Raw genomic sequence first — 144,179 nt, 5'->3', positions numbered from 1 at the left:
ACTACAACACCTATGCTGTATGTGAGCTAGAGATGCGCGGATGGGCTATTATTTCATCCGCAACCGCATCACAAAACTCATCATCCATCCGCCATCCATCCGCACAAACGTTTTTGACCAATTTTCCCGCCCGCCATCCGCTGATACAAGGCGCTGCTGATGACAGCGCAAGACTAGAAACCGCCCGCCACCCGCCCAAATTCAATTAAAATATTTTTTTTCGTCACGTCATCCGCCCGATCCACGGTTTATCTAATGTGAGCAGAGCTGCCAACTCTCACATTTTCGCCGTGTGACACACGGTTTTGCCTGTTTTCACACGCACTCACGCCACACATCCATTTTCTCACGCAGAGAAAAATCGCAAGTTGGTTCAACTTGCGAACCTTCTCAGAACCGGTTTGTTTTCCCACTGACTAGAGCGCCCAGCGAACGACGTCGTTACGTCACTGTGTACGTCGCCATACAGAAACGCTAGCAAGTACATTATTTTGGGATTATCTCTAACTTGTGTTCCATGAAGGCTTTAAAAACAATTGAAATAAGTAAGTCTTTTAATCTTTTCCTTTGATATGTAATCATTTCTGATTAGTTATGTACCTCTGTCTTGTGTCTTTTTTTCTTTCCGTTTATTTGTTCTATATTTTGACTGTTTTCTTCTTTGCTTACATAATGTTTTCAATAAAAAAATAAAATTTAAAAAAAGCTAGAAACGCTTGCGCCAACTTCAAGCATTATAATTACAATGGTGGACTACATCGTGTTTCTGCAAATGTTTCTCCTGGCTTTGCGGTCATAAAATATGTTTAGGACACATCTAAACCCGCCTCCAGCCCCGCCGTAAGCATGACACGGTGGTAAAAGAACGGTTCTCTGGTTCTAGTCCAGCAAAGAGTTGGTGCCGCTTTGGAACCAGTTTTCCTGGCCGAGAACCGGTTCTTTGGCTGTCGAAACACAAAGAACCGGTTCGCGAGTAGGCACCGGCTCCGAACCGGCTCTCAAAATGCTTTGGTGGAAAAGGGGTAGAGGGCACTGACACCGACAGACAAGACAGAGAAGGTTACTTTTGATATGGGCGCTTTTAAATGTGACAGATCGCAGTAGCGCCTCAGTTCAAACGGCACGTGATACAGTAGCCTACAACTTTTTTTGCCGTGTCCCTCCCCCCCTCAACAAATCTCACTCCAAGCAAAACTCAAAAGTTGGCTGCTCTGTGTGAAGTTGTATGTAAGAGGAATTAAGACATAGATGCAACTCTTGTTTCAACGAGTAAAAAAGAGCACAGACACTGGACAAGGATTAATCTTTCTAGTGTGCATGTTTTGACTGCCCATGAGCTTTATTGTATTCATATGCTAAGTGCTCACATGAAAACTGAAGTAGACTTTGGGCTTAAGTTAAGAGAGCAAAAATAGAGACTTAAAAAAAATCCTGACCAGTGCTTCTATTGGTTAGATAAACAAATAGTCCCACCCCAGACTCACACCATTGGTTGATTCAACAAATATGTTAGCTACAGAATAGTCAAATTGTACTATGCCAGTCAAGTCTTCATTTCTATGTCCAGGTATACATGACACAATGCAAAATGCTATAGTTGAAAGATAAAATACAGGTTGCACATGTCCTTTATCTCTCAGGTCAAGCGCACAAAGCTGAGGCTAACTTTAGTGAGATTAACAAACACATGCTGGACAAAGTTGCATTCTTATACAAATTATTTGTATTATTCTTATACAAATACAAATTATTGTTTTAGTCTGACTGAAATTCTATTTTCAAAGTGCATGTGTACACACACACACACACACACACACACACACACACACACACACACACACACACACACACACACACACACACACACACACACACACACACACACACACACACACACACACACACACACACACACAAAATACAATTCTAGATAAAGTCACTCGATAATAAATCTAAGCCTAGAAGTGAGTAATATGTAATTCAGTTTAGAAATGAGACAGCAGGCAAGGCTGACGCACATGGTTACATAAACACGCACATACAAACACATTAAATTATCCCTGAGGCCCTGGGACAACAATGGGTCAACTGGACAATGAGACAACCATGCATTTTCACACAAACCTCTGTGCACACAAATACAAAGTAATCTTCCCTGTGCTACGTCCCCAGACTGAGATTTGTGTGTGATCAATGACCACTGGGTGAGGACTCAATCCTAATCCAGAGCCATAGACACATATTATAATCTGTTCATCTAGAAGCAATCGTTGGGTGAATACACAATAATACATTTAGCTGATCTCGACTTTTAGGGGACATCATTTTAATCACATACTTCACTTTAGAGTTTAACATACTTTCACATAATTCTTGACTCAAAAAACCCTCACATAATCTGGGGCATATATTAAAACAGATTATCAATTGTTATTTTTCTTTATCAATGCCACTAATCTGTGTTAAAAATACACATTATAACTGCCATCAATCATTACTTTAGTTTTTAAAATAATCCTGTTTGATTCACAAAGTTTGTTCAGTTTCTTTCATCGCAATGAGCTACTAGTGGTCTGTCGCCAGACCTGAACCCGACAGGATTGGACAAAGTATTACTCTGTCTCGGTCAAGGCTTCAGATGGTTTTGGGTTTGTATTGGATTTTCTTTATAAAAAAACATTACAATTCTTGCATTTTGCAAGCACTGCATAGACAGTAACCTGTAAAAACGCTTTGTAATAACTAGATTTCACTCTATTAGAACACTGCAGGTTTTTCGTTTTCCGCTCACCACTAGCCGTTGAGAGAAACCCGTCTCGGAGCGATCCTGAAGACAGAGAAAACACAGATGCATTCCTATTTCCATGCAAAATTCACACAGACAGCACCCTGTTCTGCACCGCTCACATACTTCTGGACTTCTGGTCTGGAAATCTGTGAGCACTGGCGACTAGAGTTATACAAACTGTGAAAGGTCCCAAAAAATATCAACACTTTTGGAATGCAGCTTGAGATTAGAGTACTACAAATATTACAAAAAATATTTTAGTTTCAGGTCAAGTTCAGTATTGAAATTGGATGAGATGGGTTTGGGCTTCAACCTACTAACACACATAGACCTCAATGAGCTGCAGGAATGATAACCATTCAACCAGCTAATGGAGGGATATGGTGACTGTTTGACTGTGGTTGATGTTAAATGTGCTGATTATAATCTTGGATATATAATAAAGAATGTGATGCATCTGATAATGATGCATTAGAATAATTATGATTATGAGAGCAAGCTGCTGTATCTAAATGTGATTATGAAATATGTTGACACAAGGTCTTTGGTGTTCTTCGGTTCGGCCAAACCATAATCCACAGACAATGAGAAACTAGGCCATTGAGCATGGGGCTTTATGGTAGGGGTCATGGTGTATTTGTGCGTTATGTTACTGGATATTAGCCTGGCACCCACAGAAGGGTTCACACACTATTATGGGTCCAGACAATACAAGCTGGCGCTAATGGAAACTAGCTTATGCAACCAGGAAAGGTCAACATGGACAAAGTCAGATCTTCTTACGCCACCTATTCCTGCACTCCATTTATCCATGAATCTGTCTGAAACATTAAAGTAAGATGATAAATAAGTCACTCAGTCTAGATGACTGAGTTTGTGCATTTGAACGATAAAGAGACACCTCAAATCAACAGAAAATTATAGAAACACATGAGATCATTGTTAGAAGACACCCACATGCAAATAAAGCAGCTCATTATAAACAGTAATTCTCCTAATTTGCAGATGCACAGGCTAATTGTGGGCGTCTACAAAAAAAATGCAATGCCTACCTACACATTAAGAAAGACAGTACAAGCATGACAAGGACACAACAGAGCTGGACATTATATAAAGAACATTTGAGTGGTACTTGTCCATGCAAATTATGTCGACATGATGTTGTGGTTAGTTGCCAGGTCGTTACTATAAAATAGTGGATTTTAGTGCATTGCTATGTGGTCGCTAAGGTGTTTTGGGTTTTTGCTAGGTTACTGTTATTTTACCACATACTTATATGAAAGTTTGAAGAAACATTGCATTATCATTTGATGATACGTCTATAGTACTTTTTGTATAGATAGAGTCAAAAAAGTGATGAGTGACATTTCTTTAAAAATTTCAGCAAAGAGAGGGATTGATTAATTCATTTCATGAAATTTGATTTTTTTTTATCAGGTAAAAAAAAAAAAACATGATATATACTTCACACTGTTACTCATGATTGCAAAGAAAAAAGACTGATGCTGCTGTTCTAATAAGCCTATATTTTAATGTTATGGCTGAAATTCGATAAATGGCTAATATTAAAATTTCATTCATTTGATTAAAAATAAAAAACAAAAATCAGTTCAAATTGTACAAGTGACTATAGTCATCACAACACTGTATAATGTACAGTTAGACTACTGTATGACAGAAAAAAAAAACATTTCCTAATTTAATTCACCTCCTCAACGACAGTTTTTTTTTTCTTTGAAGAACCAGCGTTCCCACTGTTTTAAAAAAAAGCCTGGATATATTTAAAAGTGAGACTGCTAGATCTGGAAAATTAATGTAAATTAGTACAATTATTTTTATACATTTTATAATTATCATGCTTTGACATCCCTGTCAGTCGGTATCCATTTGTGTGTGTGTGTGTGTGTGTGTGTGTTGTGTCTGTCTTTTCGCAGGTGATCGGCTGATTGTTGCATGATTGGGAACACTGGCGTGCAGGTGTCTCTCTCTCTCTCTCTACAAAAACAGCCCCTTTCTTTCGGCTGGCAGTCTTTGTCCTGAGTTCAGGTCTCTAGTCATCGTGTCTGTACCCTTTGGCTCGAGATGGGCTTAATCTTGATTCTATTTTAGCATGATTGTTAAATAAAGCTCAGATGTTTTGACGTAACTATACTCGTCTTCTCTCCTTATTTGTGATGATCCTTCGGGGGCTCGTCCGGGATGTAACATTTGTAGTTATGGCAAGAATCAAAAAGGTTGAAAATCGTACTGCTCTAAAATGTGAAAATGTGACCCTGGATGACAAAACGTAAAAACATAAAAAAGTCTTATGGGTCATTTTTTTGAAATTGAGATTTATACATCACATGAAAGCTGAATAAATAAGTTTTCCATTGATGTATGGTTTGTTAGGATAGGACAATATTTGGCCGAGATACAAATTTGAAAATTTGGAATCTGAGGGTGCAGAAAAATCGAAACATTGAGAAAATCGCCTTTAAAGTTGTCCATTTATGTTCGCGATTGTGCTGCACTCACAAAAATAAATGTTTTATACATTTATGGTAGGAAATTTACAAAATATCTTCATGGAACATGATCTTTACTTAATATCCTAATGATTTTTGGCATAAAAGAAAAATTGATAATTTTGACCCATACAATGTATTGTTGGCCATTCCCACAAATATACCTGTGCTACTTAAGACTGGTTTTGTGATCCAGGGTAACAAATAGGAAAAATGAGCATGCATAATTAAATATCCGACATCAACAGACACTAATAACCATTATGGTCCATCAGGATATATCATGTATCCCTAGTTGCAATATCAAATTAGCTATGAGAAACTGCTGTTCCCTCACCATACACACATAAAATACAAGCTTGTAATTCTAAGATTGGCGAAGTGTGACAGTGAGCGACACACATATCTTTATGTGTGCGTACATGTCAGATTGTATGACCCAGATGATGCTAAAAATTATTCATGTGGATGATGGCCTACATTTCCTGCCAAAGGTATTCGCAATAAATGTTAGTGTCAATATGAGAGAAAGGAGGATGTGACAGAAACATTGACCCACAGATTCACACCTCTTCAGTGGCAAAATATAGATGTGTTGATTGTGTGATGAGGTGAGAGGAGGGTACTGATGCTCTGAAATTACACACATTCTCTCACACTGACACAAAAAAGTCAGACTTCTTTCCCAAGCCACTGCAACCAGTGTTTATTTTCTCTTTCTCTACACTCAGACACCTTTGAGAGCCAAAGTTCTCCTTCATGGTGACCACCATATTGAGATTCCATAACCAGCTAAATGCTTCAAACTTCTTTTTGGTAACCCCCTATTATAGGACACCTTTGATTGTGGTATAAGTCCTGTGGTATCTCTACAAAGTATTCACTGATACAAAGGCAATTTCAGTTTCTACAAAGGTATTTCAGTTTAAAGGTGACTATTGCTTCACCTATGGAAACAAACAAAACATTTTTTAATCCGGACTAGATAGATCAGGTCATCATCATCATCAACATGTAGAAAATCTCCCTTTAAGATGAAAAACAAGTCCAAACCTAACAGAAAATGCAAGATTCACTAATGACACCTGCACACACACACTGATATTTGGAAATTTTAAGTGTTTTACAAACATAGGCAGAAAAACGTTAGAAAAATAAACGTAAAAAATACAGACATTTTACGTCATGGAAACAGATGGTGCCGATTACAATGATAAAGAAATGCGTCAAAGGATAGCACACACACTCTCACACAACAAACTTATTGAGTTACATACACACAGACACACATTACGGTTTGGTTCTGACAAAAACATCAATATTATCTCGTTTCTCTTCCTGAAAGGCATATGAGCACAAAAACGTTTAAATTCTGTTTGTTGCTTTTGCAATGAACTGTAAAGCACTTTATTTACACTCATCATGTCCAGTATTTACATTCAAAGCATGCAAGCATGTGCTTCTTTTGGACAAAAACAAAGTATCTTATTTCAAGGGAGGGAAGAGTGATAAAGGGTGTAAGGGAGAAAAAACAGAGAGAGTGAAACACAGACAGACAAACAGAAACATTTTGTTTTCAAATGCATTACGAGGATTGGAGGCGGTATGGGATTTTAAGACCCGGACACAGAAGTGGACATTTTATAATGGACTTCACAATAAAAGGTCAAGTCAGGCTGGGTCAGACACACACCTCTGCCAAACATGTACCCTTTAAGTGAACTTAAGTACTTTTTAAGCACAAAATTCACATGCATTCAAGGCACTAAAGCTTAAACCAGAAGCCTGAGCACTGTATGCCTTCTACTTTTAAACATTATTAGGGAAGAATCATAACAAGTGCATAGTTTAATCATTGAACTTTGTTCCTAACTTTGCAACTTAAAAAAAACAGGGAGTGGCACCATAGTTTCCATTTCTATTTATCGCACACATATATCCTTCACTCACTCAGCTACAGCTCTAAGAAAAAGTACCATCATATTACCATTTCTTTGTACATGTATCAAGGTATTCCTTGAAGTAATAGTTTCTTCTTGAAATTTGGTTTATTGATACTGCTAGTGTTGTTTTTGTTCCACAATGATGTAAAAACCAATATCTAACTGAATAAAATGTTATTCAAATGCAAAGTACCTTGGAGTACCATGGTGTACGAATAAGGTAAAATTCCTTACCATCGTGAATATAAGTATCAGGTAAATACAGTACTTTTAGTAAGAGAGAGAGAAATCTCAAATAGTCCTTTGTGAACTGTTATATATTATAAATACACAAACACTTTTAATACGTGTTTGTGAATCTGATTGGAGAAATGATATGCACAATATCTAGATTTCAATTTTCCAATTTCAGTATTTCTTTATACTTTTTGTTTAGTTAGATGCCACTGGCATTGAATTTTGACACCAGTGATTCACATTCCTGCAGTAACTTTTGATGTTTAAGGAATATAACAGATTTAACAGTTCACACTATGAACATAGCCATGGACTCCATATATATTGCACAGAATGAATTTTCCCAAATCAGAATAAAAAAACAAACAATTTCATAACATATAGTGATTTAGATTTTTTCACCAAGTGAGCATGTACAGCAGCTCATCTAAATGTCTTGTGTAACATGCCTTTATCAATTGTGTTGATGCACATCAAAAAGCAATGTGCGTGTGTCATTGTGTCTGGACTCTGACCCATTTTAAAGTCCTTCTGCATCAATGCCTTTAGCTCTACCCTTAAAAATTACAGCCGAGATACCAATGATAGAGTTGGAGGCAGATGTTGACCTCTGTTTCACAGTGACGCATGTCTGCTGCAGAGAAAGATCATTTGTGTTTTTCAATGCGTGTGAAGTCTGCACAGTACTGTGGGTAGATGGTGCAAAGTCAATGCTCTGCGGTGACATTTCTGACAAGGTCCTATTAATAAACCCCCAGCCCATATATCCCCCAGACACTGTTGACATACTTTCCCACACACATACACAAACAAACCCATCAACAAGCTCTGCACAATATCAGGCATTCTCTCGTTCACACACACACACACACACACACACACACACACACACACACACACACACACACACACACACACACACACACACACACACACACACACACACACACACACACACACACACACACACACACACACACACACACACACACACACACACACACACACACACACACACTTTTGTTTTTCTATCATGGTGATTGCCATTCACTTCTATTGTTCTAATACTAAGCTAATGATATTTTCTAATACTTAACCCTAAATCTAACTTTAAACATAATATAATTATATTAAAGGGTTAATTATTTTTAAGTCCTTTTCGGTATTGGGACTGTTGGCTGAGCCCCAATAAATTGTTTGATAAACTTAAATTCTGCCTTGAAGTACAGGCCTATATGAGTTTTCAGCACTGTCCAATATGGTATCCCTGATACTTTTAATCCTGGACCTCATCTATCAACACCCTTAAACACACACCCCTGCATTCCTGTCCCATATACAGTGAAGTTGCAGGTTACTTACGACCATAGTTTCAGTTACAGCGGAGATTCCACACAGACCCTCATGTGACCCCCTGCCTCTGTGTGTGTGTAATGTACTCTGATGTAGTATGACGTGTATGTGTATGTGAATGACACAGCCCCTTAAATTCACTAAAGCTTGTAGAAATCACTCTGTCTCCCAGGAGACGCAGTAGCTCTACAGTGCATATAGTGTGTATTCAGATTTTGGCAAATAAAAGCTATTTTAGAGACCTTGATGGTAAATGGTAAATGCTTAAACTGATAGATCTTTATTCCATTAAGTACAAGCTACTGGTCCGAGACTGGAGCTTGACTATTGTGCTTAGGTTTTGTGGTTACTAGTTCAACTAGTTAAATACTTAAGATAATAAATCCACAGCTTGATCACTCTATCAGTAGTATAATACAACAACATTTTTAAACACTAAAATAACTTTTTAAATTGAACAAAAGTAAATAGTAAACGGAAAGTAAAAAAAAAAAAAAAATCTTTAACTGTAAGTCACCATACCATACATTAAAAAAATCACTGTAAATCTTTATAATTTAGCGAAGTAAAGCTAACCTATATATTTTGATATTTAAGTTCTTTTTAAGTAAAAAGTATGTTATGTAGGAATTTGATTTCTCGATTTAATAGTACCATTAAAATTTAAATCTTGGCCATAACTGCTAGACTTCAGTTTTAAAATTGAGTAAATCTGCTTTTGCTATAGTGTCAACAAAATATACAGACCTCTAAAATATGAATCCTGAATTATTGAATAAATCAGCCAAAATGATTTCCATTACACGAGAGTAGATTTTAAAACTTCATGCTGATTTGTACTCGGCTTCCGCCAAGATAAGCACCCACTAAGATGTAGCTTTACAGTAACCTATGCTTCTCCATCCATTTACGCTTCTTTCCATCTGGTGACGTGAATCTCCTTCTGTCTGGTGTTAATAGTGTATTGCGCGTCAGCACACACAACGGCTGCAACCACAGTGCGGTCCCCCCATAACAACCCTCTGGATTGAGCGGAGTAGGGAACATCTCTAGGGTCTTCAAGTGGGCACCTTCGGTCCTCAGTGTTTCGTCGACTAGCCCACGACACCTCAAGAGGGCTCGACAGTGACTCTGGCGTCCCAGAGTCACCCCCCTCCGTCCCCCACTCAACTCAGCCCAGCTTACTGACCTCTACTTCCCTCTTGCTGCTGAGACCTAACCACAATCTCACAATCTCTCCGCAACCCAACCATACGCGCCAACCCGTTTGACTAAGGCTGTCGAGCCCCACTGGTGCGTTAATATGCAGTTTCAGTGGCAACGGTTCCGTATGGCATACCACCTACCACAAAACACAATATCTGCCCAACCACCCTACATTCACGCAATATACACAGGAACGTAATGACTGTAAATACTATACAACCTATACAAATAAACCAACAGACTCTTCAAGTTTTCAAGAATTCTACGAAACCGTATCATGGCGGCCTGTACACAGCCAGCTAGAATCTTTCCGTCTCAACCACAGCCAGTTGCTGCTCCTATCTGCTGCTTCAGATAAGTTCTTTACTGTGCGTCGCAACTCTTGGCCACTGAAAAGATTTTTACAAATAATTATCACATGTATGGCAAAATTATGTTCCAGATGTTAGTTGAAGTGTTCTGTGTCACAGAGTTAAAGTTTAGACATACTGCAACAAGTAAAGGCATTAACATAAAACAACAAAATTCAAAAGCTTGATTTTACAGAAAATATAGGTAATAGCAAACCTATGGTTACAGTAAAAGAATCTGTGCAGAATAAAAGTTAATTGCATCAAGTTGCACCATATGCATCAATTACGATCACTAAAAATAAATGCACTAAATATCACTCCAATATCCATTTCAAATTAGAGGTTATGAAGGACACCTCACTCTGCCTTCACTTTCTATCTGCATCTCTACAATAAGGAGACTCTCTGTTCATGAACTCAGTTTGTGAACTTGAAGACAGTTTTCTGGCACATACTCTGTAACATTTTCAAACTTACTGAATCCATTTAATTCCTCTCAGACTCAAAAACTCTCCCTCGGACCATACCACCCTCCCACTCTCTCTGTGGAACTGTACTTTGATTGAGTCCATATGGCCTGAAGGTGCCGAAGCAAAACAAGCACGTGGATCAGAAGGGCTCACGTGGACCCTCTACAGAGGATACAGCCTACCAGATCACATTCGCAGACACCAACACACATACAAACTATAAACACTGACACACACAAAGTATTAACATGTGGAGACATATAACATAGTACCCAATAGAATATGAGGTAACACTTTACTTAGTGCCCCTATTATGTTTTTTTTAAATATCCCTTTCATGCAGTGTGTAATAAAACTGTTTGTGAATGTAAACGTTCTGCAAAGTTGTAAAGTCGAAAGTGCACGATAAATAAAGTTATTGTCTACCAAAAGAAAGAATTGACTCTGAACCGCCTATAGCCTACGAGTCATTTCGAATCCCACTGCGGGACGGTTCTATGTCACTAGAAAATACATTTGCATAATGCCCGCCTATGTTGTACGTTTTTTCGCCGTGAAAAACTTGACCAGCCCTAAAATTTTACTGATGGCTGATTCTCAAATCTCAGAGTTCAACGCGGGATTCGCAAAAAACTTGCTCTGGAAGATGGGTCAGTACTCAATTTATTTGGACCAGCTTGCTCCTTTTCTACAGGGTGTTCAAAATGGATAGTTTTGTGATTTATATTACGTACGTTTACGGCTTACTCACGTTATTACTGTCATACTGAAATACTTCTGCTAAGCAGTTGTGGGCCACACTATTACCTAAAACTGTGTCTATTAATACAGATTGTCTGTCGTTCTTACTATTTTGAGTAAAGATAAAGGATGATGCAAGATTTGTTTTACAACTGTTTGTTACATCAGTTGTTCACGTTAGTGCTCTGCTAACATATATTGATATAGTTAATACAGTTAATGCATGTGCACCGCAATAAATTAGAAATATACAAATCAGTTTGTTCATGGATATACTCTTGTTAAAGAGACATTGTGTAGGAATTTCTCCCATCTAGCTGTGAAATTGTATTTTGCATTCAAACGAACTGTGCCCTCCAGCGCCTCGCTTTTTCAAATGCGTGTTGCATCTACGGTAGCTGTTATGTACCAAAAAGCTATGACAGGATGTCTTTTAATAGCACTTCGTCGAGTTTTCCTTCGGGTGAACAGGTTTGTTATTTCAAACAAACTGCAACTTGACACAACGAACAAACGAATGTTGCAGTATGAATAATGACAGTGCAATGCAGGCTTTTAAAATTGCCGGGGCAGTGACAAGCGCCTCTCACTGCTCTGCTCCTCCGTTTCTGCTGCTTTCAGTTACATGACGCTGGCTCTGAACGAAAACGCGTTGTGGAAATGTGTTGGCCTAGTACTTTTTGACCCTCTCTGCTATTATAGTTTTTCAAGATGGCGGAACGACATGGAAGCCTACGTGGACCTACCTGTCACATGTATATAAAGATAATAAATTCTTCATTAACGAGGATAAGTCAGATAATTGGCAGAGGTATTTGTACACCATTGAGGACATATTTATGAATAAAAATATTGATTTTAGATAATAAAATACCTAAAAAACTACACACTGTCCCTTTAATGCTGATGGTGAGCAATTAATTACAGTTGCAACATCTCATAATGTACCTCAAAATGAGTAGTGTAACACTGAGAAACGTCCTGGTCAAGTCGTCCTTGCGATGTGTTGAATAACTAGTTCTTCCAATGTTTCATCATCGGACTCGTGCTCAGATTGATCTGGTAAAATCGACGTCACCATTACTGTTTTTACAGTGTGTACAATTGGTGAGTTTTAGGAAGTCTCCAGACTGAGCTTTAGTTCAGTTATGGTATTGGACGCTTAGCTTCCGAAATACGCTGTAGACAACAACTTACAGACAGGGCCATCTGGCCAGTCAGAGCAGAGTAGGCTTGCGGAAAGGAGGGATTTAGAGAGACTGATTCATCAGTTGAGTCGTTTGAGAACCATTGAATAATGTGGTGATGTGCAATGTATGTTATGAGAAAATTAAACTGTTTTGTGACCTTTGATGCATGTAAACCTGTTGTAGGAGACCTCCACAATAAAGTCAGGAGCGCTTAAAATGGCATAATAGGGGCACTTTAAAGCCTTTATGTTTAATGCATTATAAAGGAATTCATTATGAATGTTATAATGTATTATATCTTTTCATAAATAATTGTAACCAAAGTTAAAATGCATTATATTTACGGATTCCTTGTTACATCTGAATTCTGAAATTTGATGTTTAAATGCATTATACATTCTAAAGGTACTATAATATATTATAACTGTGGTTACAATTGTTCATGAGACCATACAATGCATTATAAGGTGCTTTACAAGACATAATTAATGCATTAAAAATACTTTTATAATGCATTATATATAAAGGCTTTAAGTAAAGAGTTACCAAATATTATTTTATCATTAGTAAATTACCCATGATGCAGGAATTTATCCTAGACATCACAAAAGAAACAATTTCATATCACATAAAAAGTCAATTATTTTTTCATCTGTTCAGTTTTTCCCCCTGAACTCTAATAGGTTTGCTTAGTGCACAAGAACTTACATACTGATTTTACACATGGAAAATATAGTTATATAAATCATAAACTTTATTTAGAAAAATTATATGTTTAAATGCCCCAAATCTAAAAATGCCATGCATAAACAGTAAACACATGCACTTACATGAACAGTATGCCAGTATGTTTAGATAATAAACAAAGAAATACATTTATGAAACAGACAAAATCAAACAACAAATGAAGCATCAAACAACAAATAACAAATTCAAATATATATAGAAACAAAGCAAGATTTTATTATAAACAAATTGGGGAAAAAAAGTCAAATACAATATATTAATTCTAGCAATCAAAGAAGTGAGCCAAAGTTTACAAACACACACCCTCTGATTGACTGCAAGTTCAGCGAGTACATTTTCAGCAGATGTTTAAAGTTCTCGATGTCCCTGGACTTCTAGGAGTTCCCCAAGATAAAGGCATGTCTACACTTGTGGCTTTGTGTGTACACATGTTTGTGTTATCTCAGAGTTGTGAATGCCAAAAGCAAGACATTATTTATGTGAGTGTTCCCATGCTATGCAAGTTTTCTTAAAAGAAAAGAAAAAAAGGTTGCTCACATTCAACCAGCAGGGTTTGGGGTGTACAAAACATTTGGGCCAAAGGTCAGTGGCCACATTCAAAACATACACAAATTTGCAGGGATCAGCAAACAACACAACTGCAGGACAAATACACAAGCCACATCTTAGACATTTACAAGAAAAAAACTAAATCAACTGCACATTTATGCTGACAAACAGTCATTATCTGGAATAGTTTCATTAAAAGGTAAAAACATTTCTAAACATTTTAATTGGGAACTTGATCATTGGATTTGCCTATAATTATATTCATCATCATAATGATTACAATTATTTTAATTTTTTAGCTGCAGATATAGCTTTAGTATTTTTGTTTGCAGCTTATTTAAGACAACCAGTAAAAATAACAAATGCAGAATGCACAGAGTACATTTTCAAATTTTAGGGACCTTTTTTGAAAAATAGAATACAATTATATGGTCATAACCACATGTGCCGAACTATTGCAGAGTCATTTGGCAACACGGAGAGTCTCGGCATTTCATATCACATAATGCATTTAAAGACTTTTATCATTACTTATTTAGTGGCATATGAGTTGTAAACTATATAGAGCACATTTTGACATTTATATGAGAGGCAGTCATGGCCATATTTGGAGAGTCCGGTTTGAGCTCACCGGAGCAAAGATAGCCTGACTGACTGGGGCTTTGGATTACAGTACAAAGCTACACAGAGTTTGAATCAGGAGAGTCTCCAACTACAAAGAGCTGCTCTACAAGTAAACAAAGTGGACACAAAAGCAGGACAGTCCCAAATCTCAAACGAGGTTTACAAATTGCAGGATCCTCAATGATCCTCAATGCCAATACATTACACCTTATGAATGAGCAGAAAGTAAAGCTCTGTGACTAAGAACTTTAAAGTTTAAAGAAAAGTTGTTGGAAACATTTTACAATAAGGTCACATTAGGGAACTTTAGTTAACGCATTAACTAACTAGAGCAATGCATTTTTTACAGTATTATTGATCTTACATTAATACAAATTCAACTGTTCATTTTTAGATCATGTTAGCCAATTACATAATATTAACAGATACAACTTTTGATTTTAATAATGTATAACAAAATGTAAAAATTAACATGAACTTTAGTTAAAATGTACATTTTAAAGCTGCAGTCCGTAGTTTTTCCTCTTTCTCGCCATCTCTGTACGAAATCTGCAATTGCAGTTATTTGCGGAATTATCAACTTTACGTGGGTTGTGCCTCGGCACGGAACAGCGTGGAAATGTTTTGAGGAGAATGTGCGGCTGTTAGTCACTGCGCCGGTGCTGATACTGTCATTCGGAATCACAGATTCTACTTTTTGGATGTATGACGAACATAAGATTTTTCACTGGAAAATGTCATCTGAACAAGTAACATCCACTTTTGTTCTGACCAACTAAGGGAAAAAAAGCATTGCAGTAAATCGGCCTGATTAAATCTAACGATCGCTTATCATATCAAGTCAAACTGTGCAAATTATACTTTGTTCTCACATTGTTAATTTTAACAACATCAGCATTGCGTGACTAAATTTAATGTCCTTCCGATATTATTCTTGTTTTCGCATGGGCCCGATTGCAGTCTCTTTTTTTCTGTAGCCACTCCGAAGTCCCATCTCCACCTCCAACATCCTCACATGCAACATAGTTACTTTCCAGTTACTTTCCAAATAACCACACCAGGGAGATCATCGCAGAATGCACTCTCTGTACTTGTTTCGCTCCAGTTCTAAATGCGTTGTCATTTAATAAAAAGCAGTAAGTGATCACTTGGTCTAGAATTTTTTTTTAACTGCTTAAATTGGCACTAAACATTTTGCATATACTTTGTAACAATAGCTGTTCCATCTAAATTGTTTTTGTTGGGTTTTAATAAAAAGAAAATCATGTTTTTTTATTTAAAAGCAAATGCAAACATATCGAGATATACATCGAATATCGTAAAAAAAATTTTATATAACGCCATATATATGTATACGCGATGTCATTGTATCCAAAGGCAACGTCTGGATGTACATTTTATGGTCCTAGGCCTTCCAAAGACAATATAAATGCATATAAATACATTTAGACCACTTAACCTATTGTTATCAGGATGTGAAGAGACTTTCAACCAGCATAACTCTTTTCTTTTTTTAGAGCAAATCACCTACCCTGCCTTTAAAGTCTGTGAAGAGTTTCATCAGAGTTTACCATGAACATATTATAGTTGACCATTATCAAAGATCCATTGACATTAAGATGATGTTTTAAACCACATCGCAATGCTTTTTAGGAAAAAGTATTTTAAAGGGAGACTATTAGGAAAGCTGAGAGCCTCTCACACCCAACAGAAGTCTAGCACATTACATTTCCATCACATTCTCCTGATTCCACAACTCAGAACCACCAAATCACAACAGTAATGTCAAGGAGAAAGCTGAGATGATGACTCAGCAAACACATGCTCAGATGCGCGTGTGCACACACAAGCCCTTCAAACGGTTGCTCAGAGGGTAAATCGGGGGCCAAAAATAACCTCAGTAAACTTCAGTCACCCCACAGCTTTACTGCTCGCTCAGTAAATATATATTTCAACCCTTCTTGGTTTTTTGGTCTCTCCACCTCCACTGTCTCTCACAACAAAAAAAACTATCAGACACCTTTTGGACACCAACCTATAACTTGTGTTCATAAACATGTCCTAGAAAACTACAAGCTTGCAAATAACACACCAGAACCACAGAAATTATGAATTTATGTTTCTGCCTAACAGTTGTTATTATAACCGTTCTAAATTAATAAAGTTTTTTTTATAATAACAGTATATCGCAGCAACAATAACTACAGTAAATGCAAAGTAGGAAATTTGCTGCAAACATTTTTCCAAAGCTCAAGATCAAGTTTAAAAAGGGACTAATGTAAAAAGTAAATAATCAGTGAGTACATAAGAAGCCCAAAGAATACAAAAGAATGATCTACTGGGATTTTCACGCGCAACCATCTCTAGGGTTTACAGAGAAAGGTCAGAAAAAGAGGAATTATGCAGTGAGCTGCAGTTCTGTTGGCAAAAATGCCTTGTTGATGCCAGAAGTTGGAGAATGGGCAGACTAGTTTGAGCTGATAAAAAGGCAACAGTAACTCAAATAAGCACTTCTTACAACAGAGCTCTGTAGAAGAGAATCTCTGAACACACAACATGTCGAACCTTGAATCATGTCGAACCTTGAGACAACATGAAAGCATGAATCCAACCCGCCTCGTATCCATGGTTCAGGCTGTTAGTGGTGGTGTAATGGTATGGGGGATATTTTTTTGGCACACTTTAATCACACTTAGTGCCAATTGAGCATTGTTTAAACACCACAGCCTACTTAAGAATTGTTGCTGATCATGTCCATCCTTTTATTATGACCACAGTGTACCCATCTTCTGATGGCTACTTCCAGCAGAATAAAGCACCATTTCACAAAGTTTAGATAATCTCAAACTGGTTTCTTGCACACGACAATGAGTTCATTATACTCAAATAGCCTCCACAATCACCAGTTCTCAATCTAATAGAGCAGCTCTGACATGTGGTGGAATGGGAGATTCACATCATGGTTATGCACCTGACAAATCTGCAGCAACTGCGTCATGTCAATATGGACCAAACTCTAAAACCTTGTTGAATCTATGGCACGAAGAATTAAGGCAGTTCTGAAGGCAAAAGAGGGACCGACCCGGTACTAGCAAGGTGTACTAATAAAGTGGCCGGTGAGTGTATTTATGTGCATGCAAATCTCCGATCTAGTGGAAAGACACAAATCTACGCAACATATTTGAAATTATATTGTGCTACTAAAAAGCTAATTAAGATCAAATTATGGCAGGTCCAGCTAATGCACATGCATATTCTACAGTAAGCAAACATACAATTGGTTCTTTTAAATGTAAAGTGGGACCATATCACTTTAAGCATTACGATTTCTCCCTTATTTCTGACACACCTGTTATGGCTCGTTTCCACTGAGCGGTACGGTACGGTACAGTTCGGTACGGTACGCAATTATTTGCGTTTCCACTGTCAAAAGTTGTGAATGGTACCAAAAAGCCGAACCGTACCGTACCACTTTTTGGGTACCCTTCCGTTGGGGTACCTAGCACTGTGGTACGGTACTAAAGGGTGGAGCTAGACTCACTGCAAAACGCTGATTGGTTGACAGAGATCGTCACTTGCGCGAGGGGAATGGCAACATAAGAAACGCCATTTTTTAATATACAGTTGGAATATAATACTACGGTTATTCTTTCACGAAATGTAGTTTTAAGAGTTTTTGAGGCGAGAATGTAGTTGTTTAAAGCTCAAATCTGCGGTTTATTTATAATGATTTATGATAATTTGATCCATTCTAGGCGATCACCGGGCGCTCAGCGCTCATGTTCCCCACCTGGAACAGCCTTTCCTCGGCTAGTCGCTCTGACGTTTGCCGCTGACTCTGTAGCAGCTAGTGGTAATTCGTCTTGTGTATATCTAATGGGTGATCTTTGGTCTCGTGAATCGATAATTCGTTCCCTGGCCAATCGTTTTGGCTGAGGGCTAAGTGAAGTTTCATATATTTAGGCTATAACTTTTCCGTTGTAAAGTTAACGTTAGACTAGCGCTGAATTTGTATATTTGACTGAATTGTTTGCTTTATTTCTTATTGTATAGCTTCTTGTAACGTTACCTTTTACTTACACTTTTATAATGGCTATTATTGATAGAACTGGAATTTAACAAAAAGAGATAGGGTTGAGTTTTGTCATTTTTTATTACAAGATTATCACTGTAATGTTGTTTATTGCAACATTTGTACAAATGCACATATTGCCTGGAATATGTTTAATATTTTTTTAAATTTAAACGAAAAGATGCAGGGTTGTGTTTTATATTTCGTTTTGTTATAAATAGGCTAACGTTAAACATGTATATAATCAGGTCTATACATTGCCTGAACCACATTTGTGTGCCTATAATGTTTAAAATGTATTTAAATGAAAACGAAAAGAGGCAGAGTGGTGTTTTATAACATATTTCGTTTTATTGTTGCCTAAAATGTACATACAGAACGCGCTGTTCCATGTGGTGAATTACCGGACTCGCGTCCTCAGGAGTCCTTCTGCTGAGAACTTTACATACTTGGTATTGAGAAATGCCTAATGTCGGCGCTTGTCTTCTTGTGACAAACATGACGAGAAGCAAGGAAAAGATCTGCTGTATGCCATCCATTGGTGTTTACTTTGTCGCTTTCTTCTTTGCGCGAAAATCACGTTGATCGCTTCTTTCCGGCAAACACCACGCCTATCAAGTAGGGTACTGTTGGCGGTGGAAACGCTAGCTGGATCATGGTTTACTGACCCGACCCGACCCGAACCGTACTGTACCGTACCGTACTGCTCAGTGGAAACGAGCCATTAGTAAATATAGACCCCTTTTCAGTTGGTAAATATGGTGACGTTTTTCTGTGGGCGGAGCTTAGGTGGTTGCAGAATGATCCCTCTGGCCGCTTCCCTAACGTTAGTTTGCAAGTTTTGTTAGCTTGTTTTTTAACAATGACTGGAGAAAATCCGATTTTATCTTAATGTGCAAGGTCACTCACTGTCCAGGAACGCGATTGTTATTTGCAAAAGTTAATTTTAACAGACGGAACCAGATTGGCTGACCCGTACACGCTCAGGCAATGGATGGACGATCTGACAGGATTAACATTAACGCTAGGCTCAGTCCAACACCTATCGGATAGGGGGTACTCAATTAGAAACCTAAAAGGTCCACTCACCAAATTTTCCTTGCGTCCAGGGTCCGGAACAGTGATAGTCAAAATCCAAAAACAGAACTCCAACAAAAAAGGTTGTAAATCCCACAAAACGTTCAAACTATGTACAAAAGGTGATGGGGTCTGGCCTTATTAGTGTGAAAAGTGACACCTTTTTTGTGCCACCAGTTCTTTAAACTTGGGCATAAAAGGTGTGAGGGCCAGGCGGAGGCACTGATGTAAGTGTTCATTACTGAGGGTGCTCCTGTATTTGTTTTTCACCATATTCATGGTTGAAAAGGCAGACTCACAACAATATATTGAGGGAAACATGGTGAGAATTTGAAGGGCCATCTTCTGCAAGGAAGGGACACCTGCTGCAGGGACCATCTTAGTCCAGAAGGTGGTAGGGTCACAGCGAGACTCCTGCAGTGCCAGGTTTTCCTGAAGCTCAATTAGCTCTGATTGAAGAGAAGCAGCACTAGCCCATGGGCAGATTTTCAGGGCTTCAGTTGAAAATTCTGCAATGTTTTTGACAAGGAATGGATTTTCAATGCATAGTAAGACTTGTTTTCCCAGAGGGAAATCTCCAAAGCGAGTTTGGAAATTTTTTATCAGCTTGTCCAGGAATTCAGCATGATTGTGATGATGATGTGTTCCTGCTGTTTGATTTAAAAGCTTTGGGAAGTGAAGAAGGTCCTGCTGTAAGTCACACTTGAACAGCTCCAGTTTCTTCTGAAAGGCACAGACAGCTGATGTGAGGTTACACACTGTGTTATTTTTGCCCTGGAGCTTCATGTTCAGATCATTGAGATGGGAGGTAATGTCAGACAGAAATGCAACAATTTCCATTTTTTCTTCATTCTGCATAAATTCCACAAATTGTTTTGCTTTTGCACTCTTCTGATCCAACAGAAAGGTTTCCAACTCTTTCCGTAATGTCCAAAAGCGCTCCAGTACCTTGCCTTTACTAAGCCACCGGACATTGTTATGAAGGAGCAAATCATCAAATTCTGCATTCACCTCTGTTAGGAATGAGCGCAACAAGCGATGCTGCAGAGCAGATGATGCCCTCAAAAAGTTCACAAGTCTCATTACTGTTGTCATGACCTCTGCATACTTTTCTTCAAGACTGGCACACAAAACCATCTGATGAATTATGCAATGATATGCTATTAGGTCAGGGTGATGAGCTCTCAAGCGTGCCACTAATCCCCTCTCTCTTCGTCATACATGGAGCTCCATCAGTAGCAATGGAAATAACATGCTTCAGGTCTATCTCTCTGTCTCTCAACATCTGCATCAGTGCTTCATAAATATCATCCCCTCTTGTGTGTCCATGGAGGGCTGTGAGGCCTAACACATCTTCACAGAATTCTCCCTTCTCTTCATCAAAAAATCTGACAAACACTAGAAGTTGTGCGTTGTCTGTGTTGTCTGTGGATTCATCCAAAGCCAATGAAATGCATTTAGCCTTTTTTATTGCAGACTTCATTTGGTCAAGCAAATCCTCAGCAAGGACTTCAGTTCGCTTTACAGCAGTGGAGTCAGACAAAGATATTTGGTTTATTTTTTGTATGATGTCATCTTTTTGAGTTCCCTCAAACAGGGCAATTGCTATTTCATTCATGCATTCCTTCACAATCTCCGAGTCAGAGAATGGTTTCTTGTGCTTTCCTAAGACCCATGCCACTCTTAATGAGGCTTCAGTTGCACGTTCTTGTTGGGTGGCTGATCTAACTATTACACTGCATGTTGTATGGTATGATGATTGCAGTTGTTTGATTTTTCTGGCTCTTACCTCAGATTTAAGCGGGTAATTGTGGTCAAAGTGTCCGTGCTTTGAGTCATAATGACGTTTCACGTTACCACTCTTGACAATGGCAACCGTCTCATTGCAAATTAAACACATTGGTTTTGTGCTCCCTGCCGGCAGCACAAATGCATAACTGTCAGTCCACTCTGTCTTAAATTCGCGATTTTCAGAATCGACTTTTCTCTTTTTGTCAAGTTTTGAGCACGCCGTGATTTTCGCTAGCAAGGAAACAGGTACCGCAGATGTATTAGCGCCTGCGTTGCGATTTGCGAATGACACACACACACACACACACACGCACACAGCGCGGCCAACGAGTGAGTGAGTTGTCATGGTGATTACAGTTATTACAGCTCCTGATTGGATCTTTGGAATGGACAGACACAGAAGATAGATAAACCACATCTAGTAGGAAAACAATATAGGCGTGAAATCACGCACCAATGAAAACTCGCTTGGATCATGACTAAATTATATAATGTTGATTTTGGCTTCGGTCCAAATTGTATTGCGTCTGGGTCCGGATCCGGACCGCGGTCCGCCTATTGAGTCCTATCCGATAGAGAAACCGAGCGTAAAGACATACTGGGATCATATAAATCTTGCCTATAACTATCTGATGAATGGTCATGTACAAGACTTGTGTGTCCGCAGTTCTGCCTAGCCATCGCCAAGAAGACGTCAATGTAAAGAGTGACATTACGGTGCAATTTTAATGATGTGAATTTTTTCTAGAAATAAAAATTCCAGATACAGCATATTCATTTTTCATTGATTCTTGCACCCAACAACACAACAAGATTACATTTAATAATAATAATAGTAATTTAAGCTCCTTATTATGTAGCCGAATCTGTGCTGGTTTATATTGGCCGCCTGCAGTTTTCCCTTTGTTTTGCCTCCAGCTAGCGCCGTGACGTAATTGTGACGTCGGCTCGAAATTGGTCTATAGAAGACAACCCCAAACACTATGTTAGGCACTGTAGAGTCTCTGCAATTGCTGGTAATAAGTGCAAAACAAAAACGATTGAGCAAGACTGAGAGTAACACAATCTGCAGAAGTTTCTAGAAGTGACCAGTCTCACAGTTGGATATCTAGTCTGTCCTCACTTACATTCTCTCTCCCTTACATTTAATTTCTGAGTAAAACTTTAAAATAAGTTCCAATTAGTTAAGAGTAAAATAAATTAACTAACAATTACCAATACATTTGTTACAGTACTTATTAATTTGATAAAATGCAACTGTTCATTGTTAGTTCATGTTAGCTAAGGTCCATTAAATAATATTAACAGATACAACTTTTGATTTTTATATATTTGTAAATGTTGAAATTAACATTACCTAAGATTGACAAGATTTTATTGTAAGGTCATGTTAAAAGTTAACAAATGGAACCTTATCGTGAAGTGTTACCATTTTCTATGTCTCTCTACTACTTTTTAATTCCTTAAAGCCTATCTTGTTGTGTATAGAAAAAGAGAAGACAGCAATGATGTAATATTTTTCAGTGCAGTTGCTGTCTTTGGCATGTGTTTCTTGTGCACATGGACACCCACATCCACTCAACCAACTGTGAGGTACTGGGACACTGCTGCAATTGGGTTAATCAATTTCATTTTCTAAATATATCTGTAAGCAGCCATTATCGGGGCCAAGCGCAAAGAAGACGATAAGACATGCCAACATGGCTGGGAGTGTCAGACCAACTGCAGCAAGGAGCAATTAAAGACATTTAAAGATTAATTTAGGCAAAATGGCTGAAAAATCATATATATTAACTAAAAATATGATTAAATGGATATCACTTTCGACCTATAGGTGGCGCAGTTACGAAATTTATGTGGTGTGGTCAGAGTGAGGTGACAATGACACATACAAAGTTTGGTGTCAAAATGTCAAGGTATTGCAGAGATAAAGCCTAAATAGTAATTTTGGCAACTTTTATGTTTGCAGTATAGGAAAACGGTTTTGTCTATCATCATAAATTTTAGTCAGCACCATTCGATTATACGATTCGATTTTGGTGAAAATTGGTCAAATGGTCTAGAAGTTTGAAAAAGTAGGTTTTAAAGAAAATAAAGATCGCGGACAGGAAGTTTGGCTGACTATGGCAAAATTGATATTTAAGTTTTTGACCCAAGGAATATATTAAATAACCCAAGGAATATATTAAAACAAGGAATATATTTAAACCCAAGGAATATATTAAAGCTGCAGTAGGGAGTTTTGAGAAAATGTTGACTTTGCCTGAAAATTTGAACAAGCACAACTTACAGGTCCAACCCCCTTGCTCTCTGCTGCGCTACAGCCCTCCCTCCACAGCTCCTCCCCCACAGCGGAGCCTGCCGTGATCGCGCAGGCTAGTAAGCAGGACCACCGATGACGGCGGATTATAAACAGTTATGGAACATTCACTAATAGGGACGAAACATCAACAATATGCTTTACATTGACTATGGCCTGCCCATACTTTGACTACAAACTTGGTCCTCAAATCATTATGTATTTTGCAATACATGTAACTTTATAAGGTTGCACTCTTTCTATAAGTTATAAATAGCTACTAAGATAACGTTAAAGGATTAGTTCACTTTAAAAAAAAAAACTTTTGCTGATAATTTACTCACCCCCATGTCATCCAAGATGTCCATGTCTTTCTTTCTTCAGTCGAAAAGAAATTAAGTTTTTTGATGAAAACATTCCAGGCTTTTACTCCATATAATGGACTTCAATAGGACACAAACGTTTCGAGGACCAAATGACAGTTTCAGCACAGCTTCAAAGGGTTTTAAACGATAACAGACGATGAATAAGGGTCTTATCTAGTGAAACGATCGGTCATTTCAAAAATAAATAAAAATTTTTAAGTTTTATAAGCACAAATGCTCGCCTTGCTCTGTTCTGTGATGCACGTTCGTGATCCTGTTCGAACTCGTTCATCCAAATAGACAAATCTTTTTTTCGAGTCATTCGTTCGTTGAATGAACGAAATGACTCCGAAAAAGACTCGTTCAAAATGAACATATCTTTTTTCGAGTCATTTCGTTCGTTGAATGGACGAAATGACTCAAAAAAAGATTCGTTCATTTGGATGAACGAGTTTGAACAGGAGAGTCACGAACGACGGTACGCGCTCGCGCTGTGCAAGAGAGGGGTGATCAGCGCGTATACGAGCGTGATTGACACTGCTAAGACATTCCTCCTGGCTCTGATTGGTTGTTTCTGACCGGGAGCGGTGTATTTCTGCAAATTGCAGTAGGACCACAGGGAGGAGCCAGAGGAGCTTGATTTTTTTCACAGATTATCTGTCTCATATTCTACTTTCAGGACATAATGACAGTTTTAACAAATATTTGTTTACAAAAGCTACCTACTGGAGCTTTAAGATCAGTGTTATTACAATAAGCAAATTTATTCAAAAGCTATTAGCATTTTGAGAAATTTCGTTACCACAAGGTGGTGCTGCCCTGAAACTTTTTAAGTACCTTCAAGGTATGGTGCCAATGACTCATACCGAGTTTTGTAACGATACGCTAATGCGCTCATAAAGTATAACATTTTATATCACAATACTATATTGAAGTCAATGGCAATTTCATGTTTTTGTTCTATTATAGCGCCAACAAGAGGCACAATCGCACTATTTATTTTTTGTGCCATCAGAGTGAGCCCACACATATGTGTCAAATTTTGTTTAAATATCTCATAAGTATAAACACATAAAAAATTACCCACACCTGACTTTGTTTGCATTTTTATGCCACTTACTAATATTTTGACATTTGGGCATTAGCATGTAGCAAACTAGCCTGACTACGTCAGACTTCCTACTTCCGCTAATTTCATTTCGCTCCTGTAGTCAGTCTGAGATAGCAGCCTATCTTTCTGTTTTCCACCGGCCTGAAAACAGCCTGGCCAATCAACGAACAGAGGGCGGGCTGAAAGCCGTGACGTGGTCGGTAAGCGCCGTGTTTAAGATTAGGTCAGGGAAATCGAAAACGACCGCTGATATGGAGACGCGGATGCAATTCGCTCTGTTGTGGAGAATATTCCCGGCATTAGCAAACTGAAGCCCGAACACGAAGAGTGTGTATTAAACATTTTGAATGGAGGTGATGTTGTGGCCCTACTCCCTTTGGGAAAAGTTTAATTTATCAACTATTACCGTTAACCGTTAGCAGCTAACCGTTGACTGTTAACCGTTGCCAGAGCGTCGGCGCACTGAAGCGTTTTTTTTATTTATTTAGTTCAAATTTACTATCAGATTTAATGTTATACCTTGACAAACTATACATCATTAAAAAGATATAAGACTCAAGATTCAGTATTTGACCACTATTGTATTCTGAGAAAATTATAGTGACAGTTATGTCTTAATTTGTGTCAGGAGTTATGAAATGAAAAAATGAGTCGATACCTTTAAAATGAATTATGAGCGTCAGCTGGTCCATTCATAAAAAACACTCCGTGCTGTCGTCATGACAGTGATTCACAAAACAACGTCCCTCAGGGCTTTAGCTCAAAAATGTGCAGACTTGGAGAAATATTGATATATTCTCATTGATTCACATCATATTTCTATAGACAGGAATAATAATTATTGAATTTATACCCAAATGCGTAGATGTAATCATTATGATCGCTTCTTACTGAGATGTGCTGTGTTTTCAATTCATACCAATAGCCTGAGGGCGCTATATGCACACTAATAGTCCATATATGGATCACGAAGAAGACCCATAGTCATGTGACAATCCAGACGTCACCTCGATACAGAAAGTAGCTGACAGAGATCGCTGTAACATGCAGATAAAGATGTTTTGAAGACAATAAACATGATTGCAATGATATTTGAGTTACCTGTGTTCTTCAAGCCATGTCAGGTATTTCATAATAATAGATTATATTTATAATGTAATGCTAATCGATATAGATTTCATCATCGTGTAGAACACTATAAATAATACATTTTCTGTCGGATTTTTTTTTATCTGAAGCCAAATTAGATCACATAAGATTATTTAAAACACTCGACTTGCGTTATAAAGTAAGTTTGGAGCACAAACATGGTTTTAATCTCATAAATGGTCGTGTATTGATGGTGTGCTAAGCTAACATGCTAGCTAGCCCAGGTGCACCTGCCACCAGCAGTTATTTATTTATGATTTTTTTCTAAATAGGAATGCTTACTGAAATGTTTCAGTATATTTGATACCAGTTTCAAATATTTAGTGAGAACTTTGATAAAATTAATTAGGGTTTGAAACCCTATGAATAGCCTGTGAATAGCCAGTCGTTAGTAGCTAATGCAGACAAAAGAAATGCATATTTAGAGCCATAACCAGTCTGGAGAGGTGTAAATGTGTGCAGGGGAGACTGACTCTGAATGGGGCTCGTTTACACCACAAAATAATAGAGACAGTAGACTGAATAGATGACTCAGAAGATGACTAAACATCAGTTTGCATTTTAGAGTCTAATCAAAATAAAGTAATTTGACATGATCTTGAAAAAACATTTAACTAAATACAGAGTTTTAGACTTATCATTTTCAGATTTTAAATATAAAATGGTCACACATATGGCTTTAGCTGCAGTGCATTTCTAGATTGCTCCAGGGCCAACTTCAATTTTATTTTTATGAAGATGTTTCATAAAAATAAATTTCTAATAACTTTACAAAACTTTGAAGCTATTTAAACATTTTTTTTCATTATGACAATAATTAATTCTACATTTACAATAAACTACTAGGTGTCAGCTTTCAGATGAGATCATACTTGTGCTTTTAGTGCAAAGGGTTCATGAACTGTATCTGTTTAAGTTTGGGTATGCCATTTCTGGGGATTTTTCAAAAGTGGCCTTGAAGGTTAACAGGTTAAGCGAGAAACTGGGGAGCCTTTTGACAGGTCAGTGTCTCTTTTCTTTTCCAGGTCTTAAATAGCGTAAAACTTCAAATAATAGCCCGGGCTTTTATTTGCCCAAATCGTCGAACTGCACCGGCTTGTACTTGAGATAGGCGTCTAACTTATATGAGACAGGCCTTTATAGTTGAGATGTTGTTCATTGAGATGTTGTTCCTAGAGTCTATAATCTCTAAAAATCTCCAAATGCTCCACGTGAAACCGCGGTCTTCCGACCTCTTACTATCTTGTCGATTGATTTTTATGAATATGCGCGAGGGAGAGAGAGCAAGACAGCGCTCTTGTTGTTTGTAGACGTGGGAGTGCGCGCGCGCGGCCGGGGCTCTCTCTCTCTCTCTCTCTCTCTCTGCTCGTTTGTGCCCTGTCAAGCGCAGCAGTCATTCTATTACATCACTCACAGATCAAAAAAGTCGTTTACAGCCATGTTCACTCGGGTATTTCGCTCGCATCATCAAGTGTTTACAGTGGAAGTTCGATCATAGATTTGAGTTCGATGCATGATGTCTATGGTTCGATGCGGCTGTGTCGGCGCATAACATACGTCATAAACAAACTTATCTGATTGGCTTACGGGTAACCAATGATTTTAAACTTCAGTACGCGCCCCCTAGCGAGAGAGAAAACACTTCTCTATTATGCTATCCCAGACTCTGTGTACGAAGCAAAGTGAAGTAGGAGAGTCTGGTATTACCAGGCTCGTAGCAAACGACCTGTCTTTCCAAATTTCTGACGGTGGTTTCGTCTCGATTGGTCTAACGGTTTCGAAGATATTGGCAAATATTTTTAAGCGCTAAATCACAACGCTACACAAACTGTACGGAAAACCTAGCATGTTTGGTATTGTTGGACTCAGCAAGGATTCAGGAATCTAACAATATAACTCCTGTGAAAATAAGTCAACCACACCCAGAGTTATAAGCATTTGAAAATTTAATTTTACCACTAGGTGGCGCTGGTTCGAAACTTCTCAGGCTCCTTCAGGGCATCTAACTGATGACCCATACCGAGTTTTGTAATGATACGATCATGCGTTCATAAAATACAGCATTTTGGTACAAAATTCAAAATGGCCGACGCCTAAAATGGTCGATATGGAAAAATTGGATATCAGTCGACTCGCATGATGTCCTGAATCTAACGAGACCCCTTTCATGATTTTTGGACAAACCATTCAGAAGTTCTAAGAGAAAATAGCCATTTTTCGTATCTTTGGACTAGTAGGTGCACGGCGCTGCGCCGAAACGCAGCATGTAGCCTCAAGTCATGCTTGTGATGACATGTACCAAGTTTGGTCTGAATACGATAAGTCGTTGCGGATAATACAGCCTTACGTCTGTTTTCGCAAGCGCTACGTAAAATTAGTTTGCGTGTTCACGAATCACATGAATTCCATAAATTTTGGTCGGCATGGTCTGAAGATCATCTGATTCAATTTTCGTGAAAATAGGAGCAACTGCCTAGGAGGATTTCAAAAAAAGTAGTTTTTTCGGAGAATTCAAAATGGCAGACAAATTTTCATGACAATCGAATCGCCTTGAGCAAAGGAATCATAGGGCTTGGCCCCTAATCACTGGCGTAGCCACGGGTGTGCCGGTGCCACCCACAGTGGCAGCTGGCACACCTAAAATAGATGCAGAATTCTTTTTTAACGTTTTAATAATAACGTTTCCTAAACTTGGACTATTGTTGTTTACTTAAAATATTTGTACATTCAAAATGTATTTTAATTTTTTAATTATTATCGTTAACAAAATATCTGCCGACATTCGGACTGCCAACCAATCCGCAAACAACCGCTGACTGGTAATACGGTTGTGGTGTTGAGGCTCGCGCAGCCTCGTGAGGAGAAATGGAAACAAATGAGCGCAGATCACACAAAGAAACTTAATGAACATAGAGCGGTTAAAAATTAATGTGGAGTTTTTATATTTATAACATATGATATGATACAGTTAAGCAACATCACAGTGACCACGAGTGCTGAATACCATCACGACTGAAAACATGACACTGTTTCATATGACAGTTCAATAAACAAGTCATTAATATCAAGTCACTTACATTTTAGACACAATATTGACTGTTTTTGTTCTATTTGAGCAGCGAAAATAGTTCCAAACAAACATCCCAAGAACCACAGCGCCGCTCACCTGAACACATAACCGCATTAATGAATGAGTCAAAGATTCAATGACCCATTAAACAACTGCCTCATTCCTTAACGATCCAGCCGTTTGAACGAATCATTTGAATAAATGACTCAATAACTCACTCATTAAGACGGTCACCTGCCGACCCTACTGGTGGTTTAGTTTCGTGTTTAAAAGTAGGCTATAATTCTTTCCAATATGTCATATTTTTATCTTCAAAAAATATTTAAAACAATCTCATAACATTATTTAATGCAGTTGTAATTTTTCATTGTAAATTAATTAATTTGATTGGTAACAGCTTAATGTCTTATTATTTCAATTGAATTTATTGATTAAATCTAAGAATTTAAAATGAAAGATGAAGCATACATTTAAACCGATTTCTGGATTTTTATTTGGACAAGAGAATGGCCGATTTACTTGTTCGAAGGACAAGCACATGTAAAGCCTTAATGTTGAGCCCTGAGTTATATTTTATATACTGTAGGCCTATAGTATTATGTTTATGTGGCAAGCCAGTTTTACACATCAGCCCAGTCTATTCTGTAAAGTTAGTGATACACCGGGTCAAGGTTTTTTTGCACATTAATTTGACAATAAATGTGGCACACCCAATTTTTCTTATGCACACCCAGAGACGCTTTTCTGGCTACGCTAGTGCCCCTAATTAACTGCATCCATGGCAGTGAGAGGGGGGAGTACTGGGTGTGTATGTGCGGAGCACTACAGTTTTGTGTGTGAAGCTGTTTTAAAGTGATTGCCAGGTTGTGTTTCTTTATGTGTGTGTTCTAATATCTCTACTGCAATAGTCTCTCTACTGCACAAATTGGCCACTTTGTAATATGAGTGTAATGTCTTTTGTGGGTCACTAGAGACTACGCATGGAGGACATGAAGTTTCCCTTGAGCAAGGCACATAACCCAATCACTCCCGGGCTTTGTTTTTAATGACATGTTAGCATCAGGGCTATTTACGTGGCAAACATTTCAATTCAATTACATAAAATATTTTAACTTGATATTTACAAAAGATCTAAGAAAATCTAAGATACATTCTGAAATATTCCATGTAAACATGTTTCTGAATAAAAGCGCTTTCTAGCAGTATCATAAAAATTACAATACAACAGAATATGTTTAATAGTCATAAGAGACATAAAGGAGGAACTTCGCATTTAAAAAAAAACCATGTGTAAGTCTTGAGTGATCCAGTTGGCACCTAGTGAAGAAAACTGGGCCATGTCTTGATTTGAAGTTATGGAAGACACTTCTTTTTATACCGGGATTTATTCCATACAGTTTATAATTTTTATATTCGTCCCATTGCTTCTGCCACTAGTTATTGATGTATTAGTTAATTAACGGATCTTAAATCAGAAGGTGGTATTTGACAGTCAGATATTTCCAGGCCAAGCGCATCCCTGGCAGCTGTGTCCGCTCTCTCATTACCAGTCAGTGCAATGTGACTTGGAACCCAGCAAAAGATAATATTAAAGTTTTCCGGGACGCCGCATTGAATGGCTGCCCACTGCCGCGGGGGGTTTGGGGGTGTGTCCACAGTTTGCAGTGTGTGTGTGTGTGTGTGTGCACTACTCACTGCTCCTAAAGTGTGTGCACTAACTTGGATGGGTTAAATGCAGAAGGCAAATTCCAAGTATGGGTTACCATATTCAGCCTTCACGTCACTCTCACTTTATAGATGGCCAAAAGGGTCATTTCTTTGTGTCATAATAAATAATGTATGATTTCTATTTAATGCAAAAATGAGGCATTTAAAACATTTTTGTTAACAAAACTATACCTGGTAAACAGTTTACTCAAAGCGGCAATACGAACGTTTTTGGGTAAAATAAACAAAATCCCTGAGAAAAAAAAAAGCCTGGATCTAATCTTTGGACAGTAAATGAAAGAGCAAATATCTATATTTGTTCAATCTGGAACAGATATAGATTCTTCAGTGAAACTTACAAAAGCCAACAATGGGCCAAAACGTTTCAACAGATTTTTAATGAGAGTCCTGTATGGGAACAGATGAGAATATATGGGGGACCAGAACTTCATAACTACCACACTCTTAATAAAGATTAAAATAGCATGGCTGTTACTTCCTGGAGGTTTAACCAATTTTCTTTGACTGCTCTGGCAAAGCAGAATGCAAATGACCTAAAAAGCTGTTAAGCAATTTGTAGAGATTCTGCAGAATTTGACAAGTGCCAAGGTCTGAAGATAAAGGGAAACTTGAAAATTAATCTTTTAACTTCTTTAGGTTATAAATTTACCTGTTTTGGACCATTGTGACAACATACAATAGTAAGGCTGATTAATAAAATGTTGTGCAAGTTATGTTTTACCAGCAGTAAAATAACTGTTAATTTATCATTTGCAAAAATGATTATAGGTAAAAATACGCACGTGTCTTCAAGAATACAGTTTGAAATGGGTTGGTACCAGAGGGATGAGTGAGTCAGTGTTGGTATTTGAGCGGTACTGCAGAATTTTTGTAATCACTGCTGCATGTGAGCAGAGCAGCACGTGATTCTGCAGAGACCACACACACACACACACGCATGCACACACACAGACTTCTGGTACAGAAAGTAGCAGTTCTCCTCTATCCTCTTATGTACTCAGTCTATCTGTAAAATTCAGATTCAGATGGTTTCCTAAGTATGTGACGGTGAGGTTAAAATCATTTAATGGATGATTATTTGAGAATATATATTTTTTTAAATAGTGCCAATTTATTTTCAATTTATAGAGTAAAGTTTTCATACAAGGTTCCACCTCTTTTTGGCAAGCAACTTTTCTAGTAAGATTACAGAGTAAGGATTTTCATTATCATTTTATAGAGATAGAATGTACAATCCCACAAGATTTTTCTGACTTTTCTTTGGGGGGGGGACTATTATAAATCCATTCCCTGATATTTCCAGGCTTCCATGCCTGTGGGAACACTGTTCTATAGGCCTACAGCAAATTAAAAAAAATATTTTGAGGCAATTTAAAGCTCTGCTAACGAATGGTTTGAAGAGACACTTTCCCTGTGACATTCATTCTCTGTGTGGTTGCTCTTGTTTCCTGGGCTTTCCATTCACATTAGATTAGATATAAGGGTCGATATGTTCTTCTTCACACCAAAGCATGATCTAATCTCATCTCATTACACTCTTCCTGTCTTTCTCACACTTCTTCTCAAACACTCTCTCCATCACATCTCTCATCTTCACTCTCTCCCTCCCTACCCTCTCCTCTTCAAGAATGCAGCATGGAATTTTCCAAGCAGAAAGCAGCAATACTGTATATGTGACCAGTTACCTGATAAAAGAGCTCAGAACACAGAGGACACAGGAGTGGAAAAATACTGGCTGACACAGAGACACACACGCACATACACAAACTTCAACACCTACATTGTCAAAAGAACACGAGGGACATTTCACACAGACAACACGTAACCGTTTGCCCGCATTTACGGTCACGCCGTTTCATTTCATACACAGTCTTTCTTTATGTCACAACATGTTTATGCAAAGCAGACTCACACAAGCATGACAACCATAACGTAGAGCATATAAAATCTGACCCCATCTGCCCCTAACGTGAAATCAGATGCTTGGTGTTTTGTTAAAGGGGTGGTTGATTGCGATTTCACTTTTTTCATTTTAAATAGTGTGTAATGTTGCTGTTGGTGCATGAACAGTATGTGCAAAGTTTCTGCGCTGAAAGTTCAACGTAAGCAGAGATATCGTCTTTTAAAAATCAGGAAGTTTAATGCCTACAAAAACGAATCGAATGGGACTACAACGAGATACTCCCGGGTTTTATACGTAACTAACCCATAACCAACCCTCCCTCCGTAATATTCAAAAACGGGGGCTTGGCCAAATTTCTGCTGCTTTGTCGAAGAGGAAGAGTTGAGAGCAGTAGCCATGCCGTCGAAAGTGTGTTATTTTCACCCAGCTTTCAGGTCTTCTGTGTTCGGGCTTCCTACGGACGCTGTAGTTCGTCAACAATGGCTACAATTTATGTTTGATTATGTTCCTGAAAATTACAATCGTAATTTAGCTCTCTGTGCTGCACATTTTACGGAAAACAGCTTCCAGAATATCCACAAATTCAATGCCGGATTCAACAACAAACTGTTACTAAAGCATGAAGCAGTTCCAACTTTAAAACCAGAGGCAACAGTTGTTGGGCCACAGCCAGTAAGTAAGACTTAATCATTTTAAATGTATTTACATTTACATTTTTACATTTACTCATTTAGCAGACGCTTTTATCCAAAGCGACTTACATCTGAGGACTAAAGCAAGCGAGTCATCGTGAAGAGGGAAGAACGACGCAAGAAGTGCTCAAAATACTAAGTTCAGGCATTGCTAAGAGTAGCAAAAGCCAGACAAGGGAAGATTTAAAAGAGAATAATTTTTTAAAAAAAAATTTATGTTAAGTACTCACGGAAGAGATGAGTTTTCAGTTGTCTTTTGAATGCTGTCAGGGATTCTGCATTACGGACGAGGGTGGGGAGATCATTCCACCAGCATGTAACCGTGAATGAGATTGTTCTGGAGAGTGATTTAGTGCCTCGCTGTGATGGCACCACCAGCCATCGCTCCTTGGCCGATCGTAGGCTTCTGGTAGGGACGTAGACTTGTAGTAGGGAGTGAAAGTAGGACGGAGCTGAGTCTGTGGTAGATCTGTAAGCAAGCGTCAAAGCTTTAAATTTGATGCGGGCAGCGAGTGGTAGCCAATGCAGTGAGATGAACAGAGGAGTGACGTGAGCCCTTTTGGGCTCGTTGAAGACAAGGCGGGCTGCAGCATTCTGGATCATTTGTAGAGGTTTAGTAACACATGATGGAAGTCCAGCTAGAAGAGCATTGCAGTAATCAAGCCTAGAAATAACCAGGGCCTGGACGAGAAGTTGTGTTGCATGCTCAGTTAGGAAAGGCCTGATCTTCCTGATGTTATACATTGCAAACCTGCATGATCGAGCTGTCATTGTAATGTGGTCTGTGAAGGTCAGCTGGTCATCAAATATTACTCCAAGATTTCTGACCGACCTTGATGGGGTGATTGAGGATGAATCTAGCTGGATAGTGAAGTCGTGCTGTAGAGACGGATTGGCAGGGAGGATGAGAAGCTCAGTCTTTACCAGGTTGAGCTGCAGGTGATGTTCCTTCATCCATGCCGAGATGTCCGCCAGACAGCTTGAGATACGTGCAGCTACTGTGGGATCATCTGGTTGAAATGAGAGGTGGAGCTGTGTGTCATCAGCATAGCAATGGTAAGAGAAACCATGTGCATGTATGATGGGTCTCAATGATGTGGTGTAGATGGAGAAGAGGAGCGGTCCAAGAACTGAACCCTGAGGAACCCCTGTGTTCAGTTGATGTGCTTTGGATACCTCGCCTCTCCATGTAACCCTGAAGGACCTACCTGTGAGATTGGACTCAAACCAGTGGAGGGAAGTTCCTTTGATGCCCAATGATGAGAGGGTGGACAGAAGGATCTGATGATTCACAGTGTCGAAGGCAGCAGAAAGATCCAGCAGAATGAGAAATGAAGATTTGGAAGCAGCTTTTGGGATCCGCAGGGCTTCTGTGACCGACAATAGTGCAGTCTCGGTTGAATGGCCTTTCTTGAAGCCAGATTGGTTGACATCTAGCTGGTTGGTCAGAGACAGGAAAGATGACACTTGGTTGAAAGCAACTCATTCAAGTGTTTTCGCAATGAATGGTAGGAGGAGACAGGTCTGTAATTCTCTAAAAGTGATGTGTCTAATGTTGTTTTTTTAAGCAGTGAGGTTACCCGAGCCTGCTTGAATGCTGTAGGGAAAATGCCAGTGTGGAGGGATGAGTTGATGATGTGTGTGAGTGCTGGTAGAAGTGTGGGAGAGATGGCTTGTAGAAGGTGTGAGGGGATGGGGTCTAGAGGGCAGGTGGTAGGATGACTGGAGAGTAAAGTTTAGATACTTCTTCCTCGGTTAGCGGAGAGAAGGTAAAGAGAAGGTTTCTGGTAGTGGGAGAGGATGGTTTGGGTTCCTGTGTGTGTGGAGTTGAGAACTGACTGCTGATAGAGGTTGTTTTGTTGGTGAAGAAGTTAGCAAAGTCATCAGCAGTTAAAGAGGTGGTGGGTGATGGAGGAGGTGGACAGAGGATAGAGTTAAATGTCTTGAAAAGTGGTCGTGTGTTAGAGGCGCTGTTGATCTTGCTGTGGAAATATGAAGATTTTGTAGCGTGAACATCAGCAGAAAAGGAAGAGAGCAGAGATTGATACATACTCAGGTCAGACGTGTCTTTTGATTTGCGCCATTTCCTCTCCATTGCCCTGACTTTGGTCCGGTGTTCACGAAGAACCTCAGATAACCAGGGGTTAGAGGGAGTAGCCCGTGCTGGCCTGGAGGAGAGAGGGCAGATATAGTCTAAAGAAGAAGTTAATGTGTAGCATAAAGCATATTTGCATGTATAATTTTAGTAATGCTTTAGTTTTTATCAAGGACGTAAACAAATGCCAGTGCTGGCTTTAGTAGCCACTTAGTTATGCTATTTCATGTGTCTATGGCAAACGCGTACAAACATTTTGGACCTGAATTTGTAATTATGTACTCATTTTGTAAATATATTTACCATGTATACTTTATGATGTAATTTTTCGATTTGATCAAGAACGTAAACGATTGCAAACGCTGTTTGTAGCTAGTTAGTTCTTTGCTATTTTGTGTGTATAAGACAAACGTGTATAAAGTTCAAAAAATTATATGTAATCGCAACAGCAAACTTCAGCTGCTGTTATCAGATGTTTTCACGTTCTGTTGGTATTTTAACACAGTTGCCACATGTACACCTAAAGAAAAAGATACACAGAGTAAACTAAGTTTTGTGAATAGATAAACGGTTGTTCATTATATCGACAAAACAATAACTTTAAAAAACGGTATTACTCAGTCATTTATTCAGTTAAATTAAACATTTAATCAGGAGAAAACCGTATCTCAAAAGCTAACAAGCAGCAGTAGCATTTTCAAATAACAGCATATCGAAATTCTTATATAATAATAGTAGAATAGAATAATTATAATGATTCAAAAATGTACCATTCGGAAACGTTTTGTAAGAGCCGTGTTTGGGGAGGTTCTGCTTGACTCTCTTCATTGCCGCTTTCTGGGTCCGATTCTGGCTCAAGCTGATACGTAGTATTGACACCATTATTTTTCTCGCCTGTAAAGGTAATGGCGTGAAGTTTCCGCCACGCAGTTTAGCCAATAGCAACACAGCGGCCCAACTAACCAATCTCAGCCCATTGCCTGTTTCTGAGGAAGTGGTTTCATAGAATCAGGAGGTCAACCGGTCGTTTAAATGACAGAGAAAGCGGCTTACAACAAAGGTGAAATTTATGAAAAATAAGGCTTTAAAAAAAAAACACGAAGACATGTTATATTGCACCCCATAAACACAGTCATGCAAAGAAAAAAAGCAGTAAACCACCCCTTTACTGTAAGATGAAAGAAATATCTGATAAGTTTAACATGCAGAGATATCTAAGCTGTTCTTTTGTTATATAAATTAGACGCTCAACCTTTTAAATTCACTCACTTGCGAGCTTTAATGATCATTCTATTCAAAATGTTATCAGCGGAGCATCTAGATTCTCCTTACTGTAAGTTCCACATGGTCTCTGTTGGATATATTTGGTGTAGCAGTAAGAGCCACGACTTTGTCAGCATCAGTCAGAGTGTGAGAATGTTTAGAGGTCAAACTAGGTTTGAATGGTTGAATGATTCACATACTGTACATAAAAATATCCACACACCTACACCATAGATGGATAGAAAGATAGATAGAACGATAGATATATAGAATGTTAGGACGACAGATAGATAGAATATTAGAACAATAGATAGATAGATAGATAGATAGATAGATAGATAGATAGATAGATAGATAGATAGATAGATAGATAGATAGATAGATAGATAGATAGATAGATAGATAGATAGATAGATAGATAGAACGTTAGAAAGTTAGATAGATAGAACGATAGAGGGAACGTTAGAACAATAGATAGATGGAACGTTAGAACGATCGATAGATGGAACGTTAGAACGATAGATAATTGAAACGTTAGATAGATCCACAGAACAATAGAACGACAGAATGATGGATAGAGAGATGGAACATTAGAATGATAGATAGAACAATAGAGCGACAGAATGATGGAAAGAAAGATGGAACAATAGAACAATAGATAGAACGTTAGAACGATAGAACAATAGAACGATAGATAGAATGATATATTAGATAGATAGATGATGGATAGATGATAGATTTTACTCATCATTTACTTCATGTCACAATGACTTCATGTCATTCCAAATCTGACTTTTGTTTTTCTGGAACATTAAATAAGCTATTCTGAGAAATGTATCAGTTTTTTCTTTATACAAAATTACAACTTTGTTACCAACATTCTGCAGAAGAAAGTAAGTCATGCACGTTTTGTGAGTGAGGGTGAGAAAATGGAGGTAACAAAGTAAGCTTATACATTGGAGTATTTCATAAAAGCACCTAAAAATACTCAAGTCAGCATCTGCTAAATTGCCTCAAATGGACAAGTCATATTCTGAAAACCATTCCGCAGTCTCCTGCCAACATTATTATAAACTATGTGTTCCAGTGTAGTCACGCAGTGCTGATGCTGCCGTTTTGACAGTTTATCGCTCAGTGGACAGTGTAATTGTGCGGGAGTGTCTGTGATTGGACTGTCATTGCACCTGAAGGGCAACTGGTGTTTATGACGTCCGTGCAAATGCGAGAAGTGACGCAGTTTCAGCTGAGAGTGTGTAGGCATGATTCAGACTGCTGAGGAGAAAATGAATCTTAGACGGCCATGCGATAACAGAGTTGCAATCCAACAGATAAAAACAGCTTTCACACATATGCCTGCTCATATATAGTCTATATCTTTTACCTGGACAATGTGCATGCGTGTTGTTATAAAGACAACAGCTGCGTGAGAGCAGAGTGATATTAAGATATTAAGCTTTGTTGCTGCAGCTTTTTCATTCTTTACTAAATCCTTTCATCATTCCACTCCTCCATCTGCACTTCATTCCTCCTCTTTGCCATTCTTTCAAAGCTTATGTTTGGCCATTCCTGTGAAACAAGAAAATTATTTTTATAAGACACAATAATACGCCTCCCAAGCCGAGGCGCCACACTTCACACGCACACAAAACATTCAATTACATCCAAACCCTCTGGCAGTGTGTCCAGGCTTCATGCTTAAGAGAGTGTATGCTATTGAGTGACCTTTTTGTATGGATCACAGTCTGTTGCATAACGTTTAGCACTGTCCCACTAAGACCAGAGTTTAAAGAGAAAGAACAACAAAAAAAAAGAACAGAAGGCACAGATAACAAAGTTGAGAATGAAAGACAACGAGAAATAGAATACTAGAAAGTCAAGAGTTATAAAAAAATCATTGAATTGTGCATGCTCATATCCCTTGTGCCATCAACTAATGGTCACCTAAAGTTAATCTTTAAAGGGATAGTTCACCCAAAAATGAAAATTCTGTCATCCTTTATAACCCTCAAGTTTTTCCGAACCTGTATGAATTCTGCTAAACACTATTTCCCTCCCTCCCTTCAAATGATTTATTTTAGTGTTTTGTTAGTAATTTATAAAGACAAAAATAAGTTTATTATTGGCCATAACATATTGTAACATCAGCTTATATCAAGTTTTAATATCAATGCATCCCTAATTTAAGTCATAAGAGCCAATGTCCATATCCAAAAATGCATCTGTACACTGCCACACACAAGTTAGTTCCCTTTACTGTGGTTAGAACTCAGTAAACAACAACTCAAAAGTGAATCCATTAATGATTAACTTCTGGTGTGCTAATAAATTGCAAATTACAGTAGTTTTCATTGGAGCCCATCAGACCGATTGCACCAAGTCATTACAAACATAACTGTAGTTAATTCGGGCACAGAAACCTCCCGTTTCTTTAATAACAGTATATCAATTCTAGGTAAACCATTCATATCGCGTCTAAAAATATCAGTGGGGAAAATGCAGATTGTGTAACTGGCAGAGGTGTGTGCATGTTGTTGTGTCAGACCAGGGGTTTAATAGTCCTCACAATTCTGTCTGGCATCGTTCAAGTCTCCCCAATGACTGTCTGTGTGTACTAAGTGTGTATCAACTAAGTGCAGAATCAAATGAGACGTGAGAAGACCCTCAGTCAATAATTTCCAATGTATGCAGACACACTCTCATCAGCAATTAAGTAAGATGTATGGAGACACAGTGTGACGTGTAATGAAGCTGCTGGTCTCCATCAGCATATTTGTCATGACAGTGGAGTTGAGCTGCCTCCGTTCCTGCTGCCGAGAGACAGAGCAACTCACTTATATAACTATACAAACACACACTCAAAAGCACACACTTGGGTCAGTGAAACTCTAGCTAATGGGTCTCCTCTCCCTGCATAATAGGTTCACAGTGCAGAGAGATCAGATGACACGATCAATAAATGTCCTCTGGGTCTGGATCCATCATCGATAATTATGCTTACAGAAATAAGCAGCTTATTTTAAATTATGCTATACATAAAAGTAATGTTTGCATTTTTAACCCCCGGTTTACAGACGAGGCTCAAGCATAGTCCCAGTTTGAGCTGTTTTAACTGAAAGCAACTTGCACTGACTTATCTTAAAATATGTCTGTGCAATTGTTTTGTCTCAAGATGTTCACCAGTAATGTTTTTTTTAAGGCAAAGTTTATAAAAGCTACCTAAAATGTAGTAATTGAACTAAGGTCTAATCCTGGCTTAATCTTACTAAACATTTTTTTGTTCAATCAGAAGGTAAAGACCACTAATACATGGTTTAAAAAGCCTATTTGCAATTCTTCAAAAATAGGATGTGCCCATTGTATACATTCACACACTTTAAAGGCCCTTATTAACTAGGTTAATGTTGAAACCCAATTTCCTATTGATAAAACATTGAAAGACTATTTAATTTAGCTTTTGAGGAAAGTTATGAGCCTCCATTTGAATAGATAAATATTCCTAAAATGACTGCCCTCCCTGATAAACTAAAAGATATTACAAATGAGGATTTTGTTGTTGAAAGACACTTAATTGTATTGTTGTCTAGATCAGGGGTTCCTTTTTTGTCAGCGAAACACTTTACATAAAATATTTACTCTTTAAAATTATATATATATATATATATATATATATATATATATATATAAATATAAATTACTGCACAACTTGACAAAATAATTCCAATTTTTAAAAATGTATGGTGATTTTAACAGCGATATGACATTTCATCTGCTGCTGAAACCAAAGACCTTTTTCAGGGTCTTTATTATTATATTAGTAGCAATAGTTTTAAATCAAATGATAAAAAAATACATAAATATATCATATCACTGCAACTGTTCTAAATTACTGCTGTACTGTGAAATAAACGAATATTTGATCAATTATTTCACACAAGTTACCAATATTTCTGTCTTACATTTTTTACTTTCAATATGTTCAAACACCTTGAGCTTTTATATGTTGGAAATTATGCGAATGTGTAAATAAAGTGAACCAAGTGAAGAATGCGTGTTAAACTCAGTGCATACAGAGATGGAGCTGGAGAGAAGTTGTATTTCTATTTACTGTGATTCAAGATGCTGAAATAATGGAGAGCACTAGAAAATCCAAAATTTACCAGGCAAAGAGCCTGTTATGCAGACGTCTCATGGAAAGTCCACAGACTCACAAGCATTGCGCTAAGCTAAAAGGGAAACCACCTGATATTCCATTTGCTGTAGTGAATCAGCCGTCTCCGTGACAACAGTTGCATTACAGTAACATAATCTATGAAAATAAAGCATGGGGACACACTTAAAGACTGAAACATTCTAAGACTGAACTCAATACACAAAAGTCTATTTCCATCGACTGGAGTAGATTTTAGTCTTTGACAGTATGATAAGAGCACAAAGCTATAAGACTGACTTGAGTCAGTCCCACTACACAACACACTTAACGATTGGTGGTCTGCCTATGCCTAACTCAGCTGTCTGGATTGATTCTAAGAATGACAAGTGCATGTTGATGCCACGGCAACGTGCCTTGAATCATTTTTTCATTGAATCAAATAAAAGAATACGTAATATTATTTTTAAAATGAGAAAAAACACTGCTTATTCTGAATTTTAACAGAATGCCATGTCACCTTTTTTTCATCTGCAGAATAAAATGAATAGCCTAAAAACAATTCACTTGCAATGTTAACTTATGAAATAATATAAAGTAAACCTTCAAAACAAGATGTTTAGCAAAATTACAAAAATAAGGATGAATGATGTTTGACAGGGAATACATATCCACAGCAGTCACAGGCGTAAGTCGAAAATATTAAACATGTTTCAAAAAGATCTTTGTGAAGACGACTGGCAACATCTGGTTCTTAAATTCTAAGACACGCCGCACACTACACGAGTTTAAACACAGACTGCATACACAACTGGAACAGACCCAGTGTGTTTCAGTCTTCATGACCAAATTACATGCATAATCGTCCTGAGTCATGTAGTGTGTTCCTGGCTTAAGAGGTCAAACCATTTGAGATGGTGGTTCTCTAGGTCTCTCGAAGTAGGTTTATTTTTGAAACACAAGACCTATTGACTTCACCAAAGACTCAAAGGCTATGTTCATGTTGAAGGCAGCTTTTTTTTTCTCTCTCACATGACATGGATCTGTTTTTTTTAGACCGTGTGAACAATAAAAATCCTGCTGAATATGAATTTTAAATTACAATCTCAACCACTTTCATAAGTAAAACCATACTGGTACGTATCCAATAGTGCCATTCAACATTTTTCCTTTTTTGCATACTATAGGAATACTTACACAGAAAGGGTCATATATATATATATATATATATATATATATATATATATATATATATATATATATATATATATATATATAAAACACACACACACACACACTGATTTGTTAAATGATGATTTGATTAAAAAAAAATATATCAAACTAATGCCGGTATAAATAGGTCAGTTTAGGAGTGTGACCTGTTTAGAACGGTGTCTGATACAGACCACATTTTAAAAGTCATGTGAACAACCTCAAACAGACACAGGATAGCGTCAGCTCATGGAGAACAACACTTATACAGTAGGACATCTCTGGCTCTATATTCTGGCTCAGGCAGAGACCAGAGTTATGCGCAAACAAACTTGACCATGTTTTGGTGACACGTGCAGAGTCAGACGTTCAAATACTTCTGGCAAACTCACACAAGGGTAAGGTCGGACCGCTGACAGTCGATCTGTATCATCTACTGAAGCTCTCTCTAACATAAGCACTATAAATCTAGCCCACAGCATCACATTACTGGAGTATAACCAACAAGACCAGACAGAACCGCGAAATGACACCAAACTTGTGTGTGTGTGTGTGTGTGTGTGTGTTTGAGTGAGTGAGCTGCTTTTATTAGCTATATTTTTCTTGCCATTCCTTATATACTTTTTCTATTCCCTATAGTTTAAATAGTAGAACTATAAGACGAGATAGACACTAATCACCTTCTCAATTGTTAAGAGGTCAAACCATTTGAGATGGTGGTTCTCTAGGTCTCTCGAAGTAGTTTTTTTTTTCTGAAACACAAGACCCATTGACTCCACCAAAGAGTCAAAGGCTATGTTCATGTTGAAGGCAGCTTTTTTTTTTCTCCCCTGAAATGAATCTGTTTTTTTAGACCGTGTGAACAATAAAAATCCTGCTGAATATGAATTTTAAATTACAATCTCAACCACTTTCAAATGTAAAACAATACTGGTACGTATCCAATAGTGCCATACAACATTTTCCCTTTTTTGCATACTATAGGAATAATTACGCTCACTTAAAGATTTGTACACCTGTTCAATTTCTCATTAATGCAATTATCTAATCAACCAATCACATGGCAGTTGCTTCAATGCATTTAGGGGTGTGGTCCTGGTCAATCTCCTGAACTCCAAACTGAATGTCAGAATGGGAAAGAGAGGTGATTTAAGCAATTTTGAGCGTTGCATGGTTGGTGCCAGACGGGCCGGTCTGAGTATTTCACAATCTGCTCAGTTACTGGGATTTTCACGCACAACCATTTCTAGGGTTTTGCAAAGAATGGTGTGAAAAGGGAAAAACATCCAGTATGCGGCAGTCCTGTGGGCGAAAATGCCTTGTTGATGCTAGAGGTCAGAGGAGAATGGGCCGACTGATTCAAGCTGATAGAAGAGCAACTTTGACTAAAATAACCACTCGTTACAACCGAGGTATGCAGCAAAGTATTTGTGAAGCCACAACACGCACAACCTTGAGGTGGATGGGCTACAACAGCAGAAGACCCCACCGGGTACCACTCATCTAAACTACAAATAGGAAAAAGATGCTACAGTTTGCAAGAGCTTGCCAAAATTGGACAGTTGAAGACTGGAAAAATGTTGCCTGGTCTGATGAGTCTCGATTTCTGTTGAGACATTCAGATGGTAGAGTCAGAATTTGGCGTAAACAGAATGAGAACATGGATCCATCATGCCTTGTTACCACTGTGCAGGCTGGTGGTGGTGATGTAATGGTGTGGGGGATGTTTTCTTGGCACACTTTAGGCCCCTTAGTGCCAACTGGGCATTGTTTAAATGCCACGTCCTACCTGAGCATTGTTTCTGACTATGTCCATACCTTTATGGCCACCATGTACCCATCCTCTGATGGCTACTTCCAGCAGGATAATGCACCATGTCACAAAGCTCGAATCATTTCAAATTGGTTTCTTGAACATGACACTGAGTTCACTGTACTAAAATTGCCCCCAAAGTCACCAGATCTCAACCCAATAGAGCATCTTTGGGATGTGGTGGAACGGGAGCTTCGTGCCCTGGATGTGCATCCCACAAATCTCCAGCAACTGCAAGATGCTATCCTATCAATATGGGCCAACATTGCTTTCAGCACCTTGTTGAATCAATGCCACGTAGAATTAAGGCAGTTCTGAAGGCGAAAGGGGGTCAAACACAGTATTAGTATAGTGTTCCTAATAATCCTTTAGGTGATTATTATCTCTGAATATTATATATATATCTTTTTGTAGCCATTTAAAAAAAAAGAAATAAGCCATTTTACAAAATATTTTTATTCTATAAAAAGTTTTGTTGTATCTAGATTTGGTGTCAATTGAACATTGCTATGACTGCTAAATAAATAAACAATTTAATAAAATAATTATGTAATTCAAAAGTTTGGGGTTGGTAAGACTTTTTAATGTTTTTGAAAGAAGCCTTTTATGCAATTATGTCATTTATTCATGTGATGGCAATGCTGGATTTTCATTTCTCCAGTCAGTGTCACACACCCCTTCAGAAATCACTCTAAAATGCTGATTTCGTGCTCATAAAATATTTTCTTATTATTATCAATGCTAAACATGGTTGAACTACTTAATATTTTTGTGGTAACCATGATACATTTTTTAGGATTTTTCGATGAATTATTATTATTATTATTATTATTATTATATATCATTATAGCAATATTACCTTAAATGGCTTCAATATGGTTTAAAAATGTTTGTTAATAGCTTTTTTTTATGTAGCTAAACAATTAACAATTGTAGCTTTACTAATTAAAATTAAGAGAAGCTTGTAGCCTGAGAAGCTATTTAAAGTAGCTTCTCCAGCACTGCTATTAGATAATCAGAAGGTAAGACCACTTTTTCTAAACACACTTGGCTTACTTTATTTCTGGAAAAGTGCTCGATGATCCATCAAGCATACAAACAAAAATTCAAAGAGTTCATTTTCCTAAATGTCTTTTCTTGTGTGAGGGCTGTGACATCTAGCCAATGTTGGTTTGAATTGAAAAGGTTGAAAAGCCGTAATAGCTGACTCATTCAACACTGTCAGGAAAAGGGATTAAAAGTCTAGAACTGTGAATGAATGTGAGAACTACCGGAAACTACCCTCTTGTTTTGCAAAATATTTATGCCAGCTCTTGTTGATTCAACAAGCCTGCCTGGCATCCAGTGGTGTTCTCATTATTTCCTGAAAGCAGCATTAAAAAAAGTGATGTTGAGCTTTTGCCACCTCTCTGTTGTTATATGCATGTAGCTCAGTGAACGACATTACAATAAATGGAGTTTGGCTGCCTTCAGGGAAAGCTAAATTCAGGGTAACCGGATTTCTCTCAATGCCAGTTAAGTGTTTAAAATATACTTTGGCTATTATTTGGGAGCATTTAAATAAAATAATAAAAACAAGATTACTTTAAAACATTCCTAAAGGTAAAGTGTAGGCCATGTTTTTTTTAATGTTTGTACTTAATTCGGGACTCCCGCGCCATATTCTGTGCTGGGCACATTCAGAACACACACAAAAAGCCACCTCTCATTTAGTGCACGAATACTGACTTGAGTTCTCCTTTGCATCTTTTTGTGCTTGAACCTATGGCTTGAACAGACAAATACGCCATTTTTTTTCAAAATATCCTCTTAAACACAGCCGGTTATGTCTTAAGTGAAGGTAAACAGTTGATGCAGAAAACAGCTGGATCCGTGCTTCACGTCTTAAAGTGACAGCAGCCCAATAAACCTGCTGCCCTCTGTATTATTACTGTTTATCAAAGAACAAAGGAAAAAGAAAATCACACACTGATCTTGACTAAATAACTTTAATAAGGATTAATCTATTTTTTTTATAAAAAGAAAACTATGCCATTTGTTTTTAATCTTTGAACTAATAATGTATGAAATTTATTTCAAGTTTTCTGATGGGGTTTAAAAAAAATGAGGCTCAGTAAACAACGACAGAATTTTAATTGTTGGAAAAAGTATTCCTGAAATGTTTTCATGGCCACTGCTTTAAACTGACGAAAAAATTGTTTGCAAATGTTAGATGTTTATTCCTCTATATATTTGTGTGAGAGCAGCAGCCTGCAGAGATTTATCTCAGAGCACATCTCTCCCTCTAAGTGCCAGACATGTGTGAGCTGCATTTCAGGATCCCTTGAAAGGCAACCTGACAGAGAAAGAGCTGTATCCTACATGTATTGAGGTAGTGTCAACAGCTAAAGTCTGTACACATATTCTATTTGGTTGATCGTCTTGATTGTTCACAGGCGTTTCTTGTTAGTCATTAGTCTTGATGTATAAATAGCTCTCATGTTTTCATTTTATCTTGTCTAGTTTTGTTTTTGTTGTTGAGTCTCATGTAACCAAGTCAAATTCACGTTTTTTGTCGTGTCGTGTCGGTGTCTGTGCCGGTGTCAGTAGCCATGTCTGTGCCGGAGCCCGTGCCGGTGCCAGTGTCTGTGCCCGATTCGGTGTCCGTGGCGGTGTTGGTGTCCGTGGCGGAGTCTGTTGTCCATGCCGATGTTGGTGCCTGTGCCCGTTTCGGTATCCGTGCCGGTGTCAATGCCGGAGTCCGGTATCCGTGCCGGAGTTCGGTGTCTGTGGTGGTGTCCATGCAGGTGCCAGTATCCGGGCCGGAAACCAGTATCCATCGGTGTGTCTGTGCCGGTGTCCGTATCCATGCCAGTGTCTGTGTCCGTGCCGGTTTCGTTACGTGCCAGAGTTCACGCCGGTGCTGGTGTCCATGTAAATGTCTGTGCCTGTTTCGGTGCTGGAGTTTGTGTCCGTGCCGGTGTTCATGCCGGATTCCGGTGTCCATTTCCATGTCGGGGCCGGAGTCTGTGACCGTGCCGAGTCCTTGTCCGTTTCGTTACGTGCCGGTGTGTCCGTGCCGGAGTCCGGTGCCCATGTCTGTGCCCGGTTTCCGTGTCGATGTGTCAAGTGCCGGGTTTCCGTGTGTCCGGTTCCGGTCTCAAAGCCAGTGTGTTCGTGCCTGTGCCCGTGTCGGTGTCCGTGCCGGTCTGTCCATGCTGGAGTCGGTGTGTGTATTATTTTCAAATTCTCATAGTCATGTTTCCTGTTTCCATGTGTTAACCTTCCCATCATGTGATTGTCTTGTGCTTCCCTAGTCTTAGGTGTCCCAAAGGTATAGGCCATTTATTAATTTGAAACAAGGTCCTCAGCTATTGCAGTTGCTATGGTAATTTGCCAAATCCTGCTATTCTTAGGTCAGCTATCAGTGCTGAAAACATTTGTTTACTTGTATGTAGAGCATGTTAAGACAGATGGCCCCTACAGTCAATCTGGATCACTGCCAGTGAAGCTATTATACTTCAGACAGGACATCAAATAAAAGAGGACCTGCACGCGCTCACAAACACGAAATATAAAAACAGCAGGGTGACAGGTGACCTTGATGTGCATTAAATCACACTGATACACACAAGGACAGATCACTACCTTTATATTACTATTTTTAAGGTGGTACATCTGTATTTGTTTGTGTGTGTATATATATATATATATATATATATATGTGTGTATTTGTACAGTATATATAATACACACACATAAACACTGTAAGTGAAAAGATTGTAAAGTAACCCCACAAATGGATTTTGGAAGACAATAAACTATATTTTTACAACCATTATTGTAGATGAACAGGTTGATTTTTGTTATTGCATTACAGATACGTTTTTTCCCCCATTAAACTGATGAGAACTTGGGGTTCAATATGATTCATTGTCATAAACATTATGAAAAATGCAAGAACAAAAAAAGTGTTTTTATAAAAAATATTATTTCTTATTTTTTTCTTTTGATTTTGGAATTCATTCTTCATGTGATTCACTCATACGTAATTCCAAACACTAAGAGTTGCGTCTAATGGATGATTTTGCCGCAGGACAGCACTGTCATTAGAAAATGCTTCTGTATGACTAAAGGACGGTCTTTACCTCTGTCTCCTAGTCTTGTCAGCATCTTTCTCACGTGTTATTATTCGTGACCTGTCACTCTACCATGCTTTCCATCCTGCAAAACAGGTCTGAGTAGTCAACAAATTTTTTGGTTTGTAAGGACTCTCTGCTTCTTAAATTACAGTGCTGGCTACTGAAAAACATTAGATACAATCTAGAGAACTTCAGCTAGTAGTAAATAAATAAAAAAATTTGCTAGCGGCTAAGTAACCTTTCGGAGCCACGTGTTTTTCTGTAATGGTGAACATGGTTCTGGTAATAATCACAATTAATTAGAAACAGATTGTAACCTTGTCTGAAAGCAAAAACTAAAACCAACCTCCAGACCAAGGCCAGAATAATGTGGTCTAGACAAGCAACACAATTATAACTCTCAACACTACTGACAACTAATACAAAACTAACTGAGGCTAAAGAGGGAAAGGGGGAATAATCTTGACCTTTAACCAATTTCCAGCTCCCTGCTGACTCCTTTTTGAAGTCTGAATATTGTTCTTAATTTTGATAAAAACAATAAACAGAAACTTCCTGGAATTTGTAAACCAGGAAAACAATAACACCAAGGAAGGCCAGAGTAATAAGCAGGTGGGACATGACATGACATGACAGTAGCCATGACCACAGAAATCGCCACGATTGGTCATCTTTCGTCTGGGACAAATCGTACAATGTGTACTGCGCATTACACCATAAAAAAGAGGCGGCTCCATGTATGTCAGAACTATTTGCTTATCATTGGAACTACGTTTATGCCACTGCAATATATCCAAGGGTTATAAAGAACCATAAAATTTTTAATGAGAAGCCACTGAGGCCCTGGACAATGAAACTGGAGAAATTGTATAATGGTTCTCCTGGAACATACTACTGTCCAAAGCAAACTAAATGATAACCAAAAATATTTAATTGTGATCTGCACTTTTTTAACAACCAAAAAAATGACAGCTATGTGTTTTATGCACATAGGCTACCAAATGCTACATCTACAACACGGGACATTAAAGAGCAGAACATTGGAAGTAACGTTAGATACCAGACTCACGTGTCAAATTCATGGTTCACGGGGTTCGGTGTCTTCCAGAGATTATGAGTAAAAATAAATTAGTGAGCAGCTTCAATAAGCAGCCGCGAAGACATATAACGTTAGTAGGCTACAGAATGTCAAATATGGGAGCTTGACTGACAAGAATGTGATGATTGATTTAACGTTAGCGTAACCAAACAGAAGACGTTTTAGTATGTGAGAGAATCTTTGGAAATTAAGCAGTACTTTTGGGACTTTGCTGCACGCTGGTTTTTAGTTACGTAATACCAGTTCCCAAATATGTTTTTTTTTAGTGTATGTGTGTGTCTGTGTGTGTTATGTGAATCTTTAGACTCTCATATAAGACATGTTGCCACACGTTGCCAAGGTGGGTCTACTGACACACTACAAATCCTGGATCTGAACTCTTTCTTGTAAAAGTTAAATGAATAAAACAGATACCCAGATGATTACCTACCTACCGGTATTTGTGTTTGAGGTATCAAGAGATATACTGTAACTTTTATACGATTATAGGATGTTACGATAGCCTACGTAACAGGCCCAACATAGCAGTTGACTTCAGTCAGTTGAGCTGTATTTATCAAGACAGGGATACTGGGTTCAATCCGTTAAAAGTACTTTACCGTAAAGTCATTCTGCAGTCCGGTGACTTCCATGCTTTTCTGGTCAGCAGTCAGCAGTCAACAAAAGTGCACGGTGTCTAACGTTTTCCAAGTGGTAAGACTGATGAATTGTTGAAAAACATCGCCCTCTGGCGCTCATTAATATGTGAGGCATGCCAAGTGGCCATCTGCGTTAATCTGGACAGGAAGTGTAATCACAGCCTTTCTGCATGTTTAGTTCTAACAGAGCCCGTCTTATTAGACATTCTCTGGTTCTAATAATGTACAGTTGTTGTTTTTTACCACTCAATTGTAGTGTATAATAGAGTAGTGCAATTGAATATTTTACATGGTATTTTTTTTACCCCCTTTTTTTGGCTTGACTCCACAACGCACTGTAGTGTTTATAAAAATGAGTGAATCTTACAAACAAATTTATGTAAACAGTTCAAATCAATTGTTTGTAGTTTTAAAGTGTTTTATGCAAGTTTTTTTTACATTGATTAGTTTAAGGTTGACATTTGTGATATTTCTGTATTTAATAAAATATGTAGAAAAGAACGGATTATAATTTGTTTTTGTTTATTACATTTTTGAGCTATTTATCTAGTTACTATTGAGTTATTACATGCATAGCCTTCAAATTGGGGGTGTAAGGATTGTTTTGATGTATAACATATGAAAATGCTCAAAAGAATGACAGCACGGCATGTAAAAAGACTATATACTCTGGTGGAATTGTCCTATGTCTAATGAGAGTAACTAATACTACAGCGTCAACATCAGGCCACAACATGCACGCTACATAACCATCATCAGGCCACAATATGTACTGCACGCTACATAACCAGAGACCAACACGGCGTGACTCCACCCTAACTAAATGCACCTGATCCAGCTAACCATGTCTTCAGGGCAGGCGTATTTGAGAACTACCATAGACAGTAAAATAAAAGAACTACGGGTATGTGTGATAGAAGTAAACTTTACGCGTGCACCCTGGTTGGCTGGTGCACACATAAAGTATCGCTCGGTACTGTGAGGCGAGAAAAAAAACTGCCGAAACCCGGGATCGAACCAGGGACCTTTAGATCTTCAGTCTAACGCTCTCCCAACTGAGCTATTTCGGCCAGTGATACGATACGGCTTTTGCGTGTGTATTCAACATTTTACAATCTAACACGGGTTGTTGCATTCCTGAGGTTTGCTAAAGTGACTACACGATCTTCATATTACGCATTTTAAATTGTTTGTTTGCTAGAAATAATTGACTCGAATTTACTTTTGCTCTAATACAGTAAACATCTGAATGACCGAAGATCAATTGAGAGAAATACTGTTAAATGACATTTTTGTTTCTTTTGTTGATACAGGTTACAGTTTTCGCACAAAAAATCTACAAGCATTTTTGAAAAGATTAATATAATCAAATGAAGCCATTATGAACAAGGAAAACCTAGAAGAAAAAATATAAGAAAATGATTAAGTTACACGAAAACAAAGAGGGCATAACGTTTTCGTACTGAACTGAATCTGTAACGTTAAGCAACAAACACAGGAATGTGCCTGATTCAGTCGACATGGGATTCATCCCTCTACTACATGCTATTGCAGATTCCACCCACACGTCTCTCTCTCTCTCTCTCTCTCTCTCTCTCTCTCTCTCTCTCTCTCTCTCTCTCTCTCTCTCTCTCTCTCTCTCTCTCTCTCTCTCCCCCTTCAAGGTGACTTTCCCTTTGCACAGGCAGATCTTTTTTGTTATGCAAGTATGGAGAAGAGAGGAGTAAGGACAGGGAGAGAAAGCAATGAAGAAAGATAATGACAGTGAGTGGGACATATGAGATTAAAAATATCCTTGTGTGAGTGGGAAAGGGAGCAAGAGAGAGAGATGTTAATGAATACATGGCAGTATTTTCATGTTGCATACAGTAAGAAAAAATATTACCCACCCACCCTCTCTCTTTCTCCTGTTCTGTCTCTCTCTCCTAGCTCGTGAAGGCACACGCTACTGCAAACAGAAGGCGTCCACAATCAGCATACTTGAGTTTTCAAAATAAAAAGAGGGAGCTTGTCAGACTGAGGGAAGGAGGGAGATGCTGATTAAACAATTTAACGTGTAATTTGTAAATTTGATTATGTATATGAATTTACCTCATCAACAAATAAATGAGCATTTGCACCCATATGAGCAATGCACCCATAATAATCGCCTCCATTCAGTGTGTTTACATATGCATGTGCATACTCGTACATATTTGACTGAATAATAATTAATTTGCCTAATGAAATAAAAAGGCTGTGGCTATACAATTTAATATAATTTATAATGTACTGTTCATAAGTATCTTTAAATAAAAATAAATACTATGGGATTTTTAAAGTACCTTGGGGAACAATGTACACTACCATTCAGATGTTTAGGGTCAGCATTTTTTTATATAGAAATTAATACTTTTATTCAGCAAGGATGCATTAAACTGATCAAAAATGACAGTAAGACTTTTGCAGTGGTAGGCTACAAAAATTCGCATGAATGCTGCTCTTTTGAACTTTAACAATCAAAGAATCCTGGAAAAAATGTATTATGGTTTCCACAAAAAATATTAATCAAAAAGGATTTTTCAACTGTGATAAGACTAAATATTTATTGAGCACCAAATCAGCATATTAGAATGATTTCTGATGGATCATGTGACACTGAAGACTTTAGTATTGGCTGTACCATCACAGGAATAAATTAGATTTTAACATTCAAATACAGAAGAGTTATTTTAAGTTGTAATAATATTTCACATTATTACTGTTTCAGTTTTGATCAAGTAAATGCAGCCTTAGTGAGTATAAGACACTTTTTTCAAAAACATTAACAAATCTTACCAACCTTAAACTGTAAATACATGCGTGAATATGGTCATCATTCAGAACCTCATTGTACCACAGCAACATGGTACAACCACAATATTTTGTGTAAACCTTATACACACATTTTTAGATAATAGCAAATCACACAATATGACCACAAAATAAAAAGCCTATTATAAAAACACACATTACAATTTCATATTTGTGGTGGTGTGGTGATGCGAAATAAATTATAATTAAATTATGAAATTAAGGAAAAGGTAGAAGCCAGATGCTTATTGACCTTCATTAACCAGTGTGGTCAGAGCTCTTTTCATGTCCATTAAAGAGAGGCATCCATGTCTGTGTGCAAGACCCCGTCGCCAGTATCGGCCCTCCAATTATTAGTCTCCTGCAAATGTCAGTATGTGTCATCAAACATTAATAAGTGTTAATACGATCAGACTTCACAAGTGGAATGCAGCTTCTATCTCCCATAATAAGGAACTAATGTCTCCCATTCACTGCACACGCATGTTGACTGAACCACAACCAAGTCTTTAAAGATGAATAACATTTAAGGTCTCTGAATCCGGTAGAGAGAGAGAGAGAGTTTGAAAGGCTACCATTTCACTGATTGAACAGGTACTTTATTGAGTATCCCTCATATGGCATTTGATCTTCTGTGTGAAGCTGCAAACGCTGACAGAGACACAGGAGGTTCTTAATTGCCTGTTTGACTTTTATCAACTGGGATGAAGTCAGTCAACCTTTCTCAGCTTGGACTAATTGTATATATTAAAGCAGCCTGCGCTTCTTAATAAATTCAGGTAATGAGAAGACGCTACCATACACCAATTAACTATCAGAGCAAGCGACTCAGACTGTTATTAATCATTCAAAACAGCAAACTTTTTTAACCAAGAAGAATCAAAATGTACAGATTAGTTTTTTTCGTCTTCACTATGGCCTAACATTAACAAACACCTATTTCTCTGGGAGAGAGCAGGAAACCCCGGAGTGGAGTTGGAACGGAGTGATTACAGAACCACTCCTATACTAGAATAGAAAATTATACATTCCTATTATTTAAATTAGTTAAATGATTATTAGGCTGCATAAATCAGGTCAGCCGGAACCGGGAACACTTCCTATAACACCCGATGTACTCGTTACATCATAAGAAGAATAGCATCTACGCCAGGGATGCCCAATCCCGCTCCTGCCGATCAACTGTCGGCACAGTTAATCTCCAACCCTAATCAAACACATCTGAAGCAACCAATTAAGGTCTTCAGGATCACTTGGAAATTAAAAGCAGGTGTGTTTGATTAGGGATGGAGATGAACTGTGCAGGACAGTCGATCGGCAGGAGCAGGATTGGGCACCCCTGATCTACGCTAATGTTAGTCTTTTTTTGCTTATTCCGAGGTTAACTGTAATCTGCCGGATCCGGGCCGTATCCAGATCAGATGGAGAACCTGCGCCTAGACACGACCACAATGCATCCCTGAAGTGTCAGCAGAGCTTGTGTCAACTAGACTCTCTCCTGTGAAGGCTTCATTGACACGACAGCCATCGGCACTGATCCTAAACAAACCCGTTTCCATACTGGCGTGATGACTCCGATCTTAAACCAGATGGAACTGGATAATATTCGGACTGTTCCAATCCAATTTGACTTCTGACCTATAATGCTGCCTGAATCATAATCAATCACTGTTCGTTCGTTGGCCAGAGGAGAACACACTCCCTTTTTGGGACATTTTGAAAAAATTCAAACCATAAATTGCAAGTTACGTAATATTAACTGCAGTATATGATTTAACTGTTGTGTAATAGTAATACTTCTTACTATGAATTAAGAAGACAGCCGAGGTAGGGAACAAAGCAAACAAGCAAAGAGGCTGAATCTTTTTATTACTGTAATTCAGACTTATTGCTCCTCTATTGTAAAGTAATACAATAATCATCTCAAACTGAAATAGTGTACACCACTGACAATATATACATACGGGACACAAATCAAATAAATTAATTTCGACTTTGTAAAAGTTGTTTTGTCAATATTTTCAGAGACTGATGCCCTTGGTAGAGCAGAATTCAAATTGGCTGCAGTTTCAAACCACAGAAATATTAGTGATTATTTACATCCCTGATCATATACATTAATAAACATAATGATAAATCTATTGCACTTTAGACTATCAGTGAGAAGCACACTGTAAAATATGTGCACATGTATGTGTACTGGTGGATAGACGGTTACTTTTTACACCACACAATGAATGCCAATGAATTGGTATTAATTTACATGGAAATCATGCAATGCATAACCTGGATTTGTAATTTATTGCACATGGCCTCTTGCAGACTCACACCTGTAGGTTCCTCTCAGTCTTGCTCTTTTCCTCTAGCACCATGGGAATATTTGTGCTCTACTGGTTAATTAGAAAGTGCCTTGTTGACCTCAGAGTTTAGTGTGCTTTAGAAACCCTATGCTGATTAGTTGCCAATGATACTACATACCCGTGGACAATAGAGACCTACCAAGTTTTTTTTTAAAATGTCCTTTATAGAGGTGAGCGAGTAACACATATCATCTAACACATCTAACACACTAATGGTTTCCTGAACACACCTTTTACCTACAGTCATAAATAGGCCCAGATGGAATCTTCTGACTTTCTTTTTTTCTTTAACAGTTGTGGGGTCAATCTGAGGAATGGATTTAAACAGGCCCGTAACCACCATAGAACCAACCCCCCATCACTCTCCACCCAAAAAAACCCCCAAACAGACATGGCCAAATTGTACCTCCAAAATTTGATATTCTTTATTCTTAATCCATTACACACTACTCTGTTTGTTGTTAGGATGATAAAGAAATTTGAAAAATCTGTTTTTTAGGGTGGTTTGCCTTGATTGCCATGATTAAGATAGCCAATCAAATCAAATAAAGCGATGTTCCTGTTACTGTTCACAGAAGACTAGTGTAAATTCTAGCTCAATGCTTCAATTTTAAGTGTGAGGTAAGATGTAAGTAGCCTAGCTAAACATTTAATATTTGACAACTATGTTAGGATAGAATTTCACTGTTTTGAATTGAAAATATAGGCTATCGTTTACTTGATTCATGTAATTCATAACTGAATGTGACGAGACGAGAAACATTAACCATATTCAGCATATGATTAGGCAGACTGCTGAAAGTATACTTTGTTTGTCCACGTTCCACTCCGGCTCGGAACGTGGACAAGTGACATAATGTTCGTCATTAGCACAGTCCCCTGATGTCACAGCGTCTGCATGCAGCCCGATTTTTGTGTCTGCACAGAGTCGCGGACTTCTGCATGGACAACAGCGCATGTGCGAGACTCGAGCAGATGTGGAAAGTAACAATGTACATTTACTTGAGTACTGTACTTAAGTACACTTTTTGAGGATCTGTACTTTACTTGAGTATTATTTTTTCGGAAACTTTTTACTTTAACTTCACTACAATTGAAAGACAAATATCGTACTTTTTACTCCACTACATTTCTGTCAAGGTCCTTGAGTAGAAAGTTGTAACGTCAGTCAGGGGATTATTTTGGTTGTAGGGGTTGCATTTTGGTTGGAAACGAAAGTCGGGTTGACGTCAGAGCCCGACGTACGATTCAAGTCAGAACCCTACGTCGGTTTGACGTCACCATCCAATGTTCGACAGACGTTGGATTTTGGTTGGAAATGAAAGTCGGGTTGTCAATGTCAATGTCAATGTCAAAACGACTGATGTTGGTTTCTGACGTCCACCCGATTTCATTTTCAACCACAATACAACGTCTGTCCAACATTTGAGATTACCGTCAATCTGACGTTGGATTCTAAGGATTCTTAAGTTTTGAAACTTAAGTATTTTTAAAAACGAGTACTTCTGTACTTTTACTTAAGTAAAAATCGGTCTTTACAACTTTTACTTGTAACGGAGTAATATTTGACCAGTAGTATCTGTTCTTTCACTCAAGTAAGGAAGTTGTGTACTTTGTCCACCTCAGTGTGCAAGTGATTTTAAGTGCTTGAACAGAATGGTCTACTAGTGCACACACGTTGAACACGTCTGTCCACACCTGGTCCACACTCGCGGTCAAAAGAGTATATTCTTAACTGTGCGTGAGATGGAGCAGTACGTGGAAAATAACATAAAAAATATTACTTACAAATAGTTCAAATTGATTACTTTACAATGAATTGTAGTTATTTTTTTTCTTTGTTCCCTTAAATCCCTTTAAATCCTTTAAATCCATTTAAAAGGAAATTGGTTTGGTCCCCCCAGTGTTCAAAACAAGGTTACGGCCTCAGATTTGAACATGCTGAAATATTTTAAAATGAGTTGAAATAATATTTGCAGCAAAAAGCATAATTCAATTATCCAAAATATTTTATAAATGGACAGATGGATGGTGTACACAAGGGAATGCGCATTCAGATTCCGTGTGAGCCTAGTTACAAACCACATACACACAAACACTCACTCTCGAACAGCTTCCGCCAGGCAGCGGTCAGTAGCATCGCTGCAATCTGCCCCGTGCTTGCGACGGATCCTGGTGTTAGTGCCAATACGAGTCTGCGTGTTTTGTGGCCGCAGCCTGCGCAGACGGGTATGCAGAACTTTGCGCAGTTTTTGGCGCGTGAACGCATAAAGCAGCGGATGTAGCACTACCGTCCAATAAGCGAGCACCAGAAAGCAGAGTCTCAGGCGTTCTAGCCAATCAGACGGCCCAATGGCCAGCATGAGAAGAGGAATGATGGAGAGAGGGGCCCAGCATAGCAGAAACGAGAGGATAATGATGACGGACATGCGAAAGACTCGCCTTCGACGTTCCCTTCGATCTCGGTGGCGCCGAACCGCTCGACGTAGAGCCAAAATGGCCGACACTGATGCGCCCACACCCATGCTAGACGGACCCTGGGTGGGGGCGGGACTAAGCTGAGTGGTTACTGTAGACACAGTGGGCATGGGAGTCAAAGGTGTGGTCACTGATGATGTAGCAAGGGTGGGAATGTGGGTGCTAGTTATGACAGAAACAGATGCGATGGGACTCAAAGGCATGGTTGCTATGGATGCAGTGGGAGTGGGACTTAAAGGCGAAGTTATCACAGACACAGTGGGGGTGGGGCTAAGGGGCGTGGTGAAAGAGGGAGTATTCGTCTCAGTGTTGATGGTTACCGTGGTAACTGCATCCGAGGTGATAAGCGGTGCGGTCGAAAGTGGCGGAGGGGAAGTGGGTGTGTTTGTCGTAATGTGATCCGGCGACCTGATTGACCTTTTACAGCGTAACCAGAGGCGAAGTCCAGGACCAGGTCGTTTGCTGTCTCGATGGGGCCTGGCCGTGCGTCCGATGCGGATTCGCAGTGCCTGAAGAATTCGGGAGTATGTAAACAGCATCACAGCGAGAGAGCACAGGAACACGGGGACCTGCAGTAACAGATGAGCCTGCAGAGTTCCTCCCCACTCTGAACAAAACACAGTGCTATTGGAATGCATAAACACCCCCTCGCCTTGGCCCGACACAAACCCTGCCTCCATGAATGGTAGGAGTGGCATGGCTAAAGAAATCGCCCACACTGCAACAAGCAAAACGGTTGCCCTTCGAGGCGTCAGAAGGCGATTGGCTGGCCGGACGCTGATGTCATAGCGGTCTAAGCTGATGAGCAGCAGGTTAAGTGCGGTGCCTACGCTGGCGAAGCTGGCTGCCGATTCATGAAGACAGCAGAGGAGGGCGTGGTGTGGAACCGAGGCTCCGCCCAGTATGAGGAGCGTGGCAGTGATCGGCAGGCAGAGGAGACAGAGCAGCAGGTCAAGGGTGTGCAGGCTGAGCGTGACGGCATGACTGACGGACTCCAACAGGCTGCAGTGGCCACAGTATAACACCAGCACGGTCAGATTGCCGCCCACCCCCAGGAGCAACTCCAGCAGCAGCACAGCGCTCAGTGTAGCACGGAAGCCCAGCCACGTCCCGTCCTGCTGTGCGAGTCCGACCCCCACGCTATCTTCTGCCTGTAAGAGGGACAGACCGTGGCCCTCAGTGAAGCTGCCATCTGTCTCCATGGACACCGTCGCCACGTGCCTTTAGGCATAGCAATGCCAGCCACTCCCACTGGCCATGCTCCACCTACTCAGGTGTTTTCGTGGGGCGTTGATGAACGATTAACAGCTCTATGGTGAGAAGACAAAAACAGAATGAAGCATTAATGAACAGGCCAAAATGTACAGAATTTACTGAAGCAGGACACAGTGAGATCCACTGACCCCTTTCCCACTGAATTTATTTATATATTTACTGTATATAACATTAAAAAGTATATTACCGTTATATATACAGAGACTAAGAAAGATTCACCGATGCAACCAACCGAGCACCTGCATAATTTTGGTGAATAAGTGGTTTGGCTTGTCCTTCTGAAGTATAATAAGGTATTGATCCAGCAAGAAAGAACGAAAAAGATGAATATGACTTACAAGTGATTCTGCAGTCCTGCACACAGTTAAAGGGATAGTTCACCCAAAAATAAAAATTAGCCCATGATTTACTCACTCTCAAGTCATCCTAGGTGTATATGACATTCATTTTTCAGACAATGACAGAGTTATGTTAAAAAATGTCCTGGCTCTTCCAAGCTTTATAATGGCAATGAATGGCTGTTTCTGTTTTTGAAGTCCATAAAAATGCCTCTATCCATCATAAAAGTCCTCCATACGGCTCCAGGTGGTTAATTAAGGCCTTCTGAAGTTAAGCGATGAGTTTGTGTAAGAAAAATATTCATATTTAACACGTTACAAAGTAAAATTCTAGCTTCCGGACAAAGCAGTCTACTTACGCCTAAAGCGCAACTTACGTAACTTGTGACGTTGGAAGAAGCGTAGTGCTCATGGTGTAGCGTAAATATCAGCAGTACATTGTATAACTCGCGTAAGTTGCGCTTTAGACTTAAGTGGAATTCGTATGTTTGTTTTGCCGGAAGCTAGTTATTTTATTTTATAAAGTTTTAAATATGGATATTTTTATAACACAAACGCCGTGAAGCCGTGTGGAGCACTTTTATGATGGATTTATGCACTTTTATAGACTTCAAAACAGAAATGGTCATTCACTGCTATTATAAAGCTTGGAAGAGCTACGAATTTTTTTATATAACTTTTTATATAACGATTGTATTGGTCTGAAAGAAGAATGTCATATACACCTAGGAACACTTGAGGGTGAGTAAATCATGGGCTAATTTTCATTTTTGGGTGAACTATCCCTTTTTAACAAACAGATGAATTGCATCACAGAACGATCTTTCACACATGACCAAGGACACAAACAACTGCTGAAACCTTGATGAATTTGGCTATGAAATATGGATACCGAAGTGTACAAAGAGTGCTTGATGTCAGATTAAGTACGACTTGCAATTTAACGTGCTGAAGAAACGGACATGGTTCTAATAAACTCAAAATCAATCTTAAGTTTTCTAAAATAGGTGCCTTCAAATCAAGTACACTCTCAAATTATAGGCTGCGCAATTATAAAAAAAAATCATAAATAAATAAATAAATAAATGAGTTTGACTTGAGACTGATCCCATTTCTAGTATGGTTGTTACTATGGCAACTGGTCTACAGATTAAGAGTGGTCAAAAAATACAAAATTTGAGACTTTACATCTGTGGCTGTTCAAGTGGGGCTCAGAGTTTGCCTCTTGAGCACATCTGTGATAATGACCGCAGGAGGAAAGTTTTGATGTTTAACACAATGAGACTGCAGAGGGAGGGAGGGCAATACGGTTGGCATGCCGATGCGCCCCATGCCATGCTGGTAATGAAAAGAGGTCACTGCAGTGGAACTTTTGAATGACAGTACAAGACTTAGATTTAGGGCTCAGATGAACAACTGAAGCCTGACATTTTATGCGCACAGAAGTGAGACTGAGGCAAAAATAAGTAAGACTGACTTTTGTAAGAGATGCGGGATCACGGCTTTGGATGTAAAAAACTAAGGAATGGTGAGAGATAGAGAGAGGGAGAGAATGAGAGATGAGTGGGAGGTGCAGGTGCACACAGTGTTGTGAAATCGCTGGAGGAGTTTGTTTTTACCTCCTACCATCTATTCATCACTGTGCTATGCTTGAGATCCATCCATCTTTCTTTAGACTAACCAAGCTGTCTCAGCTCTTTCTGCCATTTATCAGACTCTATTTCATTATCGTTGTTTCCAAAGACAATTTGGTCTGTCCATGCTGGTTTTTATCCTGCCTGGTAAAGCAACAGTTCATCCAAAGATAAAAATTCTGTCATTATTTATTCATCCTCATGTTGTTCTAAACCAGCATGTTGTGATTTTTTTCTGTAGAACACATAATATGTTATTCACACAGCTTTTTTTCCCCTATCAATTGACAGATCATAGTGACCTCATCTGTCAAGCTCCAAAAAAAAACAATTAAAAAAAAATTCACAATAAAAAGTATCCACCTGACGTGTGGAAAATATTCCAAGTTTTTAAATGTAATCAAAATAACTTTCCCTCCACTGCAGCTCATTGAGATACTTTCAAAAAATATATATTTTGATTTAGTTTTTATTTTTGTATTTTCTATTTTAATCTGATTAACATTTAATAATTTTGTCATTTCTATTAGTTTTTGTTTACATTATGGTAAACTAAATGAAAATGTTGGAATAAAATTAGATGGAATAATTATTCCATAGCTGAAATAAAATAAGTTTAATTTTAATATTTTATTTCAAGTAACAAAACGTTTTTATGGTTTTAGTTCACTATAATAACCCTGCTGCAGCTTTCAAATCTTGTTATTCCGCATATTCACACTGCCACACTGAGATTGGTCACATGATGACATCAAACCTGGCAAGCTGTACAAAGATTCTTAAGAATTTCTCCTATGCGTTCGACTGAAAAACATAACAGCATAAAGGTTTGAAATGACATGAGTTTGAGTAAACAATCATAAAATGTTTCTATTCCTTGTATAACAAGGCATTCAAATTACTGCATGTTATAATTTATTGGTTTCTCCGTGGACAAAAGGCCCTATGGTGCGCCAAGTCAAAATTGGTTCTAATGAGCATATTAATGGTGGAATTATGCAAAGGCATTTGTTTACAGACTGTGGAAATGAAAGAGTGTGACAACATGTGAAACTACATTCACAAGGCAAGGAGGAACCAAAATAACTCCACATCTAGAAGGAGCTAAAATAGCTGATGATCTAGATTCCTCTTTCCTTTCATACACATTCTCAACAGATCAGGGCCACTTATATACCTGCTCTATACTCCATTGTTTCTTGCTGTTGCTTTTTGTCCTAGAATCAAACTGTAACCTTTAATCTTATTAGAAATTTACACACTAAATCTCATACATGTTCCTTTAGCCTACCTTCCTTCAACTGGCATCTTGCAGCCTGAACTGAAAATCCATTTGGCTGTAATCAGTGAGAATGTGTGTGCGTGTAGGAGCAAAAGAGCAAAAGATGATGATGGGTGTGATGAAAGTCAAATGATTGACGCAGGCGTAGCTATTTAACTTTTTTCCCCCTCAATAAATTTGCTGGAGTCACGTGTCTCTGAGCATGTGCATGTGTCCAGTTGTGTTTGAGATTATCAATGTGAGAGGATGATGCCGATTCAAATTGGAATGTCTTAAGGCATCCCATAAGCTGAGAAGTCCATAGTGACTGATAACAATGGCTATTCAAACTAATAAAAAAAACATTAATTTGCAATATAGCTATTCAAATGACATCTTGAATTTTATATACACAGGCTCACTGCAGATAACAGGCAACACATGGATTTGCTCGGTAAACAAATCGTCCGTAGTGGCGACATACCCCGCATATAGCATTGCTGCCAATTTTTGTTGTTGTTGCTGCTGCAGTGAATGAAATATTAGGAGTCGCGTCCAGATCAAACGACACCGGCGATTGTCTCTTATAATTTCTATTCCCATGCGCGCGCTGTCAAAATGTACCACTTAAACAGACAAAAACGAACGAAGAGAGATGGTAAAATCGACTCGAATTGCAGTCAAGTGGAAATATAGCCTCGTAAGTAATGTGAAGATGCATCAAGGAGGTTTTTACTCACCTTGCCCCTGCGCGCCGGGAATCCCCGCTACATTCCACTGCGGTCCGTGCAGCGCGCGCGCTACTCTCTCTCACTCTACTAGAGCGCGAGATTCCTAGGGGCTTCAGGACAGTCCGCTGTCAGGCACGTGCCCGTAATAAATGTCTCACCTTCAGTGGTGCTAAACGCTGATAGAAATCGCCACGGTGCTTCTGTGAGTACCCATGAGTGCCGTTATCGTGTGTAGTAGACTTACTGAACCCGCTCTCTCTGCGCGAGCGCGCATTCACACACACGCATCCACACACACGCACACTGCAGGCTTCATCGTGGAAAGACACGAGCAACTGTCTGCAATCCATGCGGTTCTTAAAAACAAATGTACAAGATACTGTTTCTGCGTGGATGACATATATTATTACATTATTATTTTTTATTCGAATGAATTAAAACATGAAATCTCAATGGCAGTCATTAGCTGTAAATATGAGCTTAAGTACCTATACGTTACATGTATACATTAATGCTCAGCACAATATGAAAGGGCAAAGAATTTGCTTTTCAATGTCAAATTCAATGCAATTTACTCTTACCTTGGGATATTTAGTATTTAGTAGATGTTAAGGGCAATTTAAGAGGCTATATATATATATATATATATATATATATACACTGCATAGCCTCAAATTTGATGCACAGTTGTCAGTGACTTACATAAACTCATTAAAAGGCACAATGAAGGATTCCTCTAAGTTACAGAATAAAAATATAGACTGGCACTCAAACGATTTGTTATTAAGCAGGTTTGAGAGTATAAAACAAAATACCCTAACAGATGGACAGGCTACAATGCAGTCAATGAATAAATATGAGTAGAAATGAATATGAAAACAGTGTTTGATTGACAGCCCTGAAACAGTAGTAATGAGTGTTCGTTGGCATCTTAACAAGATGGTCTAGAATCATTACTGAATCATCAGATGTGTAACAAGGATTGATGCACAAACAACCATAGAGTGACAGCAAATTAACAATGAGAGAATAAAGAGAAACTATGTAGTTTTGTATAAACTCCAGGTGGTTACTGACCTTTTAATGAGGCTCTAGTTGCCATATAAGGCTAGTCTTAGTATAGTAAAAGTGAGAGCTCCAACACCATTAAATTCAGACTTGTTCATTACAATCCAATGAACATTTTGTCTAGTCTCATGTTTATTTTTCCCTTTAAATATCAATATCAATGTTTATTCCAAGCAAATGTTGAAAACGAAAAAAAGACTGATCACTTTACAATGTATGAATGTATACATGGAAACTTTTTATGTGCTATTAAAGCTGGCAGACAGGGTTTGTCTTGTGCAAAAAAAATGTAAACTGCTCCATCACTTTAAATGACCAAGTCTGATGTAATCCATATACTAAAATGGAACACAAATACTGAATATAATCAATGAAATACATGAAAACAATAAAAAAATCAATCAACAATATAAAAATATCTTTAAAAATAGCACCATTTGTCCACGTAACCATGCAACATCTGATAATGAAAGAACATTCATTCTCCTTTTCAAGCAGATAAAAATACAGATCTACATTTACAGTACAATTTTGTACAGCATAGACTTATTCTAAGAACGAGTCTAAGATCAATTCTTTAAGAATTCTTGTTTCTGTTTTTAGCACCTGAGAAAATGTCAGTGGGTGTAAATATGGCATCAAGGATTAAGTGAGAAATGAAAGATAATGTGGTATGCTGTGACTAACTGGACTAACGTACATGTACATTTGCATATAAACTTAATTACCTAAATGTTTTTGTTGATCCGTACATGGACAGTATGTTATGTTATAAACAAGGCTTCTATTTTACCTTTGCCTGTAATACAATATATCTAGATGAATCTAGACTGGCAGCAAGATTAACAGATGTTTGGCAGCTCAACAGACACAAAATAAATAAACAAGAAAAAGATCTTTAAGATCTGATCAATATTTAAAATTTGCTTGTCCCATTGAGGAAAAGGTGTTGACATCCATCTTTACCTCGATCTCTTGTGCATGATGGCAGAGTTCAGCACTGAGGTTTAGGTTTTATATTGTTGATGAGTTCGAGATCCATTTACAGTCAGCTCTTGTCTTCAAGCTAAAACACAATTCTATAACAGAATAGACAGGATTGTAAGGAAAACCTCTTATAGATAGATGCAGTGCAAAATCTTATCTCTATCCGATCCAATCCAATTAATAATTTATGAACAAATATGCATTAATGCACCGTGTCACCTTCAGCCCAGTGCGTGTCAATGTACCTTCTCACTGTTGCAGACAGAGTTTCTCACATTCTTCCTTCTGTAAATAGCGATTAGCATTCCCTCCACAGCCGCTGTAGATAAAAGGTCTACAGGCGCCCACCTGAGAGTTAAAGTACCAGCGAAGAGTAAACCGGGAACAATCACCCTCTTCCATGGGCAAGATGCAAGAGTCTAAAAACACATGAAGGAATGGTTCAGTGGTTGAAAGTCAGGAGGATTTTTTTTTTTTATTCAGCAAGGATGCATTCGATTGATAAGAAGTGACAGTAAAGCCATTTAGGTTACAAAAGATTTCTATTTAAATGATTAAAAATGCATTTAACTTGATATCTATCAAATAATCCTGAAAAAACGGTTTCGGTATAACGGTTTACAGAAAAATATTAACCCTCTGGTGCTCTTCACGTGGCGCTCAAAAATGACAGATATTTTTCATTTCAATGAAAGGAATGTACTATATTTTAGTTTGATAATGTTTTTTATTTAATATTTTGTATTTTTAGGGGATTTTACGGTACTACATTATATTTACGCAGTAGTTATAATCCATTTATTCATGTTTTGAGCATAGACCTGAAATTTTTATTTCCAACATAAACTGTCGTAAATCTTGAATGCTTTTAAAAGCACAGACTCAAGTGAAAAAATTTACTAAAAGCTGCAGAATTTTACGTTTATTGTTATGAAAAAATTGCACAAAAATACTATTTTCAATTTTTACATGAAATCTATATTTTAAAAAACACATTTTACTCTAAAACTGCAAGAAAAACCAAAGACATACATCTAAACCAGTTGTGCTCCAAATTTGAGCTTGATATCTCAAAAATTAGCTTTCAGTAAGATTCTGTTTGGCCGCAGTACAAAAATTATCACTATATTAAATTCATCTCCCATTATTTTCCAATGTAGTCATTTTTCATATTTTTTTCAGGACCATTTAACCTTTGTGAATCATGTCCATAATTTTTTTGCGTGTTCACATTGCAAGTGCCAAAACTTTTACCAAGTTTCGTACCATTCCGATGAAGTAAAAAATAAATCAATACAAATATTCGATCAAAAATAACAGATAACAACAATAAGAAATGTTTCTTGTGCACAGAATCAGCATTTTAGAATTATTTCTGAAGGATCATGTGACACTTAAGACTGGAGTAATGGCGTGGAAAATTCAAAGGAATAAATTACATTTTAAAATGTTAAAAAAAGAGAACAGCTGGTAACACTTTATTTCGATAATACTTTAGTCCACTTTAGACATTCTGCTAACTATAAGTAAGTTCTCAGCTACATGTCAACTACCAGTCAGAGTATTAGTAGACTGTCTGCTTAATATCTACTTGCACTTTATTTTGATGATCCCCCAACAGACATTCTAATAACTAGAAGTAACTATGCAACTACATCAAAATTATTCCACTAACATGAACCTTAACACCTAACCCTAACCTAAAAGCCTACTAATAATCTAACGAGTGTAAGTTGACATGTAGTAGTAAAGTTACATATAGAATGCCTAAAGTGGACCATCGAAATTAAGGGTAAGTTGTAATGATATTCACAATATAACTGTTTCTCTGTATTTTAATCAAATAAATGCAGTATTGGGGAGCGGGTTTTCAAAAACATTACAAAATCCGACTCCAAAATTTTCAACTACATGGCCAAAAGTATGTGAACACCTACCACTAATTTACAGATTTAGCTTTTTCAGCTACATCCAATATTTCTGTATGCAGAAACATTTCGTAATCAACACATTTATATATCCTGAATTAATGCAAATTGAACAATATGGCGGAGGCGGGTCATTAAATGCACACAAGGAAGATTCAACTCTTAAACTTGTCATTATGGCATCTCTATAGTTGAGAATGCCACAGAGATCTGTAGAAATATCCAGCTCTTTTTGTGGCGGGACAGCTGCTTGCAATCTAATACTAAGAGCTGTCATGCAGATGAGTCAGCGGGTTTACATCATGCAGCAGATACACAGAGAAACAACAGGAAGTGAGAACAGCAAAGAACAATAGTGTGCAGCAATTACAGAGTACAAAATTATGATAATCCATCATCAGTTCTGTTAGGGGTTTGAAGACAGTGACATCAACAAAGCAAAAGTTTAATACATTCCTACAGATAGCATTTCTAAGTATTCTCTCCCCAACAATAACATGGAAAAGCAGTAAAAATGTGAAGAATGTATTATTAAAATATGCACCATCAACATTGTTATTTCCACAGTAAAGCTATTATTCCAACATGCAACATCACGAGTGATGGCTTACCTTCACCTTTCACCTCTCTTTTTGTCCTTTCAGCTTTTAATGAATCAACAGAGACTGTTTGACCTACCAAAATATCAATATATTATTCTGTGCCTGCACATACAATTACACATTTTCTGAAGAAGAAAAAAGCCATACCCTCGCTTTTATTGACAGTGGTGTCGTAGTCCGCAATCTCCACCATTGGAGCGTCATCATCATAGGTCTCTATAGAGTAAATGTGCTCATAGTCTGGATCATTTGTGTTCATCACAACACGTAGCTTTGGACCTGCAAAAAATTGTGCAAGGATACACAAATAAAGAAAGCTTTTGGATATCAGAGTTTAGAATGCTGGAATATCGTAGTTTGAAGCAATCGATGTACATGTGCAACTGCATAATGTTAAATACAAGCATCTATTTAACAGATCCCACTTATTTTCATGGCCGAAACATAGTTTCTGTTTAAAGGGGTAGTTTAAAGAGGAAAATTCATTATTGTCATCTTTTACTCACCCTCATGTTGTTCCAAACCTGTATGACTTACAGTACATTCTTCTATGGAACATGATAATGAGATAGTTTGAGGAATGTTGGTACTGCGTGCACTTTAGCATAAAACAAAAAAGTCCTTATGGAAATATACTTAAAAATATATACTTAAGTGTGAATAATGTAATGTTTTGGACATGTAAAAGTATTATAATTTAAATTTATATTAAATACAGGTAGCTTAAATTGAGTGGGTAAAAAATAAATTTTTACATGTAATTTCATAATGACCTCTATTGTTTGTTGAAATGTGGTTAGTGCACTGTCTGCTGAATGAACTGACAAGCATGGTAAACTAAAATATACTTTAATATCCTTTCTATTAAAATTTGTATGTCGTTTATTTAAATATATTTGTAATAAACATATTTGTAATGAAGACGCAATTTAAATTTAAAATATATTAACTTTGAATGCAATATGGAATAACACTACAGTTAAAATAATAAATTAAACATTAAAAGAAGTGTACTTTTTAAGAGCACAACAAAATATTATAAAATTAATGATTTATAATGTACTTTAAAGTAAAACCTTTAATTTGACATTACAAAGTGCACTTTAAAGCTGCAGTAGGGAGTTTTGAGAAAATGTTGACTTAACCTGAAAATTTGAACAAGCACAACTTACGGGTCCCACCCCCTTGCTCTCTGCTGCGCTACAGCCCTCCCTCCACAGCTCCTCCCCCACAGCGGAGCCTGCCGTGAACGCGCAGGCTGGTAAGCAGGACCACCGATGACGGCGGATTATAAACAGTTATGGAACATTCACTAATAGGGACGAAACATCAACAATATGCTTTACATTGACTATGGCCTGCCCATACTTTGACTACAAACTTGGTCCTCAAATCATTATGTATTTTGCAATACATGTAACTTTATAAGGTTGCACTCTTTCTATAAGTTATAAATAGCTACTAAGATAACGTTAAAGGATTAGTTCACTTTAAAAAAAAACTTTTGCTGATAATTTACTCACTCCCATGTCATCCAGAATGTCTTTCTTTCTTCAGTCGAAAAGAAATTAAGGTTTTTGATGAAAACATTCCAGGCTTTTTCTCCATATAATGGACTTCAATAGGACACAAACGTTTCAAGGACCAAATGACAGTTTCAGCGCAGCTTCAAAGGGTTTTAAACGATACCAGACGATGAATAAGGGTCTTATCTAGCGAAACGATCGGTCATTTCAAAAATAAATAAAAAACTTTAAGTTTTGTAAGCACAAATGCTCGCCTTGCTCTGTTCTGTGATGCACGTTCGTGATCCTGTTCGAACTCGTTCATCCAAATGAACGAATCTTTTGTCGAGTCATTTCGTTCGTTGAATGAACGAAATGACTCGAAAAAAGATTCGTTCATTTGAATGAACGAGTTCGAAAAGGAGAGTCACGAACGACGGTACGCGCTCGCGCTGTGCAAGAGAGGGGTGATCAGCGCGTATACGAGCGTGATTGACACTGCTAAGACATTCCTCCTGGCTTTGATTGGTTGTTTCTGACCGGGAGCGGTGTATTTCTGCAAATGGCAATAGGACCACAGGGAGGAGCCAGAGGAGCTTGATTTTTTTCACAGATTATGTGTCTCATATTCTTCTTTCAGGACATAATTTATACATTAAACATTTATAATTTGTTTACAAAAGCTACCTACTGGAGCTTTAAGTGTAAGGAACAGTAATGAAATGTTATTGTAATCTTTATGTTTTATTAATTAATATTTTCTGCGTGAACATTCTTCAAAATATGTACTTTTGTGTTCCACAGATGAGAAAAAGTCCTGGAATGAGAGATGGTTGAGTAAATGATGACAGAATTTTCATTTTTGGGAGAACTATTTCTTTAAACTAGTCCTTTCAAGAAAGTAATAAATATGGGACAGAGTGATAGGATTTTTTTTTAGCTTAGAAGAGAAGTGGATAGACAAATAGCAGGACGAATTGAGGATAGGACTCACCCTCCTCGTCCCCTCGGGTTAGTGAGCGCTCGGGGGACGTGGAGGAGCGACTTCGGTAAGTCTGCACTGCTACAGGTATCTGAACGTCCTGAACACCTGAGAATAAGCCCACAACGAATTACACAAATGCAAGACAGCAAACCCCATCATAGAACGCACACAACAGGCATTCATGTGTGTGAAGATGTACTCAAAATGTACTACATTTTTGCATGCACTAACAATTTTGCATGCACAAAAAAAAAAAAAAAGTTTAGCCATGTGGACACAAACCAGAAATTCTCACAAACGTGCTCAACAAGTTTTATACAGACTGAGACCACATCACACAAGGTTACTGTTAGTGTACTGCGTGGACACGAGTTGGTGATGCAATGATAGGAAAATGTAGCTGTATTGAGACTATATAAGTCACAACTTACCTCCACAAGCTTAGGGAAAAAGAGAAAGGGAAAGAGATATGAATTTAAAGATACACAAGAGAGAAATTCAACATTAACCAGAATTTGCATCTCATTTTACTTCTGTAAAAGAATTGAATGAAAAAAAGGTCAGGGATTGACTATCACATTTATCATTTACCCAGCTGTTCTATATCACAAAGGAGCCAGACAACAAATTGAGTTTTCCACTGATGAGGCGGACAAAAGTTTAAAACAATGTCGAAACAGAATTTTTTCTTTCAGTGCACCAAAAAAGAAAGTCGTTCGTTGTAGATGATTCATGTAGATTTCATGACTTCATGAAGTGAAACGGTCATTGATGGTGATGGAAAATTGTTATAGATGGAGATAAATTACAATAATCAAAGATCCACTCACCACAATGCAGGTTCATCTCAGTTCGAACATAACCCCGAATCTCATCCTCCTTTAAAGAATAAAGAAAGATGTGACCAGCCCTTGAGTCATTCTTACTTATCTTGAGGGTTCAATGTGAGGCTCAGGTAGAAGAATAAATAATGAATAACATTACAATAAGTCATGAATCGTAAAAGTCTGTTTGTTCTGACCGTCATGCCTGGTTCTCCTCTGTCTCCTTTAGGTCCATCAGAGCCTATCTCACCCTGATACATAAACACAAAGAGACACATTTAGCAATGACATGTATATGGAATCAATGCAGAGGTAGATTACGTGTATAGTCACCTGTTCCCCTCTCTCTCCTGGGATCCCTGGTATCCCACGTGGACCAACCATAGCAGGGCCTGCAGGACCTCTTTCTCCCTATAATAAATATTCAATACCTCACATATGATGAACTAACCTTGCTCCTTGTGCATATGAATCAGGGTTTCCTGCAGCACTATTCAGGAGCATTGCTCTGCACTGCACTACATACACACACATCACAGCAAAATAAAACAAATTAAAATAAAAAAATTAACTTGAGAATTTTACTGTGTTGAGAGAAAAACACTCAATAAGATATCTCTCAAACAGTTGGCAAATCAGTCTGAAAAGAACAGCGTAAATGGTCTGAATCATGATCTAAATTGGAACATCCTCACTGAATCTGCTGATTACTCACTTGTTTGTTGAACCACAGGTTATTATGTAAAAAATGAGCCCAGATTGTTACAGTGATGTGTATTCTTTTTTAAATGTAGAACATGCACATTTGTAATGTAGGTGAAAATTTTGTTTTGTTGTAATATATTCTAATTTAAAAGGCATATTTTAATCATGTGTGGTCCAATATCTCGAAGACACCCACCACCCCACCCATGAAAAACGAATCCATTGAAACGATGATATGACCTCCATGATTATGTCCCTTTGCACATACACAGTTGTAGAGAGTAAGTTTGATACCTTTTGTCCCTGCAGACCCTCTGGACCTTTACCTCCAGCAGGTCCTTGAGGGCCTGTTAGACCAGGGGGTCCATCCACACCTCTCTGACCAGGAGGGCCTGGGATACCAGATGGGCCCTAAAGAAAGCAAGAGGAACAACTAATAAGTCTGTTCTTTACTTAGATCAACAGCATTAGATTTAAACAGCAGGGAGTTAAAGTGGTTTGCATACTCACCCGTTCACCTTTCTCTCCCTGTGTTCCCTTTGGCCCCAAAACTCCATCAAAGCCTCTGTCACCCTGGACATCAACAGATAAATGTTACGCAGTTTGTTTAAAGTTTCATTGCACCTGTTCCACTTTTTTTTATAATTACAAGGACTACAAATTATGTAGTTCTATGTTACTGTAAAACAGTTTCAACCATTTTGTTGTCCACTTGCTTATTCAGTAGGGTTGTTAAAAGTATTGATATGTTGGTACCAGAGCATGTGAGCAGTAATATTTCCTCCACAGCGGAATATTAATTGGAGCATCACACTGCTCCGCTCACATGCTCTGGTTGGTACCAATCAATATTAAGATGATAAAAATACAATAATAATAAGATACAGTATCAGTAGTACAGACTGCCAACTGTGATAAAATGCTGGTATGCACCCATTACATTCACAGTTTTTGTAATATGCACTAAGATTATTTATGTTTGAAATAAATATGTCCACCAAGGACGTTTTTTTTAAATCAAAAATACAGTAAAACTTTTTTTTTCTATTCTAATATATTCTAAATCGGAATTTATTTCTCTTGATAGCAAAGCTGAAGTGTCTTCTGATCCTCCAGAAATCATCTTAACATGATCCGATGTCAAGTAACATTTCTCATTGTCAAATATAAAAAAACAGTTATGCTGGATATAGGATTCTTTGATGAAAGTTCAAAAGAACAGCGTTTATTTGAAATAGAAATCTTTTGTTACATTATGAATGCCTTTACTATCATCTTTGCTGAATAAATGTATTAATGTCTTTAAAAAAAAACTTGAATGGCAGTTTTACTGTGGTTTAATAATTGATCAAGAATTGTGAATGTTTGTATTATAACAACCCTACCCTATTATTCAATATAATCTCAGACCTCAGATGTTTTACCTTGGCTCCAATGAGCCCCTCCTTCCCTGGACTTCCTGTGGGACCTTGAGACCCGACTTCACCCTGAAATAAAACATTCAAACAAAGATAACAGCAGGATTCACATGCACCTCACACACAAATTAATGTGTGTACGTACCTGCTCTCCTTTCCTCCCCGGCAATCCTGGTCTGCCATTAATCCCATTATCTCCCTATTAACAGACAAAATTCATGACTCCCAGCAAAATATTGCGACACAACACAAACTTTCCTCAAGCTCTCTTTATTACTCACCTTGTCTCCCTTTTGTCCGCTTGGTCCACAAAAACCCTTGGAGCCTCGTTCTCCCTGTAAGCAATTAAAGCTCAGTCAATCTGTCAATCATTCAATGTGACAGGGAGTAATGACACTAGAGAAAAGCTCCCAGGGAGGAACTATTTGTAAAGAATAAAATACTATTCATGTGTCAGTCATACACACAAGCACACACACCCTTCAATTACTGTCTTTCTCATTAGGGACAACAGATAGAGGTCTATCAGGCATGCTGAATCCAGATAAAAGTTCTTATCTGCTATGTGAGTGTGTGCGTCTATGTTGCCGCTGGCTGAAGGGCAGCTAGTACTGTCTGCAGCGCCACATGTATCCCTGAGAGGAATGATTCATACGCAGGAGTCTTTCATGTGCCTCGCTGCACTCAACAAATCAATTTCTCAACAGATGCACGCACATACACACACACACAAAAAACTGATATGATGGCTCTATGGTACATATGCAGATGAATATCAGACACAATGGCCTGGAATCCAGACTGTGGAGGAATTATAAGCAGTGTGATCATCTGGTCTGAAGGGCTCCTCAAGGTTACTGATAAAGCTTGCAAGAGTCAGTTCGAGTTTTAATCAAACAGACAACCATTTAAAATGCACACACACACCTTGAGGCCTCGCAGACCTATGTGCCCAACCTCTCCCTTCTCTCCTCTCATGCCAGGCAGGCCACCGTTACCAGGTGTTCCCTGTAGAGGACAGATAAAAAAAATGAGAGGTAGTCATATGGAAACAGCTGAGTCTGGGGACTGTATGTGTTATTCATGCACTGATGTTATAGGCATCTGAATAAAAATACACACCGCTTCACCTGGGACACCTGGCTGCCCTGCTTCTCCCTGCAAATGAATAGCAAAAAATGATCAATATGACGTTCGCACACATTTATGTAAATTTTTAAACACCCAAATGTATTTATCAAAGTTATGCTTAGTTTTGCTTTCGTTTGCTTTTCGTATCAGTCTGTTTAATCACCTGTGTTCCTTTGTTCTTCTTTTCCTGCCATAATCAGTTACCATGGATATTAACTTAATCATCACAGCTGTTCATCATTTAGTTCATCACCATGTGTATTTAGTTCCTGTCCTTTACTCATTCTTTGTTCGGTATTGTTTGTTTCAAGTTACTGTTTCAAGTTGTTGGTTTATGTTTAATAAAGACTGTCGTTATTTATACCTTCTTCATCCTTGGACTAAAACCGTTACCGTATTCATGTATATGCATGTGTTTATTCATGTTCATTTGTGAGAGAAGAGTAGATATTCTTCACCTTCTGACCACCAGGACCACGGGCTCCTTGGAAACCACTGGAACCTCTCTCTCCTGGCTCACCTCTCAGACCCTACAAATATTAAAGAAAAATCAAAAATGAAATTTCTTCCATATATTAGTAATGAGATGAAACAAACATATTGACTCTCCTGCTTCTGAGAAGAGACCCTAGCAATCTGACACATATCTTCTCTAGATTTTCAGAAGAAATCTCAACAAAGTCTGTAATCAAAAGTAAGAGATTTCAACATTTCTCAGATTCTTCTAAAACCTTCTAAAGCCATTCACATACATTTCATAGCTCTTACTGTACGTCTCATTTGTGACTGTATTTCTTTCACCTAAAGAATTTTAGGAGAAACATTTAAACAAATAAAAAGTTATGAAACCGCAACCTTTAAAATGAATCAACAGAGAAGAACCATTTTAATTTGGGATACACCAATATTAAAATTGTGGCTGATACCAATAAGCTGATAATGTATTTTTTTATCATGTTAAGGCTGATAACTACTAAATAGCCCATTTTAAAATGATATACTATTTTGTCTAAAACCAATTGTTTTAAATGCTACAATAGATTTTAGGCATCACAACATTATATTGTAGTTGTACATAAAAACAAGAAAAATTTATTTTTACCTGTTCTCCTGGTGGTCCTTCCTGTCCTTTTGCACCCTTTTCACCCTGTGCACCTTTAGGTCCTCGCTCCCCCTGAGGAGAGCAGTGTTCAATATAACTGATTGGGTTTACATCAACCCAATTGATCTGCCTTTAGCCTGTTGCCTACTGACTCGTTAACAATCTCCAGAATCGATCCTGAGGCAGGCACACATAAATGCTTTATGACCAGTTCTCATAGGCACATGTTCACAAAAGATAAGAGACCTTCAGCAACCTAACCTTCATTATTGGCCTTTAATTTTTTATATAAAGTGACACAAAAGCGATATAACACCTGACAAAGCTTCATCAAATAATTTTGACTCACAGTTTCTCCTTTCACTCCTTTCTCTCCGGGAGCCCCCCCCGCCAGCACAGTATCTCCCTTGAAGATTCAAAATCAAATACAGAAATATATTATTAAATATTTAAAAAGAAAAATGTCGTATATCGAATATGCAAAATAAACCCCATCAGGGTGGTACGCCATCTTCACATCTGACCACACTTGTAGGGGTTTATTTTGCAAAAATGACCAGCTGACTGTTCATGGTCCTGCTTATTATACAGCTAAAAATAAATAAAATGCACATGAAATTTTGTTTCAAGTTAAAATAATTTTATTATATAAGAATAATCAAGTTTAATGGCCAAGTTTAGCAGTTATTATTAAAAAATACTGCTATGGACCAATCAGAATCAAGCATTTCTGGGAGCTGTGTAAAAAAGCAGGATGATCAATGCATATTTAAAAAAAAAAATCACCTTTTCGCCTTTAATTCCTGAAGGACCTTGCTCACCCTGTGAATAATTGGTATATTTAACATTATTTCTAAGTTTATATGACATAAAACATCTGCATGTAAATTAAAGTATTCTATGACAAAGTTACTAATTTTTCTTTTTTTTTTAGCAGAGTAAAGGACAGCCTGAGACAGATTGTAGCAGCAGACGACAAGTTATACACACCTTATCTCCTCTGTTCCCTTTGCTGCCAGAAGGACCCTGTCAGTGGGACAGACAGATGAGTAGAGGAGAAATCTTATTTGCTTGTACATTTGTAGATAGAAGACGTACAGCGCTGCAAAAGGCCTTGACTCATAATGGTTTTGAAATTGCAGCGAGTGGGAGACGAACACATCATAGCCCTGAATATAAAGTATGACGAATACAGTGTGCTCGTACAGCTACCTCTATCCCTGCATCAGCCTTTTCACATCTAGACGAGGGCTCAGATCAATGACACCCATCAAGAGAAACTGACTGTTTCTGTTTGACTGACATCAATATGTATAGAAAACAGGATGTAGTGGGGTAAAAAATAATGAGCGAATGCTGAATGTTGTTAACAGAAAGGAGTATATTTACAGTAGGGCCTCTCTCTCCATCTGTTCCAGCCCGACCTTCTTCTCCCTAAAAAAATTAGACAGATACACCCACCATCACTATCTGATGAGCATACAAGCAAATGAACATAATATAGATTAGTCATGGACATTACCCGTGGCCCGAGGTCTCCACGCTCTCCTCTCAGACCTGGCACTCCTACTCCAATTTCACCCTGAATGTGGAGGGGGAAAGTGAGGAAAGGGGTAATGTACTCTAAAAATACTTGTCCAATAGTACCACTTTTGAAAATGCTTGTATATTTCATTACAAATTATATAATCAACATAAATTTGAGTGAAAAGACATTTCAGAATGTCTTGGGTATATCTGTATTTTACCTTAGTGACAATATGCACTTAGTTATGAACTCCAGTTCAGTCGTTTCCAGATTTAAATAGGAAGAAATACCATATTTCAAATTTTTGAACTATGTACTATATATTGTAAAATATACTGATATATGATTAAGCAGCTCTAAACAGATTCAATCCAGGGCTTGTTTAGGCACACCGTTGTGACTGAACCAGTTGAACTCATGAATAAATTAACACCAGCCAAGTGAAAAATGCGAGTAAAAATCGTAAAGACTGTGATTAAATTATGTACATTTATAGTTTGACGCAATGCATGTTTCAGAGTGAAACGCATCATATTGTTCATTTACATGTGAGCAGCTCATAATCTGGTATTTTCAGTGGCTCAGAGAGGCTCAGTTTATAGAAACTATAAATATATAGTTTTTATAAACTTTGCTTTATAAAAGCAAAGTTTATATTGTATATCTTATTTGTACCAGGCCTCAAAAGTAGCCCGGGCCTGTAGGCCTGGACGGAGGCCCGGCTTGTTGCTTTACGCAAACTCTTTAAGTGTTGGGGATTTGGGTCACCTATGACGTGCATTTGAAAACGCAAAATTACATGTGCCAACCGTCTTGTAATCAGAATTATTTATAAATCTGTTGTCAGCAAATGAGAACCTTTTGGTCTTCCAGGAGTTTTCTGCAAAAATAAAAGCTCTATGGTTTAATGATTGAAAGCAAAAAAAGGAAGACAGCCATAAATACAGGATTAGTATTGTAATTTTACTGTTGTCTTTTTTTATTATTATTTTTTGCAGCCTTCATTTGATTTATCAGCAAGTAAACTCCTTTTTCATGAATTTTGAATTCTATTAAGTGGAAAAGCTCCCCTTTCTCATGCATACTTGTGCATGATTTTAACTGCTCCTACATTTTTGACTGTGCTTCTTAAGTTTTTAAATTAGGAGCACAGATTCTCTTAAAAAAATTAAGAATAGCAACCTAACAAGTAACACATCAATTACCTTATCGCCCTTGAGTCCTGGAAGGCCCGCAGTACCCTAATATGAAGATAAAGACATCACTGAATACCACTGATGGATAGACACAGTTATACTTGCTCAAAGAAACACCTGTTTACACATAATTTGATTTTAACATTCTTACAGAGGGTCCTGGTTGTCCATCAGCTCCAGATGTTCCTGGGTTTCCTGTTTTGCCTATAAATCCTTGTAGACCCTTTCAACAATAAGAGGCATCAGAGGAATTGTGATCACTGGATGCAGTCAATAGACTACAATTTCAGCAAGTAATTTTGTTTATGGTATTTAACACATTTCTTTATGTATTAATAGCCATTCTAAATATGTGTCACATTTGTTTCTGTATGTGCAGTAACTCAACTAACCCTCTCTCCTTGTGGTCCAGGGGGTCCTGGCTGACCTGCTTCACCTCTCTGTCCTACCAGTCCTGGTGTCCCATCCAATCCACGTGGTCCAGGAGGACCTAGAGGACCTGGCAAGCCAGGGTCACCCTGGAACAGATTAAAAACCTTCGATTCAATATACACACTAGTTTTTTTTACATTTTCTGTGGTTGACTATATCAGGGGTTCCCAAAGTAGGGGTCGTGAGACAGCGAGGGGGGGGTCGCGAGATGATTTCCAGAAGTGTAATTGACAGAATTACTAAAAAATATTTTGCTACCTAAAAGTTAAAGATTTTTAATAAAACTCAAGAGATGGTGGATGTGTGGAACTTCATGATTTATGAGTGACGTTAGTCTAGTAGAATTTTCTAAAAAATAATTTGCTACTTAAAGGTTAAAGATTTTTTGTGTCACGCATGCATGCATGTCTATTTCCCTCATATTAAATATAAAACGCATGTGGACTGATATTTTTCCAATATCCGGACTCCTTTATTAACGGAGTAGGCCTAAATAAACAGACGTTTCAATTGTATGAAATGCATTTTCTGAGAATTTATATTTCAAGTTTTTCCTGCAAAATTTCAAAATCCGCGCTCTTTGGTCCATCAGTGGTTGAGTCACCATATATCGGACAACATTTGGAATGGGTCAGACATAATTCTGACCACTTATTAAGTTTTGTTTTAAGTAAATTTCGTTTTGTATAAATTGTATCTTCATTTTAATCAATGTTTTCATCAACAAATTGACTGGATTAATAAATAAAAAGCAAATATAGTAGACAATATAATTAGGACACGGAGGCGCCGGCGCGTGAACTGGAGAGCGTCTCATAAATTAACCGAAAACTGACAGAACACACTAGTTTATTAATAAACAATTCAAATGTTTAATGCACAATCCTTACTTTGGCCGGTTCTTTGTGGCAAGCTGTATGCGTGCGTTGAGATGCGGAATAGGCAATATAAAAATGCTGTCATTATAATAGGTTTCTAGTGTCAATGTATTGCTTGTTTTTCTGTTTATTTCATGTTGTGACACTTCTCTTCTCTCGAACATAATGCTGGTACGTCAGAGCGACAAAAGCGTCAACAAGCTTTAACAAGCGTCAACAAGCTTCAATAAGCTTCCCCGTACTTTTTGACAAGCGTCCTCGACAGGGCGGCCAGAGCTTCTTTGCCGCTCAAGTCGGCGGCGGTGTGAACGTACAGTTATGCTTCTTGCGCTGACTTTTGGGACTCAGTTTTGAACTGGTGTCAAGGCGCAATGAATGAAATGAACAAATGGTAATTAAATAGAACCCCTAGGTGAAATGAACGAGGGAGAGGATCACAACATGTGAATTCATCCACTCCCGAAATACTTAAAAGTAGTGGCTGGTGAACTGGAAGAATAGAGTAAACATTAAAGTTACTTACACAATGGGTGTCTGATATGAATAAAACGTGTCGAATTATAATGGAAAGGATTATAATTACCTCTTCCATAAACATCAGTGTGTATTTTACAAACTCTAAATGTATTGTTTTTTTAGTACTTATGTAAATTTAGGGGGCGGCCCTGTTCCAACGTCTATGCACCAATCTCATTAGGTGATGTTAATATTTAATATAAAATAATATAATGGTTGTTTTGACTGTTGTGTTATTTTGTGTTGTAAGTATGCCTATTAGTGCGTGTGCACAGTTTCACGCAATGTTTGTATACTTTAACCACCTCCGAGGATATAGGGGTCGCGAATCACTCGCACCTTTATTTTGGGTGTCGTGGGCTGAAAAGTTTGGGAACCCCTGGACTATATGACAGCAAAACCATTGCCATGTGGTCGATTTAAGCTCGATTTGAGCCACAAGTCAAAGTTAACACTTAGAGTTTGAGGTTTGTCAGCAACAGTTCTATAACAACTCCAAAATAAAATTAATCAATGACCTTTAAGCCGATGGGTCCAAGTTGTCCTGGAGGCCCAGTCATCCCCACGCCTGCCTCACCTTTCAAACCTTTGGGCCCTTGTGGGCCTCTCATTCCCTAGAAAATGTGAAAAAGTCTTTTAAGGATGCATGTATTATAGTGGAGATGAAATGGATGGTGGTGCCATTGCTTCTGCCTTTGAAGTGAATGCAGGAACTCACATTTTCCCCAGACTCTCCAGGATCACCCGCAGTACCCTGTGAGTAAATAACACTTTAAATTCCATTTCTACACAATGTAGATCGGCACTCTATAATATTATCAGACAGAACTCACTCTTTCTCCTTTTATCCCCGCTGGCCCCTTGTCTCCTTTTGGGCCCTAAAATACAAAACAGGCACACAAAAGAAATTAGTACGTGTATGAAATATGAATTCAGAATTAGTACTACAAATGATAAATGATGGCTGATGACAGAATATGATGGAAAACTTTGAGAATAAATAATGGGTCATAAAAAAGACAGATAAAAACATCAGAATGAATAGTCGGCTGGACAGAACCTCACATATACTGTATGACCAAAACGAGTGAAACTCACTGGTAATCCAGGAAGGCCTCTTTCTCCAACAGCCCCTGGCAATGTCTGACCAGGAGATCCCTTAAACAATCATCAAAAAGATATGAGTTAATGATGTGGTATATTTATGTCAGAAATATATCTATGGTGCATTATCTACAATCTATGTCATGGCGCGGTGCAGTTAAGCCATCCACTTCTCTCAGGGGAAATGGTACTCTACCAAATGCTTGAGTTATGTTTATTCCATTTATGTTTTTTCCAGGACATTCTGCACATTTCTGAAAACATGCTGTACATATTTTTCAGATATTATCAAGATTGCATCATAGTTGAAACTGTGGATGGGATCTCTTGACAGATTAGGTGCTCCGGGAAGTGTTTGCCTGTACAGTGAAGGCAGGTGATGGATTTTGCCCATGGCGTTTAATGTGCAAGAGCCACAGTAGTTTACTTCCCTGTCCTGTTATAATTGTCAACAAATGTGATAAATATATATGGAGCACATCAGTGCCAGTACCTAACTAAACCCACACACAATAAGGCACAATTACAGAGTATTTGTGTCATAAATATGGCAGAATGCTGAAAAAGGAGGTCAAACTTTTCACAAGTATACTCCCTGTATCAGATTTTTTTAGATGTTGAAAGTACATATACATACAGGTAAATATATTAATCAGACTGAAATAATTCTGACTTGTCGCTCATAAAAAAAAAAGGCACTTAAAATGGAAGTCTAGAAAGCTTTTTTATATGAATTCTTCTGGACAACAATGTGCGTTATTCTAGGTAGATAAACTACTCTGTATTTTTTACCAACATCACTTCTGTGAGTAGAATGGTCCACTCCCTACAGTCTGATATCCCTACATGTATCATGCTGAAATTTTGCTTAATTACTGGTCATGACTGGTTGAATATAACTTTGCAGACAATTGGTAATTAATTTTAGCACATTTGTCTTTTGTTAGTATGTATAATGTTTAAGACTCAGCAATATTTTACATTTATCTTGTTGCACTGTATTGCCCCATTGTCAATTTCTGTTTCGTTCAAATTCTGTTCAAGATTGTTAGTTAACTAAGTTAACTAACTAAGTTAACTAATTGTTAGTTCATTTGTGTTATGAAACACTGTGGACCTTCTTGTGTTGGATTTGTTTTAAAGACACCAGCAAACATGATAAAGACATTAATGAAACTGGATGGAAAGCATATAGGAAGTTTGAAACTGTCAAAAAATGACCAAAATTGGTATGAAAAAACAGAATCAAGGATTATCGAAGGGCATTAAACATTAGATTAAAGTAAAATAAAATATGGCTTGGCTTGAACAAATGAAAGTCTTCGATTGTCCGAGGTTTACTTGAATACTGTGCTGCTCCTCAGTTGGCATTTGGGTTTTGTCAACACTCTATTGAAGAGCTCACGTACATGGTGCTCTAACATTATGTTTGCTGCAAATGAGATTATCTTTCAAGCAGGTGAGAAGGGTTGATCTTCACATAGTGTTCCCTATGTTGTAACCATGGCAACAACTTACCGTCTCACCCTTCAGTCCAGGGGGTCCGGTGACAGACTGCAGAACAAAGTGGAAATAAAGGGAGAGAGAGATAAATTGAACAGGTTGGGAATTAAAAGCATAGTGTCAATCAAACTACACATTACGTGCAAATCCACACATGCAGATGCACATATGGATGCACCTTTCCTGGTGGACCGCTGTCTCCTTGCTCTCCTTTAAGTCCTGGGGGGCCTATGGGTCCAGCAATACCCTGAAAGTAAGTGACAGAAAGAGATAATTAGACAAAGAGAAAGCGGTTAAGTAGGGAAGAACAGAAAAAAAGCAAAGAAAATATGAAAAAAAGAAGCAGAAGATCATGAAATTAATGCACATATGTCATGTTAATGTCAAGGGCATCTGATCACTCACCTGTTTCCCAGGAAATCCTGGCAGGCCCTCTTTCCCTGGAACACCATCTCTCCCTGGGACCCCAGGCTTGCCTCCCTCTCCCTGTGTATGCCATTATGTTAACATGTTAAAGATAACCTTGTTACTCAAACAAGTGACTTTTTAACTTACCACAAACATGATAAAAAAAACAAATAAAATACATTTTTGTTTATTTTAATGTATACATCGTGCAGAAAAGGTAATTTGAATTCTTTGAAGAGAAAATGCACCTTATATTTTATTTATTTTTCCTTCTACTTTTGTCCTTACATTTGTTGCAAGCAACAGTTGTCAGTGTTTGTTTGTTTATTTATTATATGTAAGTTATGCTTCGTTTATAAAAAAAGTTAAATAAAAACAGTTTAAAAAAATCTATATTCCTATACACTGCATTTTAAGAACAGAAAATCAAATAGAACAAAACAAAAATGTTTATGTGAGCACATTCTAAACACTACAGTAAAGATGAAAGCAACTAAATGCATCACAAATATTTTAAATTGTTTTAATTGGCACTACAACTGTTCAACTCTTCAAACTAACTGTTGTGATGCAATGATATTTTCTGGTTAACCTTCAAAAGGGCTGGCATTTTCGATTAGATTGGCAATCAAGTAATCAACAATTGTTTTGACAATTGAGAAATAATTGATATTCACAATAAAAAATACCTCCCCAAGTAGGATTATGTATGCGTTAAATCTCAGAGGGAATGTATAAACAGTATGTGTGATGTATTGTATGAATAGACTGTGTGTGCGTGTGTGTGTACCTACATAATTTGGGTAAAAATGTACACCCAAAAGGTGAGTTACAAAACTTCATTTTGGAAGGTTTTAGCATCTACAACTAACTGTATATAAAAACAATGGAAGTCTATGGAATGTCCCTATTTAGAAAGCTTAGTAAATGTGTGTGTGTGTGTGTGTGTGTGTGTGTGTGTGTGTGTGTGTGTGTGTGTGTGTGTGTGTGTGTGTGTGTGTGACAACAGGAGAACAGAGAGTCACTTCATATAAACTAGGTCTGGGTACTGCCAACTACCTCAAAATACCATACTCATTCATGCAATACATGCATCACGATATCATAATTGGATTGTGCCTACAACTGCACCAAGCGTGTCAGTCCGAAAGAGTAAATTGGGGGTTCAGTTTCAATCTTTCTCGCACCTCATAGAAGCAGTTCTGATGGCACTGTTAAACCAATATTTACTTATTCAAATCCAAAGTCAAGTGCTCTTGTCATTTGTTGCTCAGACCCTCAACTATGCATTGCCTCAGATTCACCATTTTGCCGACTGGTTGAAGAGGGAAGCTTGTAATAGAGCATTTATCGTAATATGAAATTCTCTGTAATATATGTTTGTCTGTTATGTTTATTTACTCACCACTTGTCCTGGTAGCCCTGGGGGTCCTTGTGGCCCCTGCAAACATTAGAAAATGCTGCATTTATCCCTACACATACAAATATAAAAATCACCACATTCTATAAGAGCAAGATGTCTATGCAATAACCACAGGATCTACTGAACGCCACAGTACACTGATATTTAAGCAGTATCTGCTGAAATAGGCCTACGCGAGGAGGAAAAATACTGTAATTTTGCCAAAATCCAAGGGCAAGCCAAAGACACAGAGGGATAAACAGAGCATGTGAAGAGGCTTTAAGCTGAAGCTGCAGAGATTGTCTAATGACCTCTGTGGAGAGACATAGGTCAAACTCCTCTTAGCTGTTGGAAAGACACCAATATTGCATTTTTATCTTACTATTGCTCCTGGAGTGCCTGCAGGTCCAGGTAACCCTCTGTTGCCCTGAGGTCCAGGAGGGCCCTTGAAGAATGAAGAGAAAATATAAAAGAGTGAATAAACTCTGGTGGGTTAGTTATGTAACTCCAAATACACATTGCTGTGTATCAAATCGCCTGAAGAAAAGTGTTCATCTCTACTCAGCTGGAAAACTTACTTGAACTCCAGTGCCTGGTTCTCCTTGGTCACCCTAAAATGACATGCATACACAAATAATCAGGACACAAATAGGGACAAAATAAACATGGTTCATGCCATTATGGTTGATCTGAAATTACCGCTATGAATGAAATTCTGGGATCTATGTGAAATAATGCAGTATTTACCTTCACACCAGGAGCCCCTGGGGGTCCATTTCCACCCATCGGACCCTAAAATTCCAAACCAAAGGTTAGAAATATTTTTATTTTTATTTGAGTATGTACATAACTGAATATACGTACAGTTGGTCCTCTTATTCCTGGTTCTCCTGGATTCCCCTGTGCAAAATACACATTTGGTATGAACAGCAGGCTGATACAAATATAGTGCACACAGACACACTCAAACATACACATGCACAGATAAACAGCACAGACAAGCTATGAATGGTCAGACATACTGTATACTTCTGACAACGACTGCACAAACATCGAATACACATACACTACTGTTCAACTTTGAGGGCCGGCACAATTTTCTGAATGTTTTTGAAATAAGTCTCTTGAGCTTACAAAGGCTGGTGATTTCATCAAAAATACAGTAAAAAAGAGTAATTGAAATATTATTACAATTTAATTGCTATTAATTGCTCATTTAAAATGCTATTTATTCCTGTGATGGCAAAGCTGAATTTTCAGCATCATTACTCTAGTCTTCAGTGTCACATGATCCTTCAGAAATTATTCTAATTTGCTGATTTGGTGCTTCAGTTGAAAATATAGAAATCTTTTGTAAAATTATAAATGTCTTTAGTGTCACTTTTCATTAATTGAAGTTTTTTTTTGCTGAATAAAATTGTTAATTTCATTCATTCAAAAAAATAAACTTTAGAACAGTAGTGTATAAAAATTACAAACATTTACACTGCTTACAGAGACTTAAGACAATGTATATTTCAACCCATACATATATGATCATCTAACAGACTTAAACTCACAAACACACAAACAAACTACACAGACAAGGACGGCCTCCTTCCCATTATTAGTAAAGCAGCCTATCTCAGCCACAGAAAACCTACCGGTCTGCCCAGCACTCCTGGGAACCCAGGCAAGCCCTAAAGAGAGAGGGAGGATGGAATGGAGGGACAGGAAGTGTAGATAGAGCAGAGGTGTGATGGTACAAATGAGTGGAATTAGAAAATGAATGGAGTGGGATTACAAAAAGGAGTGGAGGAAAAGAAGAGACAGATTGGTTAGCGGATAGAAGCAGTGCTGCATTTGTTACTTCTGTGTGGTTTATCTATGGAGCCTCAAGCAAAGGAAGTCAGCTAGTGCTCACAGCAAGGCCTACTACTCGGAGCAAATCCCCAGGCCTAAGAGGGGCTGCCGTGTTGGGATGCTGTTACTCACAGGTAGGCCTGGTGGACCGGCCAGTCCGTTCAAACCCTGCTCCAGAGGAGAATAAATAAATGTGTGAGTGAGAGCGTAAACTCTCCTCTTCCTCTCCACTAAAGCTAATTTTTTCATCTCCATTTCATTGAGACAGCATGTTTTTATACTGTATGACTACTACACTACGACATATTTGACTTAACTGATGAAAAGCAAACTGATTATAAAGTGTTGCAGAATTCCCTAAACATTGCCAAACCTTCAAATGAAAGGTTGCATTCTCTGGTAATCTAACCATACCATGGTTTGTCATAACTATAGTATACCAATATGCATGATTGTTAAATCATAAGGATGCATAAGACATCATCAGAAGGTGGTGCCTGCCAGTGCAAAAGATGTTTCTATGCAGTTACTGTGATATCTTGGGTGGTTGCTAGGGTATTCTGTTTGGTTAATTGGTGGTTACTTACTGGACTTAGTCCCACAAAAGCCCATCCAAAATCTCTATGATTTTCTGGTTCACAGACAAGCCTTGGGTCCCTCCTTTAGTGTCAGTCTGTGTGTGTTGTTGTTTTATTGTTTTTTATTTTTTTGCCTGTTTTATCATCCACCAGGCACAAATTGTCTCATCGCTTAAGAAAATAACAGCACAGTTCTCCACAACCAGCCACACTATCTACAGATGGTGTGGGACACGTTACATGCCAAAGTTCAATACTTAGGATTAAATATGTGTTCAAATAACTAACCTTAATTAACCTTAAAACTAATAATTAACATCAACATTAATTAGACAAAGCAGCTGAAATCAATTTCAATAAGTAAAAACTGGCAACACAGCTAATAGGAATTTGTTTCCCACCGGCTTCCCATCATGTCCTTGTTTTCCTGGATCTCCTTGACTTCCCTAAGATAACAGAACCACAGTTTTATTGTAAAATTAAATAAAAAGAGAGAGAAGTTCTATTGTCAGTTAAGGCCAGTAAAAGGGTACACTCACCGGGGAGCCATCTTTTCCAGTCTCTCCACTGACTCCTTTGTCCCCTTTCTCCCCACGAGCACCTGTGTAGCCCTGAGAGAGAAACACATCACAGAGCAAACTGTCAACTAAGGTCAAAAACATATAAGGTAGCATCCACACATAAAAACACTTCAAAAACTCCACCCTCACCCGCTCTCCCAGAGATCCTGGAGGCCCTACGGCACCGGGCTCACCTCTGATACCTTGGGGGCCTGGCAGACCCCTAGGACCAGGCAAACCACTCTGAGCGGTGGCAGAATCGCCCTTAGAAAAACACAGGTGTAAATGCTCAATATGTTGCCACACACAAAATTAATAACTACAAATCTTTATCTCAGTTCACTGTTCACAGTTCACTTCCACTAGTTTACTAAAAATGTGAGCTTCATTTTGTTTTACCTTTGGTCCTGGAGGGCCTCCTAGGCCAGGCAATCCAGCCGGACCCTAAAAAGAGAGGATTTAATCCATATGAAAGCAAGAAAGTAATTTTTGAACTAGTGCTGTCAAATCAATTAATCGTGATTAATCACATCTAACATAAATGACTTTGTTTTACATAATATATGTGTGTATATGTACAGGTCCTTCTCAATAAATTAGCATATTGTGATAAAGTTCAATATTTTCCATAATGTAATGATACAAATTAAACTTTCATATATTTTAGATTAATTGAAATATTTCACACCAACTGAAATATTTCAGGTCTTTTATTGTTTTAATACTGATGATTTTGGCATACAGCTCATGAAAACCCAAAATTCCTATCTCAAAAAATTAGCATATCATGAAAAGGGTCTCTAAACGAGCTATTAACCTAATCATCTGAATCAACTAATTAACTCTAAACACCTGCAAAAGATTCCTGAGGCTTTTAAAAACTCCCAGCCTGTTTCATTACTCAAAACCGCAATCATGGGTAAGACTGCCGACCTGACTGCTGTCCAGAAGGCCATCATTGACACCCTCAAGCAAGAGGGTAAGACACAGAAAGAAATTTCTGAACAAATAGGCTGTTCCCAGAGTGCTGTATCAAGGCACCTCAGTGGGAAGTCTGTGGGAAGGAAAAAGTGTGGCAAAAAACGCTGCACAACGAGAAGAGGTGACCGGACCCTGAGGAAGATTGTGGAGAAGGACCGATTCCAGACTTTGGGGGACCTGCGGAAGCACTGGACTGAGTCTGGAGTAGAAACATCCAGAGCCACCGTGCACAGGCGTGTGCAGGAAATGGGCTACAGGTGCCGCATTCCCCAGGTCAAGCCACTTTTGAACCAGAAACAGCGGTAGAAGCGCCTGACCTGGGCTACAGAGAAGCAGCACTGGACTGTTGCTCAGTGGTCCAAAGTACTTTTTTCGGATGAAAGCAAATTTTGCATGTCATTCGAATTAGGTGCCAGAGTCTGGAGGAAGACTGGGGAGAAGGAAATGCCAAAATGCCTGAAGTCCAATGTCAAGTACCCACAGTCAGTGATGGTCTGGGGTGCCATGTCAGCTGCTGCTGTTGGTCCACTGTGTTTTATCAAGGGCAGGGTCAATGCAGCTAGCTATCAGGAGATTTTGGAGCACTTCATGCTTCCATCTGCTGAAAAGCTTTATGGAGATGAAGATTTCATTTTTCAGCACGACCTGCCACCTGCTCACAGTGCCAAAACCACTGGTAAATGGTTTACTGACCATGGTATTACTGTGCTCAATTGGCCTGCCAACTCTCCTGACCTGAACCCCATAGAGAATCTGTGGGATATTGTGAAGAGAAAGTTGAGAGACGCAAGACCCAACACTCTGGATGAGCTTAAGGCCGCTATCGAAGCATCCTGGGCCTCCATAACACCTCAGCAGTGCCACAGGCTGATTGCCTCCATGCCAAGCCGCATTGAAGCAGTCATTTCTGCAAAAGGATTCCCGAACAAGTATTGAGTGCATAACTGAACATAATATATTATGAATATTATCATAATATTTAAAGGTTGACTTTTTTTGTATTAAAAACACTTCTTTTATTGGTCGGATGAAATATGCTAATTTTTTGAGATAGGAATTTTGGGTTTTCATGAGCTGTATGCCAAAATCATCAGTATTAAAACAATAAAAGACCTGAAATATTTCAGTTGGTGTGCAATGAATCTAAAATATATGAAGTTTAATTTTTATCATTACATTATGGAAAATAATGAACTTTATCACAATATGCTAATTTATTGAGAAGGACCTGTATATATATATTTATATATATTAAATATATACTGTATGTCTGTGTGTATATACTGTATTTACACACACACACACACACACATTTATATATATTTACACACACACACACACACACACACACACACACACACACACACACACACACACACACACACACACACACACACACACACACACACACACATAAATATAATATATGTAAATATAATAATATATACACACACTTATATTATGTTAAAAAAAATCAATTAATCGATTTGACAGCACTAGTTTGAACATACACCAAGCATCTAACTCAAGCAAAAACTACTGGACACTTCATGGCTGGTAAAAAATATATTTGTTCAAGAAAATGTATATATATGTTATATATATAAAAGTTCATGTTCATTAAATTTTGGACCTTGCATGAGAATGCATACATGATAGCAATGGTACTTACACCTTGCCCTCTGTCCCCTTTCTCTCCTTTTTCTCCCTGCAACAAAGACAAACTCATAATCTCATTTCTACAATAACTTTATATCAAGTGTCTTCTTTAATCAGCTGTTTATCCTCTACAAGTAACAAAATACCAATGCTCTTCTCTTTACCTTGTCCCCATGTCGTCCACCTTCTCCAAGTTCACCGGCTCGTCCTGGTACTCCAGGTATTCCTGGCTTTCCGGGTTCACCTGCCTGTCCTGGCGGACCCTCTGGGCCTCTCTCTCCAATTGCCCTGCCTGGAGGACCCTGTGGGCCAGGCGGCCCTTTCTCACCATGCTCTCCTTTCACACCTCGCTCACCTGGAAGACCTCGTGCACCCTGAAAACCAGTATGCAAAGAAGAGAGAACAAGGTTTAAAAAAGAAGAGGAGAGGGTGAGAGAGTGGAGAAATATGGAGAGTTGCTGGATGCTTTTAAACCAGAACTCATTTTCAGCACCATGGACAGCACCAATAGAGTTTTAGCATGCTCTTCATTGGATAAGGTCCTGTAACACACTACTGCAACTGTTGAAATACCACACATCACTCTGTCGCATACTGTATCCATGATTTTAACTCACATCTGCTCCTGCAGGGCCTCTAGGTCCGACATCTCCTTTATCGCCCCTCTTTCCCTCAGCCAGTTCATTGAACTTTGATATCAGATTGCTTCGGTCATCAACTAATAGTTTTAGTTCTCTGACCTAAAATGGACATTTTATGTAAATGATAGGAGAGAGAGTGACATGTACATCTACAAACAAACATGTCAATCTAGTTGATAAATTTCTCAGTACCTCAATGCCAAATTCTGAGAACGCTCTCTTCACATCCTGTGACAAAACCGGGGGAAAACAACATTAGTCATCTTGCTAGCCATGCATGTGTGACTCTGCATGCATGAGAATTTTCCTTACTGTTACAGTTCCTGGTTTGCCATCCTCTCCTGGATCACCCTGTCAGTCAGAAGAGTTGAATTATTACAGTCAGGTATGCTGAGAACTGCCTTATGTCAGCTCTGAGAGCAGCGACTACTAGAATACATATGCATAAAAATACACTCACCGCATCTCCTTTCAAGCCTGGTAGACCTCTTTCCCCCTACATAGGTCACATTATGACAACTTAATAATAAAAAAACACAACACAACCCACTCTCTTGCACACACACAGACACACACACACACACACACACACACACACACACACACACACACACACACACACACTTACTCTTACAACTTACTCTTGCTCCAGCAGTTCCTGGAACTCCAGGTACTCCCTGATTGATAGAAAACAATCCATACAATATATATATTTGGGCTATAATAAATTACTAAACAAGATTTTCACAGTTTTAGAAAAAAATATAAGTGGTGCTTTTTTCTCAAGTGCAAAAATACTAAGTCTCTAAAAACAAATTAAGAACCAGCCGTGGTAGAGGTTACTTACAGAGATTCCTGGAGGACCCTGGGGCCCTGGAATAGGCATTGCCGGCTCCCCTTTAACATAGACCACCTGGAAGAAATAGAGAAGGATAGAGATATACAGCCCTTTGCATAAATTAAGAAAATTCTTGTGGGATTAATAGAGTAGCAGAGTACTCTATTTATATTCAAACATTTGCACAACACAAACGCACAGGTCCTGGTGGTCCGACGTTTCCAGGAACTCCAGGGGGTCCAATGGGACCTTGCGGGCCAATAAGTCCTGCAATGCCCTGATCACCTTTTATCCCATCTCGACCCTGAGGAAGATTGAGAAACAGAGAGAGAGAGAGATGAGAGAAATAACCATGATCCAAATTAAATCCGTAATTAATGGGCATAAATTTGCACATCAAATAAACTCATCAGTGAAGAGTTTCTCCCATAAGGTTGCTGACTCATAATTACTGACTGCACTCAGCATAAAGCACAGGAAGGAGAGCATCCACGCATTTAAAATATGTAGAGAGTGTGTTTATATGTTTGTGAGTGTGTTTCTATGATTGAAAACATCCATTTAACAACAAATCTGATTTGGGCTGATGGGAATATTAGCTGTGCGAGACAGACAAAAAGCAAAAAGCGAGTAAAAAGGGCAGAGAGACATAATGGTATGGACTGAATAACAGAAAGCAACAAAATCTGAGTACATTTCAATTGAAATGTGGTCACAGGACGAAAACAGCAGGTACAGGCTTGGAGATAGCAGAGTACAAAATTGAATATTATCAGGCGACACTTTGAGGCCACATAGAGAATGAGAACCACAAATGGTAATAATAATCTTTTTCATAACATATGTGTAGGAAAAGTCAGAATGTACATTTTGAAGGTGTTATGTGGTGCCGAGTATGATAAGCTGTGATGGACTTGTGTTGTGAAAGGCAGGAAGAGAGTGAGAACAGGATGATCAGGAAGATAAGTACGAGAGACTCACGTCTCTTCCAGCGGCCCCCTGCTCTCCTTTGTCTCCCTGTGAGGGAAGCATAACCAGATTTAATCAGTGAGGCTAATTATCAACAATTACAATGTATTCATACAATAGATGTTCTATTACCTTTCGACCATCCTCTCCTGGCACGCCGTCCTCGCCCTGAAAAAGTTTGATAGAAAACGAGGCACTAAACACAGACATCTGGATGAGTGTGAGGCGCGATTTCATAATTTCTGTAATCAAGACTTCCTGTAATCAGCTCTTCCTGTTTTGGTATGAGAACTCTTGTAATTTTGTGCAGCTCATTCAAGCAGTAATTTCTCTTCTAAACGCTTCGTGCGACACGCAGCCATGTATTACAGATATATGACGGGTGCCATCCAGCCCAATATAGCTCCCGCAATTACCACAGCTGGTTCAGGGCTGTGATCAGTAAATCAGAAGAAACTGCAGGACGAGCGGGTTTTGCGTAAGCCCAGCTCCAGCGGCACAATCTATCTGAGTCAGGTTAACTGAACATTAGTACACGGCTGACTGAAATTCCTTACATAATTTAACTATAAAGCATATATTAGGGTGAGTTACCTCCCACTGAATGCTAATTAGGCTGCTAAGAGGGTGATTTATAATCAGCAGGATGGTTTAATTGTCTCATTTATGGAGGACAAGTGCTGTGGTGTGGTTACTAAACTGGAACGAGTGTTTGCGTACTGCATTCTTGATTGAGCTGACTTGATTGATAAAACATTTAAAAAAAACTCAGGATTTAAAGTACCAAGTACCAGCTTGGAAATTCATACATTCTACTCATATACAATGGAGTTGTTCAAAATATCAACAGTAAGGGGCTTGTGAGAATATGGTACATGCATATATTGCATGTACAGTAGATTCAAAGGTTTTTGAATAGATGTTGGGTTCTCATTCAGATAACAGTTTCACTTACAGCTTTTCCAAGCAGTCCTGGTTTCCCATCCTCCCCTGCTTTACCCTGAAATAAAACAAAACTTTATTTTTATTTTGACGTGATAACGGGCTTATGCGCCTGTGTGGGAATTTGTATGGGGAAATGATTTTCCCTAAACAAATTAAGCGATGATATTACTCACAGGTGTGCCATCAGTTCCTGGGGGACCAGGTGGTCCTGAAGGCCCCTGAGGCCCTCTTAGTCCCGGCAATCCCTAGGACACAACAATTTAATGTTTATTTATCCAGCATCAAAAGTTTCTGACTGAAAACTGGACTGATTTGTAGCCACCAATAGTGGCAACATCATGATACAAACATAGGGAGGAAAAGAAGTACTCACATCTCGTCCAGGATCCCCTTGTTTTCCTGGGTCACCCTACAAAACCAAAAACAATTAGGGAATGATTCAAACTGATTGAGGATTCTTTCAATATCAGCCTGATGCAAGGCTGATCATGAAGTGATCTGACCCGTAATCCGGGAGCTCCAGGAAGACTAGGTTTCCCATCCTGACCGGGTCGTCCATCCAATCCAGCCACTCCTCTTTCTCCCTGCACATGCATATGCACATGTACGTGAAACAATCAAAATTAGCTGTGACACACATATTATACATGCATACAAAAACTCTGCATCACTGTCAAAAACAAATTTTCAAACCAGCATTGGGTTGTCACCAACTTGAATGAATAATAATGAAAATGGGTTGACTGATAGATCCAATCTTTGTCATTAACAACACTACACATGTGCATGCCATAGGCAGCAATCATCGGCTTAATGCAATAATTAATGATGCCCCGCCTAAAAACCTACAAAATGATTATGAAAGGAACAGAGATCAAAAGGATCAATTACTGGAGATGAGAACTGGTACACAAGTATACGTCACAAGGGTCAGACACAAACTAATTTACTAGACGTATTCTCTGACAGGAAACAGAAAGCTGCAACATTGTTTACAATATTTCTCGAGACATCAGTAAAATCTTGTTTTCTCATTTCCTCCCACTGCGAAACAAAGCCTTGTTTAAATCCTGAGGCACAAATAGTAAACAAAGATTAAACAGTCTTGCAGACAGCCAAAAACTAATAATTGCAGCGATAGTGAGACCTGCTATTTAAAACCCCAAGAGGTAAAACCTGACATAATGAAGTGTGTCACAGCCGCTGCAGTATAGAGAGATCCATGACTAAGCAGTTATATTTATACTTTACACTGATGATTAGTGCAGACAGCATTACCATTTCAGCCATTTTTCAGCTGTCATCCACTGTATGGCACTTACTTAAAATATTGTCATTGCTGTACTCTAAAATAGAATGATTTTGCAAAGAAGCTTACATCTGCCTTTGAAGAAATATTTAAGAAAGCGCCTTGTTTTGCAGACCATGATGGTAATAGAGGAAAGTGATTAGACATAGCAATCCATTTAAAATAAAATTAACTTACATTTAATTGATCCATCTATAAATAAAATCCATTGCAGGTTACGTGCCACTTGGAACTTGCTTTTTGTTAAAAGTTACTTTATAAATATTTTTATTCAGCAATGACGCATTCTGATCAAAGTAACATTCAAAACTTTACATAAGCCACTTCTCCACCGTCAGCCAGAAGGTTTTTAAAGAGCAGTAAGAAACGGTTCCAGTTCATTTCCAATTGAGCTTGGTTCGGCACGGCATATCCGTATACAAAATTTATATATGTAAATATATAATTTATTTAAAATTGTTAAAAAAAAAAATTGTATTGCATTTTTTATCAAATAAATGCAGCCTTGGTGAGCATAAAATACTTTTTTCAAAAACATTAAAAAAAAATCTTACCGACCCCAAAATTACGTTACGGTGGTGTATATAATATACAAATGCAAAGATTGTTAGCTCTGTTCCATTATTTAGCAACTTTTGGATAAGTGCTTTGCTCAATAGTGATTAAGCCAGATAATGATCTTAGTAATTAGGGCTGGGGAAAAAAATCATTCCCAGATGCATTTTAATACTTTTACTGAACAAATTTGTATTTACTTAATTTTAGTTTTTTAATTGAAATAGGTAAACTGTAAAAATTACAGGCAAGGGTTGTAAAATATTTGCCACACTCATTTGACATTTTTCACAAACATGACATAAAAAGAATATTTTGTGTCCTTCTGGAGCTAAAGAAACAACAGCCTATTCACGCCTGTCAAATCCAAACATAGAACCCTTAAGCAACCCATAACTTCCACATATGTTGAGAAGAGCAAAGCGAACCACTAGGTCTACTGCATTATTTATTTAAAATGATTTGCAGCTGAAAGGCATAGCTGAAAAATTGATGCATCACATATTGTTTTGTAATCACATCATAATTCCCTGAATCAAAATTTAAATGGACCCATGAAGTGTCCCATGTATAAAACTGAACCAGTAGCCTTTGCATTAAGATTCAGAGATCTTAAACCACAAAGCTCCTGTCAGGGATATCAGGACTTGTCACTCATAAACACAAGATTTAAAAATAAAATAATGTGTTGTGCTAAATATGTTTTTTATTTAATGTCTTGTGGTCATGTTAATGATCTCACAAAAGAGTGTTTGGTGTTGTTTTGGGACAGGAGGGTCGAACGCTTCCTTCCTCTGGAAATCTACAGCCTGGACACAGTAGCCAGGAAACTAAAGACAACAAGATGTCCCACAGTAAACAGAGAAACCCGGCTCTCTTACCTTTTCTCCTGGACTGCCCCTATCACCTGGGTCACCCTTGAAGAAACAGAAAGTAGAATGAGAGACTGGTATAGAAAGTAATGACAAATTACTTAATAAAGTGAAAATTAATAAAGTGAGGTTCAACAGATTTAATGACAATTCAGTTATCTGAATGTTTAGAAAGAAACCAGTTGTATAATGCATTGTCACTGCCCTAAGCTCTACTGTGAGTATATCACTATATTTACAGTCAGTATGTACGTGGCCATAGAGACACAAACAGCTACACAAACATATTAAAGAAATTTGTAAATGGCTAAAAGGCGCAAAAGCACAAAAGAGAGGTACTTACTCTGGCTCCTGGTAGACCACGCTGCCCATCAGAACCCTAATAAAACAAATAGTTTCAGATACAAATCCTATTACTCTCAATAACACATACTGTTTGATCTCCATGCTGACTTACGCTTGGTCCTGCAGGGCCTGAAGCTCCTCCTTCACCCTTTTGACCTTTAGCCCCATGCTCTCCTGGGTCACCTGCCTCTCCCTAGTGTTAGAACGAGTATCACAATGACAAAATCAGAATATGTGTGATAGACAGAATTGAAAGACTATGAACATTTTACAGTACCTTTTCTCCTCTTTCACCTTTCAGCTGTTTCTCTCCAGTTGTCTAACAGAATAAACAAAGACAAAAGATTTTAAAAACAACTACTTATATAAGGGGGGTAGTGAAAAGATATAATGATGATAAAAACATACCACATCTCCGGCCGGCCCAGGGGGACCTTGTATTCCCTATAATTACCCATAATGAAGATAGTTAAATGACAATTTCATTGTTTGTGTGGTGGTCCAAACATTTGTGATACAAGTTTTTAATCTTTCACCTGCTCGCCCTTTTGGCCTCTTGGTCCGTTGGGGCCTGGGGTACCCTGTGCAAAACAAAACTCTGATCACATGACCAGACAAAGAAACCAATAATCTTTTTAACCCAACAGTGCTAAATACATCGCAGTAGTGATCTGTTGTTTTTTTATTTGGAGGCTAGGTTGATGTTTTTAACTCTATGGTTAAGGGTGTGCGATATAGCTAAACAATTTATCACAATATAATGTTTCATATCATTCGGTGGCTTATGGGTGTTCTCATTGGCTGCATGTTCATTTTGTTTTGTGTTAGCACATGGCTTGTGATTTGTTTTACTGGCCATGAGCTTGTTTTAGTCATGTTTGGTGTGAGCACACGGCTTGTCATGTATGTTTCCTTGTGCCATGTGCTCTCCTGTTGATTGTCTAACCCCGCTCATCTTGTTACCTGATTATTTATTCATTTGCCCCACCTGTCCTCCCTCGTTACCCTCTTTTGTTTGGTCAGGTCAGGTCAGGTGAAAGTCAAGTCAAGTGTCATTTATAAAGAAAAAAAAATGTATTAAAATTTTTTTTTTTAAATAAGTGTGAGTTTTTTCCTATATCTTGAAACTTTTAGTTTTATAAATAGGGGTAATCTTTGAAGGATAAACAAATAATGTTTTGGTTATCACATTAAAAATAACATTTAAATATGATAATATTTGAGTTTTGAAGTGCTGGAAAAAGATGTGTGACATATTGAGGGCTATATCGAAAATGTTTTATATCGTTACCGACAATGGTGTACCGTCGATAAATACCAATACCGTTTTATCGCCCAGCCCTATGTATGGTTGTAGAGAAATCTCATTAAACAATAAGATTTTAGTTTGGGGTCATGGGTCTGAATACATTGAACTCTTAGTACCACTGGTCGCTATATACAAGGAACTATATGATAAAGCGGCGACAAATAAAGGATGTAACGAAAATTATATGCCATTAATTTGCGGACAGAATGGAATTATATATATTCCAAACCTTGAACAACTTGAGGGTGAGTAAATGATGACAGAATTTTCATTTTGGTGAATGCATGTGAATGAGTGCAATTGTCTTTCATTCAGGAATAAAATCCAGACTGAGTATAAATAATTTGGGTTCAACAAGAAACTTTTCAAATATTTAGTTAAGCGTGACCAAGCCTTAATTCTGATGTAATACATTTAGGCAGCCATATGTCTTACATTTCGTCCATCTTCGCCCGGATCACCCGTATCTCCTTTTGGCCCAGGTTGACCTGATTGACCTGGTAAACCCTTAAATATTAAAGGAACGCTGTTAGGATGTGGCTGGAATACAAGTTACAATGATTTGTAGCATCACATAACAAATCTGCATACTCACTCTTAGACCTCTCTCCCCTGGTTTACCTGGCAACCCTGATTCTCCCTGAAAGACAAGAGAAACAGAGCAACATTACATACAATAAACACAAAAATACTCACAAAAAGGGAAAAGAAATAGGGAAAAAAATTAACATACTGAAATACCATCCTCTCCTTTGTCTCCTTTTAGTCCCTATAAAAAAACAAAACAAGAGATAAGACTTCATGAAAATATGAAATCTTATGTATGCACTGTTACAAGAACAGTTTACCAAATCTTATTTACAAAAATTAATTACACTTTCATAAATAAAGATACAATTCCATATTTCTGAGGCTACAGGTGCACATACAGTGTCTTTAATTGAGTGTGGAGTAGCATCTGAAGACACCTATTACCTTGACTACTTGTTACTTCTCTGAGAAAGAAAGATGTTAGAAGAAAAACAAGAAAGAGTTAAATGTTAAAACAAATTTAAAAAAAAAACTGAATAGTCAGAGCTGATAAAGTAGAGAGAGATAGTAAAAGTAGTAACTTTCAGAAAGACCTAATATGACAGAAACGCATAACCCCCCAAAAACTATTATATGTTCTGTTAACATAGTAAATGGTAAATAATGACTATTGTTTGCCGATGAAGTTGTTAGAAGCAGCATTAAGGCCTGTATTCATGTATAAATGTGTGTAGACTCTCACATCTTTCCCTCTGGGGCCCATGGGCCCCTGTGAACCAGGATTGCCTGCCTCCCCTCTCTCCCCTGAGTCACCTTGACTGCCCTAGAGTCACACAGAGAAAAGAGGGCGAGCAATGTATGACAACTTATTCAGGCTAATGCGGAGTCAATGGAATGAGAGAGACAGTTTAAGGGCCCACTTTACCTTCGCACCAGGTTTTCCAGACAATCCAACGAGACCCTGAATAAATAAATAAACAGCTATTGAAGAATTCAGTGTGTTTTTTTTCTTATTGTTAGGATTAGGGAAATGTAGATGTGCTATCTATTTCTGGTTTCTTTAAACTTTATACTGCTCTATTCAAATACAGTTACAGAACTATACAGTTCGACATTCGTAATTTTATTATGCAATTGCAATTGTTTTTCTTTCATGCATTTATTTGCACAATGAAATGTGATTAGTCTTCTTCCACTGCAAATATGGAGTCACTTTGTGTTGATTCTCATGGAAAAAAGACAAAAAACAAGAAGTGACATTTAGATTTTTACATTTATGCAATTAGCAGACAATTCTATCCAAAGTGACAAAAGAGGCACAAAAGCAATTCGTAAAGTACCCAACAATTCTTGTAATATATAATGTCAGGTTTATTAGCTAGACTAGGAATATGTTGAATGTTATGACTACTAATACAGCAGTTATACTAGTTATGACTACTACTACTACGGCATTTCATTTCCACAGAACAAAAGCCCTGAAACCGAAGCTTTACTGCTATACTTTTACTGCCTTCCATGCTCTGGTATTTAATAATAATAATAAATAATAATACATTTTATTTATAACGCACTTTTCATCGAAGGATCTCAAAGTGCTACAGGTTAAAAACAATGAAATATAAGCAGTTATTTGGAAATAAAACATCTAAAAGGTATCAAAAGCTTTGCTAAAAAGAAATGTCTTAAGGCCCTTTTTAAAACAGTCAGTGGATTGAGGTGCCCTCAAGGTGTCAGGGAGGGCATTCCACAGACGTGGGGCAGCAGCGCAAAAGGCCCTATCTCATATTTTCCTAAGTCTGGTTCTTGGTATATGAAGGAGGTTTGAGTGAGTTGAGCGGAGGGAACGGGTTGTGTTTTGTGGGTTGATAAGTTCTTTGAGGTGGGGGGGGGGCATGTCCATGGATGCATTTATGTGTGAGGAGGGAAACCTTGTACTCAATCCTGGAGGAAATGGGAAGCCAGTGGAGTGAGTGAAGAATGGGGGTAATGTGCTCATGTTTCCGCACTCTCATCAGGATCCTAGCTGCAGAGTTTTGGATGTACTGAAGCCTCTGCAGACTCTTTCTAGGAATCCCAATGAGAAGTGTGTTGCAGTAGTCCAGTCTGGAGGAGACAAAGGCATGTACCAGCTTTTCAGCATCTGAGAGGGAAAATAGCGGAGTTTTGAGATGTTTCGGAGGTGGTAGAAAGAAGTTTTGCATAGGTGTTTACTATATATGGGCTTCGAAAGTGAGTTGGGGGTCCATTTTTACACCAAGATTAGTGACTGTTGGTGAGAGGGGGATGTTGGTGCCAGAAAATGTGATGCTAGTTATGGATGATGATTTGATCTGGTGAGGAGTGCCAACCAGGATGGCTTCAGTTTTGGAACTATTGAGTTGAAGGAAATTGTGCTCCATCCATACGTTTATCTCCTCCAGAGTTTTGATGGGGATGACTGTGAGGGTGGGGTTTCAGCTGTGGCATTTACATAAAGCTGTATATCATCGGCATAGCAGTGGAATGAAATTTTGTGACGACTGATGATTTGGCCAAGGAGAGTGGGGTAGAGGATGAAGAGGATGGGGCCAAAGACTGACCCTGGGGGACACCACCAATAACTGTGTGTGGATTTGATTTGCAGTAGCCCAGGGAGATGTATTCTGTCCGGTTTGTGAGGTATGATCTGAACCGAGGGCAGTGTCATTTAGTCCAGTAGTGAGGTGGAGCCGGTTTAAAAGAATGCCATGGTCGACACTATCAAATGCAGCAGAAAGGTCCAGGAGGATGAGGAGGGATGGAGAGCCAGCATCGGAAGATATGAGGAGGTCGTTTGTGACTCTGACTAGGGCAGTCTCTGTGCTGTGGGCGGAGCGAAAACCCGACTGGAATTTTTCAAAGAGGTTTCAAAGATGTTTGAGATGGTCCTGAAGGTAGGTGGCAACTGCTTTCTCAAGGACTTGAAATGGGCCTGTAGTTGGATAGGACTTCGGGATCAAGAGTGGGTTTTTTGATTAGTGGAGTAATAATGGCATTTTTTAAAACAAGGGGAACGTGACCAGTTTGGAGAGATTTATTTATAACAGTGGTGATCAGGGGACTTAGGACAGTGATATGGGTTTTTACCAGGGAGGTTGAGAAAGGGTCCAGGGGGCAAGTCGAGGATTTCATCTTCCTGATGATGTTCTGCACCTCTTTGGATGAAACCTTGGGAAAGAGGTTTAAGGGTTTGGAGACAGTATATTTTGGGGGAACTGTTTGGGTGGGAGGACCCGAAAGGGCAGAGCGAATATGTGCAGTTTTTGATATGAAGAAGTCCATGAGTTTATTGCACTGCTCTTCTGTAGTGGCAGTAAGTGAGGGAGATTGTGGTTTGAGAAGATGGTTGATAGTGAAAAAAAGCTGCTTGGAATTTCCTGGGCTGTTTCTGATGGCATCGGAGTAAAACTGTGACCTTGCCTCTTTCATGGACTGTGCATATTTTTGTTGTTGCTCCCGATAAATTTGTTTGTGGACAGTGGGACCAGAGGCTCTGAAACGCCGCTCAAGGACCCGCCATGCTGGCTTCATCTTACGAAGCCCATCTGTGAACCAGGGTGCTGAGCGGGTGAAGGTGACTGTTCTTGTTTTAACAGGGGCATGGAGGTCCAGGAGGCTGCTCAGATGGCTGTTGTCGTAGTCCACCGCTTCGTCGGCTGATGAAAAGTGTGTGGAAAGATGCTGAAAGTCTGCTGCCAAAAGTTCTGGGTTTATGTTTTTTAGTTTCCTGAAACAGATATTCCGCTTAGGCTTGGAGAGGCTAGCTGGAGATGGCAAATCCATAGAAATGGCCTTGTGATCAGACACACCTAGGTCATACACCTGCAGGTTGGTGAGAGGGGCAGAGTTAGTAATGACCAGGTCCAAGTAGGGATGGGACGATTACCGGTTTCACTATAAACCACGATAAAATGTACTGACGGTTAGTAATATCGTTTCAAATTCAATTATCATTAAAACCGTGTTTGATTATCGCGATTTTAATAACTCACTATAAATCCTGTCCAGCCAGCAACAGTCTGACGCAGGCGCGCAATGTTTTTTTTTTTTTTTTTTTTTTTGAGAAGGAATGGCGGAAGGCAGTGACCGTGTTCGGGAGATTTTTCAGCCTTTTAAGAGGACCAAATCTGAGGTGTGTTTATATTTTGGCATTTACAAAAATCCTGGGGGAAACTTAATCGAGGATGGTCAGTGTCTCTGCAAAACATGCACATAAAAAAGTCGCTGTGATAGGGGTAAACACTTCAAATCTGTGAGTCGTCCTTTGTGACCATCATCCACTGTTGTAGCGAACGCAAGGCATGTTAACTTTGACCTCAATACTAAAACTACGTCTGGGAAATAATTGGGCACAAAATGTTGTTTTGAGTTGAAATATTTTATCTCACTCACTTGAAATAAACTTGAAGCTTCCGCGAAGAAAAGTTCGCAGCAATAAGTGGCTTTGAGCCAAAGACGAACGAACAAGTTCAAACAAGACTATTAAGAGTGACATTTAAGAGATAATAATGTATATTCATTGTACACTTATAACACAGATTTTTTTACCACATAATTACGGCACATATTGAATAGAGATTAATGTCTCTATTATTACTGTTAAATCCATTTTGTAAAGCGTAAAAAACTCGTCCGGACAAGATGATCACAACAATATTATCAAATTTTGTAACAATAAATCAACTCTGATTTCATTTTCAATACAATCAAAAACGGAGACGCAAGAAGAAGTTGTATTTGAATGAAATGAGCGCACGTCCGTTGTGATATACATGGATGTGCGCTGAGTTATTATAAGGAAGGAAATGGCACAGAATAGAATCTTGCTTTAAAAAGAGCATTTAGCTGCTCGTTTTATTTGTTGTTTGTTGATTCTCAAATATAAAACTTTTTGAAATGTTTTCAGTCTGAGCATCACTTCTTGTTTAACACTTTCATCTTGTTTTAACAAAACCGTGATAATATTGATAATCATGATAATTTCGGTCACTATAATCGTGATATGAAATTTCCATACCGTCCCATCCCTAGGTCCAAGGTATGCCCCCTGGTGTGTGTTGGGACACTAACAAGTTGTTTTAAGTTAAAACAGTCCAGTAGCTGTAGAAATTCAGCAGCAAAACGGCAGGAGGGGGAGTCAACGTGGATGTTCATATCACCCAAAATTATAACATTGGCGGAGGATGTGCAGAAAGTTGTGAGGAGATTTAACTTCTCAGTGATAAATAATGGGGTTGGTTTTGGTGGTCGGTAGATGAGGAGGAACAGCACAGGGGAAGGGGACTTGCATTTAAATGCAAGGCACTCAAATGAAGATAGTTCAGGTAATGGTTGCAAAGATAGCTCCAGATCGATGCGATGGATGACTGACAGGCCGCCACCACGCCCTGTGCTGCGAGCTTTCAGAAGATAGCTATATCCTTGGGGACAGCTCTCATTTAAAGAAGAGAAGGTATTTGGTAGGTGCCAGGTCTCTGTGATGCACATATAATCCAGACATTTATCCAGGATATGGTCATGAATGAGGCAGGATTTGTTTGTAATAGACTGTGCATTTAAGAGTTCGATTTTGCTACTTGATGATGCAACAAATCTTTGCACTGGCCGTAGCAGACTGAAGTCCACTCCACGTTTCCCATTCAGCTCACTGAGAGGTGTTGCCATGGAGACGTCCACACTACTTAACCGGTGGGAGACAGCACTCTGATGACGTGTGCGTGGAGCGACAGTTTGCATTGCTGACCAGAGAGCCGGGATGGTAAGACTTGTCTGTGGGCAGAAAAACTTTCTGCGGGAACTTCTATGGATACAACACGGACGGCGGATAAGTCCAAGTTGTTTAATCACTGCAGTGCACGCTGGAGTGAAGAAACTGTTTAGATTCATCAGCTGGTTGACGGAATAACTCAACATAGTGGTGGTGCCGATGGCGGCGTGAAAGCAACGCCGATGAATGATTTCAGGCTTCCTAGATGCACTTCACGATGGCATGAACAAACTGAGTCCAGGAGGAGACTTTTCCGCCTGCGGTAGCAGCGGCGATGACCAGTTTCAGGGAGACTCCGAGCAGGTGTTTTGCTAGTGGCAGCAGGTAGGCCACAGCTAGACCCGAAAGCTACCTGATACCTAACCAGAAAAGGTCACAATTCCGTGGTGCAGAAAGTAAACGTTATTTAAAAGGTTCACTGGTCGGTGGCGCGGAAAGCAACGTTATTTAAAAGGTACACTGGCTGGTGGCGCAGATTGCTTAAAAACTTGACTATTTTGGCACGACTGGAGAAGCGGCGAACAGACAGCCCCAGCGTCCTCTCCGTCAGTCCCTTCCAAACGTCAGTCCCTTCCTAAATTTCCATCTGCAAATGCAAATCTAGTGTAGGCTTGCAGCAGTAGTCAGTGTTACCGGTGTTACACGGTGTTCAGTCGTACACCGATTACATTACTTGGCCATTTCGGCACTTCCCACATTGTCGTTTTGCTTTTTTATAGAAATAAAAAACATTTAGTTAAGTTGGACAACGGACACAAACTGAAAGCATCTGGTCTGCTCCATACAGTACGAGCTTCAGAGTCGCAGCACAGTGCAGCAGGAGTCAGATTTCACTTATCACGTGAAGAGAGTAAGGAGAGATGACTGACAAGATGGTGGCAAAGGATTTGGTGCGCAACATATCCTGAATACATGTTATCATGAATTTTGAAAGTGAAGTAAAAAGCGAGCATGCATTCAAAAGAGATTTTGATACCCCGCATACAGATAACGGCTCCTTGATGGCCGCAAATTATAGGCCTATATACACAGAATACGCGTGATCTCAAATTTATAAGTGAATATGAAAAGTGAGCACGCATTCAAAAGCAATCCCCCACCACACCACCCCATGTGTTATAGGTAATACCGGTGTTGTCACAAGTTTATATACCGAACATTTACTCACTGTGAAAGTCATGAAGACAAACTTACCCGATCGCCCTGGTCCCCTTTAGATCCGGGTTGGCCGGGCTCTCCTGCTCCAGGGGCACCCTGAGGGACAGATTAGAAAGGTTCAATAATGCTGTTTCACAATTTCAGTTGCACCTTGAAATTAATCTTATGAATCCATTTCTGAAAAATAAGAGTTTTTGGGCCCCTATTTTAACTATCTGAAACACGAGTATCAAACATGAAACGCAAGTAACTTTGTGGGCGGATCTCTGTACCCGACGCAAATCTAAAATCTTGGGTTGGTCTGAAGTAGCTACATTACTCATAGGTGTGGTTTGCGTGTAACATACAATAAACCAATCAGAGAGTCATCTCACATTCCCTTTAAAAGCAGATGCGCTTGTTGCTATTATAATGGTGGATTTGCCAGACTCATGCCAGGAGCGGTTCACAGCCGAGGAGACCGACGTTCTCGTCAGGGCCGTAAAAGACAGAGAGGTGACATTGTATGGGAATGGGAGAAACCCGCCCAAATTAGCTTCGGTTAACAGGTGTATAATATTTGGGTAAATGTGTAAGCTAGATTTATGAGCTTACACATGTGTAAGCCTATTTTTTCACATCTTCATGGACACCACAATGATTTCCCTTGTGTGGTAACATTTTTCCTTGTAATTGTTTGTAGAAAATTATGTATGGTTTGCAAATATGGGAACTGCTACGTCTGTGTAAATGAGAGAAGCAAAGTGTATGCGCCTTGTGCACACGCTACATTATGGCCAAGTATGCGCCCTTAAAATAGCTGAATAATGCGCCACTGACATTAGACTAGGTTTTTCTTGGTCTGTGGCGGAATCGTTTTCTGAAACTGCAAAATAGCACCTCCTCTTTTCGCTGAGCCACCCCCGGGAGCACAAGTTCATTCCCTAATTTACCGATGTACATCTGTGGAAGGAAAAGTCCACTGTGCGTAGGGTGCAAAATAGGAATGATACATGCGTCAGTGTACAAATTCAATTATGCTGGGTGCAAGATAGGGCCCTTTATTTCACAAGTCTGTGTGATCACCATAAACAAACTCAACATACAGTTGTGGTCAGAATTATTGGAAGCCCTGGTAAATATGATCATTGATGTTCAAATGAATCAAATCTGCATTGTATATTCTTTTGATCTTTCATTTAAAAATTTCACAAAAATCTAACCTTTCATTGAAGTAAAATAATTGAAAGTGGGGGATAAATCCCATTATGAAATAAATGTTTTTCTCCAAAACACGTTGGCCACAATTATTGGCACCCTTTCATTAAATCCTTTTTGCAACCTCCTTTTGCCAAGATAACAGCTCTGAGTTTTCTCCTATAATGCCTGATGAGTTGGAGAACACCTGATAAGAGATCAGAGAGCATTCCTCCAAAAGGAATCTCTCCAGATCCTTCAGATTCCCAGTTCCATGTTGGGGCTTCTTCTCTTCAGTTCAACCCATTTATTTTCTATAGCGTTCCGTTCAGGGAAATGGGTAGGCCATGGCAGAAGCTTCATTTTGTGCACAGTGACACATTTTTGTGTTGATTTTGGTGTTTGTTTTGGATCCTTGTCCTGAATGAAGATCCAACCACTGGCCATTATAAGATTTCAAGCAGAGGCTGGTTTAGATTTTCAAGCTGTTACTATTTGCTAGAATCCATGATACCATGTATCTGAACAATTTGTTCAGGACCTCCTGCAAAAAAAAAGGCCCACAACATTAAAGATCCAGCATTATAGTATATTTAACTGTGGATATGGGATACTTTTTTATCTGTTTGCACCAAACCCATCTGGGTCTTGCAGCCAAAAAGCTTTTTTTGTTGTTTTTGTTTCATCTGACCATAGAATCCCGTTCCTTCTGAAGTTCCAGTCGTATCTGACAACTGAATATGCTGGAGTTTGTTTTAGGATGAGCGAGGGGGATTTTTCTTTAAACCCTCCCAAACAACGTGGTGATGTAGGGGTTGCTTACATTTTTTTTTTCATTTTTTTTTTTTAGCTTTCTGACCCTAAGACTCAACTAATCTCTGCAATTGATCTGTGATCCTTGGAGACTCAGAACTACATTCTTTGGTCTAAATCATTGTGATGGCCTTTTTGTTTCCTCATATCTAAACTCCTGTGAAACAAGTCATAGCTAGACAATTTCATGTTCCTAGTCACTCTGGTGTTCTAAAAAATAGGAATATTTATGGGAATATACATCAGAGATATTTTACTCATAAACAATTCTAGGGGTGCTAATAATTGTAGCCAACATGTTTTGGAAAAAAAACATTTATTTCATAATGTGATTTTTCCCCAATTTTTAATTATTTTACTTCAATGAAATGTTAGATTTTTCCACTTTTTTATGAAAGATCAAAAGGATAATCAATGCAGATTTATTTTTACAGCCATCTTTGATCATATTTATCAGGGGTGCCAATAATTCTGACCAAAACTGTAAGTGTAATTTTAAAATGTCGTCACTATCTCATAAGAACAGGCGGTTTCCCAGATGAACACCTTCATTCATTCACAAAACTCACCCTTTCCCCTTTTTGTCCTGCATCTCCTTTATCACCTTTAGCACCATCAGGACCTCCAAAGCCTCTTTCACCCTAAAAGAAGAAATAGAAGAGAGTTAAAATGGTTGAAGTTTTGAATGGAACTTTGGCATTAAAAATCAGATTTTGCTGGTTTTGTACCATCTAAATGTCAGTATAAAAAAAAGATTTAGACTTAAGAATGAAATGGAAATACTGTTATCTGACACAGACAAAGTCTCTGCATTGTTCTCAAAAGTCATACCCGCTCTCCTTTTCTCCCAAATGAACCTGGACCCTGCTAAAAAAAAAAAAGCCACAGTGAAGAACGTCACTATCAAGAGGACAATTACAAATGCATGAAAATATCATATACATTTTAAAACATGAAAAGTCTGATCTTACACTGCTTCCTGGTTCCCCCTTTGCACCCTCTGTGCCCTTATAGCAAACAGAGACACATAAATTCATATATACTTACATATACATATATATATATATGCAAGATTAATGCTGTTTGTTGAGCTGACGTCTTGACTTACCTTCTCTCCAGGAAGGCCATTGCTCCCTGGCAAACCCTGAGGGCACGTATAAATAATTTACATCATGCATGTACACTCATGCATTTTCACATGGCTTGTGCCTTATCATGGTTTGTGCAGCCACTCACCCTCAGTCCTTGAGGTCCAGGGGGGCCTGCTGAACCTTTATCTCCCTAACATACAAACAAAAACAGATACAAACAAGTACAGTATTACCCACAGCCATCTTATAAAAAAAAAAATATATATATATATATATCTATCCTATATCCATATCTATCTTAAGTAGCTTAAGGGCTCACCTTTTCTCCTGCTGGACCTGAAAGGCCTCGTTCACCCTATAAACATCCAAATTATACAAAGAATGATATCAAAATAAAATCACACTCATTTAAATTGTTGTACTATCTTTGTTAGAGGTGAATTAAATGACTTAGCACACATGACATTCAAAACAAGGCAGAAGAACGATGCCATAATGAATATGGTACAAATGTGGATACATTGATAGAGAGATGTTTCAGATCATGTGTAGACACATACTCACCGTGGCTCCATCTGAACCAGGAGCTCCAGTCTGTCCTCGGTCACCCTGAAGGAACAATAAAAAACAAAACTTCATCAACTGATTCATAGATTATGCATCCCGAAAGTTTGATGACACAAGTCACAAAGTCATGGACTGAATTAGTTTCTTTACCTTACTTCCGATTTCACCTGGAGGTCCCCGGGGACCCTGAAACAAAATTACAAGAATAAAAGTCCTCTTAATGTTTTATATAATAGTCTTTGTAGATTTGTGCTCAGGTGTCCTTATAGAACCCATCACTGTCTAATGTACGAGTCATTGAACTGGCCTACGCCGAAGACCAGAAGACAACTCCACTGGTTAACAATTATTTTTAAATGTATTCATTTTAATTTCCCGTCATATTTTAAAAGACCTTTTAATTCCATTCAGCTCTCAATACAACTTAAGGCACATGGACCAACTGTTTCTAGTTACACCTAGAATCAGTAAAGAAATTGGTCGTCGTGCATTCAAATTCAAAGCTCCATCTGATTGGAATAACCTTCCTTCCTCACTAAGGTCGATCACTTCTCTTTATATCTTTAAATCATCTTTAATTACTCAATTTCAAACACTTTGCTCGTGTTTCTGAACTGTTATAGGTCTCATACTACTCACTGTCCAGTGTAATGTATATATGTGTGTATTTGTTTACAAATATGGATTGTATACTTTACTCGTGCATGCAAGCAGATGTATTTCTAAGGGGATGTATAGTATGCTTATGTGTACAAATGTCTATCTCTATTTTTTGTAAAGGGATTTATTTATTTATTTATCTAATATTTTTTTATTATTATTATTGTTATTATTTTTTATATTCTATATTTTTTATGTATATATATATATATATATATATACTTCTTTTTTCTCCTTTTTTTCATACCTTGTCTGTGCATAGTCTGTGCATTATTGGCTGGTGAGGGGGTGGGGGGCTAGTTTCAGGGAGCATTGTTTGAGTGTGTGTGAGTGTGTGTGAGTGTGTGTGTGTGTGTCTTTGTACTTATGTGTTTGGAATTATCTCTAATATTTACTCTTTATCATCTTGTCTTGTTTGTCATTATTGTAAGGACCCCCTCGAAAATGAGATGGTACATCTCAAGGGGCTATCCTTGAAACAAAGAATAAAGAATAAAGAATAAAAAGAAGAATAAGATTTATGTTAGAGTGAGCATGAAACATATTAATGAAAGATTTTCATACCCGATCACCAGGGTCTCCGGTGTTTCCTTGTGGGCCTGGTTTACCCTCAGCACTCTCACCCTGCAACACCATCACACACACAGGAAACACATTCATAGACAAGAAAATCAGACATTTTACAAAAACCCACACAAATAAAATTGCTTACAAACAATGTAAAAAAAAAAATATATCCCAGACAAAAACATACAGTTTCTCCTTTAGCTCCTTTTTGTCCAGTCAGTCCTCGTGGGCCCTGTGGACCAGACGGTCCAGGACTTCCCTTAAAACACACAAATACCATTCAGTGCATGCAATAAAAACTCACATACACACATTATAGTACACACAACCAATTTACAGCAGCAGTCACACATACACACGTCAACATCCATTTACACTGCCACTTTGTCATAAATAATGAAAACACTCACAGGTTCACCGGCATCTCCTTTAGCAGCTACCCCACTGCCAACTCCGGGAGGACCCTATTAATCAGAATAAATAGATCAAAACATTTATGTTCAAGAAATGTGCCTAATTGTTATAATAGATGGTAGTATGCCATCAGAGTTCTCACAGTGATTCGAGTACTTTATATTTGTTGAATCCTTAAACAACATAGGACAATTTTCTGCAAGCATACCTGCTTCTCCACATTGAAAAATAAATGATCATTATTGCTTTCAAATTCACTAGAAATGCATTGTAAAATTGGAGTGTGGTGGACCTCTGAAATGAGGCATAACATTTTTTTAACTAATGTAAATTCTTGTTCCATCTGATGTTTACATAGAGTGTGTATTAAAGGCACATGAAATACCATGTTCCTACTATATGGAATACATGCAATAAATACAATAATATTTCTCAATAATATTTCTGTATGTTTAACAGACACTGAAAAATAGACTAAAAACATGCTTCCTTATTTAACATTTAATGTACATTATTGAATCAGCATAAACATGCTTTTGGACAGTTTAACTCAAGATATCAAATGGTGTGTAAACCACTACTTTTTAAATTTCATAATATTTGTTCTGTATTATTGTTAAACTGTCAATTGTCTTCTCATCTTTTTTGAGAAGGAATTTTATCATAAGAATTTATATCGACTCACCCTCTCTCCAGGGCTTCCTTTGTCACCCTGCAGGAAAATGAAATGAAACACAAAAACAGACAGGTACATGATTAGCTGAAGGCATATCTGAAACTTCAAACAGTGAAAACAATGAATTACATGTAATTACTGGTGTGAGTCTCAAAATGTCCAGTTTACATAGTAATTTACAGTAGTGTCTTGAATACTATCTGTATGAACGTGCAACAGGAGCCAAGCCCGTATTCTCTTATGAGCAACTATAGCGACAGTGTCCAAAGAAATATCAAAGATGGTGACGCCCATAAAACTGAAAGGTATTATCACTTTTGGCACAACAAGATTCCAATCGAGCCGTGAGTTCATCTATCAAGCCTTCATTAACAGCATCTGTTATATCTGGAGTGGTGGAGAGGAGCCATACTGCACATTGAGAGACACCTTAAACAGAAAAGGGAAAGGATTCTGACCTTAATAGAAAGCCCTGGAGAGCCTGGCAAACCAGGGCGACCATCCTGTCCAGGCAGACCTCGTGGACCTGCCTCTCCTTTTGCCCCAACAACACCTGAACGACCAGGAGTGCCCTAAAAGTACAGAGAGACATAGAACAGGTAATATAATAAACCTGTTGTTTACTTGAATGCTCATACATGCTGCTTTTTTGTCAATGTGCAGATGAGATTGATTTTCTTGTGTTTCTTACAGGGATCCCTGGGATTCCTGGCTCTCCTTTACGGCCTGGTAAACCTCCTCCAACGGCAGATCCAGATTCCCCCTGTAGTAAATAGTAAAAACCTGCTAAATAAAGGGGAAAAGTAGAGCAGTGAGAGATTAATTTTAATATCACTCTTACCCTTTCACCTTTCTCTCCCTTCAATCCCAGAGGCCCCACAAGACCTGGTTCTCCCTGTAAAACAAAACAGATAAAACATTTTGTAAGAGTTAGTGTATGTTTTTTCTCTATATATGTAGTTTGTCAATGAGTACTCACAGGGTCTCCTCTAACACCTGGTAATCCCTGACTGCCCTAAAAAACAGAACATCATCACACAATGAACTTATGTTAGAAATCAGTTATTGAGAATTTGTTTATCTTTAATATTATAAGTGGCACTGTTTTAAAGGGGATTCAAATAATTAAGAGATTAAGAGGTTTTATTATGCATCCAGCCCTGATTATTACCATTCATGTTATGCCTTTAGATGTTCATATATCCACAAATACCTGTTTTAACAGCACCACTTAATTACATTATTCATGTTTCATTCTTACTGGTAGTCCAACTGCACCAGAACGACCTGGAACACCTGGACTGCCGTCCAATCCTGGAAAACCCTGAAAAAGGTGGACAGAAACAAATAGAGAGCTTAAGAGTATATCAACATGTCGGATCAGTATGCGTATCTGTGTATGCATAATTAAGTGCCACTTACTCTCTCGCCTTTCTCTCCTCTCACTCCCAGACCACTGCCTGGTTGACCTGGTGGCCCCTCTGGTCCTCTGGGGCCCTCACGACCCGATAAACCATCACGACCCTATTTAAAAAACAAACACACAGAATTACACAGACATTTACTCAAGCGTGTAGAAACAAATTGTTTCTAAGTAAGAATTAATGAATCCCATTGTGTAGATCAACAAACACAGCTAAATGTGCATGTAGATGAACTTACAGGCTCGCCTTTCCTTCCATCTACTCCATCTCTGCCTCTTTCACCCTGTATACACACAAAAAGACACAATGTATTCACAAGAACAAGTCAACTTGAAGTTATTATGTGCAAAAAAAAAAAGAAAGACACCACAATAATTATTACCTTCTGACCCTGTTCCCCTTTAGCACCCTGCAACAAAGAAGTTGTTAAGTAAAGATCTTTTGTGGTACAAGTTGCATGTAGACATGCAAATATAACAAAAACAAAACTTGTTTAAGTGTATATGCAGCTTTAAGTGTAATAATTATGTTTGGGTGTTTGTGTATTTTCAATACACACTTACCCTGGGGCACTCAACAGTACAAGGCCCTGTCTAAAAGGAGACAACAAATCAAAGTGAGTCTTTTTTGTACCAGGTCTTCTTTTCTCATCAATAGACACTATCAAAGAGGTTTGAAACCTTCTGCTGTATCATGACTCTCGCAGGCTTGACAGGCCAAGCAAGTGTCATAATAAAAAAATGATGATACAACATTAATGACAGCTTAGACGGATGGATTGTATCTGACCGTGACACCGGTCCCCCTTGCAAGGCCACAGAGGAGGTCTGCCAGGTCGGGGTGGAGACCATAGAGCTGATTTGTGTCTTGAGCAAAGATCAGATTCTGAGTGCTGCCATCAGTCACTGCCAAACGCAGCTCTGTAGGGTCTGCACGTCCAATTCCTACCGCCAACACTGTCACACCTGAGGGACAGAGTCATTACAGCGCTAACTCACTCATATGGACATGGGACAAAGCAGCCGGCTTGGTTTGCTGTGTGTGTGTAAATTTAATATGTTGGGTCTGATTTTTTATATGGCTTACCATCGGCTCTAACAGTGGCAGAAGGTTTGCTAAGATCATCGGTTGACTTCTCGTCAGCAATAATAACAACCACCCCAGGAACGCCAGACCTCCTACCTGCTGGCGTGCTCAGCAAAAACTGACGCGCGTATGTCATTGCCCGGCCTGCACATAAAATTAGAAAATATCAGTACACTCACATTCAACATAATGATACCTTATACTGTATATCATTTAGATTCGGAAGTACCTCAAAATCAGATGAAAAGAAATTATATTTTCAACAAATTAAATAATTAAACTTTGGTGTTATGTTTTGTCACAGTTAAAGCCCCGTCCAATGCTCTCATTACTGTGGAAAAAATATGTGTGGGGGGAATGATATAGATATATAACATGACCTGGACATTCACATACTTACTCATGGTACACCAACATCAAAACAGGATAGCCACAAAGTTTAAAAATATTAATTAAAAATGAAAACATACAAACTAACCTATATTATTTCCTGGTCTGTCATTAAATGGGGTGGACAAAATATCCCGCAGAAGGGTCTCACTGTTGCTATGACGATTGAGGAGGAAGCGCACTTTTGGATCTTCGCTGTACATCACCACCCCCATCTGGAGAAAACAAGTATTACAAGCACTTCATTAACACTGGCTTGCCCAATGCCTCTGTCAGAAGAGGGTACTCTGAATTTATTTATTTTTAAAAATTGAACACCATGACTACAGTACATATTATAGTACGTAGTATAAAAAGATAGAACGAAATCAACCTGAGAGTCTCTGGGACCAATGGAGGTGAATGATCTAGCAGAACTAGCCAACAGAGACAACACACGTGCTACCAGGCCAGAGCGATCACGAGACGCAGGAACAAGGAAGACCACATCCAAACGACCTCCAACACACACTAAAACATGGATGTATTAAATATATTAAGCTAGGAATACAGCTGAAGAACAGAATTGCAAGTAAAAAAATGTTGCAATTCATGTAGTCCATTAAATCATCACTGCTGTTTGCAGAACAACTAGAAGCATTTGTTTCACAGCCATGAAATCTTGGCTTGTAAAAATAAAGCTATGCTAAAAATAAAGCTAATATAAGAACACAGCTATGGCTGTTTTTCTATACAAATGATGACTACGTTCATTGCACATTGATAGTGTGTTAAAGTACAACATGACATCAAGCACTATGACCAAGTCTCTGTAACTTTTAAAAAATTGCTAGTAGTGAGAGCACGTAGTGAGCGAAAAATCTCCCTGTGACTCACTAGTATAATAGTTATTATATTACGTTTGATATACAAGCTAAATTTTTGTCTCAACTTGAAAGTCAAGAGAGTACTGTAAGAAAAAAACCCACAAAGGTTTTACTGAAAGAGTCAGACCTGTATTTTCTATAAACATCATTGTTACTTATTTAAGTACAAAATAATGGTAAATTAAATATATTACTCTAAACACATTTTTTTCTCTGATTAATCGCAATTAACAACACTTACGTTTTTTATAGGTTTATATTTAGTTTATATATTTTATAATGTAATAATCTCTAAATTAATGTAGAAACAACATAAAGACAGTATATTTCAAATACTTGTTTAATGGCATATTTTTATGAATGAAGATCAGTATCACTGATACTTATACAGCTATTGATGTCTGGATAAAATTGATTTCCCCCCCTTATTTTAAACATTAATTATAGCCAATCAACAATACTGTAACGATCACCAGTGAGAGTGCACGGGATTGCCATCAGAGGGTACTCCCGGACAACCCGGACAATCACAACACATCCAAAGACTACATTCCCCATAATCATTTGCCCAGACCATCATCCATTATCACTTTCACCTGTGTCTCATCCTGTTTAGCACACTCTATAATAGCCTGGTTTTCACATTCATTCCCTGCAAAGTCTTGTATGTTGTTACACTACATCTCTGAGCATTCTCCCTGGTTTCATTGTCTTTTGGCTCTTGGATTTTTGCCTGTTTCTTGGATTCCCTTTTTGCCTCTGACCCTTGCCTGTTTGTTTGTTTGTTTGGACTGCCTTTCTGTGCTTGATCCTTTGCCTGTGTTTGATTACGATTATGGGTTACTCAAATAAACTGCATTTGGATTCTCAACCTTTGTGTTTCAGAGCAGTACATAACAATTACAGTGTAATTGAAAGCTATCATTTTTTAAAAAACATTTATTAGGCTTCAAAAAATATAACTTTTAATTTAAGTGAACTTCAAACAATCCTCACATAAACCCATAATAAATGACATATTTACCTGTACCCTTCCTGTCTAACAGGTAGGAATATGCAGAAATTGAATAAAGTTGTCAAAACAGTCTGCACCGCATAAATTATAAATTAAATAATGACTAATCCTTATTAAAGCTACAAAAGTTCTTTTGTCAAGAGCAGTGAGTAATTTTCTCTGTTCCCTTTGTTCTTTGATTAACTTTACTCCGTCTTTCTGTGTCGTGTGTTTGTCACATAGGCTGCTTTTACACTTGGCATTAACATGCGATCACCGTGATCCGATCATATCTGCACAATGCATCTGAAGTCCAGTCAGGAGTGAAAGAGACAGAAACCGTATTACCTGTTCGTTCCTCCACGGTGGTCTCAGGTCCAACCTGGTTTTGGAAGGTGGGTTGCACAGTGAAACGGTATAGACGGCCCAGTCGTAGACCGATCACACGGTACGAGGTAGCTGTTCCGGGCAGCGTTTCAGACTGACTCGTTCCTGTGTCTAAAGAGAGAGAGTATATAATACACTAAAAAGTGAATGCAACTCTAACTCTAGTTTTTGATCCTTAATAAACCACACACTATCAATTCCTGAACTTTTGGAAGACTCACCCTCTTCCTCTGTCCAGCGTAAAATATAGCCGGTAGCTCCAGTTACTGGTGACCAGCCTAAAAGGACTGAATTCTCAGTACTGTCTGTCACACTCAAACCAGTCACGGGTGGCAGGGCGTCTAAAAAAAGAGACAGAAATAATAAATGAAAGAGGCTGGAAAAAGACAGAGAGATAAAATGTGATATAGGCTGTGTCGTGTGTACCAGTGGTTGCTCTGATAGTGGTAGCTTCAGTCTCTTCATTGTTCAGCACAGCAGACAATCTTACAGTGTAGCTTAGACCAGGACGCAGTCCATCAAGGGTATACGAAGTTGCATCACCACTAATCAGACGACTTGATTCAGGCTCACCTAGTCATAATAGAAACATTACATAAACTTAATTGTGTCTGGTATGTGTATGTGGCTACATGTGTGCCTTTATAACTACCTTGTGAAGACCTCCAATAGATTTGATATGAGCTGGCTCCACGCACTGCTCTCCAGGTTATACGGAGCCCCCCTGGGGTCGAATCCAAAACACGCAAACCCTCTACTCTTGTCACCCTCTGTTCCCCTAGACAACAAACGGTAAATTCAAAGTACTTTCATAAGGAAACTTCTCTCTTAAACCTGATCTGATCTTTAGCCAAGCTACAATAAAAGACAATCAAAAGAAAAGTATTCACGTCTTTATTTTGTACACTTTGTGAATATATTTATTCTGCAGAATAGAAAAGTATGTGAATACGGTTAGGAACTTCATATGACTCGAAAAGCAGGGAAACAAACAAACAACACTCACCCGTGGTGACTCTGACAGAGACGGGTGGGCCCTCTCTGTTCCGGACTAGAGCCAAAACCTTAACCTCGTACTGTGCCCCTTCATCCAATTGCCTCAGATCCACTGATGTCACGTTACCACCAACCAGCTGACTCTGCTCCTCTTCACCTATAATCACACTCACACTTTTATTTTTCTATCATGTTCTATAGTCTATATTTTATGAGCTATAACCCCTGGAGGTTACAAACCAACACCAAAACTTTTTTGCATTTTGATTTAATTTTTTTTAGTATTAAGCAAAAGTATCTCATTTAATATCAATGCAGTCTAGGAGAAAACGGAGATACCAAAGATGTTATGGGTGGTTTTTCTTTCCTATAGTAAATGACTATGTGAACGTTTACTTTAAAACTACTGTAAGATCTCACCATCTGTCCTCTTCCAAATTATTCTGTATGATGTCGCATTTTGAACTCCAACCCAGCTAACTCGAACAACCTCCCCTTGGGCCTCCAGCACCTGTAGATTGGTGACGCGACCCACTATGGCCTGATCTGAAAAATAGAATAGGCACAGTTGAAAATTAGACTGATATTAAACCTTTCTTATTCCTGAAAGCTCAAAAATTGTCTTTTCTTCCCTATTGTGACATATATATATGAGTGTAATGGCTTCTCAAACAAAAAAAAAATTAGGGGGGGACTTGATTTTGTCCATCGTAAATTGATTAGATTGTAGGATTGTTGTGTCTAACTGCTGCCATTTTTGTGCGAGTGGAAGGATGCTGAAGGAGCGATATTATTGTCCAGCCCTCATCCCGGTCCACGTTATCAGAGAAGAGATGTCGGCACATCGTTCTTTTAATGATATGCAGAGATAAATCATTCTCAATCATAACACACTCTGCAATACTCCACAAAAAATAAGAATTGCCCATTTTATGGTTATTAAAAGAATTTAAAAATTTCACTTGTATGGTTAATTGAATATTTCTGACATGTATAATCATGTGAACATGTCTAGAATGCTTGCTTATGGTTGTGTCTTATTGAATTAACATCTGTGGAGTTTTACCTGTCCTTGCAGTCACAGTCGCAGCAGGCCCTTCCCGTGAGTTAAAAAGGGCTGAGACTAAAACTTGGTAGGCTGCAGCTTCCTGGAGTCTATCAATGGCATAGGAAGCCACATCAGCACGCACATTCTCAGAGTCTTCCACTCCTACAATATAAAAAGCAAAAGAAAATATTTCCACTTCCATCTTGGCATCAAATTAGGGCACTACATTTAATGCTGTCCATACCATCACTACGCCGCCAAGTGATTTTATAGCCTGTTGCTCTAGTCACAGGAGTCCAGGTTATTAGTATCCTTGTGGATGTTACTTCAACGACTCGTAGCCCTGTGACTATTCCAGTAGAACCACTGGTTCTAGTAGACACAGAGACCACTTCTCCAGTCTGCCGATCAATCACCGGAGCAACACCCACAACAACAGAATCATCTGGCTGCAGCCCGTCTATAGTGTAGGTAGTGATATCGCCACCTAACACACTGAACTCCTCTGCAGCTGAGACAAAAAGAGAGAGCAGCTGACTGATTAAATCCAACATAAATTATATATCAATTAAAAAAGGAAACCATAGTGTTTGCAAAAACAGATCCTACTATTGCTTTGTCTCCAGGTAACCCGGTAGCCTGTCGCCCCAGAAACACCAGTCCATGCAATCCTGACTCTTCGACTGTTGCTGCCAACTACCCGCAAGTTGGTCACCCTCAGTGGTGGGTCTTGAAAATATAGTTACCACTGGTTATTTTCATACCAAATGATTGCACATTAATAATGCATCCACTGTGTCTTCAGTGGTATCTACTGTAAATGTTTCATAGCCCAGATTTATGAACCTGATATATGTACACTGACAATTGTCAAACTCTTTTGAGAGTCATCAGAGTAAAAACAACCTCACTGGTACATCAGAAAAAAAGTATGCATGCTCAAACCTGTTTTAATGTACAGTGTTGCTGGTTCTCCTTCGTTGGATCCGACTAGTGCCGTCACACTGACAGCGTAGCGCACACCGTCAATGAGGTCCCGTAGGTCAAAAGTGGTCTGATTCCCAGGAACTCTTCTGTTAACCGCTGTATTTGCTGTAAAATATGGTTAAATCGATTGAAACAGGCAGTGTAGTGGCAGATCAAATGAATGGAAACCTCATGAATGATATACTGTATTACAAACGAACATTTTAATGCTATACTGACATGCTGTATTTGTATAAAAAGGGAATAATATTCTCACATTCCGTATTAAGTATGATGATGTTGTACTGCTTTGCACCAGAGACTCCTGTCCATCCTATTCGTATAATGTTTCCAAGTGAATCCACCACCCTCAGGTTTGTGACACGACCTACTGACTGCTCTACTCACGAGTCAACATATTACATGAAAGGGATGGTAGGCACAAACATAATAAAAAAAATTTAGTCACATCCTGGAAAAATAAGCACCAGACTGTTTAATAAACTTTAAATGAAATTTTAAACAAAGAACCTTTACAATGTAAAACAAAGAACAAATATTTAACTACTCTGTACTATTTATAGATCATCTGGTTAATTTTCAAACCATACTGGATAACATGATCATCAGCTTGACCAAACTTGTTTCATGCAGCCAGAATGCTGCTTTGAGATGAATAAAAAAAGGGTAAATTGTCAAATTTATAAAATATTGTGATAATGTTAAATGAAAACTAATGAAAAGAAAAATCTGTATAAAATTAGAAAAAGATTTTTCACTAGTGGTCTCACACTCACCACTGTGTCTATGTTTAACTGCAATAGTGAACTTTAAACAATATCTTATTGGTTTCCATCAAATGATTTTTCTGACCAGTTGATTTGGTTGAAAAGAATGTAGCTTCCTCTCGCCCATCGTAGAGTGTAAATAGAGTTATGATGTACTCCGTGTTCGGCTGCAGATTTCTGAGCTCATAGTTGGTGGTGCTTTGTGGGAAATCTTGCTTCTGAACTCTGCCTCCTGTGGTCAGCAGGATTACAGAAAGATCACAAAAAATTATTAAAGTTTGTTGATGCTGTAATCACTTTTAGTTACTTATTTTGTAATGTTCAAATGGTATTTTTCAGTTTATAATTTATGTAAAATTATGTTTTGTATGCCGATTGTTCATATCAGATACAACTGTATTGCAAACAACCCCTTAACTGTTTATAAAAATATTATTTCCCTACAACACTACCATATATAGTATAGATTTCAAGGCGTATATTTCTCTGTAATACAGTTCAATCATTTGTGTTGTGTAACAAAATTGCACCTGCTGAGAGAAAATCTATTTAAAGTAAATTACAATAAAATCCCACGTCCCACAATGCATTTGGCTATTTTTTTTAAGTAATTTGTTACGACAGAAAATTATCTAAATACAGTGTTGTATTGAAAAATATACCATTAAATTTAGTAAAATCCTTTTTTTTAGCGTGTTTGTGTGTTTTACTAAAGAGTTTCTTACTCTCTCCGGCTTTCCATTCCAGTCGGTAGCCTCTGGCGGCCTGTATGAGATTCCAGCTTAATCTGATGCTGGTGGGTCCTGTTGTTGTAGCTCTCAGAACCTGTTGCTCAGAGCGCTCTAAAAGCCAAATGCATTAAACATCTTTTAGCTTTATCAGCCCTCCTGACCCATAAAATATTAAAACAATAGCTTCCATCTTTCTGAAGTTTATGTCCTGTTATATTTATAGAAAGTTAGTCCCTTCTTTCTCTTTGCCTCTCGCTATAACTTGTACATGCATATACAAACAACATTCACGCGTTCAATTGCTGTAGTCTGTGAGTCATAAGAAAAAAAACAGTTCTTATGTTCTGATCTAGCAGACAGTGAGTCAATAGCAAAATAGACAGTGAGTCAAAAGCAAAAGCAACCACCTCACTGTCTGTGTGTGATAACTGGCACAAGACAGAAAAAGATCCACACATCTGGTTTCCTGTTATGCTGCCTTAAATTGTCCCTCTCTGCTATTCTTAACTCAAGACCATTTGTACACAATGTCTACTAAGTACACAACTGTACAAATGAATGCACTACTATACATTAGCTGGACATCTGAAAGAGAAGAACAATAGATGCATTTATTTCATTTAGTTGTTTATTTTAGAATTATAGGCTGAGGAATTACCTTTTACAGGAATCATTTCCAAACCAGTGCATCCCTTTCAAAAATGTTATCCACCACTCCGATGTACCATTAAATGTTGATGTGTCTGCATGTGTGTTTGTGTACCTATTTTAAAACGTGCAGTGGCTGCAGGTCCTTCAGCTTCTCTGTTGTACAGGGCGATGACTGTAACGATGTACTCTGTGTCTGGTGTCAGATTCCCCAGAGTGTGAGATTCACTATCACCTCTCAGCTCTACAGTCTCCACATCACTTCCTGAAGAAAAAACACAGGCAAAAAGACTCTTAAAAGAAAACAGGAATCTGAAAAAAAAAATTGAAATCACATCTACAACGCTCATAGACATCCCCACTGGATGATGCATTACTTTATCATCTTGCAGAAAACATTTTATTAAAAATAGCCTCTTCAAAAATCAGCTGAGATGTGGATGTTGACCTGTGAAAGGGCCCCAAACGACTCTATATCCTCTGGCCCCTGTCACGCCTGTCCAGCGGACTCGAACACTGTTACTTGAGATGGTCTCAACAGAGAGCTGCTGCACTCCCTCTAAACGCACTGCAAAAACACAGGCATATACACAGAAAGAGCTTTATATATTAGCATGTACACTTAAGAGATGCAGGAGAAGACAACATATAGTGTGGCTGACTCAGACTGTCATGTACCGTACACTTCCATTCAAATGTTTGGAGTCTCTTATGCTTGCCAAGGCTACATTTATTTGATCAATAACAGAGTAAAAACAGTTAATGCATACATTATGCTGATTTGGTGCTCCAGAATCCTTTTTTTTGTTACCACATTGAAAAAGCTTAATATTTTTGTGGAAACCTTTTTTGGATTCTTCGCAGAATAGTAAGTTCATAAGAACAGGGCCGGATTAAGAGTTCAGAGGCCCCTGGGCACAATGTCTTGTAGGCCCCACCTTAGGCAGGCCAAATGTATATTTTGTCCAAGGACATTTTAATATGGCATTTACAGTTTTACTGACTTAAAAGGAACCTTGTTGTACTATGCTGGAGTAAAGTTCATAAATGGTCGTTCTTTCCCATAGGAATTTGTAAAAGTATGTTGGGTGGACCTCTGTGCCTCTAGGGGCGTTCGGGGGCATGCTCCCCCGCAAGAAAATGTTGTACATTTTAAGGTTAAATGCATCAATCTCGTGATCTTTGAGAGATCAAAATTAAGAGCTTCAACCCATGAACTGCTCGTTGAACAAAGAAAAAAGCATTGATTTGTACCAGGAAAATAAAGAGGGCTCAAACATCTTTTTAGTTATGAGAGTCTCAGTCTACACTACATTATCAATGGTGTTTTAGGATGCCAAACAATTATTATAATAATGTAATAATGATTTATATAATTATTCCTATGATGTAAAATCCATATAGCCTATAAATGTACTATATAAATGAAAATGAATATTTCAAAAGTATATTTTAGTCTACATTACATTATAATACAGGAAAATTAAAATACTTTTGTCCTAGTTTCTTCACTCGCAAGAAATAAACTCTTGAGCTTTTATTTAGGAGAAAACACCAGATAACCATGCTGATCGCGTGAGCAAAGAGCGCACTTTTCTTTAAATCACGAAGCACAAACAGGATGCCTATTCTTAAAGTCTTGTGCTGTTTTATAAAGGCACAAAGCCATATCATGGTTTCGATTTTAGTTCGTTGGCAAAATCTAACGCTAGAGACCTTTATGATAGGTAAGGTTATACATTTTACATCTCATATGTGTTGGGAAAAGGGAGAAGAGAGAGTTCGGCAAAAGGCGGATTCGAACTCGGGTCGAGCGCATCAAAAGCTCCTTTCTAGAACTTCACGCCCTACGACCTGCGCCACTGTAGCTATTCCGTGAAGGGCGTCTTTTTGCTAAAAAGACAGGCACTCAGTGCAAATATACGCTCCGTTATCTAAAATATTTGTTTTCTTCCCCTCGCTTGGGCCACAAGTGCGCATGGCGAACTTGCAATGAATACATTTTATCAGACCGGCCCTCGCGGCCTCGAAACACTACCGGCCCACCGGGGAAACTCCCGACTCTCCCGATTGCCACTCCGCCCCTGGTGCCCAGGGCCCCTTAGATGTCGTGGGCCCCTGGGCAAGTCCCCAGTTGCCCTAATGGTTAATCCGGCCCTGCATAAGAACTGCACTTATTTGAAATAGAAATCTTTTATAACATTATAAATGTCTTTACTGTCACAATATTTTCATTAAATTGATCAATTTAATGCGTCTTTGCTGAAAAAAAGTATTGATTTCTTTAATAAAAAAACAACAACTAACCCCTAACTTTTGAACAGTAACGTATGAGGACTCACATGTACGGGCAGTCAGGGTAGCTGGTGAGGCACTGTTGCGGGGAATTAGAGGGTACAAGTTGATCACGTATTCTGTGTCTGACTTAAGACCAAGCAAAGTCAGAGAGGTAGAGTCCGCTCCAACAGATTGTTCCTTCAGCTGTGCACCAGTCTGGCCTGTTTACCAATCAATCAGGAAAAACAAATTATGAATTACACCATGCACAAGAAAAATGCACCTCTTTACCTGCATACCTCACAGTTGTTCTTTGTTCATGGTTATCCTCATTTTCATAGCTTTTCATAAGCCACAAATGCATTTTTCTCATATTTCACTCATTTTGTTGGGTCTCCAGACTGATAATACCTCTTTAGGCGGGACTTAACATGGAAAGATTTTGAAGTTTGGTACAGTGGTAGCAGCTCATAGCAACCCATACCAGCCGGCCAACCAAACGCAGCATATCTTCAGTACATGAGTCAGTTAATGACACAGTATAAGTTTAAATCACAGTTTCAGTCTATTAATTTACAAGAAACATTGGGCTGAGACAGGCAGGTTGAAACATCTTCCTCTATCTTCAAAAACTAACCTGATTAAACATAGGGCCACACCTAATCTGACTAAATCTGTTCTCTGCCAGCTCACACCTGGATACCAACCAGGTAAAGCAAACTGGCACTCCTGCAATTGATAAAAATGCCTTTGGGAAACAAAAACACACTCTTCCACCTCCTCATCTTCTTTTTATCAAACTGCTAAAATCATTATCTAGAGGTGCTCGCCACTGAGATAATCACTATTACTATTGTTCACACTTAAACTCCTCACCTAAGTATTACATTTGGTGTGTAATCTGCACTCCTTGTGTAACAAACGAGAATATCTTATCATCATATACATCCATATATCTGCTATTACTTCTATGAATGATCAGATGTACTGCTTTCAACTTAGCAACCACATAGCAACACTCTGGAAAACCACAGAAAAACACTGCGGTGACGAGTTTTGCACATGCAAGCACCACTTGCATTTTCTTTAGACAATAACAATAGCAATAAACTAGCAATAATACTAGTTTATATTACAGTGCTGCTTGTCCCAGTTATCCTTTTCATCTCCATCTCTTTCTATATTTATCCATCACAATCTCTTCCACTGACTCACACTACAATATTCACTAAATTTTGAGAAATGTGATAGAATTGTGGATTAGTATGCATGTAGTTGTGTCTCTCTCACCTGTAGGGCCATAAGTGAGTCTGTAGCCCTGTACTTGGTCAGCTGAAGCGTCCCAGCCCAAAGCCAAAGTAAAAAACCCAGCCTGGACCAGTCGCAGTGTAGTCACACCCAGGAGAGGTTCTAGAGGGCAGTTTGGGGTAAGAGAGAATGAGAGTGGTTTTCGGAGTTAAGCTGAATTAAATATTCATATTCTGTTAAGTGCAGTTCTCACTTGTCCGGGCCTTGGCAGACACTGACTCTCCCAAGCTGTTTGGGTACTGAGCAATAACGGTGATCAGGTAGTCTGTGCCTGAACGCAGCTCTCGTGAAATGTAGCTCAGCTGGTTGCTTGGTATTGTTTCCTGCAGTTCAAAAGATAAAGGCTGAGGTTTACTGGAGACCATTCTACTATACTTTGTGTAAACCATTTTTGTTAACTAAAACCAAAATAATATTATTAAAATAATAAAATAAAATATAAATATTAGATGAAAAAAAGTTTTTAAAAAATGTTGCATTGGCAACTAAAAGTACTAAAACTGAAATTACAATACATTAAAGCTACATATAAATATTCAACAACAAAAAAAACTACTTAAAAAGACAAAAGCAAATAAAAAAATTATTAAAACTAGAAACATAATAAGCATAAAGTTAGTGTCATTGTTTGCACAAAAAAGCAACAGTCATTAAGGATGAACATTCTTCTAACCTGTCGGAGCTCTGCTGTGATTGGCTGACCCAAGCCAGATAAGGGCCTGTACTGAACCACATAGCCAGTAACAGGACCTCCTGCAGATGTCCATCGAAATCTCAGTGAATTGGTGGTCTCACCTGAAATCTGCAAGTCTGATGGACCGCTGTAGGCCTCTGATGGGGAAACAATAATACAAATCAATGTTTTTCATTAAGTAGGATAGATTAAAGCATTTTAAAAGTGTCTATGTTCTAAATGAAAAATTTAACAAAACTCCAAATATTATCATATTCTTGGATTTAATTGCATTGTGTGTCTACTTCACATCAGGCTTTTACCATCACTTAAGTAAGAGCCTCCACTTGTTGTACACACGCGTCGAGACACTAGGGGAAGCAAAGAGCTCAAAGCTTTGAAGTTCCCAATCAGAGAGGTGAAGTCACTTTGAGGGGGAGAGGCAATGAGATTCAGCTCAGCTGGATCTGCACTCTTTATACCTGAGAAATGCAGACAGAGAGAGAGAGAAACAAAAATAATATCAATATAAAACAAATGTATGTTTAATTTGCACACACTGAATCCACAGCCCACAAATGCACTTAAGTTTACAGAAAAAAAACATTTCCTTAAAATATACAGTGGTGGCTAAATACTATATATTCAGACAGTTCTTACCCACTGCAAATATTTTGACTCCTAGGCTACGTAGTTTTTGTGAAGGTTCCTGAACATTGTCCTGAGATTTACCATCAGTAATAAGAATAGTGATCTGAAAAAATGAAAGACAATTTTGATGAGTCAATAAAATAAAACTATTATGCATAATTCTAAGTTATAAATTTGGTCAACCAATATGTTTTTGGTTATGGGATTTATTTTACATAGAATCTTAAAAAATTAACATTCAATACTGTTCAAAAGTTTGGGGTCAGTAAGATTTTATTGTTTTTGAAATTAGCCTTTTATGTTCACCAAGGCTGCATTTATTTGATAAAAAATAAAGTAAAAACTGTAATATTGTGAAATACAGAAATATCTCTAACATTATAAAAAAGTATTTCTTCTTTTTTAAAACAATTTAGTGACCCCAAATTGTGGAACATGCACATAGTGTACAAATGCTATATGACACTGTGTTTCATAATTCAAAGCCAAACAAAGTAATTTACACATTTATGGTCCATGTCAAAATACTGCAGATGTGGCAAGTCAAACAATGTATCATAATAGCCAGCTCACCTTGGGCACATCTCTGATAGAGGCAGGGTTAAAGAAGTTGTCTGCGATGTATTTAAGACCAGCCCCAGTGCGCGTATTCCCACCTTTATAGTTAATATTCTCCATGGCAGTTATGAGCTCAGTTCCATTCAGGTATGCTGTAAATGTAAACTCCACCCTAATGTCATAAAACACACAAGTATAATCAACAAAAGTCCCAACAATCTTACAAACACATACATAAACCTTTTATGTATATAACAACTATAAAATGTGCAGCCAACACAACACTGTTTACAATAACATGCTCAATTAACTCAAATAACTTGGTGCACTTAACTGCTAACTACTGTTTTAATTAATGTATTACATGATTTATATATTTTTTCCTGAAAAGTAGTTGCATCTGCAAAAAAATGATGAGCAGGGTGCAGAAGATTCACCTAAATGAAATTAAGGAATCATCACAATGGTTACTTCAAACAACTATTTACATCAAGAACTATCATTACAACTATAGAAATATCAAGATTCTACATAAGACTCTGCTGATTTGTAATACTAGCAATTGTCACATTGCAATATTGAGCAAGATGGTTCAGATTCAATTTAGATTCAGAATTTATTAAACTTGGAAAAGTTTGGCTAATTAAATAATATGAACTTACCTTGTTCAGTTTGTTAGACTCATAAAACTATACCATAACACACAGTATGTACTATTTGCATACAATAAGAGGTAAGGATGTAAATAAAATGTAAATAGTCACACCCCCAAGCAGCCATTTTCTATGTAGGAAATCTAGTACTTCTATCTACTTGAATGGTGAAAGATTACACTTCAATAACGTATTTCAAATAAATCAATAAAATAAATCAAATGAATAAGTAAATATAAAATACAATAAAAATGATTTACAAAAACCTTTATAATGTCTCTGGTAAACATGACTTAAGTACACAAGCAAACACAGTTTCACAGACCTGGCAGTATCGCTGTACTGTACGACTCCAAAACGTATGCCATTGGGTCCTACTGCTTTGGCAAAGGGTTGGACAATCCCTGCCATGAAACTCTTGACCAACAAAAAATTGGCCCTGCCAATACTGGATGATCCATCCACCAAGAACACAATGTCTGCTGCAACAACATCATTGCACTGGCCTGCCAGCAGAGAATAACAACCACATTAACATACACAACAGTATTTCTCTTTTCACAGTAAAAGAGATGGACAAATATTTATAATAGAAGTCTGGATATGTGGGCTTTCATTAATAAAGATACATGTTTTCAACAGTGCAGCCAAAATTAAACAGTTGTGACCAAAAATGCTAAGAGAAATGTCACTAACAGAAATAAATATGCGTTCAGAAGAAAATATACAGTGCTAATACTGTTCTACATTTGCTTTTTTGCCAACACATTAACTCTAAATTATTTTGTATATATAGGCCTATATATAACATACATATCTATAGGCTAATGTATATTTTCTATTATATCTAAGATGCACAGCCATGGGGGTTAGACAAAACATTTCACTGTTTACCATTGTGTATGTGACAAATACAACTGCGAACTTGAGCTTCAGTATTTCCATAAACATTCACATCTGTGGCCTATTCAATTCATGTATTCAGTGAAGGATTAGAGAAGGATTAGGGTGAGAAGACACACAGGAAATGACCATCAGCACCCAGTCTGCAAAGCCAGTCAAGAAAACAAAGCATCTGGGCCCATTTATTCAGTAACTGGTGCAGTGTCTCTCCTTTACACAGTTCAGTATACTTCAGTCTACTCAGTTATATGCCTGTGTGTGACTCAACGGCTGCTTGAATGAATGCCCCTTAAGGTAACAAACTAATTAACCTGCTGTGTTTGATTTGAGTCACTGCACTCTGCACATAAATAGGGCATGATAAGAAATTTACTATGTGAGTGCAGCATTTAAAATGAGATGCAAAATACTGGGACCATATTGGTTATCGTGATTTTGGTGATGTTTTTTTTAATTATCTGAACTGATTAATATTAGATATATATCAGGCAACTTTGTATGTATATCTATGTATATTAATGCATAAAAGATAATAAATAAGATGTATTATTTGAAAACACCTTACTAAAAATTAGTGCAATGATTAATCGCATCCAAAATAAATATGTTGTGATAATAAATATGAAAATAATGTTGTAATAATATTGTTAAATACAAAATTAAATGTCCCCAACTAAGCAAGCCAAAAGCCAATGGCGACAAAGGCGAAGAAAGGCGACAGTGGCAAGGAACCAAAACTCCATCAGGTGACAGAATGGAGAGAAAAACCTTGGGAGAAACCAGGCTCAGTCGGGGGGCCGTTCTGCTCAGGCCAACGAACGAACAGTGTATAATTATGATTCAGGCAGCATTACAGGTCAGATTGGATCAGAACATGATATTATGTAGTTCATCTGTTTGAAGATAGGAGTAATCCCGCGCATAAGGGAGGAGTTGAGGATGCGTTGTGGTCGTGTCCAGGCGCAGGTCCACCATCTGATCTGGATATGGCCAGGGTCCGGTCCGGGTCTAGTCTATTTCTTGGTTTTGTGACAGAGCCCTGACACTACTGTTTTGTCCTGTCTGTGTGCCTTGTTTCATGTGCCTTCATGTCTTTTTTTGTCTTGTACTGTGTAGCACGCAGCTTGTGTTTATCACTGGCTGTGTGCTTTCATGTTGTCATGTTTTGTGTGAACATGTAGCTTATGAGTGTTCTCATTAGCTGCGTGTTCATGTCTCGTTTTGTGTTAGCACATGGCTTGTCATGTATGTTTCCTTGTGCCATGTGTACTCCTGTCTATTGTCTAGTCCTTCCCATCTTGTTACCGGATTATTGATTCATTTTCCCCATTTGTCCTCCCTCGTTACCTGCTTTGTTTGCTCTCTCTATTTACTCTCCCGTTCGTTGTAATTTTACCCTGTTATGTTCCTCCTGTGTGTCAAGTCAAGTATTTCCTCCTCGGGGTAGTTTTTGTTTGTATTTTGTTTTATTTTTATTATTAATAAAAAGCCATTGTTTACTGCACTGGAGTCCTCGCTACTTCCACCTACCCAAAACCTTACAGAACACACACATATATTATGTAAACACAAACTTTATTTGAGATGCGATTTAATCATTGCACAGCTACTAATATTATACTACTAACAATATATTGTTACTTTGAATGCTACTTTGTTTTTCCTTCAAACATACTTTTACCGCATTTTAGTTTTTAATATCTATTTACTAACATAATGATAATAAAATAATATTTATGATATTAACTTTAGATTAACTTTAGCCTTATGAAGATGTGACTTTCTTACATGCCTCAAATTTGTTTTCAAATGTCTTCATTTACATTGCAAAGGAAATCTTTTGCAAATTGATATTACTATATTAAATATGCTACATGAGAATTGTAATTGAGTTTACTTTTTTACTATGAAAAAAAAGTTAATTATGGTCTGCTATACACATTCATTTGAAAGAAACTTCCTGAAAGAGTACATTAATCTTTACCTTGAGCTGTAGAACGTGGTGGGACAGACAGCAACACAGCAAGTAGCACAGTCCATTGCAGCAAACACCCCATTTTCAAATCCTACACATGATGACACGCACAAAAAGAGAGAAATGTGGGGGGAAAGGTCATCTAATCCCACAATTGATTATTCAGTAAGCAATCTGCCCTGTTTTCAGCTCCAGCAGCAGTAACATAATGTTCCTCCTTCAGATGAAATGAATGCCCAGACACCATGAACATCTGGCAGAGGCTCAAAGACAAGAAACTGGGAGAAGCAAGGTGGGGCTTGCACCATCACACACCACACAAATAAACAGCAGACACTCAGAGGAAGATGAGCTTGTGCATGTTTTTAAAGCAGCCTTATAATGGGCAATGAAGAATATTTTTTTCAAAAAGAAAACATTTGTTTACTAGAACATTAATGCTATTAGGGTTACAGACTGCTATTGCTAAAAATAATAAGCTATTGTTTGATTCAGATCCATGACAGAGTTATGTGGGATCATTCTCAACGGAAGTGGTCAAAACATGAATGTTTGTTGCGTGTGCTTAGTGTCGCTATTTGTGCCTTCAAAGATGCCATTTTTTAAAATGGATTTCAGCAGACGGGTCTGTTTTTGATTTATAAAGAGGAAATCGTGGTTCACATTTGGAGTCATGCTGGTTTGCCCTCAACAGTGACTGCTCTGGAAAATGGCCTGCCTAAAAACAAAGTTAAAAACTTGCAGACAAAGAGAGATGCACATAAAACACACACATGGACATTGTTGAACCTTAAAAGATCAAAGTCAGACAAGCATAACTGAGTATGTATTGGTTTATTTTTCCAGTGTCTCTTACTGTCTGGGGAAACAGGAATTATTTTACCTGTATTGTCTTCATCGTGATGATCACTATCAGTTCAGATTAAACTTAGTCTCATTGTTAAATCTAAAAAAAAGCCACTACATGTATATTTTAAACCACTTTCAAAATACCCAGATCTGCATCTCAAAAACCTTAATGCATCACAAAACGCATGCCTATCCGGAACACACGCAAATACACAGACGAACAGACTAAACACTCATCTAAACAATCAAACCGCCCACATACACACATGCAAGACATTTTGTGTCCTTAATTTTCAGCTGAGTGAACTTGTCCAGTGACATGATTTTTTTTTATTGTGCCATTAAACTAACACTATGTAGTTTTTCAACCTTCATAATATATTTCCAAGACCCTTGTGATGGTACATCGACTTACAATAGGTTAAATGACACGTCTGCCATAGCCTGACCTGGTCTGTATTGCTTTTACTGGCACTATGTAACTTTGGGTTTCGGGTAGTAACCGGAGCACAAAAAGAACTACAAAATTCGACTGCTTTACGGCATACATAGTTTTTCTTCGTTTGTGATGTCTTTCATAAAATCATGCATCATACTCTACCTTGTCTGATTCCAAAGCCGGTGCTGGATAAACAGTGCAACAGTAGGCTGCGGTAGGCTAAATTATTTACTACAGCGGTAATGGACAATTCCGCTTCCAACCTGTAGGGCGACCGCAGAGTAAAAGTTCCTTGGTGTTGCTTTAACTAAATTCTATGATTTGGTCCCTTTAAAGAGGCTTTTACAACAGTTGCTTAATTCCTTATGGCAATAAAAGCATAAACAGTAGCATACACAGTATATGGTAAACTACACAAATATACAGAATGGCTTCACATTACTTATTATTGTAAATAATATTAATATATTCATAAACATATGCACATGAATCAAGATGAAAATCTCTTTTTTTCGATTTCTGATTTTATGTGGAATACAGTAGTTGTTCTCTCCGTCTCCCATTCAACTCTTTCCCTTTCAATCAATCTGTCTCTGTTTCTCTCAGTGTTGTTTGCATTAATTAAAAGGATACCATCATCATTATGTGGTTTATAAATGGTAATTATAGCATTTATAAGTATCCTGATTCCTGTCTGAACCATATTTGAGTTTGAACTCCCAGATCGTCTCCTGCAGCCTCTCCCTTCCTTCATCTACACATTGATCATTGCAACCTGGGGTCAAGAGAGCATTGATATGGAGCAATGCCATCATTCAATTGAATGCAATACTTGCAGAATATGACATGTAACAGCAACAGCATTTGATTTTTTTTAGTATGTGAACCCAGTTAAAATAGATCTCAGTCCTGACATTTTCAAACAATAAAAAGGCTATTTAATGTGTGGCTTAACATAAAAGACTGAGGAATTACAGAGGCATTCCTGAGCTCTATAAAGTGAATGCTGGGAGAAGAAACAACATCATCCACTATGCATGCCACTCTACAATAGCTTCTACACAACAAATACCAGATATACATCAATTAAAATGTTCATTTTGACTGTTGTCTCATCCTATGTCACTTGCAATCAAACAACGAATATATTTCTGACTGATGTTTCTTACTCTATCCAACAGTTTATAATAGTAGTAATATCTTCCCCCATCCTATTCCAGAGATCGCAGTCAAATGATAATTTGCGTTAAGCCTTCTAAAGCCTCCTTATTGAAAACAGTAAACCTGAGGTATATTAAGTATAGTAACAGACCTGTCCTCACAGGGGTAGCTTCCTCAAAAAGGTTTACTCACCCTCATTTTAAACATGTACCGGTATTAATTTCTTTCTTCTGTAGAACATTACTGCACAGCACCACCTAGCATCCAACTGGCGGCATTACCGGTATAATCAGTTTGAACACAGATACCACACCACCGCTGAAAAGTATGACATGGTAGCAAGTCTACGGCAGAATGATCATTTTTCGGTGAACTATACCCCCTTTCATAATAACTTACATGTGACCAACAACTAATGGTATAGAGCTGATTTTTCATAACTGAACAACAGATGCTATTTTGACACACATCACAAGTTTAATGGAAGGTTGAATCAATCTGAAATACAGATTTCATTGTATTTTCAGAAAACTCAAACACAATTTGTAAATTTTTAATGAGTGATTAATAATAATGTGTCATGAGTTTATGAGCCAAAGTGTTCATGTTTCAAACAGACTTTTAGAACAATGAAAAACTCATGGCCAGGAGATGATGTCGTAAAAGGGACAGGAATTCATTTAGAAACATTCCTTGCCCTGACAATGAAACTAGAGTTTATCCTCAAAATATGAGAGGTCACTTTTTCAGAAAACAAAAGAAAAATGGGTGTCAAAGCTTTTTTGCTGGTCACACTGCCAACTATTTCATTATAGGCTGTCTCCCACACAGCAGTACCGGAAACAAAAACAGAGAGGGCAAAGTACTTGGAAAAGGATAGATATCATAGGGAAATAATAACAAACACATCTTCTAGTTGAGTGAATTCCAAAAGAAATAGAGAAAGAAAAGAAGCAAGCATCAACCAAAATACAGACAAATTTTGGAAAATGAGTAAGTGAGTTGGTAAATGAGTAATTCAGCACAAAAAAAATTCCCAAATTAGCCAAAATAAGTAAAAAACTATCATGTATGGGAAGGTGCATGCATTGTCATTTATTAATTATTTTCATTAATTTATGCATGTTTTTTTCAGCCGCCAATAAATGTATATACTTCATTCAACTCATTTCACCATTTAAATGTATCCAATTTTCCCCTATCATCCGTGCAGAAAAATGTGAAAAAAGTTCACGGAATCTGTGTGTGCAAAGAATTGAAAACACATAAACAACATCCCAGTAGAAACACAGGACAAAACCGACCATCTATAAATATACATACACAAGGCATTTCTATTCACATGCTTCACTATGTATGTTTTATTGTCTAATCAGGAGAGAAGCAATGGAGACTGGAGCCCAGATGTTATTGGTTATTTGTGCCCCAAATGTTGTTCACACACATGCGACAAAAAGTGCTGACAAAAAACTTTTCTACTGTTTACTGAAGTAGTGTATTGACATCAAAAGAACTGAGAAGGTGAATGGCAAACACAGGGACTAAAACCCTGGAACACTTTAAGGTGGTGATTTATAATTGTTCTTGAAATTATTATTTATGAAAATCTTGAACGAAGGACTACTGAGCATTTCAGCTGTTCTCAGTAATGACATGCATTCTCTTTTATACAAGAAAAAAGCCCACACACTAACATTCACAGACTGTTACTATAGTCACTCAATATGAGCAGCCAAGTGTTGCCAATTTTGTGACATTGTTCACTAGATTAGTGACTTTTCAGACCGTTTAGTGACTTTTTTTTCTTTCAAAAAAGCGACTAGCGATTGCTGATTAACATGTAGTCAGTCACTATGTCATGCTCGTTCCATTGTCTGACATAAAATATGTAAATGGGAACAGCTTTATAAGACATTCAGCTAAATTAAAATTACAGTATCTAAACACAGATTAGGAGAAAAAACAGATGTAAACTGCCGGCAGTTGGCGCATTACGTCATCTAGTGACATTTAGCGACTTTTTGAGTAGGCTTTTGCTACTTTCCATTGAAAATAGTTGGCAACACTGGAGCAAACCCCTCGGCCATGCAAGCATGCTCAGCAGGTGTCCACGGTAACCTAGACACCCCAGCCCTGCCTACTGAGTGTGAGATATCCAAAGTGACGAATCACACAAGTTCAACTGAGGTCATGCCCGCCCCTCTCCCCTGAACATGCAATTTGGAAATGTTGTGATGCTGATGTGGAAATCTCTATTTTTCAATTTCATCAGATCATCAGCTCATCATTTTCTAATTTTCCCACAGCAGTTCTTGATATAAACGGCAACATGTGCACATGTGGCCTACTCATAAACTATATTTGTGCTGTGATTTACTTAATCTTGTTTCTGATCTGTGCTCTCTACTGTCATTTTTAGTTCCTTATTTCCTGTATGATTTAACTAACATAAAAATGTGAATTAACCTAAATGATAATTTTGTAACACAGGAGCCAAGGACACCTCAAGCAGTATCATACAAATAAAATGTATAATTATGCAGTGATTATGTGTTTTAACATATCTAATGAGAATTATATGAATAAATCTGAGGCATCTGAAGCACATCTGTTCTGTCAAATAATAAGAATCGGGCCATTCCGTGTGACAACAAGCTTGTATCACGCCATTAATCAGTCATTAGACCTGCATCATTGTGCATGAAAGTCCTTACAATTTTTCACCTTTAAGCTGTGTTCGCTCTAAATTGTAAAACAAGGTTGACATTCCACAGCTCTCAGAATTACTTACATAAATCATTATTGCTTCAAACTCAAGAGTCACCACTCTATCATGACGCTTCTATCTTCCCAAGCCTAAAGCGCTTTATCACTGACCCTATGAACTCTCTCTGTCACTGACCTCAGGGTGTTAGCACACTATAACGGATCTCAAAGTGTTGAATTGCTGACCCTACAGAGTTCTATCAATGATTTGACTGCAGAATCACTGACCCATAGTTTTCAACCTTTTTGATTCCAAGGCCCACCATTGTCCACAACAATAATCATAGGCCCCATGACCTTTTCAAAGGAAAAATATATATATATTACTTACAATTTGTGCCTGATCAAAGAATTTAGAGCTTGGCATAAATAGAAAAGTGTATTATAAAAATGTTAATGGAGATTTAAGATGTAAGATTAATGAAGATTTAAGATTACTTATTAAACAATCTGATTTTAATGATTGTTTTGTCTTATTTTAAATCATTTAAGTCATTTTGACCCTTTTTTGTTAATAAAAAGAACAACAGCTTCGGCATAACACCAGAGAACTTTTATTTTCAAGATCTCTTTTATGGTCATGGACAATGGTGGAAAATGGATGTTTGAAAGTTTTGCTGCCCTAGCGTCTACCACTGACCTAACCTTATAGTGTGCTGTATAAATGACAACGCGAAATAACTTTTCCTGAAGCATCCAATGGAGGTCAAAAGGTCGGGAATCTGCCCGAGTAGAGCGTCTATCTCTGACCTTATAGTGCGCTGTATGCTAACTGACAGCGCGAAATAACTTGTCCAGAAGCATTCAGTCTCTGACAGAGCTCTATAACTGATCCTAAATCAGCTCCCTAATACATTGTTATATTACTGACTACTTCTAGCACGTTCCATCACTGACCCCAGAGCGCTCTATCACTTCTCATGGAGCGCCCTATTCATTCAAAGGAAACATTCGTATACTTACCGCTCAAAACTGGTCACCGAGGCGAAGCGGTCAACGACGTTGTCCTAGTCACACATGATCTGATAAATTCCCTTTAATGAGCCTGTATTTGAACGGAGAATGACTCGAAAAGAGTTTCGTTTTATCAACCTGCTCCTGTGTGATAAGTGAGCATCTGCCAAACTCCCAGCGGACTTTCCCTCCTCAAAACGGTGCAGCCTGCAAAAATTCTCTCATTGACTACGAGCAGAGAAATAAAGTCATATTTCCTTGGTTGTGCGTTTTGCTCTGCTGCGGTGAAAGCACTGTAGTCCAGACTTGTTCAGATGCCTGAAGCTAACTAAATCCATCCCTAGACATTCACTCTTTTCATAGGATCGTCTTTCAGAACTCTTCTTCACAGCCAATCAAATCATGAGCCAGCTGTGCTCGTGCGTTCTACTCTCGTGCCTGTACCTGCACAGGTAAATTGTTCATAATTAAATGTTATTTTTTCCAGGGGCCGTAACATCACATCGTCTGATAAAAATAGAATAAACGGGAGACCATTATTATTTTTGTCTTTATTTTGACCATATTAAAAATCTTTCCATTTATTTCCCACTCTTTAAAGAAAAAATTAGGCAAATATGATTCGACGATGTTCGGCATGAATCATTCTAATTTTATAGTAGAGATTCGTGAACAGAGCAAAGCTTTAAATTAAGTTAGCAGGTCCAGGGTAAAAAGTTTACAGGATCAAGTTGAGGCAACAGCAAAGAGATTGGGGGAGGGGGGTGGACAGTGTTACACACTTAGGCAAAAATGTATCTGTCATGGAATCACGTTGCTTTGGTTAAAGGCCTATAGGTTTACAGTAAATATACTCTCTCTATCTTTCTTACTTTTTTCCTGATTCTCTCTCTCTCTCTCTCTCTCTCTCTCTCTCTCTCTCTCTCTCTCTCTCTCTCTCTCTCTCTCTCTCTCTCTCTCTCTCTCTCTCTCTCTCTCTCTCTCACACACTCACACACACACACACACACTTGTGGCACACCCAAGCATCTGTCCACACTCATCTGGAATCCAAGCCTAACGGCATCTCTCCTTTTTAAGACATAATCTTGAGTTGCACTAGTTTCCCCTCTTTTTATGAACATTAAAGCGTAACTCAACCCCTGGTCAGAGCCTGACTCCACCCACTGGCAATATTAGAAAAATGATAGAAAAGTGGGAGTGCACCTGAGACCTGCATCTCTCTGTAGGCAAGGGCGTGGTGAGCTGGTGCCTGCTTACGTCACGCTGTACCACAACATCCAATAGGAAAATTCAACTGCAATAGCCACTGTTCAACCTGAGGAGGGTAGCACTCAGACGTTTTTAGACCATATATTGTAGAATTAAAACACTTCATACCCAAAATTCCAAATTCAATTCAATTCAATTCAATTCAAATTTATTTGTATTAATTTAGGGCATAAGATATCGCCGGCGTTGAGTCGTCTCACAGGCGTCGAGTCGTCTCTTCACAGGTGTTTAGTCATTTCATCGCAGGTGTTGGGGGATCTGAAGTCTCCGTGAGAGGCTGGATACAAACTGGAGCTGACGAATGCCATTTAACAGCAGAAAAGCAAATGGGAAATAATTAGCATAGCTGCTGTTCATAATATTAATGCATTCTATCTGATTCAACAGTGGTATAAAAGGTAAGCATTATGTGAATGCTTGGCTGAAGAGATGCATCTTTAATCTAGTTTTAAACGAGTCTGAGCCTCGAACAATATCAGGAAGGCTATTCCAGAGTTTAGGAGCTAAATGCGAGAACGCCCTCTCTCCTTTAGTGGACTTAGATATAAATGACCAGAAGCCATGAATTTAGTGATCTTAAAGAACGCGATGGATTGTAGGGCGATAGAAGGTCGATTAAATACACAGGAGCTAAACCATTTAGGGCTTTATAGGTCAGTAGTAATACTTTGTAATTGATACGGAAATTAATAGGTAACCAGTGTAGAGATGATAAAATTGGTGTTATATGATCATATTTTCTCGACCTATTAAGAACTCTAGCAGCTGCATTTTGCACTAACTGTAGCTTGTTTGTTGAGGATGCAGGACAGCCAGCTAATAAATTATTACAGTAATCTAGTCTTGAGGTCATGAATGCATGAACTAACTTTTCTGCATCAGAAACAGATAGCCAGAAACAGATAGACAGAAACAGATAGAAACAGATTGTTACGTAGCTTAGCAATGTTTCTAAGGTGGAAAAAGGGTGTTCTTGTAACATATGAAATATGATTTTCGAAAGATAAGTTGCGGTCTAGTATAACACCAAGGTCTTTTACTGTAGTGGATAAAGTAACAGGACATCCTTCTAAATTAAAGTTGTATTGTACGAGGTCTTGTGGGTCGTTTTTTGGACCAATAAGTCTGAATTTAATAGCCGTAAATTAAAACGTCATCCAGCATTTTATATCTTTGAGACACTCTGTTAATTTAGATGAGTTAGTGTTTTCATCTGGTCATGATGAAATATATAATTGAGTGTCATCAGAATAACAGTGGAAATTAATTCCATGTTTTCTTATAATATTACCAAGTGGCAGCATATATATTGAGAATAGCAGAGGGCCTAACACCGATCCTTGCGCCACTCCATAGTCTACTGACGTTATCTTCGATTTTTCCCCATTTAAACAAACAAAATGATGACAGTCTGATAAGTACGATCTAAACCAGCTTAATGCCTGTCCCTGAACACCAGTGTAGTTTTGTAGTCGATCCAAGAGTATATTATGATCTATAGTGTCGAACGCAGCGCTAAGATCGGGTGGAACTAGTATTGAGATACAGCCTTGGTCAGAAGCTAATTTGTCATTTTAACTAGCGCAGTTTTGATGCGGTCTGAATCCTGACTGAAATTTTTCATAGATATCATTTTCTTGCAAGAAAGAGCACAATTGAGCAGACACAATTTTTTCTAGTATTTTAGACATAAATGGAAGATTTGAAATGGGTCTGTAATTTGCTAGGTTATTTGGATCTAATTGTGGTTTCTTAATGAGAGGGTTTATTACTGCCAGTTTGAATATTCTTGGAACATGACCTAAAGATAAAGACGAGCTAATAATATTGAGAAGAGGCTCTTCCACTACAGGTAACACTTCTTTCAGTAGTTTAGTGGGTATTGGATCTAATAAACATGTTGTTGGTTTAGATGCAATGATAAGTTTATTTAGCTCTTCCTGTCCTAAAGCGGTGTAGTTGTTCTTGAGGGGCGATAATTGATGCTGAATCATAAGAAACCATAAAAGATTGTACATTTACAATTGTGTTTCTGATGCTTTCTATTTTCTCAGTGAAGAAATTCATAAAATCATTACTACTATACTGTAACAGAATATTTTGCTCTGGTGATGTCTGTTTATTTGTCTGTTTAAATGTCAAAAAATTTACTAGAATCAATGAACAGCATTAATAAAACCCCAGCCTTACAGATCATTAACTTAAAAAAGTTGTTTTAGGGTTTAGTTACCCTTTAATTAAAAAAAATTGGAGGTTTTCATACTTTTTGGGTTTATTTGGGGATTTTTTGCGCTAAACAAAAGCAAAGTAGTATATTGTCATCACAGACTTTCTCTAAGGGCAGGTTTAGACTTGCACTGGAAACAAAGGCGTGGACAATGGGTGACAATGTGGTGGTATTCAAAACAATTATGTACTTTAAAATAAGCAGTTGCTTATGTTACACCGTTTTGGGGCTTAAAAACGGGTGGTAGCACAATGTTGTCCAATCTTGAATGAACAATATGCAAAACTGATTTATGATTGCTTTACAGTTTTTCTGAATTGCTAACACACATTTCTTGAAACCATCACTGCACTTTCTAAAACCTTAAACACAAAAGCAAATTTTCAAACAACATTCAGAGAACCTCGGACTCTTCTGGAAAAATCAAACAATTGCCTCAAAACCATTTTATCTGTGCTTAAAATCAAACAATGCTTCCAGATCATACACACATGAGTTAATATTATAAACACTAGGCCTACAGATCATTCATTAGACACTAAATCAAAAAATGGAGAACAGAATCCAAAGCATGCAGTTACATAAAAAAGTATATTGTAACAAAGTTAACAAATTTTGCAATTACATAAAAAAGTATAGTAATGACAACTTACAGTAGTAAGGTGAATAAATTGTATACTGTATCCACTGCAAGTATAGTATTGTACTGAATATTGAATAAAGGCCTATCGAATGTCTGTATTCACCATTTGCAAAATACAGTGACCCAACTGCAAAAGCCAAAAAGGTTACAGTAAAAATCTCTAAATGAAAAGCATGTTACAGTAAAGTACACTCAGAAGAGTTGTGCAACAGCAAAATCAAGGTCAGTGAGAGAGATTTTATTCTGCTTCAGAATAAGTCAGAACAAACCAGATCCAGCCTTGACAACATTCTCCACACCTTGCTCTTCCTCATCCTCATCCTCTTCCTGCTTGTTCACCTCCTCTCCTCTTGTATTATACAGTTGGTTTGGTCACATCATTAGAAATTAGTGTGAACAATTTTGAGTCGTTGTGTGTAAACGATGACAACTGTGTTGCAGTTGTGTTTAACTTTCGCCTACCTATGTTTAGCATTTTGAAACATGAGTGCATCAAAATGCAAAATGTGTTTTAATGAGTGAGAATGTGTTTAGAGTGAAAAAAGAGTGCATGAGATTTGCAAACAGCCTGAATTTGTTTAGTGTTTTACTGAAAGAATGATTTATTTGACAAATTGGTTTAGACTATTGAGAATTTGGTTCAGAGTTTTAGGGTTTAGTGTTTTAGCAATTCAGAAAAACTGTAATAAGTTGAATGCAGGAAATTGCAATACAGAAACTACAGCAAAGCATTAACATTATATAATCAAAGCTTAATAATAATAATAATAATGATATTTTATTGTTATCAAGAAAATAATATAAAAAAGAAGATAATCATTGAATTACAACAATAATTATAGTTATTATTAATATTTAAAAAATTTCAAACTTCTGGCAAGCCTGGCAGATTCATGCACATTTGAGTTTAATGTTTTCTCATTAAAAATGTTTGCAATTAATATTAGCCAAGTCATGCATGGACTCTGTACTCTAAAAAAAAGCTGGGTTGATTCAATTTCAATTTCAAAGTTTCCTTGTGCCAAGTGCTCTCCTGTCTATTGTCTAACCCCTCCCATCTTGTTACCTAATTATTGATTCATTTGACCCCCCTGCTTTCCTCGTTTCCCTCTTTTGTTTGCTTCCCTATTTATTCTCCCAGTGTTTGCAGTCCTGTGCTGGTTTGTTTTATTTTTTATTACTTGATAAATATCCTTCATTCCTGCACATGTATCCTCGCGTCACTATTCCGTGACACATTTGGGTTTGTCCATATTTGATCTAAAATTGGGCTAAAACAACCCAGCATTTTAGCTGAAATGAAAAGTTGATTGAGGATGTCGCTCTATATAGCACACACACACATTCCATACTAAGGACAGGAATGGGGAACAGGCTCATTCAGTGTGAGCTGAGATGCTGAAAGATGAGAAAGTGAGTTACAGCATCCCTCTGTTTAGTTAAGCAGGTGAAGGTGATCATGTGAGTGCAGCATGTCCTCAACATGTTTTACCTGCTTAAACATGTCACGGTATACAAGTTCATTGCTTCCTTCTCGTCTCGTGTTTATGTTGTTGTATGAAAGCACGTGTGTAGTGGGCGTGAATGAGTGTCATTCCTTGATCCGCTCCAGCTGATCGTCATCACATCACCAGCTGCAGCCGATCTCATCTCACCATATATTCTCACAGTTCTCTCATCTCCTTTGTCAGATCGTTGGATGTTGTCTCCTGGATGTTGTCTCCTGGATGTTGTCTCTTGGATGTTGTCTCTCCGTGTGGTGTTCCTGTTGGATTCGTTGGATGTTTGTCTCTCCGTGTGGTGTTCCTGTTGGATTCGTCGTCGTCTCTTCGTTGGATTGTCGTTTGGGTTTTCACTGCACTTCACGGGTTCGTCTTCGACCATCGAGGTCCCTGCGTCACCAGTCCACACCCGTGTTCCTGTCTAGCTTTTCATTGTTCAATAAAGAACTGAGTTTGACCTGCGATTGCTTCCGTCCTGTTTTTGACAACCATGACAGAACGATCTGACCCTGCTATGGAAGCAGCAGGTTCGCCGACCTCGTTGGAGGAATTCCTTCAGCACAGCGCGAGAAGAATGGATTCTCAGGAGAGGAATTTAGGGGACACGGGTCGTGCGGTACAAGCTTTGGTGACGCAGGTGTCCGAGCTCACCCAGCAGATCCAATTACTTCGTGCTCCCGCTGCGCCACCCACACCAGCTGTTCCCCCCACACCACCAGCGATCGCTACGACATCAGAGCCACGCCTACCTGTTCCAGAATCATACGCTGGTGAGTCTGCTTACTGCAGAGCATTTCTGACACGTTGTGCCATGCATTTTGCACTGCAACCGAGAACTTTCAATAATGAGCCAGCCAAGGTGGCATTTGTCATTACTTTGTTGACCGGAAAGGCGGCGTTATGGGGGACAGCGGTGTGGGAAAATCAAGACCCTTGCTGTGCCTCGTTCCAGGCACTCTCCTCAGAGATGAGACGGGTGTTCGATCGGGCCGTCGCGGGGAGAGAGGCTGCCAGGGTGTTGGCCGGCCTCCGTCAGGGTGACAGGTCGGTCTCGGACTATTCGATCGAGTTCCGCACCCTGGCGGCCGAAAGCCAGTGGAACGAGGCGGCGCAGTGGGACATGTTCCTGCATGGGTTGGCTGACCGCGTCCAGAGGGAGATCTACGCCCTGGACCTCCCCACGACGCTGAATGGACTCGTCGAGCTCGCTCTGAGGGTGGACGCTCGCATCACCAGAGTCGGGGGAAGAGCACCGTCCATTTGGTCTCCAGCTGGAGCAGAGGGTCAACGGTCCAGTGGCAGGGACGTGGTCAGCCCAGTCTTCGATCACGAACCCATGCAGGTGGGTCGAGCTCGGCTTTCCCGGGAGGAGAGGGAAAGGCGGAGGTCCCAGGGCCTCTGCCTATACTGTGGAGGTTCGGGACATTTTGCCTACAACTGCCCGGTAAAAGGCCAAGCCCGATAGTAAGTATGAGGCTACTATCGGGTGGGATCTCCGCCGAGAAGACCTCATCCACATCTACCCTCCTTCCGGTAAGACTGAGATGGTCAATTCACCAGCACGACTGTCAAGCACTTCTGGACTCCGGGGCTGAGGGTAATTTTATGGACAGTACTTTTGCACATAGACTTCAGATTCCCCTTAAACCACTCACACAGAGGATTGCAGTACACGCATTAAATGGTCAAGAACTTCCCATCATCTCGCTCATCACC

The 144,179-nt window shown here is 38.3% G+C and overlaps 2 protein-coding genes, 1 long non-coding RNA gene and 1 other non-coding gene across 5 annotated transcripts; all 4 read right to left on the bottom strand.

Annotated features, from left to right (window-relative positions):
• Positions 1-38,385: 38,385 nt before the first annotated feature.
• On the bottom strand, positions 38,386-50,370 carry LOC143706428 (uncharacterized). 2 transcript variants are annotated; one of them, XR_013192977.1, is made up of 3 exons: positions 50,315-50,370; positions 38,705-38,889; positions 38,386-38,595 (listed from the first exon to the last, which is right to left on the bottom strand). It is a non-coding gene; the product is annotated as an uncharacterized LOC143706428 (long non-coding RNA). The 2 variants fall into 2 exon arrangements; XR_013192978.1 differs by having other exon boundaries at positions 38,386-38,592.
• Positions 50,371-51,350: 980 nt separating this feature from the next.
• trnaf-gaa (transfer RNA phenylalanine (anticodon GAA)) lies at positions 51,351-51,423 on the bottom strand. Its single transcript has one exon. It is a non-coding gene; the product is annotated as a tRNA-Phe (tRNA).
• A 3,614-nt stretch (positions 51,424-55,037) lies between these two features.
• LOC143706425 (G-protein coupled receptor 22) lies at positions 55,038-63,546 on the bottom strand. Its single transcript, XM_077198315.1, has 2 exons — positions 63,272-63,546; positions 55,038-59,333 (listed from the first exon to the last, which is right to left on the bottom strand). The coding sequence occupies exon 2, from the start codon at positions 59,223-59,225 to the stop codon at positions 57,645-57,647; it is 1,581 nt and encodes a 526-aa protein (XP_077054430.1). The 5' UTR covers positions 59,226-59,333; positions 63,272-63,546; the 3' UTR covers positions 55,038-57,644.
• An 898-nt stretch (positions 63,547-64,444) lies between these two features.
• col7a1 (collagen, type VII, alpha 1) lies at positions 64,445-137,149 on the bottom strand. The gene is made up of 119 exons (XM_077198314.1): positions 136,829-137,149; positions 130,660-130,741; positions 128,098-128,278; positions 127,135-127,291; positions 126,571-126,664; positions 126,234-126,392; positions 125,911-126,068; positions 125,431-125,560; positions 125,220-125,339; positions 123,995-124,150; positions 122,101-122,220; positions 121,768-121,917; positions 120,999-121,115; positions 120,359-120,505; positions 119,763-119,885; positions 119,465-119,611; positions 119,129-119,248; positions 118,764-119,030; positions 118,538-118,681; positions 117,892-118,017; positions 117,482-117,628; positions 117,128-117,253; positions 116,902-117,048; positions 116,697-116,816; positions 116,437-116,586; positions 114,602-114,738; positions 114,317-114,443; positions 113,839-113,982; positions 113,542-113,717; positions 113,316-113,345; positions 113,135-113,161; positions 112,991-113,035; positions 112,751-112,852; positions 112,590-112,652; positions 112,308-112,343; positions 112,170-112,223; positions 112,020-112,091; positions 111,787-111,900; positions 111,338-111,364; positions 110,649-110,702; positions 110,426-110,497; positions 110,236-110,295; positions 109,162-109,197; positions 109,009-109,053; positions 108,764-108,799; positions 108,590-108,634; positions 108,462-108,497; positions 108,325-108,360; positions 108,185-108,220; positions 107,923-107,994; positions 105,401-105,460; positions 99,344-99,379; positions 99,161-99,241; positions 98,621-98,656; positions 98,483-98,527; positions 98,323-98,394; positions 97,115-97,159; positions 96,987-97,022; positions 96,856-96,897; positions 96,691-96,771; positions 96,577-96,612; positions 96,243-96,278; positions 94,001-94,081; positions 93,871-93,906; positions 93,671-93,742; positions 93,508-93,552; positions 92,685-92,720; positions 92,565-92,600; positions 91,783-91,887; positions 91,593-91,658; positions 91,387-91,422; positions 91,206-91,241; positions 91,058-91,096; positions 90,938-90,973; positions 90,722-90,844; positions 90,269-90,478; positions 90,118-90,153; positions 87,864-87,908; positions 87,615-87,728; positions 87,444-87,515; positions 87,306-87,350; positions 86,128-86,163; positions 85,349-85,384; positions 85,232-85,276; positions 85,063-85,095; positions 84,867-84,929; positions 84,488-84,523; positions 83,080-83,160; positions 82,853-82,921; positions 82,690-82,725; positions 81,166-81,225; positions 80,901-80,945; positions 80,786-80,821; positions 80,586-80,681; positions 78,634-78,759; positions 78,393-78,464; positions 78,251-78,286; positions 77,040-77,099; positions 76,907-76,951; positions 76,508-76,543; positions 76,304-76,339; positions 75,867-75,923; positions 75,518-75,589; positions 74,874-74,945; positions 74,407-74,442; positions 74,212-74,292; positions 73,566-73,619; positions 73,430-73,483; positions 73,291-73,353; positions 72,377-72,439; positions 72,161-72,277; positions 71,495-71,572; positions 71,359-71,412; positions 71,164-71,216; positions 70,347-70,442; positions 67,995-68,126; positions 67,857-67,919; positions 65,563-65,736; positions 64,445-65,409 (listed from the first exon to the last, which is right to left on the bottom strand). The coding sequence occupies exons 2-116, from the start codon at positions 130,730-130,732 to the stop codon at positions 68,093-68,095; spliced, it is 9,003 nt and encodes a 3,000-aa protein (XP_077054429.1). The 5' UTR covers positions 130,733-130,741; positions 136,829-137,149; the 3' UTR covers positions 64,445-65,409; positions 65,563-65,736; positions 67,857-67,919; positions 67,995-68,092.
• Between the last annotated feature and the right edge of the window lie 7,030 nt (positions 137,150-144,179).

Source organism: Siphateles boraxobius, unplaced genomic scaffold (assembly GCF_051911475.1).
Source record: "Siphateles boraxobius isolate OS27281-9 unplaced genomic scaffold, OSU_SipBor_1 41, whole genome shotgun sequence".
In the NCBI taxonomy this organism is placed as follows: Eukaryota; Metazoa; Chordata; class Actinopteri; order Cypriniformes; family Leuciscidae; genus Siphateles; species Siphateles boraxobius.
The sequence above is the reverse complement of the archived record's forward strand: the minus strand, read 5'-3'. Positions and strand labels throughout refer to the sequence as shown.

Excerpts from the sequence above, each read along its gene's own strand:
- LOC143706425 (XM_077198315.1), bottom strand. The coding sequence starts at position 59,225 with ATGGAGACAGATGGCAGCTTCACTGAGGGCCACGGTCTGTCCCTCTTA.
- col7a1 (XM_077198314.1), bottom strand. The coding sequence starts at position 130,732 with ATGGGGTGTTTGCTGCAATGGACTGTGCTACTTGCTGTGTTGCTGTCT. Across the intron at positions 108,800-109,008 it reads CTGGTTCAGATGGAGCCACG|GGTGAACGAGGCCTTTCAGG; the intron begins GTGAGTATGTGT and ends GGATGTTTATAG. Across the intron at positions 86,164-87,305 it reads AAGGACATGATGGGAAGCCG|GGCTTGCCTGGGTTCCCAGG; the intron begins GTGGGAAACAAA and ends CTCTCTCTTTAG.